The sequence below is a fragment of the Scyliorhinus canicula genome, chromosome 15 (genome assembly GCF_902713615.1).
Source record: "Scyliorhinus canicula chromosome 15, sScyCan1.1, whole genome shotgun sequence".
Classification (NCBI taxonomy): Eukaryota; Metazoa; Chordata; class Chondrichthyes; order Carcharhiniformes; family Scyliorhinidae; genus Scyliorhinus; species Scyliorhinus canicula.
The window spans coordinates 29,730,985-29,875,163 of record NC_052160.1 but is presented as its reverse complement, the minus strand read 5'-3'; the positions used below and the strand labels follow the sequence as shown (position 1 = coordinate 29,875,163).

Sequence of the window (144,179 nt, the reverse complement as noted above, 5' to 3'; positions counted from 1 at the left end):
CCCTAACTCCTAGCTCCCCACATATTAGATTCCCTGCCCTTATTCTCCACTTCCATGCCTCCCCTCCCCTCCTCACCCCACCCCACCCCACCCCACCCCACCCACAACCCCTTCTGCTGACAGTCAGTTTTCCTTAAAGAAGTTGATGAATGGCTGCCACCTCCGAGCAAACCCCTGAGGGGGAATTTAATCTTCTCTAGCCTGGAAACTCTGCCATGTCACTGACCCACACCCCCAACTTTGGAGGCTCCAAGTTCCTCCATCCCAGCAAAATCCATCTCCGGGCCACCATGGAGGCAAAAGTCAAAAAGTCGGCCTTTTTCTCTCTCTCTCTCTCTCTCTCTCTCTCTCTCTCTCTCTCTTCCCCCCCCCCCCCCCCCCCCCCCCCCGGCTCCCGGATCTTCCAGCATTCCAAATATTGCCACCTCTGGACTCGGAGTCACCCTCCCTTCCAGGACCTCTGATATGACATCTGCGAATCCCTGCCAAAAACATGTGTACATGATTAGCCAGACGTTCCCCGCACCTCCCACACGTGTCCTCCACCTTCTCAAAAAACCTACTTATCCGGGCCACAGTCATATGAGCCCTGTGGACCACTTTGAACTGGATCAGGCTAAGCCTGGCACACAACGAGGATGCATTGATTATTTTCAGGGCCTTCTCCCATAGCCCGACTTCCAACTCGCACCCCCCCCCAACTCGTCTTCCCACTTCCTCTTCACCTCCTTGATTGGGACCCCTTCCCACTCCATCAATTCCTTATATATTTCTGAGACCCTCCCCTCCTCAACCCTTGTTTTTGACATCACCTTATCCTATAGCCCTCTTAGAGGGAGGTGGAGGAAGCTAGGGTGGGGTGCTCTTTCCAAGAGCCGGTGCAGACTCGATGGGCCAAATGGCCTCTATCTGCACTGTAAATTCTATGAAAATATTAGCTGTCCAGTAGTAATTAATAAAGTTTGGAAGGGCCAAGCTTCCCACCCCGCTCTCCCGCTCATAAAGGACCTTATTCAACCTCGGGGCTTTCCCAGCCCATATAAAACCCGAGATCGCTGCGTTCATTTTCCTAAAAAATGTCTTGAGGATAAAGATTGGGAGACACTGAAACTCAAACAGCAATCTCGGGAGGACTGTCATTTTCACAGTCTGTATCCTCCCCGCCAATGACAGCAGGAGCACGTCCCACCTACGTAAGTCCCCTGTCATTTGCCCAATCACCCTGCCCAAATTTAATTTACGAAGCTGACCCCAGTCCCTTGCCATCTGAATCCCCAGATGCCAAAAACTCCTTCCCACCACTTTGAACGGCATCTCCCTCAGTCCCCTCTCCTCTCCACTTGCCTGGATTGCGAAGACCTCGCTCTTGCTAATGTTTCATTTGTAGCCTGAGAACCAGCCAAATTCCTCCAGTATTCCCATAATTCCTGCAATCCCCCCCAAGGGGTCTGTTATATACAGGAGCAAATCGTCCGCATTGAGCGAGACCCTATGCTCCAATCCCCCGCCAAATGTTCAATGCCCTCAGCGCCATTGCCAAAAGGCTCTATGACCAAGGTAAACAGTAGTGGGAAAAGTGGGCACCCCTGACTTGTCCCCCTGCACAGACTAAATACTCTGACCGGACCCATTTGGTCCTTACTTTCGCCACTTGTGCTTGATATAGCAACCGGACCCAATCCACAAATCCCTGCCCGAACCCGAACCTTCCCAGGACATCCCACAGGTACTTCCACTCCACCCGACCAAAGGCCTTCTCTGCATCCATGGCCACCACCTCAACCTCGCGCCCCTCCGTCGGCATCATTATCACATTTAGGAGCCATTTGACATTGGACATCAGGTGTCATCCCTTCACAAGTCCCATCTGGTCTTCCCCTATTACCTCTAGAACACAATCCTCTATGCACATGGCCAACATCTTTGCCAGCAATTTAGCATCCACATTTAACAGGGGGATCGGTCTATATGACCCACAACTCTCCAGATCCTTATTCCGCTTCAAAATAAGGGAGATCGATGCCTGCGATAACGTTGAGGGGAGCACTCCCAGCTCCTTGGACTCATTAAAAGCCTTTACCAGGAGCAGCCCTAGCAATCCAGAAAACTTTTATAAAACTCAACCGGGTATCCATCAGGTCCCAGGGCCTAACCCAATTGCTCCCAAACCCTCCACAAACTCCTCATCTATCCTCAGGAACTCCAGCCCCCTCAGGAATCACTTCATACCATACTCCCCGGCTGGGGGTTCCGATTTATACAATCGACTGTAAAACTCATGAAGCACATCATTCATCCCTGCCGGATCCAAAACCAACTCCCCCCCCCCCCCCCCCCTGTATCTTTTACTTTCCCAATCTCTCTCGCCGCTTCCTGTTTCCTCAGCTGGTGCGCCAACATCCCGCTGGCTTTCCCCCCACATTCATACACCACCCCCTTCACCCTCCTCAGCTGTCCCTCCACCTTACCTGTGGACAGGAGCCCAAATTCCAGCTGCAGTCTCTGATGCTCCTTCAGAAGCCCGTCATCCGGAGACTCTGCATATCTCATGTCCACCTGTAAAATTTCACCTACCAGCCTGTCTAACTCCACCCGCTCAGTCTTCTGCTTATGTGCCGAATTGAGATGAGTTCCCCCCTAATAACCACCTTCAGTGCCTCCCACACCACCCACGCCAAAACCTCACCTGTGTCATTGATCTTTATATATCCCTGAATGGCCTCCGTCACCCGCTCGCACACCTCCTCCTCCGCTAACAGCCCCACATCCAACCTCCATTGCAGCCACTGGGCCTTTCCTTTGTTGACTTGCAGGTCTACCCAGTGCGGGGCGTGGTCTGACACCACAATTGCTGCATATTCGGCATCCAGCACCTCAGCGTTTTGTCCAACACAAAGAAGTCTATCCTGGAATACGCCTTGTGTACATGGGAATAGAATGAAAACTCCTTGGCCTCCCAAATTTCCATGGATCCTCCACCCCCCCCCCCCCCCCCCCCCCCCCCCACTCCGAGTAAGCTAATTTCAAGCACTACATGCTCTCTTCAGAGTCCCACATGCTTGCCACCTTTGTAACATTGAGTGTTTTCTCTCTTTGCCCTGAAATAGGTTTTGGTTTGGTTTATGTCATAATCTTTGGAAGCTGGGTCCTACTCTCAAAAGGTTGATGCAGCCTTGCACACAGCCTGAAAAATTGGTTTCAGACAAATTTGTTGGACTACCAGACAAGTATCATTCTTTCACAACTTGAGACAGGTTCAGATTTGTTCTTAAGCTTTGTGCAAGAATGTTTTTCATTCAATAAACCCTTTAGGGGAACTTAGTTAAACAGATCTTAAATTAACATTCTAATGACCTTGAAACTATTGTTGTAAAAATCCGTCTGGTTCAGTAATGTCCTTCAGGGAAGAAATCTGCCGTCCTTATCTGGTCTGGCCGATATGGAGTCCCGACCCACAACAATGTGGTTGACTCTTAAATGCCCTCTGAAATGTCTGGCAAGCCATTCAGTTCTAACGAACCGCTAGAAAATTACAAAAGAATGAAACCGGATGGATCACCTGATGTGAGCCTAGGTACTGGAAATGGCAACAGCAATCTCGGCCCTGTCAACCCTGCAAAGACCTCCCAAGTAACATCTGGGGGCATGTGCCAAAATTAGCAGAGTTGATTCATAGTCTAGTCAGGGAACAGCTGATATAGTCATATTCACGGAGCCATACCTTACAGACAATGACCCAGACACCAAAATCATGATTCTTGGGTATGTCCAGTCCCATTGACATGACAGACCCAGCAGAGGTGGTGACACAGTAGTATACAGACTGGAGGGAGCTTCTTTCAGAGTACTCAGCATCAACTCTGGCCCCCATGAGGTCTCATGGCATTAGTTCCCACATGAGCAAGGAAATCTGCTGATTACCATGTACCATTATCCTCTTGGCTGATGAATCAGTACTCCTCAACGTTCAACACCACTTGGAGGGAGCACTGAGGGTTGAATGTACTCTGGGTGTGGGATTTTAATGACCATCACAAAGAGTGGCTCAGTAGCCCCGTTACAGACTGAGCTGGTCGAGTCTGAAAGGACACAGCTGCTAGACTGTGTCAGGGGCAGGTGGTGAAGGACTCAACAAGAGGGAAAGACATACTTGCCTTCATCCTCACCAACCTGCCTGCCACAGATGCATCTGTCTATGACAGTGTTGGTAGGACAGACCACCCGCGCAGATGTTAAGAAACAAAAGTCCCTTCTTTACATTGAGGATACCCTGCATCACGTTGGATGCCACTATCACCGAGTTAAATGGGATAGATTTTGAATTGATCTAGCAACTCAAGACTGGGCATGAGGTGCAATGGGCCATCAGCAGCAGCAGAATTGTACTCAGCCATAATCTGTAACTTCATGGCCAGCATATCCCCCACACTACCAGGGATCAACCTCGGTTCAATGAAGAGTGAAGGAAGGCATGCCAGGAGCAGCACCAGACATACATTAAAATGAATCAGATTTAAGCTCTGCAGTCCTGCCACGTGCAACCGTGGCGGTGAACACTTAAACAACTCACTGGGGAGAAGACTCTACAAATATCCCCATCCTCAATAATTTGGGAACTCAGCACATATGTGCAAAAGATAAAGCTGAAGCATTTGCGACAATCTTCAGCCAGAGTGTCATGTGGATGATCCATCTCGGTATCCTCTGGAGATCCCTAACATCACTGATGTTAACCTTCAGCCAGTTCAATTCACACCACAGTATATCAGTAAGTGGCTGAAGAAATTGGATAGCAAAAGCTATGTGCCCTGACAGTATTCTTCCAATAGTACTGAAGACTTGTGCTCCAGAACTTGTTGCGCACCCGGCCAAGCTGTTCCAGTACAGCTATAACGCTATCTACCCAGAAATGTGGAAAATTGCCCAGGTATGTCCCGTACACAAAAGGCAGGACAAATCCAACCCAGGCAATTATTCCCCCGCAGTGTACCCTTGATCAACAGTGAAGTGATAGAAGGGATCATCAACAGAACTATGAAGCAGCACTTGTTTCGCAATAACCTGCTCACTGACACCCAATTTGGGTTTCAACAGGGCCATTCAGTTAAACGTGGACAAAAGAGCTGATCTCTGGAGGTGAGGTGAGAGTGACTCTCTTGATATCATTGTTGCCTTTGACTGAGTGTGGTGTCAAGGAGCTCCAGCAAAACTGGAATCAATGGGAATCTGGGGAAACTCTCTGGTTGGAACATCTAGTACAAAGGTCGATGGCTGTGGTTACTGGAAGTCAGTCATTCAATTCCAGGACATCGCTGCAGGAGTTCCTCAGGGCAGTGTCCTAGGCCCAAACATTTTCAGCTGCTTCATTAATGACCTTCCTTCCATCATACGGTCATAATGGGGAATGTTTGCTGGTGATTGCGCAACGTTCAGCACCATTTGCAACTCCTCGGATATTGAAGCAGTTCATGTTCAAATGCAGCAAGACCTGGACAATATCTAAGCTTGGACTGACAAATGACAAGTAACATTCGCGCCACACAAGTGTCAGGCAATGATATCTCCAACAAGAGGGAATCTAACCATCGCTCCTTGATATTCAAATGAGGTGTCAACCTTATTCAGTTCTATGTAGTTCACAGGGCACATATGACGGTGGCGAGAATGAGTAAATTCTTTGAGGGAATAGAGGTGTGGACGGGGCGCAGGGAGGCCTGTGAACCATGTCCACATATTTTGGGCATGTCTGAAACTGAAGGGGTTCTGGCAGGGGTTTGCGGATGTAATGTACCAGGTGTTGGGGGTAAAGATGGTCCCGAGCCCAGAGGTAGCGATATTTGGGGTGCTGGTAGTCCAGAGAGCGAGAGAGGCCGATGTTTTGTGCTTTGCCTCACTGATAGCCCAGAGACGGATTTTGCTTGCGTAGAGGGACTCAGAACGTCGAAAGCGGGAGGTGTAGGTGAGTGACCTGGCGGAATTCCTGAGGTTGGAAAAGATTAAGTTTGTCTTGAGGGGGTCGGTCGATGGGTTCATCGACTTCTTTAAGGAAGATTGAGGTGTCAGCAGGGGGGTGGGGGGATATAACAATAATAATAATAATCGCTTATTGTCATAAGTAGGCTTCAATGAAGTTACTGTGAAACGCCCCACATTCCGACGCCTGTTCGGGAAGGCCGGTACAAGAATTGAACTTGCGCTGCTGCCTTGTTCTGCATTACAAGCCAGCTAGTTAGCCCACTGTGCTAAACCAGCCCCTTAGATAAGGGGGTAAAAATAGAGAAGGCAGAATGGGAGGTGGGGTAGGGCGGGGAGAGTGTGGGTTTTGGTTATTTATTACACTGCGCATGTTTGTTTTTGCTCTTATTTGTGCGGTTATTATTTATATAAATGCCTTAAAAGAAATTTCAAGTTGCAAAATAGTACACTGATATGAAGATTTAGATTTTTCACAGAAGAACTCAGACTTTCTGGCATGTGAGAGATCAGAGGGATTCAGTGTGATTGGTAGGCTGGTGGCCAAAGACCGTATTTTGCCCCGCAGTGGACCATGATTGGCTTCAGTCAGGTAGGAGGTTTTCAGAGGACCCAGGAAAGAAACAGAACTCTCTTCAACGCTGAGAGATGAAGCTGAGAGTTGCTCTCTATTTCTCCAATAAGGTTTCCTGCCTGCTGGTTTCTGAATCTGAAGAGAAGTCTTGAGATCCTAATGAATCTACAGGCTACAAGATTATACCATTACAGACTGAAAGCACAGACCTCCTCCAACTGGAAGATGTCCATCCGAAACTGAGACTTTTATCCTTTTACGTTTTGTATTATTTTTCTCTCCATCCCTTTCCCCTCTGTGTTTGTCTGTCTTGTGTGTGTGTGTGTATGTTGAGAGTGCGGGGAGTTAAAGGCGGGGGGGGGGGGGGGGTTAGGAATTGGGTAATAGTTAAACAGTTGTATTTGCTCCTGTTTACTTATAGTTATTGTCATTTTTAAAAATTGTTTAAATTTACAAACCTGGTGACTGTAGTTGTTGGGCAGCCAAAGACCAAAGATTTGGGGTATTTTCTAAGAATGAACAATTAATTTAAATTGTGTTGCTACTCTGGGTCAAGTGGATCTGGAAGTGATCGTGCACTGGCTCAGGGTCGAAACATGTGCAATAACAATTCAGTGAGTACCATCGCTGAATCCCCCACTATCAACATCTTTTGGAGTTTAAATTGATCAGAAACTTAACTGAACTAGCCATATAAATATTGCGGCTACAAGATCAGGTTAGAGGCTAGGAATCCTGTGGTGAGTAACTCACCTTCTTTCGACAAGATACAAGTCAGGAGTGCGATGGAATACTCTCCTTTTGCCTGAATACAGCTCCAAGAATACTCAGATGTTTGACATCATCCACGACTAAACAGTCCATTTGGCACCCAATCCACAAACATTCATTCCCTACACCAGTAACGCACAGTGGCAGTAGTGTGTACCATCTATGATATCCACTGCAGCATCTCACCAAAGCTTGTTACACAATACCTTCCAAATTCAGAGCCACTACCATCTAGAAGGACAAGGCAACAGATATATGGGAACACTACCACCTGGAAGTTCCCTCCCAAGTAACTCACCATTCTGACTTGGAAATATATCACCATTCCTTCTCTGTCACTGGGTGGAACTCCCTCCCTAACAGCACTGTGGTTGTAACTACACCACATGGATGGCAGCAGTTCAAGAAGGTGGCTGATCACCACCTTCTCAAGGACAGTTAGGGATGGGCAATAAATTCTGCCCTGGTCATCGAGGTCCACATCCCTTGACTGAATGGAAAAAAGCAATAATTTAGTTGAAATAGCTCCCACACCTCACAAATTGCCTTGATCCATTACAGTTTGCCTACCGCTGCAACAGGTCCACAGCAGACGCCATCGCCATGGCCCTGCACTCTACCCTGGAACACCTAGATAACAAAGCCACCTATGTCAGACTCCTATTTATCGACTACAGTTCAGCCTTCAACACCATCATTCCTACAAAACTCATCTCCAAACTCCGTGGCCTTGGCCTCGGCTCCTCCCTCTGCGACAGGATCCTGACCTTTCTAACCACAGGCCACAATCAGTAAAGATAGGCATCACAGCTTGGTATGGAGCTGCTCTGCTCAAGACCGCAGGAAACTACAAAAGGTTGTGAATGTAGCCCAGTCCATCACGCAAACCAGCCTCCCATCCATTGACTCTATCTATAATTCCCGCTGCCTCAGAAAGGCAGCCAGCATAATTAAGGACCCCACGCACCCCGGACATACTCTCTTCCACCTTCTTCCGTCAAGAAAAAGATACCAAAGTTTCAGGTCACGTACCAACCGACTCAAGAACAGTTTCTTCCCTACTGCCATCAGACTTTTGAATGGACCTACCTCGTATTAAGTTGATCTTTTCTCTACACCTTGCTATAACTGCAACATTATATTCTGTAGTCTCTCCTTCCTTCCCTGTGTACGGTATGCATTGTTTGTACAGCATACAAGAAACAATACTTTTCACTGTATACTAATACATATAACAATAATAAATCAAATCAAATCAAACCAAAGTAGTAGTTTTTTTGGCAGCTTGGCAAGCCAACTTTGATAATTGAGAAATGAATCAGAGATCACCTTTATCTTGTCATCTAAATGTAGAACAATTTAAGTGAGGGTACGGAGATCTTGCTGTGTATAGTGAAGAGTGAACACCAGTTAATATGGAAAATGTTAACTTTTGCCATGTGTAAAGTTGCATTTTTTTTATTGTGAGGAAATAGATTTCATTAGGAGACAGCATTCTGTGTGTTTCATGTAAAGCATATAGCTTGGTGTTCGTACTGATCACCTTATAGAGTCCTTTCAGCCTGCCATCGAAAAGGATACATCAGTGACATTTGTGACCTCATGGTATCCAGGACCAGCAACAAAGACCCTTATTCTCACAATCCTCAGGACATTTAGCTCGATATAGAACATAGAACAGTACAGCACAGAACAGGCCCTTCGGCCCTCGATGTTGTGCCGAGCAATGATCACCCTACTCAAACCCACGTATCCACCCTATACCGTAACCCAACCACCCCCCCCCCCATTTTAACCTTACTTTTTAGGACACTACGGGCAATTTAGCATGGCCAATCCACCTAACCCGCACATCTTTGGACTGTGGGAGGAAACCGGAGCACCCGGAGGAAACCCACGCACACACGGGGAGGAAGTGCAGACTCCGCACAGACAGTGACCCAGCCGGGAATCGAACCTGGGACCCTGGAGCTGTGAAGCATTTATGCTAACCACCATGCTACCGTGCTGCCCTTAAACAGAGAGTCATCCAGACTCGAAACGTTAGCTCCCTTTTTTCTCCACAGATGTTGTCAGACCTGCTGAGATTGTCCAGTATTTTCTGTTTTTGTTTCAGATTCCAGCATCCGCAGTACTTTGATTTTATTTACACAGTATAGATGCTCTCCAGGTCACAGGATGCAAGGTCCATTTACAGATGAGACATGCACATGTTTGGAAGATAACATACACCCCCGCATACAGAGAGGCACATAGTCACAAATGTGGAGTTGTTTTTTAATAAACATTTTATTGAGGTATTTTTTGTATTGTAACAACAACAAAATAAACAATGTACATGAAACTACCCCCGACCTGCTGACGATTAATTCTCCGCAAAGAAGTCGACAAACGGTTGCCACCTCCGGGCGAACCCTAACAGTGACCCTCTCAAGGCGAACTTGATTGTCTCCAAACAGAGAAAGCTAGCCATGTCCGATAGCCATGTCTCTGACTTTGGGGGCTTTGAGTCCCTCCAAGCTAATAATATGTCTCCGGGCTACCAGGGAAACAAAGGCCAGAACGTCTGCCTCTTTCTCCTCCTGGATTCCCGGGTCTTCGACACCCCATAAATCGCCACCTCAGGACTTGGTGCCACCCTTGTTTTTAACACCGTGGACATGACATCGGCAAACCCCTGCCAAAATCCCCTAAGCTTCAGACATGTCCAGAACATGTGGACGCCAGCCTCCGCCCCCCCCCGACCGGGAACCGATTCTGGTCCCCGGTCGGGGCTAGCATGCCGCGGCCGTGAACTCCGGCATCGCGGGCTTAACGAATTTCGTTAAGCCCGCTTGCCAGAGTTTGCGACGGCTGACGTGTCACATGACATCAGCCGCGCATGTGCGGATCGGAAGACTCCAACCCGCGCATGCGCGGATGACGTCATCGCGCATTTGCGCGAAACCCACGCATGCGCGGGCCGGGATGCCCCTCAGCCGCCCCGCGAATGGATACAGCGGGGCGGCGGAAGGACAAAGAGTGCGCGGGGTAAGTACCCACTGCCCGCGATCGGTGCCCACTGATCGCGGGCCCATGGCACCCTTGGCACGGCCGTGGTACTGCCGTGCCAATCGGTGCCATGGTTCCCAAGATCCCAACTTTACGGCCGTTTTTACAAACGGTCAGACCAGGTGTGTTTGACGTTCCTAAAAACGGTCGTAAAGGGCTTGGACTTCGGCCCATCGGCCAGCTGAGAATCGCTGCTCGCCGTAAAAAAGCGGCGGGCAGCGATTCGTGTCGGGAGGCAGGCGTGGGGGGGGAGATTAGCGGGATGGCATCAGACTAGCGTGGCTGTAAAAATTTACGACCCCCGCTATTCTCCGCACCGTCGTGAGTGCGGAGAATCGCCCCCCAGAGGTCCGGTCCTCCGCCATGCTGTCTCCTGCTGCAGCTTCAGCCCAAGCCTTCTCTGTGTTTCTGTTTCTGTCTTTACGAGCACTTCTAGTCCTTCTCTCCATGCACCAATGTGGGAATTCAGTACACAATTGCCTCTGTCATCAGTTTTACAATTCAAGTCGGGTAGAAAATCGGGGGAAAAGGTCCAAAAGTCCAACCAGAGCGGGAGCCCCCGAATGTGCGACTTACTCCTTCATAGCCACCACCAGAAGTCCATCGTCACAAATGTAGAGTTACATGCAGATGTGGACAGATACACATGGGGACACAGGTGCAGGCACCCAGATGCAGATACACAGGCAAATATGACAGACATGGGCTCACATGTAATTCGGCACATGCATATACGTGCAAAGACAGAAACGTGCGGGCAGATGCACAGACACATGTAGGTACTGATAGAGAGATACAAACGCATGTGCAGGTATATGCACACACACAGACATACATACTCACGCAGCTTCTGACCACACCTATTGAGATGACATCAGCGTATGTGGCTGCCAATTGCTATGGAGAGGGGCAGATATAGAGAGGGAAAGGGCTGTGAGCGGCAGAAGTGTAAATCGACCAGAAGCTGTGGGAGCTTTGTTGCTCACTGCTCCCTTCGCCTCTCTCCGTGTGAATGAGCCGTGTCATGATGGGCTGTAAGTCGAAGCCGATGCCGTGGCGCCAACACCAGAATGCGGGGCAGAAGGCGATGGAGCCGGTGTCGGCGATGGAGCGGCTGGCAGTGACCACGGGGGGGACGGAGCGCTCCTGGTATCGCTGCATCTTCCCATTCGGGCTGGTGTCTCTGGTGGTGGGGATCGCCGTGACCAGCATCACCTTCTCGGTGCGGGAGAGGCGGATGGACGCCGCGAAACTGGTCTCCCTGTCGGTGCTGGTCTTCAGCCTGATCCTCATTTCGGCCGCTTTCGGCTGCTGGAAGGTGAACCGGGACAGGAGGGAGCGGCGGGAGGTCAGTTCCCCGGCCGGGGAGAGCATCTTGTGAGGGCTGAGCGCTGGGAGAGATGCCTCAAACTGCGGGGGGAGGCGGCGGCGGGGGGGAGAGAGAGCGGCGTGGCGCCCAGCCCCCCCCCCCCCCCCCTCACTTTAGCTGCTCCTGGTGTGGCTGAGCCGGAGCGAGTTGGACAAGGCTGAGAGTGAAGGGGGGAGAATCCAGGTCGGTTCAGATTCGGCAGCCAGGTGGACCCGGGTTTTCCAAGTCCTACATTCGGCGGGGGGGCACTGACAGCGGATAGACAATCGGACAGTGCGAGGCTGGACTGCGAATGAAACTGTGCCATGATGTGGAGCACTTGGAGATTCAACCCCCCCCCCCCCCCCCCCAACACCGTGAGTTTGGAAATGAAAAGGAGCTGGTGCCTTGGAAACTGCTCCGGACTCGGTGACTGGGGCATGGATGGGGCTTCTCTACATCTCCGTCTCTCCACCTCTCTCTCTCTCTCTACGTCTCCTCCACCCTCTCTCCACGTTTCCACTCCCTCTTCTCCACTCTGGACATTTCCTCTACCCCCCCCCCCCCCCCCCCACACACAGACCTCTCTGTCTCCACATCTCCCCCTCTGACACTCGCTATTTCCAAATAACCGCAGGAGGAATTCAAATCTAATCTTTTTGTGATTGGGGGTTGCAATCAAGTAATGCAGTCGGGCTTTACACACCGTGTTTCTTGATCAACACAGACGTTTTGACGAAGTGACAGCCCAAAGAGGGTTGGGGTGAATGTATGCATCATACTCACTGCTGATGAGCTCTCGTTTTCAATACAGGAGTGGGATTTTTAAATAAATCACCTGCAAGGAATGGGAGTGCTCTGGGTGTCAGTGCAGAAAAGATTGGTATGCGCTGTGATGCCTTCCACAGCCAAATAGCCTGTCAATATTTATTGAGGAATATAAAGCATCGCATGATACTATCTTATCGCGACCAGGTTCAGAACCCTGACGATGGGAGCAGGCTATGCATCGACCAGAAGAAAGTCTCTTTTTTAAAAAGGTTACAGTAAAGATTTCACCAGATTTTAGAACTTGTTGATTTTAGTCAGATCACCTACGCCTAATAAGATCAAACTGACACAGTCTTGTAACTATTTCAATGTTTCAGGCAGACTGGATTACTGAAAGAATATGGGTTTGTTGGGTATGGCAAAGTGAGGCTGATTCCGTGAATTGCACTAAATGCCTTCTCTGTATTAATCTCTGTATTAATAATAATCTTTATAGTGTCACATGTAGATTGACATTAACACTGCAATGAAGTTACTGTGAAAATCCCCTAGTCACCACATTCTGGCGCCTGTTCGGGTTCACTGAGGGAGAATTCAGAATGTCCAATTCACCTAACAGCACATCTCTCGGGACATGTGGGAGGAAACCGGAGCACCCGAAGGAAACCCACAAAGACACGGGGAGAATGTGCAAATTCCGCACAGACAGTGACCCAAGCCGAGGATGGAGCCTGGGTCCGTGGCGCTTTGAAGAAACTGTGCTAACCACTGTGCTAACCACTGTGCTACTGTGCCACCCATTAACACTGTACTGGGGAATAACCTGCTGGTTGAATAGCTAAATCTCAAGGAGTAGCCCTCTGGTTGAAGTGGAGGGCTGCTGGTGTGGGGAAGGAAATTAGGTTGATCAAATCCAACATTATGCAGGATCAATCTTTTCTAACACATAAAACAGCAATACACTGCCGCCTTAAACTGGAGTTTCAATGATGATGGGCTGAATTATAGCCTGGCTTGTTTAAAAAGATGTCAATTCACAGTCTGTGTGTGATGGACAGTACTTGAAGAGGGACATCTGACCGAATGATGTTAGACACATGATGCTGCTAGATATAATATTTTCCATGTGCCTCAAATGTGTTGTAGATAAAATTTCCCTGTAACCCATTGCACACTGTTTCCTGTTAATTATCTTACAAAGATATCCAGTATCCTAATGTGTACATGCAATTGCCAGAACAGAGGGTCGCCGCACTGCCCTAATATGTAGACGTTACAATTTCTAACTTCTAATAAATACACACTGAAGAGCAGAGACCTGATTTGATTGTTCACTAACCTTCTTATTTATCACAGCTTGTCAGAATCTCCCGGGGCCTGTGACTCATTTTTATGAATATAGTACTCACTATTACAATTTGTTTTCTCAAAGACAGCTCTGGTTTCTGTGAAATCTCAGATCATGTTCTGTTTCATTGTATTTTACAGATTCAATAACCAGATCAAAGAATTGGGTCCCATCTGGTTATGAAATTATGCTACAGATAGTGGCCTAAGAATATATTTAATGGAGGTATTAATCTGTCTTGGTAATCATTTACCTGTAGTGATAAGTAGCTCTTCAAGGTCAGATTGGACAAGTATTTTAACGGGAAACACAACATTGACTAAACCTGCCTGGACAGCAGAAAGGTCGATTAAAGGTCTCTTGGAGCCTACAGAATTTCTGTGTTTGAAATACATGGATTCATTCCTGCACCAACACGATTTATTACCCTGTTACACAATCTATCAACCCACAGCATCATTTTAAGGCCTTGGTTTCCCATGGCTTTCATCAAATCATTAGTCCCTCATTCGCAGTTCACAGAATCACAGAATTGTTACAAACGCAAAAGGATACCATATGGCCCACCCTGTTTGCACTGATTCTCCGTTTGAGCATTTCACCTCGTGTCCTTCTCCTGCCTGCTCCTTGTAACCCTGCAGATGGATTATTTTCAAATAATCATCTAATTCTGTCTTAGTGTGCCTCAGTTGAACCTGCCTCCACCACACTCCCAGGCAGCACATTCCAGACCCTAACCATGTGCTATGTGAAAAAGATTTAATCTTCCTTTGCCAATTATTTTAAATCTGCTGTCTTGTTCTCGATCCTTTCATGAGTGAGAACAATTTCCCCTGTCTACTCTGTCTAGGCCCCTCATGCTTTTGACTACTTTATTAAAATCTCCTCTCAGCCTTCTTTTCTATGAGGAAAAGAGTCCCAACTTCCCCAATCCAACTTCAGAACTGAAGTTCTTACCCCTGAAGCCATTCTCGTAAACCTCTTCTGCCCTCTCTCCAGTACCTTCACATTCTTCCTAAAATGGGGTGCCCCAAAGTGATTTATTTATCTATCTGTTTTGTAAATGCAGAAGCACCCAGACCTATATCTCTAAATATTGGAAATTAATTGACTAGGTTGCAAAGTAAATGATTGGGACAAAATTAAGGTCAAAGACGTTATCATTAAATATGGGCTGAGTTAGTTTTTCTCCGATTGAAAGACCTGTCAAAGTGATAGGCATCAAAGCTTGCCTAGGGAACGACAGATGGCCAAGAAATCTAGCCTGTTGCCAACAGCAGTGTCACAGTGAGTAATGTCTCTGCTGACGGCAGATTGCAACCAATGTGGTCCCAAAGAGTTTTAAAAATACTTGTTGGGTATGGTGAAGAAACAGTATTAAATGGTACAGCAAGTGCAGTTATTGAAAAACATTTACAGTCCGGCTCCATCCTGCACATGATGTGAGTGGTGGCAGGGAGAGAGCTGCTTTATATCTGGCCTGCAAACTGAAAATTCCTGGTGACGCAACCCATTAAAATGGAACAACTTCCTTTGTAAGTCATTTGCTGTATAACCCAGTAAACTTTGCAATTCACATACTCCTTAGCAGCACAGTGAGGAGTTAATTTTGTGCGTGTTTCACTGCAATTACTGTACAATAATCCATATGAAGGAAATCATTATTTCATGTTTCCATTGTTAATGATGTGGTTCATTGCTGGTTTGACAAACACCTTGACAGTATTTACTCTACTGGGTGACGTGCAGGAGACAACCAGTTTCCAAGGTCATGATATTCCATTGCATCCCACCCTCTCTCTCGACCTGGGCAGGATATACCCCAGCAAATACACACCCCATGAGTCTGCAATCAGTTGAAGTGGTGAACACAAGAATGTTTAAAAGGCCAATAGGCTCAAATGCCATCCTTTTTTCAAATTCAACCCCACCTACCCTCTCGCCATGCCTCTTTTCTGTTTATTTCAGGAGGCACCATGACTGTCTATTTACTTGTTTTGAGCCTAGCTGTGCAGTGACCAAGCAACAGGATAAAATAAACCTGTGCACTGTGGATTTTGCAGGTAATAGAGGAGACTAGCACAGTACAAGGCCTGCTAAACGCTTGCATCCAGAGCTGCACTTACAGAGAGTCTGACCAGAGAACTGAAACTGGTGCTGTCTCTTTATCCTATAAAACCAAATCAAACCCTGATAAAGCCAGCTGTTGAGGAGGCGGGAGGGATCCATTATTATTTTCACTGAGTTCTCAACCTGTGTACTTAAAGCACTTTACATCAAATATTTGGCCTTCACCTTGCTCTGTCTCATGTAATCTCTGAAAATGGGATTTTTGCACTGTATGTATTGAAAGATATATGTTGTAAGTAAGAACCTGGGGAGAGTGTTTGAACACAAACTGTTTCTTTGCTGATGCTGGGTTCCAAATTAATTAAAATAATGAAATGTTGTGCAGAATTTAACTTTGTGCTTCTTAGGATATGCTTAATGCTGCTGTGAATCGGGGCTGATGGATTTGCACTTTGATAGTTCCCTGAATCTCACAGAAAATGTGAAATTGTTGCAGAATTTTTTTCAACTAAGGCATTCACCTTGTTAACATGTTAATGGCATGTCATTAGGTCCCACATTTCCCTAAATGTAGTATATTTTTGTACCTTATTTTATATGCCTTCAAACAAATACTTCTGGTAAACTGTTGAAATCCAGTGAAAAGCATACGGAATGTCATTGTGCTGAATGTTCTTGTGTGGTATCACTTGGAATAAAAAATACTTTCACCGAAAATTGTGTTGGTTTGTTATTTCTTACAGGACATCTAAATCAAACAGGGAAATTTGAATTAGAGCAGTCTAACCTACTGTACTTGACAGACTCACCTACTGTAATTAACAGCGACAGTACAAATATCTCTGCTGTTTATGTTACAAATATCCCTGGTGTTCATATTGTTATGAAAACCTTTTGTATTACATTCCCTATTGTTAATCTTTCCTAAATATTGTCCCTCCGTGAGCACTTTGGAACATTTATCTATGTTAGAGGTACTGTGGGCATGATTTAACCACCTCGTTGCACCCAGCGTGGATCGCTGGGTAAACAGCAAGAAAGGCCAAAATCGAGATTTACCTTGGGCGCGAACCAGTTTGGGGGGGGGGGGGGGGGGCAGTTAATTTAATTCTTGTTGACTGACCAGGCTCTAGCTTTACAGCTGAAGGCTATTGCAAATGAGGAATTAATCTTGTTAGTTGTGAGAGCACGTCACAGCTGCAGGTTGTGTTTGCTACTTGCTCCTGCTGGTGGCTACTTGTGCCTAGAGGCTGCTGTTGCTGTTTCCTTCCTTTTCTGTAGACGGAAAGAAGGACAATTGTTTCTAAGATACCTGGATCCTGGAACACCGCGCTCAGGGGGACCCCCATTACCTTCCATTTGTTTTTCTGTCCATGACATCTTGGTGTCTATCTCCACCTATCACTGTCCACCTATCGCTGGCCCCCTATCCAGCCCCACCGCTCCACGCCCCCCACAACAGGAGAAACCTGACTCCATTTCTCTCAATCTTTGACAAAGAGTCATCCAGACTGTTAGCTCCCATCTCTCTCCACAGATACAGTCAGACCTTCTGAGATTGTCCAATATTTTATGATTATGTTTCAGATTTCAGCATCTGCAGTAATTTTCTTTTATCTGACATAGTTTTGTATTGGTACCAATATGGAACGGTGACATTTCTTTGTTGTTTGATTGTTAGTATGATATGTGGAATGTTATGTAGTTGATTTTCAAATCTTTGTTATTGTTGACCGTTTAATAAACAAAATATTCTCAACATTCAATTGCATCCTCGAGCGCACATATGCCATGTCTCAGAGAATGATTGGCACATTGCAATTCAAGCAACCTTTGATATCTGACCAGTGTGCCTGAACTCTAGGTGCGCCAGCACCATAGAGGCAGCTGCCAACAATCAAACATTAAAGAGCAGGCTTTCAGAACTGGGGATCATTTCGCAGCCAAAGGGTAAGTGTGTGGATCAGTGGAGGGCACCTGAGCATAGTCTCCCAAATGTTCCCGGCAGAGTCCTGGGATCTAGGGGCTCCTGATGTGGCGGGGTGAGTGTGCAGGGCAAGGTTTGCCAGCACAACTGGCTGGCTGGATGTCACTTTGAGAGAAGGTGGGATAAGTAAGGGTACGGGAGGCTTGTAGGATTTGATGGTGCTGGGATGGAAACCTTAACTAATTGTCGGTCTATGTCTATTTCCAATTCCTTACGGATACCAAAATGGTTGCTGGTGTCGGTCCCACAGCGGCTGCCCTCCCGTTCCTGGTGGCAGCCCAGGTGGCCATATGCCAGAGAAGGCAGCAGGGACAATGCAAGCTGGAGGCGGCACTCCATGTGCAGGGGTCCAGCGCACACCCTGAAGACCTGGCCGCCCATCAGGCTGATGACCAACCTATAGTGGGAAGCCACCAATGGCCCAAGATGTACAGGAATCTTTCAATGAGATGATGGACAGCATGTGCCAAAGGAGGCCCATGTTGTCACCCATGCTGTCATTGAGTGGTGCATCGGACTGCTGAAAATGCGGTTCTGATGCCTGGACCACTCTGGTGGTGCCATGCAATACACCCCCAGAGGATCTCCTGCTTTGTGGTGGTCTGCTGTGTGCTCCACAATCTGCACGGAAACAGGTCAACATGCTGGAGGAGGAGGGGCATGCGGCCTTGTCTGAGGAGGAGGGATGACAGGTTGCGGAAAGAGTGCGACACACCCGGAGTACTAGGGAGCTCCTAATCTGATACTCATAGGATGAGGCTGTGTCTGTCAGCTCAACTCCTCCCTCCTTACTCTCTCCCCTATTTTCCTCCTTCCTGCCCACTCCTCGACCCCCATCACACCGCCCCCTTATCCCGAACCACCCTGCTTCCCCCCTCCAAGGGTCTGTGTGACAGCACTCCCGGATGATGGGCCTGTGTTGGCACTGTCAGTGAGTCAATATACAAGGCAGGAGAGTGATGATCACTCACTGTGAGGAAAGCTCTGGTGCTCCTCAGTTTCTGCGAAAGTCTGACTCCTTTCTTTCTGCTGACAGCACACCACACTCATCCTCTGAACGGGGTGTGCATCGAGCGGCTTTTGATCTTGGACCACTGTGTCCGGGATGTGGGAGCGAATGGGGGATGCAGGCAGGCCCACTGTGAAGATTAACAAAGAACAAAGAAAAGTACAGCACAGGAACAGGCCCTTCGGCCCTCCATGCTGTGACAGGCTTCACATGTATCCAGAGTAGCATATTTTGGTAGTGAACACTTGACATTACAAGCTACAAATTGTGAGCCCACAGTGCCCACTCAGTGCTTCTCCATCTTCTTGATCTTTCGAGGTCCACTGCTACGTCAAGGTGTGTCCCCAAGATGCACATCAGAGGTGGAGATACCTGCTGCTTTCCACACCCTGTGGCCTTTGTTGCCCTTGCGGATGTCCTCTGACGGGCCTGGGGTCCAAGGGCCCCAGCCGACTTACTGGTGTCACAGGCATCATCGCTATACCCTGTTCTGCCCGCTGTCTTGAGATGCGCCAATGTCAGGATGGGGGATTCAGAAGAACTGGAGACCGTCCTCGTCTCCTTGGTGGAAGACCCTGGGTTGGACGCCATGCTTCCTCCTCCCTGTTGGTGCCCATAGGGCCCTGGGGAACTCCATGGGATGGAGGGGCAGCTGGAGTGAGCTCCAGCAGCTTCTGAGTCACCTGGCTCTGCCAGTCCTGGCAGCTCCTCATTGTCTGCACATGGCATCGACACCCTCAGCAATGCTCCTCAGTGACTGGGTGTAGAAGCCAGCTATTTTCTAGTACACCTGACAATCGATAATGGGTAAAAGTGAGCATTAAGACCCTAGAATTAAATACCATTTTAAAACTCACTCATAGCAAAACACACATTCAGCACAATTCATTTTAAAACATACAGCTTACAAGATAGCATGCCATTGTTTAACAAAACTTTAAAATACATAGTTTCTGATAAGAGCTTTAATGAATACATTTCTCCAAGGGCAAGCTCCATGGCAACGAGGTGGCAACAGCCAATACAGATAAGAGTGCTGAAACCGCATTCTTCAGCTCACCCAAGAATCTATATTTCCGATTAAATGAGTGACAACTGACCCTCGAATCAAATTTATTTGATGTTAACCTAAACCAATTAGGATTACATTGGGGTGTAATTAGATGGCTAAAGACAGATATGATACAGTGTATAACCGTGATGGATTTTCGGCCATCTCTCTCTCTCTTTCCGGAATCAATCTATACTTTGACTTAACTATTCGCTGTCTCTCTGTTTTTTTCATATTTCACTTTCTGACTTTGACTTTTGAAGTTATTGCGAGTTGTTCGCCTCAACAAGAAAATCATTTCTGTGATTGTTTGAAAGTTGAATTGTCTACAGATTGCCTCTCTGAGAGTCCTATGTTAGCTGGACTTATTAGAGAATAAGACTTTAAATGACTCTCAACTGTCATCAATAGAGACAAATAAAACAGATTCTTATTTGCACCTGAGAAGTTTTAACTTAAATTTCTACTGAGTTTTAGTAATCGCAAAATGCTGCTAAAACTGCATGGTGGATCTTACACCTGGCATAGTCGACAGGAGGGGAGGCGACATCGGAGAGGTTCGGGAACCTTTGGGAATAATCGGGGGAGGCCCAGGAGGTCAGAAGATTCAAGGACAATCGGCTAGGCTAGGGTAAGAAATATCTTTTTCACCCATTAATAGTCTTAAAAGCCGCATCAATCAGTGCTTCGACCCCTGGAAAGGACATTTTTATAGACTGTGTTAAATCAATCAGGTGCCAGTCATTGAGACTAACATAAAACGTGAATGAAAGAATAGTCACGGCAGTGTACACAGATTACACACAGTCAGTGACCAAGAAAAAGTTAGGTGAAAGGTTGAATTTATGGCTGAAACAGATCCTAAGATAGATTCAGAGCCTTTGGCCGGCAGAAAACTATTCCCCACGACGTCCAAGGTGGGTAGTGGGGTACCAGATGTCTCTATTGATGATATATTCGTTGACTTTGGGTCTTTCATTCATAGACAATTTGATCTATGTGAAATATCAAGAAAAATTGAATCAAAATATGATAACCCCAAAGGACAGTGGTCCCTCTATAATATCAAGTAGGCATGGGGAAAATACACACGATTGCACAGTGCAGAACGTGCAAAATGGTCCCTGGCAATTATGGGACAAATACACAGACAGCAAGAAATGACTTGTAAAAATAAAAGTGATCATGAGCTTAAGTCCACTAAAGATCAACTAATTGCAAATGTTGAGGAATTACGAGATGCAAAATCTAAACTTGAACATTATGATGAAATTAGAAGACGATTGGAAGACAAAACCTTTAAAGTCCAGCAGCTATCTTTTCAAATTGAGGAATTGCAACATAAAGTACTTGAAATGGAGTCAAAATACCAACAGCTGCAATCAAAAACTGAGCGAATTGAAATTGAAAATTGCAGGTTAATCGAAGAAAGATGTGTTTTAGAAGGAGAAATGAACAAAATCCTGACAGACAGTCTTGCAACTCATAATTTAAACCAAAGTACAGCTCCAATTAGACAAGCAGCTGAACAAACAGCTCAAATTCAGCAAACAGCCCCAGTGGCACAATCGGCAATTGCACAGCCGAGATAGAGTGTCACGACTAAATTAAAATCTAAAGTTCCTTTGCCAGTTGAATCAGGTGAAGATAGTGATGCAACAAGCTTTCCTACAATGCAAAATACTAAATTAATTTGACTAGCCCCTTTAAAACAGTTGGAAGCAAGAAAGTAGAAGAGGAAGGTGAAGCTGTCACTAAAATCATATTTGACCACCATTCGATTCATGAACCAGCAGACCCTGAAAAAATTGACAGTTGGTCCAAATATCTTGGGCAGCACGGTAGCACAAGTGGATAGGACTGTGGCTTCACAGCGTCAGGGTCCCAGGTTGGATTCCCCGCTGGGTCACTGTCTGTGCGGAGTCTGCACGTTTTCCCCGTGTCTGCGTGGGTTTCCTCCGGGTGCTCCGGTTTCCTCCCACATTCAAAAGATACAGGTTAGGTGGATTGGCCATGCTAAATTGCCCTTAGTGTCCAAAACGGTTGGGAGGGATTATTGGGTTACGGGGATAGGGTGGAAGTGAGGGCTGAAGTGGGTCGGTGCAGACTTAATGGGCCGAATGGCCTCCTTCTGCACTGTATGTTCTATGTTCTATCTTCAACACCCTAAAAAGGGTGTATGACCACATGGGATCAACTTCACAGATTACAATCTGTTTATCATCTCCACCCATTTGATGGAGTACAAATTCTGACTATTGTAGTAGGCATTCGTGCCAGTGGAACTCTTGGAATAGAGGTAGAAATTGCCCTCGGAGAGGATTTGCAAAATTTAGAAGCTGGTTGGCTGGCGATCAAAAATTGGCTGTTAAAATTTCGCCCCTTGAGAATTGATTGGTCTAAGATCACATCTTGCATTCAAAAATATAATGAAGATATTCAGGATTTCGTAGAAAGATTTTTACATACTTGGATGGCACGCTCAGGAATGACACTTGCACGTGAAACTGACACATGGGGCACAAGCACTTTAATTCCATTTAAAACGGCTTTTATAGCCGGTGTTAAACCTGAAGTTTCTGCTGCCTTGAATTTGGTTTTACTGGCTTGGGCCACAGCTGGTACATATCAGGACATAGTTGACCGATGCATTCAGATAGATCGTGGTTTGCACAACCAGGCAATCTTTAACACTGAAGCTGCTCAAATGCAGCCTATGGTACCTGCTCAAATGCAGCCTATTGCTCAAATGCAGCTCATGGTACCTTTTGCTCAAGTTCAGCCTGTGTTAACCGTTGCTCAATTTCAGCCTATGTTACCTGCTGCTCCAGCAGCAGTTGTTGCTCTACCTGCTGCTCCAGCGGCGGCTGTTGCAGCGCCTGCAGGCATATCAGCAGTAACTACAATAGCACCACAAGCGTCAGGGCAAACATGTGCCCTTGCTCCATTAAAATCACATAAGACAATACCACAATGTCTTTTGTATGGAAGAGTAGGACATTGGATGGCAACATGCTATCATAAACAGCGGATGGATTCAAGAGATGATAATGAAGTAGACAATGTTCACTGCAATACATTTCCACATCGTGGTCAATCACGTAACGCGCACAAACAAGACGCACCTAGGGTTACGTTCCAACAAGACACACCCAGACTTGCGTACAGGGATTCTAGACCCTCCCAGCCGTTTCCACGTAGGGAGGAGCCTTTCCGACGTAGGGACGAGCCCTACCCACGTAGGGACATACACAATGACGACAATGCTATGAATGAAATGTTAAACAGCTGTCCTCCAGCTCAAAGACGTTCTATGATTGATAATTCAAAAAACTCCTAGACCTCACTCTTGATGATTTTCTCCATTTTTCTCTACATGCACTCGTGGAACAAAGAAAAGATGGAATATTTATTTCACTAAGGGTGGGAGGTATTTATATCAAATTTCTATTTGACACTGGAGGTGACCTTACCTTACTGAACAGAATGCTGCTTTCTTTCCCCCAACTGCAGGAAAAATTAAAGCTTTTGCTGCAGGAGGAGATTCTATTACGCTTCGGAAGACTAAACCACTGCTTTTAGAATTTGGACCACATCAACTGATGGCATCAATATGGGTAGGTCCGGTAACACAAGCACTTCTAGGTATGGGCATATGGGGCGGGATTCTCCCCTACCCGGCGTGACGGAGGATCCCGGCATAGGGGAGTGGCGCCAACCACTCAGGGGTCGGGCCTCCCCAAAGGTGAGGAATTCTCCCCACCTTTGGGGGCCAGCCCCGCGCCGGAGCGGTTGGCACCAGAAGACTGGCGCAAAAAACCGCGCCCCCGGCAGCGGGGCTGGCCGAAAGGCTTTCGCCGGTCGGCGCATGCGCCGGCAGTGACGTCAGCGGCAGCTGGCCACTGACGTCACTGCTGGCGCATGCGCAATGTGGGGTTCTCTTCCGCTTCCGCCATGGCGAAGGCCGTGGCGGCCACAGAGGAGAAATAGTGCACCCAGGGCACTGGCCCGGAGTCTGAGCGGGGGGCCCGGATCGCGGGCCAGGCCACCGTGGGGGCACCCCCCGGGGTTCGATCGCCCCCAAGGACCCCGGGGCCCGCTCGCGCCGCTGATCCCGCCGTTCCAGAGGTGGTTCAAACCTCGGCGCGGCGGGAGAGGCCTCCCAGCGGCGGGACGTCGGCCCATCCGGGCCGGAGAATCGCCGCAGGGGCCTCTCCGATTGGAGTGGCGAGATTCCCGCCACCGCCACTTCCCGGGTGGCGGAGAATCTCTGCCACGGCGGGGGCGGGATTTTCGGCGGCCCCAGGCAATTCTCCGACCCTGCTGGGGGTCGGAGAATTTCGTCCCTTATCACAACTAAATTCTTCACTCAATTTCAATGATGGAAAAATCACCTAGTCCATTAGACACATCAAAAGAGATGAAATACAAAATCATCCAATTTGGGCAATTGACAAAAATGATTGTGGTCTTTTGAAAATGGAACCAGTAACTTTCACGGGATCCGCTCCACCTTGCACCAAACAATACCCTATTAATAAAACTTCAATTCAAGGCATTCCACCTACAATAGAACAACTTGAAGAAAGGGGTATTTTAATGCGCATTCACAGTTCATCAAACAGCCCTGTGTGGCCTATAAAAAAAGCTAATGGCACATGGCGCCTTACTATTGACTACAGAAAAGCAAATCAATTAATTGTCAGAAAAGTTCCTTCAGTGGCAGATCCGTCTACAATCTTTAACTCTTTAATTCCTGACCTTCAATGGTTTTCAGTCATTGATATGGCAAATGGCTTCTGGTCAGTACCACTAGCTAAGCAAGTACAACCATGGTTTACTTTTACAGTTAATCAACAACAGTACACATGGACTAGACTACGGCAAGGTTTTCACAATAGCCCAACTGTTTACCACATAGTTTCTGCGAAAGTCTGACTCCTGTCTTTCTGCTGACAGCACACCAAACCCATCTTCTGAACGGGGTGTGCATCAATCTTGGACCACTGTGTCCGGAATGTGGGTGCGAAGGGCAGTAGGGGATGGGGGGTGCAGGCAGGCCCACAGTGAAGATTAACAAAGAACAAAGAAAAGTACAGCACAGGAACAGACCCTTCGGCCCTCCATGCTGTGACGTTCATCACGTGTATCAGGAGTAACATATTTTGGTAGTGAACACTTGACATTACATTGCCCCTAGCTACAAATTGTGAGCCCACAGTGCCCACTCAGTGCTCCTCCATCTTCTTGATCTTTCATGGTCCACTGCTAAGTCAAGGTGTGTCCCCAAGATGCACATCAGAGGTGGAGATACCTGCTGCTTTCCGCACCATGTGGCCTTTGTTGACCTTGGCGAATGTCCTCTGGAGGGCCTGGGGCCCAAGGGCCCCAGCCGACTTACTGGTGTCACAGGCATCACCGCTATACCCTGTTCTGCTCGCTGCCTTGAGATGCGCCAATGTCAGGATGGGGGATTCAGAAGAACTGGAGACCGTCCTCGTCTCCTTGGTGGAAAACCCTGGGTTGGACGCCATGCTTCCTCCTCCCTGTTGGTGCCCATAGGGCCCTGGGGAACTCCATGGGATGGGGGGGGGGGGGGTGGCTGTGCTGGAGTGAGCTCCAGAGGCCTCCCCATTGTCTGCACATCGCATCGACACCCTCAGCAATGCTCCTCAGTGATTGGACCATGCTCTGCAGTGCCTCAGCAATGTCCACCTACATCTGGGCCATGCCCCTCATCGACTGGGACATGGTGCCAATGAAGTGTTGGCTAGTGTAGACTTGAGAGATGAACAGACACTTCCAACACTGATGAAGATTCAACTCAATTTTATTAACTACTTCTAACTAACTAACACACGATGACTGTGGGTCTAAATGATGCTAACTTAAACTAGGGACCTAAGCCTTGTCCGAACCAGTTGATTCTCTCAGCACGTGTTGTGAGTCTGTGCTGGGCTGGATGAGTTCCTGTTACACTTCCTGTACCCAGCTTCCTGCTTGACTCATCTAGTTGGATCTGCCAGAAACCCTTCGAGGCATCCAGTTTGGAGAATAGTTTGGCATGGGCCATCTCAAACGTGAGCTCCTCACGTTTCGGAATCGGGTCGTGCTCCCGCATGATATTCTGATTCAGGATCAATACAGATCCGCAGCTCGCCGGACGGCTTCTTGACGCAGACCATGGAGCTTACCCAGTCTGTGGGTTCCGTGACCCTAGAAATGACTCCTTGGTCCTGGAGGTCCTGGAGCTGCTGCTTGAGGCAGTCCCTGAGGGGCGCTGGGACTCTGCGAGGTGCGTGAACGACAGGCGTGGCGTTGGGCTTGAGTAAGATTTTATACGTGTATGGGAGCGTGCCCATGTCTTCGAAAACATCATGGTATTGCTGGATGATGGAGTCGAGTTGCGCCCTGAAGTCTGTGTCAGAGGATGCAGACACATCGCTTGAAGAGAGAGAGTGTACTCTCTGCACTAAGTGGAGCAGCTTTCATGCCTGCGCACCCAGCAAGGAGGCTTTTGAGGCAGCAACAATCTCGAACGGGAGAATGGCTGTGTGAGCACGATGTGTGACCTCAAGGCGGCAGGAGCCGCTGGCGGCGATGGCATTGCCATTGTAGTCCAGCAATTTACAGGCAGATGGCAGGACAGCAGGCTGTACGCAGAGCTTGCGAAGATCAGACAACGCGATGAGATTGGCAGAAGCGCTAGTGTCCAGGCGGAACCTGACAGGGGACCGGTTGACCGTAAGGGTGGCACACCACTCATCATCCTGGCTGACGCTGTGGACGTGGACAGGTTCAGTGCCACGCTTGGGAGACATCCTGTTCGTAGTAACGATGCCGATTTGGAACGGGACCTGTGGGTCATCGCAGGCACAGTCGGAATCAAGGTCTAGAGTAGGTTCATTGATGGCAGGCTGGATAGCCCTGACGTCACTGTGGGGCTGGGTGAACCTCCTATAAACAGCAGGCATGGAAGATCTGCACATTGCAGCGTAGTGGCCTCGTTTGCCACACTGCAGGCAGCGTCGGGACTTTGCGGGACATTGCCGCTTTAAGAGGGCGGAGCCGCACGCCGGAGCGTCGGGATGTTCGTCGCGCCACCGTGCATGCGCGGGGCGATCCAGCATAGCGCGCACCTGCACGAAGCGGTCGGTGACATCAGCACGCTCGCTGCGTGTAAGCTCGGGACTCCACGAAAAGAGCGCAAAATGGCCGCCATCGTTCAGATCCAGAGCCTGAAAAGATTTAATCATTTGGACCCGTTCTGCCTCGTAAGGGGCTTGCCGCGCCGTTTCAGCAGCCTGGATGCAGGAGTAGCGCGTGGATGCATGTTTATGAAGTACACAAATCGCGATGGCCGTAGAGAGAGTGAGCTGCCTTACTTTTAGTAGCAGCTGGCGCAGGGGCTCAGATTGAACACCAAAAACAATCTGGTCACGGAGCATGGAGTCAGAGGTGGTCACGGAGCATGGAGTCAGAGGTGGTCACGGAGCATGGAGTCAGAGGTGGACCCATAGTTGCAGGACTGCGCAAGGACGCAGAGGTGGGTAATAAAGGACTGGAAAGGCTCGTCCTTACCCTGAATTCGCAGCTGAAATATGTATCTCTCAAAGCTCTCGTTGACCTCGACCACGCAGTGGCTGTCGAACTTCAGAATTATGGTCTTGAACTTCGATTTGTCCTCCCCCTCATCGAAGGTGAGTGAGTTGTAAATGTGCAGAGCATGGTCACCGGCTGTGAAGAGGAAGAGAGCAATCTTCCTTGCGTCTGAGGCAGCTTCCAGGTCCTTGGCTTCAAGGTACAGCTGGAAGCGCTGTTTGAAAAGTTTCCCGTTCGAGCCCAGATTCCCTGCAATGCGGAGAGGCGGTGGCGGGCGAACGGAGTCCATTCTGTAGGATGGCGCGAGACAGGTGGAAGGCAGATCACTGAAGGGTAGGTCTGAGAAGTGGTAGCATCCCTCAACTTCTGGTACCGTGAAGTGTTGGCCAGTGTAGACTTGAGAGATAAACAGACACTTCCAACACTGATGAAGGTTCAACTCAATTTTATTAACTATTTCTAGCTAACTAGCACACGATGACTGTGGGTCTAAATGATGCTAACTTAAACTAGAGACCTAAGCCTTGTCCGAACCAGTTGATTCTCTCAGCACGTGTTGTGAGTCTGTGCTGGGCTGGATGAGTTCCTGTTACACTGAGAGGCAGCACCCAATGAGCGGGAACCGTGGTGCCCTCTGCCTTTATAGTGTGTGTATTCTAACTGGTGATTGGCTGCGGTGTTTGTACATGTTGATTGGTTCCTGTGTGTGTCGCATCAGTGTGTGTCTGCACCATGATATATTGGTGTATATTATGACAGCCGAGGTCCAGCCATGATCGTCACAGACTGAGCCATGCCTTGGGCACCACCAGTCAAGACGCAGGCATCGTGCTCCAGGCTTTCCACTGCAGTCGCCACCCTAGCAGTGTTGGCCTCAGTGCCGCACATTGTTGGTACCATCTCCTGCACCCAAAGCCTTTGGTACTCCTCCATTAGGCTATGAAGTTGCTAAAATATAGCTGACATCCCCTCCTGAATGTCACAGCTGTGTCCTGTCATCTGCATCAGCTGTGGGAGAACCTTGTCCAGAGGTTTGGCATCTGACTGGGACCCAGCTGAGTCCTGGGATCCATCAGTTCTCCAACTTCTGACTCTCTTGGACGTTCCAGCCTCCACCTGATGTGCCTCAGCAACTGGTGCTCACGAGTTTGTGCCCCTGAATGGAGCCTGTCCACTAATGTCACCCACCGAGGTGTGTGTCTCTGCGCTTGTGGAAGATGGAGGTGACAGCTGTGACACCTCAATGGTGTCTCCTCGGACCTCTCCTCCAGGGTGGTCTCTTGGATGGCGCGGGGAAATGACTCCGGATGGCTCGGCCTCATCGGATAGAGATCTTGTGGGACAATAGGCATGTGGTCAGTGAAAGGGCAAGTTAATTTTGTCTGACATGAACAACTCACTTGAAGCAGGTCATCTGGGTGAAGGGACAGTGTATCCTCAGCTCTGCATCACAGGCCAACCTCACTGTCGCTGTCTGCTCTCTCCACGGTCAACCGAGCACCAGAGCCTGATTCTCATGTGGGGTGAGGACTCGGATCTCTGGCATCCCGCCGCATGTCTTGGCACTTTCCTGTTTAAAATGGGCTATCTTCTTCTGTGGGGACAAAGAGAGAGCCACACGCTTGATGGGTCGGGGGGAGGGGTCGATCTATATCAGGTCACATATGTGAGCACCACACCTGGACATGAAGAGATTGTGCTGGAGGGTGCCAGGGGGTTCTGAGGAACAAGTGCAAAGATCGGATATGGGGAGGATGTGAGGTGTCAACCAGTGATTTGTAGATGTGAGTTTGGGAATTTGAGAGGTGGCAGGCGGAACAGATGCCAGGAGAGCGATGGTAACTTCCCCTTGCAGCTCAGTGAAGGTCGTTGGTCTTCTTCCAACATTGTGCATCAGCAGCAATATGGTGCTCACCAGATTATGTCGCAAAAGCCTGTCCACTAACATGTCCCACCGAGGCATGAATACCTGCGCTGTTGGGAGGTCCAGATGGCAGCTGTTCCGCGACTATGGTGGCATTCTTGGAGCTCTCTTCCAAGGTGTTCTCCTCAGAGTCAGGAGGTGGGTCTGCCCGGGATGGGCTGGCGCCATCGGCTGGAGGAGAATGGATCAGTCAGTAAGGCGATCACTACTCACATTTGACAAGTCCCCCGGGTGGAGCCCAGTGTTTCCTCATCTCTGTGGCGTCTGCCAGCCTCCGTGTGGGTGACCGATCTGACCTCGGTCACACTGGTCACCTCCGGAGCCTGCTCCTCGAAGGAGGTGCGGATTCTGATGTACGGCACCTCTCCGCCAGTCTGGTCCCTCTCCTGACGGTTATGGGGGAGTTCGCACAAGTGTGGTTCACAATGGTGAGAGAGGGGGTGTAAAGGAGGGGCTGTGGTCACATGGAGAGTTGCGGGGTGGAAGGTCCCTTGGCGGAGGGGGGGGGTATGCGTTGGTTTCTACTCAGTCGTGCTGCCTGGTGTAGGTCATTGACCCTCTTCCTGCTGAAGGTCAGTCCTCATGGTCACACTTCCCGAGCTGGCAGCTGCCACCACCTCATCCCTGGCAGCACTGGCAGCTCTGTGGCTGTCTCTGCAGGTCCCTTGGGAGAACAGGACATCCCTCCTGGCTTCCGCGGCGTCCAGCAGCCTCCCCGGGTCAGCATTTCCGAATCTTGGGGACGGTCTCCTGGGCGCCATTAATGCGAGCTGGCTGGGGAAGGCTGAGTAAGTGCAGCTTGTGCTGCTCGACCTTGTTAGCAGGGGGCTGGCCACTCCTCCGTGGACCAGCACCTCGACCAGCTTTTGAAAGAGAGAGAGGAGAGGTTTTGGGACAGCAGCCGCCAGCAAGTAAGTGTCTCACAACGATCGCTACCAGAGATAGACACTCCTGACCCCTTTTTAACCTGTACCAACCTGAAGTCTGCAGACCAGAGCAGAGCAAGAGGCCTTGCCCCCTGATCCGGCAGTTCCTTCGAGATAAGTATTTGTTTATTTAACGGTAGGAATAGTTTAATCCTCTTAGCTTGTGCATGGGTAGTTTTATAATTGTATTATAATAAACTCAGTTGTTTGAACTTACTAATTGGTGTATGGTTTTATTGCTTTGAACTTCACCTTGAAACTTGTGGCGGTATCTTAACGATACCTGGCGACTCCAGAGCTAAGTAATGAAACAGAGCCAAATTGAGTGTTAAGCACACTCACCCAGAACGAGCAACAGTTTCCAGAGAATTGCGCCTTCGGTAAGAGAAATGTTTATGGTTAAAATGGGAAAGGGTTGAAAACATACTAAGTGCTGTTTAAAATGCCTGACATCCAACAAGTGTTGGTGCTTTGTTAGATCAGACTCTGATTAATGAAACCAGGCAGTAGGAATTACATAGAAAGCACAATGCAGCAAAGACTGTTCAGCCCAACCAATCCATGCTAGTATTCATGAAAAGAGTTAAGAAAAATCTTTTTTCTTTCTCTTTACAAGTTTCCTCTTCAAAAGGTTTTTGGGGAAGTTTTTTTTCCTGTCACTCACCCACACGCCGGGTCAGGTGGGTCGAGAGAGAGAGAGGCTTCTGGCTGGGCCAGATGTTCTCCGTTGTTCCGCTGCCTGCCTCGTGGTCGCCGCCAAGGGAGGGGGCTGGTGGGGAGGGAGGGTCGGTCCCGCCGCTGCCTCGGTCCTCGCTAGGTTCCCGCGTTCTCCTGCTGTGCTGGGGGGGGCGTCGATCCCTGCCACTGGCTCGGTCCTCGCTCGGTTCCCTCGTTCTTCTGCTGTGCGGGGGGGGGGGGGGGGGGTGTCGATCCCTGCCACTGGCTCGGTCCCTGCCGCTGGCTCGATCCCTGCCACTGGCTCGGTCCCTGCCGCTGGCTCGATCCCTGCCACTGGCTCGATCCCTGCCGCTGGCTCGATCCCTGCCGCTGGCTTGGTCCCCACCGCTGGCTCGATCCCTGCCACTGGCTCGATCCCTGCCGCTGGCTTGGTCCCCACCGCTGGCTCGATTCCTGCCGCTGGCTCGATCCCTGCCACTGGCTCGATCCCTGCCACTGGCTCGATCCCTGCCACTGGCTCGATCCCTGCCGCTGGCTCGATCCCTGCCGCTGGCTCGATCCCTGCCGCTGGCTTGGCCCCCACCGCTGGCTCGATCCCTGCCACTGGCTCGGTCCCTGCCACTGGCTCGATCCCTGCCACTGGCTCGATCCCTGCCACTGGCTCGATTCCTGCCACTGGCTCGATCCCTGCCACTGGCCCGATCCCTGCCACTGGCTCGATCCCTGCCACTGGCTCGATCCCTGCCACTGGCTCGATCCCTGCCACTGGCTCGATCCCTGCCACTGGCTCGATCCCTGCCACTGGCTCGATCCCTGCCGCTGGCTCGATCCCTGCCACTGGCTCGATCCCTGCCACTGGCTCGATCCCTGCCACTGGCTCGATCCCTGCCGCTGGCTCGATCCCTGCCACTGGCTCGATCCCTGCCACTGGCTCGATCCCTGCCACTGGCTCGATCCCTGCCGCTGGTTCGATCCCTGCCGCTGGTTCGATCCCTGCCGCTGGTTCGATCCCTGCCACTGGCTCGATCCCTGCCGCTGGCTTGGTCCCCACCGCTGGTTCGATCCCCGCCACTGGCTCGATCCCTGCCACTGGCTCGATCCCTGCCACTGGCTCGATCCCTGCCACTGGCTCGATCCCTGCCGCTGGCTCGATCCCTGCCACTGGCTCAATCCCTGCCACTGGCTCGATCCCTGCCGCTGGCTCGATCCCTGCCACTGGCTCGATCCCTGCCACTGGCTCGATCCCTGCCGCTGGCTCGATCCCTGCCACTGGCTCGATCCCTGCCACTGGCTCGATCCCTGCCACTGGCTCGATCCCTGCCGCTGGTTCGATCCCTGCCACTGGCTCGATCCCTGCCGCTGGTTCGATCCCTGCCGCTGGCTCGGTCCTCGATCGGTTCCCTCGTTCTCCTGCCGTGCGGGGGGGGTGGGGGGGGGGCGTCGATCCCTGCCGCTGGCTCGGTCCTCGCTCGGTCCCCGCGTTCTCCTGCCTCTCTATGTGCCGAACCTTTGACAGGACTGGATCCATCTGGGTCTACTCCAGGATCTGTGATGCCGTGACAGGCAATTAGTCCATAAAATTTAGGGTTGCAACCACCTCACCGGTCATGGGAGTCGACATGGGGCCGGTCGACAAAGGCAACTGGCTCAGTGCATTGGCATTCGCTATCTGGGACCCTGGTTTATGCTCTAGAGAATACTCATAGGCAGTCAGCAACAAAGCCCAGCACTGGATCCGTGCAGAAGCAATGGGCGGAATTGGCTTATCCTCTCGGAAAAGTCAAAGCAGAGGCTTATGATCAGTCACGATAGTGAAGTGGCGCCCATACACATACTGGTGGAAGCGTTTCACCGCAAAGACCACCGCCAGGCCCTCCTTCTCGATTTCTGCGTACTTCTTTTCCGCTGCAGTCAATGTGCAGGAGACGAAAGCTATCAATTGCAGCAGGAACAGCCATCCAAGTTCAAGACCAACGATCGCTACCTGATGGATGAGCCCAGCAGAGACAGAGACACTTTCTTCGAACCAGCCAAGTGAAATCCAGATACAGGCCTTTGTCCTTTTGCACAGTGCCAGTCGCCCTGAAGTTAAGTATAGGTTATTGTAGCTGATAGGTGTAGTTTAACTCGTAGTAGATATTGTGTTTGCATGTTGAGATAACTCTTGTGTATGTAAATAAACCATCTTTTGAACTAACTAACTGGTCGTGTGGTCATTTGATCGATATAATGGAAAGGCTTGTGGTTCACCGAGATAAATAAATAGAGCAACAGGTCCTGTTAATATGCATTCCTCACCCTAATGTATAGAATGCGATACCTATTTACTAACTTCAGTTTATTCCCCTGGAGGATATTCTCAAACAATGCACCATAACATGCACTCAATGAATACTTGATCTGATACCATGCTCTGCAAAAATATCATTTGAAATCAAATCCTTAAAAGAGTTTTCTAATGGTAAGGATGTCTCCTTTGAAGGGATCTTGATGATGTAAATATTTGCCCCAAGAGTGATTTTAGCCTCTCTTGAAATGGTGTTTTGAAAAGGACCCCATGGCAAAATTCCACATTCAGCGAGTTTGCTGGACCAGAAACTCAGGTTGAAACTGGCATCTCGTCAAGCTTTCCCTGCAGCTCAATTAATTGCAGCTAGTATACCAGAGCTTGAAATATTGTATTTACTATTTTCCTGGAAAGAGAGCATGCTTGTTTAAAGCAGGCTGCCCAATGCCTTGTGCTCTGCCCTTTCCCTCGCTTGCTGCTGTCTAGACTAGCTGGAGTCTGCATAATCGACTTCAAAGGCTGCAAAATGCACACAAATGAAATTCAAAACATTTGCCACACAAATAAAACGATGATCATATTTAGCAAGCTGCAGCATTCTGCTTCTGTTAATCTTTCCAAAATAACCCAGTTGCTGTAATCTGCTTTAGAGTCAGAGTAACAACATGAAGATTAATTTGATGCAAGTGAATTTTTCCTCTCAATTCTCTCCTGAAGTCAATGATTTGTTGAGTCTGCAATGACAGTGGGACAGTTGTGAGTAATGCATGCTTACATTTCTGATTGGCACTGCGGGTGGGTCAGGCAGCCTGCTTGACAACGCAGAAATAAAATTTTAGCAAGACCTGTAACCAGGGGCTGGTTTAGCACACTCGGCTAAATCGCAGGCCAGCAGCACGGTTCAATTCCTGTACCAGCCTCCTCGAACAGGCGCTGGAATGTGGCGACTAGGGGCTTTTCACAGTAACTTCATTGAAGCCTACTCGTGACAATAAGCGATTTTCATTTCATTTCATTTCAATTCCCATATTTGGCGAAAGACTGTACCAAACAATGCAATGATAGAACATGCGGCTTGGTAATGTGGAGAAGAGTTGAGCGAGTCCGATTAGCCTAGTTAAACATTCTCAGTAAGTGATCTGATCTGTATTGGGTGGGCTAGGTGCTGGGTACTTTGGTGTGGGGTGGAGGTGAGAGAGAATTTGAAACATTCAGCTGCACAAGGCAAGTGGTTGTGTACGGAGTCAAATGTTGTTTCAGTTTTTCTTGAGATTGTAGTTAATTTCTATATATTTTCAGCCTTTCCAAAAGCTGAATCGGCAAAGGAACCAACTGGGAAATCATGAAGGAAATTTAAACTAATTGCAGAGCAGGAAATGAAGCTTGGAAGCAACCTGATTTGTAGCACGTCTCAAACCTGAGTCATCAGGGAATTGTAGGTATTAGTTTAACTCTACATTCAGTTCCAATCACTGATGTTTATATGATTGCATTTCTTATTTATATTTTTATTTTGCCAATTTGCATCCTGCTATCTTCCCTTCCCTGAAGGGGTTTGTTGGCAGTCATCTGATACCCCCTTTGAGGACGAGGCTGGATAATAAATATTGGGAGGCAATTCACCGTCTCTTTGGGCACTGTTCCAATGCAGCTCAATGCAGTCTTCAGAAATGGGGTTCATAGATTTGATTAGAAACTCTTTGGCCTGCTCTCCCTGTGCATGTAATTCCCTGTTAAGAGTGTGAGCTCGTGAACTTATCCTTGGTACCTCATTTGTATCTTGAGCGGGTAGCACAGTGGTGCAGCGGTTAGCATTGCTACCTCACGGGGGCTGAGGTTCCAGGTTCGATCCTGGCTCTGGGTCACTGTCTGTGTGGAGTTTGCACATTCCCCCCGCAACCCAAAGATGTGCAAGGTAGATGGATTGGCCACGCTAAATTGTCCCTTAATTGGAAAGAAATAATTGGGTGCTCTAAATTTATTTTTAAAAACTTGTCCAAATCACACTGAATGATCCCTGTATCCTCCTCGCAGCTCACCCTCCCACCCAATGTGGTCATCTGCAAATTTGCAGATCTTGTTCCCTCATCTAAATCATTAATATATATATTGTGAATAGCTGGGTCCTAACACCGATCCCTGCGGTACACCACTAATCACTGGTTGCCAATTTGAAAAAGTCATGTTAATTCCTACTCTTTGTTTCCTGTCTGCCAACCAGTTTTTTTTATCCATATCAATACACTACCCCTAATCCCATGCGCTTTAATTTTACACACTAATCTCTTATGCAGGACTTTGTCAAAAACACCACATCCACTGGCTCCCCTTCATCAATTCTACCAGTTACATCCTCGAAGAATTCCAGTAGATTTGTCAAGCATGATTTCCCTTCATAAATCCATGCTGACTCTGTCCGATCCTGCCACTGTTTTCTAAGTGCTCTGCTATAAAATCTTTGATAATGGATTCTAGAATTTTCCCACTATTGACGTCAGGCTTACTGGTCTATAATTCCCTGCTTTCTCTCAAGCTCACATTAGCTACCCTCCAATCCGTAGGAACGGTTCCAGAGTCCATTGAATCCTGGAAGATGACCACCAATGCATCCACTATTTCTAGAGCCACCTCCTTAATTACCCTGGCATCTAGATTATAAGGCCCTGGGAATTTATCAGCCTTCAACCCCATCAATTTCCCCAACAACATTTCTCTACTAATATGCAGGTTTGCCAATAAGTGATCATGTTGGATCTCGCGAGGCGTGGCAAGCCGGGTAGATCCCGGGAACGGGATCTCCCAAATTCCAACGGCCACATTGTGCCACGGCGAGTTGCTTTTCGGGTGCAGAGTGGCTATTGGATCACACCCTAAGCGTACAGGTAGTGTAATGGTTCAGATTGGTAGTCTTTGGTACTGGACTAGCGTATTAGAGCTTATGCATTTATAATCCTTGCATGGCAAAATTGTGAAAATTGAATTGAAAAAATCCAGTAATTTTTATCTGCTGAATTGTGACAAACCCAATGACTGAGTGGTGTCCTGTCTTCCCCCGACCCCCCACTGGCCAATCTCCCACTTGCAAAGTAGCCCTCCAATCCTCTGAGAGTGACTAAGGATAGATAATAAATGTGACATTGTCAGCATCACTCACAAATTATGAACAAAAGCTGAAATCAGTGAATCAACACTGGTGAAGCTCATCTCTGCTTCATTGTGAAGCTTATCTCTGCTTCATTGTGAAGCAGCTCTTTATGTGGACACAGAGGTCATCTTCCCCCATTGTGGATGAGCAAGCCTTGTCAAATATCCTTCCTCCTATGTACTTACATTTGTGAGATTAGACCATTCTGCAGCAGAAGTACTGGCCTATCAAACTACTAGCCTATAAAACAGGAAAAATGTTTTAAAAAACTGCCTTGAACATGTTCAGTAACTCAAAAACATAGCCTAGTTTGCCAATATCCATGAAATCCCCACGGGAAGACTAAACAAAAAATCAGGTTACAGCTCCTTGAATGTGTGAGAATGACTAACAAGGGACTGGACTGATAAACACTGAACATTAGTCACGACATATAAACCTTTATAAGGAACATGTAAAATGGTGAATATATGTCGGAGCGTGATTGTTTTTAAAATATTGAACAGAAGGCTCTTCATGCATCACAAAACATCTTGACATTTAACGTGGAAATACTAAAAAGCAATCAAAAGTGACTCAAATGGTGAGACAGAACAATTTTCACTTCCTCATCAATTGCTCAGACCACATTAAAGCTATGGGGATGAATTTTCACTTCTTCATCGTAAATTCACCGAAGAGTCACAGTATCTCAGAGTTTTGATTTTTTCTAACCATATATCCCTTCAAGATGCCCCAAAATACTTTACTGTCAATGAAGTACTTTTGAAGTGTAGTCACTGTTGTAATGCAGGAATTGCAGCAACCAATTTACTCAACGCAAGCTCCCACAAACAGAATATCAACCAGGTTGTCTGTTTTTATGATGTTGCTTGAGAGATAAAGGTTGACCAGGACACTGGAGAGAACTTGTCCTACTCTTCTTCAGAATAATGCCATGGGAAATTTTACATCGACCTAAGAAGGGAAACAAGGCCGCGATTCAATGTCTTATATCAAAGAAAACACCTCTGACCGTTCAGCACTCGTTTACTACTGCTAATTGGTGCACTGAAATTTCTGGAGCGGAAATTGAACTTACAACTTTGTGACTTAGAGTTGCAAGTGCTACCCACTGAGCGTGATCAAATGGCCTCGTCGCACCCGACTCAGTGACACGAAGAGGCTGTTAAGAGATTTGTGACGCATGGAACGCCTCGGGAGATCTAATGGGATTTTGCACGATGTTGTGATCTGAATCTCGCTCTTGCTGGGCAAGATCCAGATTAACATATTTAAATGAGACGTTAAATGGGTGACCTCCCCACGGCACCTCCTAGCACGGGTCCACACAAACCTGGAACAGGTGTAATGGCACCTGGACGGGGGTCCCCCAAGCCATCGGAGGCCCCAGGCGGTCAGGCTCAGGTCAGGGTGGTACCCTGACATTCCCATTGGCACCCAGGCACTTTGGCACTGCCACACAGGCACCCTGGAAGTGCCACCTTGGTGTCAAGGTGGCACTGCCTGGGTGCCAGGCTGGCAGTGCCTGGATGCCAGGTTGACCGTGCCAGGGATCAGTCCTGGAGGTGCCCTGCCCTTAAGAGGTGAAGTGGAGAGGGGGCGGGGGGGGAGAATCTCAAGGACCCCCGAAGAGATAAGTTGGGGCAGTGGCAGGGTACGGAAGCCACATTGGGGTGTCCGAGGGAAGGGATCGAGAGATTGAGGCAGCAATTAAAAATTACGCCCTGATCTCTTCCTGCACTGTCAGGCTGAGCTTGTCAGTGCAGGAAGTGATTTAAGTGCGGACTTGGTGGGGCGTTCATCGCCGCGAACAAAGTAAAACCCGACAAGAGTCCTATTTGATAGTGGGCTCGTTCTCAGTGCTGCAAAACAAGACTCTGTTTGTTGCGCATTAAATCGTGCCCATCGAGTCACAACTGATGTATAAATGCCATTATGCCAAATTTCAGTAATTTCCGAAGTCCATCTGCCAAAGTTATTATTTTGGGGGGAAATATTTTCATTGAAATTTTAACAATTTTTATACAAAGTTTACACAAAACCAAACAATAACCCATAAAAACAGTCTCCCAAAACATTTTAAACTAAACTCCACCTCCCCCTCACCCTATCCCACCCCCCCCCCCCCCCCCCCCAACAGCTAACGGTGACCAACTCTTAAAAGTATATAATAAACAGTCGGCATCTATGGTTGTGGTGAATGTAATATATATATATATGATAATTTACACTGTCTTTGTAAGCGTAGTGGCGCTATCCTACCACTAGGGGAGTAGCTCTGGGAGTACTCAGGAACTTGTACTGGGCTCCACCCTTGGCTCCGCCCACGACTCCTCCCCCTAGTGCCGCTGTATAAATACCCTTGTCCAGCGTCAGCCTGAGTTCACTAAGAGTTCATCAACGGGTAACAGGCTGGCTCTGAAGTAAGTCGATTAAAGCCTAGATTCATATCGGAAACACGTGTCTGGTGAATTGATGGTTCCATCAATGGCAAAACCCGTCCACCAGCCCTCTCACGGTGAACTTGACCTCTGCCAAAGTTATTCTAAATGAGAGTGGTAGTAAGCAGACAGGAATTCACCATGTGTTTCTCTTCCTATAACTTTCTCTTGTCCTCTAATAATGCATGGAGTCACAGGTTGCTCCCACACTGTTGACACATTCCATCTACTTCTGTTTAAAAATAAGAAGATTAAATATCGCAATGAAGGTGACTGTGCAGGGACAATATGTACCCTGTGCTGCTAACTTTCAACCACTTTTCACCTCCTGATTATTCTACACTTTCTGTGTTTCCTTTTTAGCACTGTGCTATTTGTGCTTTCTCCTCTCCCTCAGATCCATTAATTCTGTAAGATTATCTGGACAGGCACTCAGTGTAAGTAGTGATATAATTGCATTTGGATAGGGTGACTTTTCCATCACCTGGAAAAGGAACTGAAGATTATTTTATGAGTGCGTCTGTGCACTCTACCAATTAATAAGAAAATGATATAAGTGGATATTGTTGTCAAGAGTCTGTCCATGGCTGAGGCACTAAATGTACATTTTACAACTGTCTTTTAGTAAAGAAGCAGAAAATGCCTCTGTCACAGTTAAGGAGGAGGTAATAGAGAAATTGGATAAGATAAAAATAGATAAAGAGACACTTAAAAGGTTAGCAAGCACTCAAAAGTAACCCTATCCAAATGGTAGGCATCCTAGATTACTGTGGGAAGTAAGGGTGGAAAATGCTAATGTTCTGGTCACATTCCTCCATTCCTCTTAAAATATGGGAGTGTTGCCAAATAAAAGGAGGATTGGCAAGTGTCACGCTCCATTTAAAAAAGGTAAATTGGTATAAACCCGCCAACTATAGGTGGCTTGGACGGGGATGTGCTGAGCGTGAAAGGTGGTTCTCCTCCTGGAAACTTGAAATTAGGCAATTTTAGTTCAAAAATAGGCCACTAAACCCAGGGGAAAATAACCCATCCTCCTCCAACACCATCACACTGAACAAGATATGCCAGCCTCTCAGATATGAGAGGAGCTGAAAGGACAGCAGAATCAGTAAAAGCCTGGAGAGGAAGAATGTGGGATACGAGGAATCGGCAGCACCCGAATGGGATGGGCTGCCAGGGCATACGTTGGGCTACCCCCAATAAATGAATGGATGGACCTCCTAACACAAGTGCTCCAATTGCACAGAAACACTGTTGGATTTATTAATTGTTTGGGGTCCTTTAAGAAATCAGCTAAATACATACTGGGGGAAAAAAATGATGCAAATTATGCAAAAAGTATAATCAATGTTCTGGAAAATGAGTGAACTGTTGAACTCTTAAGTCATGTCTGCAGATACTAACATTGTTTTGAAGAATAGAAATAGAAATAGAGAAATACAGCACAGAACAGGCCCTTCAGCCCACGATGTTGTGCCAAACTTTTGTCCGAGGTTAATCGTAGAATTTTGGACACTAAGGGCAACTTATCATGGCCAATCCACCCAACCTGCACATCTTTGGACTGTGGGAGGAAACCGGAGTACCCGGAGGAAACCCACGCACACACGGGGAGGATGTGCAGGCTCCACACAGACAGTGACCCAAGTCGAAATCGTACTTGGGACCCTGGAGCTGTGAATCAATTGTGCTATCCACAATGCTACCGTGCTGCCCTTAAGAAGAAATTAATCTACACTCCATTATTCTTCCCCAATCCATGTACCTATCCAATAGCCGCTTGAAGGTCCCTAACGTTTCTGACTCAACTACTTTCACAGGCAGTGCATTCCATGCCCCCACTACTCTCTGGGTAAAGAACCTACCTCTGACATCCCCCCTATATCTTCCACCATTTACCTTAAATTTATGTCCCCTTGTAATGGTTTGTTCCACCCGGGGAAAAAGTCTCTGACTGTCTACTCTATCTATTCCCCTGATCATCTTATAAACCTCTATCAAGTCGCCCCTCATCCTTCTCCGTTCTAATGAGAAAAGGCCTAGCACCCTCAACCTTTCCTTGTAAGACCTACTCTCCATTCCAGGCAACGTCCTGGTAAATCTCCTTTGCACCTTCTCAGCCCAGCTCTGCATCCTATCTATGTCTCTTTGAAGCCGACAACAGCCCTCCTCACTATCCACAACTCCACCAATCTTTGTATCATCTGCAAATTTACTGATCCACCCTTCAACTCCCTCATCCAAGTCGTGAAAATCACAAACAGCAGAGGACCCAGAACTGATCCCTGCGGTACGCCACTGGTAACTGGGCTCCAGGCTGAATATTTGCCATCCACCACCACTCTCTGTCTTCTATCGGTTAGCCAGTTCGTTATCCAACTGGCCAAATTTTCCACTATCCCATGCCTCCTTACTTTCTGCACAAGCCTACCATGGGGAACCTTATCAAATGCCTTACTAAAATCCATGTGCACTACATCCACTGCTTTACCTTCATCCACATGCTTGGTCACCTCCTCAAAGAAGTCAATAAGACTTGTAAGGCAAGACCTACCCCTCACAAATCCGTGCTCACTATCCCTAATCAAGCAGTGTCTTTCCAGATGCTCAGAAATCCTATCCCTTAGTACCCTTTCCATTACTTTGCCTACCACCGAAGTAAGACTAACTGGCCTGTAATTCCCAGGGTTATCATGTTCCATGTAAGCTCTACCGAAAGAAACAATAATATGGATTTGCCATTATATTGAAGACACATTTAGCAAATTGCAACAATCAAGTAACCCAGGCAAGTGGCTAGTCATGATGTAAAGACTTTACCTGTGAGAAAGCGCATGAGAAACATTGTGTCAGGGAAATATTAATTAATTTTGAGGAAGTGATTCACGTTGAATTAACTAATCACCTGTTGAGTGATTGATACCTTTTTGAACGAATCGGGGGTCTCAGCTGAGAGTTAGAACCAATGAAAATGAACAAGGGACTAAACTATAGATAAGGATTTCTTAAAGAATAAGATTGCATGATTAATTTTTGCGCAGCATTTTAGCTTTCCAGAATTCTTGAATCATCTGTTCAATTACCTTTGTTTTCAAAGTAATTTCTTTGCATTTTCCTTATGTATATGTTTTAATGTTTTCTCGATATGTCTTGACAAGTTTATGTATTATTTTGATCTAAGTTTTGATTCAGTTCTTATACACGTGTGTTAAGTGAATATTTAACAATAATATTGTGTTTTGGACACCTCCAATCAACCCGACTGTTTACCTCATTTTGGGAGAAAAATAAGAGATCCTACAAACATCATTAAATTAGATATGATGGTAAAGGTGGTAGTAGCAGAGACACTGGTCCCCTTTCAAGCGGTGCTGGAAAAGGCGGAACGGTCACTGGAGACACAGGAGGCAACAATCAGGGAGCTGGAGAAGGCCACGACTGACCAGAGTGACTGGATTGTCTCACTGGAGATGGAGATGGCATGGTTGATGGTGACACGAGGGATGCTGAAGGGAAAGGTCGAGGTACCAGGAGGACTGGTCGCGCTGTCAAAATCTCTGCATTGTGGGTCCATCGGAGGGTACCGAGGGCAGGCCCCCATGGAGTACATCACCCAGATCCTGGGAAAGCTGGTTGGAAGGGAAAACCTCCCCTCGCCCCCAGTCGTGGACAGAGCCCACAGGTCACTCCCCAGCCAAAAGCTGGGGAGCAGCCGCAGGACATCGCCACAAAGCTGTACCGGTACCAAGACCTGGAAAAGATGCTGAATTAGGCAAGGCACACACAGTCCTGTAAGTGGGTGGGACCAGAACATTGGGGCAGACCTGGCCAAGCTCTGGGCGGAATTCAACACAGCCAAGGTGGTCCTTTACAAAAGGTTCGGGATGTTGTATCCTGCCAAACTCTGGGTGACCTTCCAGAATAAGCAGTTCTACTTCACCACACCGGCAGAAGATTTTGTGGGAAAACACAGGCTGGGAAGACAGCAACACCAGCAGTGAACACCAGCACCTGAAGAGAGGTGCCCCCCAAGGATTCCATAGCGGGGTGTCCTAAGTTGGGGGGAGGGGGGAGTAATGCCCATGTGTGAGGGAGCTGACATTGCCAATGGGTGGGGTGACCCACAAGCTCACTTAGCAATCGGGGCACCCTTTCAAAATGGCAGCCCGAACTCTGGCACCAGCTCACCAATGATGAAAGTTTTTTAAGTGTGGGCTAAACAAGTGAGAAATACCCCAGGGTCCAAAAAAGTGACTAAGTGTCAAAAGAACAAAAAAAATTACAGCACGGGAACACGGGTATAAGTGAGGTGGCGAGCAGGAATTGCCGCGAGCTTCCTGGCGCTCGGACCAGCGAGGCCTGCAACACAATTCAATGGTAATTGGTCCACTTAACAAGACTTCACAGCTTCTCGTCGTGAATGGAGGCTCGCCAGCTGATTTGCCAGCACCGTACTAGCCAGCCATCCACTAACAAGGCCGAGCACAACTTAAGTTGCACTTGCTCAGCCAAACCCAGCCAGCTCCAACAACGGCTCCAAGGAGACTGGCCTCAAGGTTCGGGGACGCTGACCTGGAGAGGCTCCTAGATGCCGTGGCGGCCAGGAGGGATATCCTGTTCCTCCGAAGGACCAGGAGAGCCAAAGGGCAGCCAATGCTGCCTGGGATGAGATTGCGGCAGCTGTGACCTCGGGGTGTGTGACCAGGAGGACTGGCCTCCAGGACCAAAAAAAGGTCAACGACCTACACCGGGCTGAACGAGTGAGCAGACAACGCACACCCCCCGCTCAAGGGAGCATCCACCCGCCAACTCCCCAGACGACCCCCACCCTCCCTCCACCCCGGAGGAGGGGGGTGCAAAGGGTGGGGTTGGGAGGATGAGGGCAGCACCATCGGGAGATTGGGGACTTGTATAAAACATTAACCACCCTTGTGCACAACCAGTATGATGCCTCTGACACTTTCTTCTGCAATGCGGGCTGACCTCCGAACCCTTGGCCCACCTCTCCAGGCATCCCAGCCCCTGAGCACCCAACGTGCAGTGTGCGTTAGCACTCAGCAGCCAAGCAGGGTCAGACTATGGCATAGATTGAGGAGCCACAGAGCTCAGCTCTCTGCGGGTTATCATCACCTCCCTGTCTTCAACAGTGACCTGCTGATGGAGCCGACACAGTCCCAGCATCCTGGAGTGATATGGCACATCCATGGGAGGGCGCAAAATGGGGGTGGGGGGTGGATAAGTTAGCAATGATGAACCAGGCCATGTCCTTAGTGAATCGGGCCAGTATGAGGGTCTCCCTGGCCCTCCGGGCTTACCGGCCCCTTGCTGCTGCCATCTGCTCTGCAGCCTCCGACTGGGCCTCAGGTTCCTCCCTGGCCTCGTCCTCAAGCCCCTGCTGGTCCGGCACCTCCCTCCGCGTAGGAGATGGCCACATGTTCCTCATCACCAACCTCCAGCACGTCATCCCGATGCTGTGCGAGGTCGTGGAGGGTACAGCAGACACCACAAAGTGGGTGACCCTCCAGGCGGTGTATTGGAGCGGTCAAGGCATCGGAACCGCAGCTTGAGGAGTCCGATGCACCACTCAATCACAGCCCCGGTATCTGCTTGGGTCTCATTGTACCGGGGTCTCTGTTTTGGTCACTGGCCTTCGTAGTGGCGTCATTAGCCAGGTCCTCAGTGGGTACCCCCTATCCCCCAAGAGCCAGCCGTCCATCCTGGAGTGTTCCTCGAAGAGTGCGGGGTGACCAACTTCCCAGGAAATGCAAAAAATGAAAATTTGAAATGAAAATGAAAATCGCTTATTGTCACAAGTAGGCTTCAAATGAAGTTACTGTGAAAAGCCCCTAGTCGCCACATTCCGGCACCTGTTTGGGGAGGCTGGTACGGGAATTGAACCGTGCTGCTGGCCCGCCTAGGTCTGCTTTCAAAGCAGCACTTTAGCCCTGTGCTAAACCAGCCCCTGCTAAACCAGATGTAGCTGTCCTTCACACGTCCCGGGAAGTGTGCACATACGTGCATTATCTTCATCTGGTGGTCACACATGAGCTGGATGTTGAGGGTGTGGAACCCCTTTTGGTTAACATAGGGCACTTCCAGATGGCCCGGTGAGTACAGGGCAACATGCATGGCATCTATTACCCCATGGACCTGAGGCATCCGGGCGATGGCGGAGAAACCTGCAGCCCGGGCATCTTGCTGAGCTTGGTCCATGTCAAAGATGATGTAGTTTTCCGCCCGGGCATACCAGGGCATTCGCGTACCATCAAATGAACGTGTGGCCTGTGACCCGTGAGATACCACACAGGTCCCCGCTGGAGCCCTGGAATGATCCCGAGGTGTAAAGGTTCAGTCCTGCGGTGGCCTTGACGGCCACTGGGAGTGGGTGTCCTCCTCCACCACGTGGTGCCAAGTCTGCGAGGAGATGGCACAGGTGCCGTACCGTCTCCTTGTTGAGGTGGAGCCTCCTGTGGCATGTGCTGATGGTCATCTGTTCAAACACCCATCGACGCCAGTACATTCTGGGCCGTCACGGGACTCCCCCTCTGGGTCCCTCCCTAGCCTGATGGGCAGCCGGGTCCTCAGGGTGTGGGGCAGGGTCCGACACATGGGCTGCTGCCTCGAGCATCTGCAGACGCTGCTGCCACTGTCTGCAGCATCTGTCCGCAACACCTAGCACCAGCCCCACTAGGGCATCTTCTGTGTCCAATACCCCTGCCGCAGCGTTCAATATCTGTCTGGCATTGGGAGAGGGTGTCAGACTGACAAACAGGCAGTCGCTCTCCGCTACCAGAACTCCCAGCCCACACACACCGGGCTGAAGCGGGCCCCCCTCACCGGGTCCCAGACCCTGTACCCCAGACACCTGCTCACAAAGTCAACTGTACCGGACACTGGCCCCCTCACCCACCCTCCCACCATGGATGTGTCCCTGGAGCTGGGTCATTTTTCCCTGGGTGTTTGGATGTTGGCTGCTGTGTGTGTGGTGTTGCCTCCCGCAGTGTCCAGGCATCCTGTTCTGATTGGGATGCAAGGCATTGACTCCCACATGCTACATGGTCCGCCCACCCACAGAAATCCACTTGGGTTGTGTGAAGTGCTCACTTAACCACGATTGCCAATTCTCTATTATCAATAGCCTATAGCTGTATGGCCAGAGGCAGTCGGTGGGGGTTATAGGTGATCGGTGGGGCAGACAGGCAGGGACCAGATCCACCCCCAGAACAGGTGCACACGGTCCAAGGGTTGGAATGGTGGTGCTGCGAGTGGTTGCTCCCCCCCAGCGCCTTTCCCCCACCCTTCCATGGCGGCCCACCCCTGCAGAGGGCCCTCCACCCCAGCCGAGGGTCCCCCCCTCACCGAGCACAGGGGCAGAAAGCCCAGAGCCCCGGGCTCTTTACCTGTGAGCAAAGACGGCCGCTCACCTCCTCAGCTCCTTACAGAAGCCCTTCTGCCAGGTTCTCGTTTTCAAAAAGGAATACTAATCGGTGTCAGCGTGACCACCTGCAGGGGGCAGCACTGAATGACAGGAGGCCGTTGGATATGGGGTGGCTCCTGTGAACGGTATAAAATAGGGCTTAAGTGGTGATAATTGGTTTCCCGATCTCGCTTACGGGAGCGGCCCGGTTGCATCGCAAACTGTTTGCCGCCAGGCCCGGTTCTCGTTTTTGGCCTCTCACGCCATTCACCAGCCTCGTTTCACTTGAGCGGGAGACTAACGAGGCCGGAAGATCGCACCCTCAGAAACTTTCCGTTAAAGTGCGCAGAATATAAACGAAATGTTGAAGAGAGAGCAGGAACAGATCTGTGGATGCACATATATGAGCCTTTGAAGGTGGCAGGACAAGTTGAGAAGGCAGTCACGACGGCATACAGATCCTTCACTTTATAAATAGAAACATTAACAACAAAAGCAAGGCAGTTGTACTAAACCTTTATAAAACATTGATTTAGGAAGGATGTAAAGAATGAGAGGTTGCAGAGGAGATTTAGAAAAATGGCCCTACATTATATTTTAAAACATTTTATTAAAGCATTTATAATTTTATAACAATAAATACAAATGTAAACATAACTCAGTAAATAACCCCCCCCCCCAACCCAACCAACAACCATACCCAGCCAACATGGCTTATACACACAATTCCCCAGTCCCACCTCCTCCTCACACGTATCCCGCCTAAACTAAACTAAACTAAACCTCCATTATAGTGTTGTTGGGTTGGAATCATTTCAGTTATTCTTGAAAACTGTTGGCTATAAATATTCTAACTTTATTGTAAAATATTTACAGTTCTGAGTACACTCCCTCACACCAGTTTCTCCCCATGCTGCTTTCGCTCAAATCACAAATATATGTCAGTACCTTCTATGACATCACAGGATGCGGTTAACCCTTTATCAGACGTAGCCTGACACACTCCATTACACTACCATGCAACTCTCTGGAACAATTTCTTTTTTTTTTTAAACGCATTTCATTACAAACTTGTATCAAAGTAGATTACAGCATATAAACACCCCGGGAAACATACTTCCCAACAATCAGCTATACAGTTTGTACAGATTTTTCTCCTTTTTTACCTCCCCCCTCCCCATCACCCACTCCCCCACAACGAATAGCTACTCACACACGGTCACAAACATCCCCCATCTTTTCTCAAACTCCCCTGCTGAGCCCCTTAACTCATACTTTATCTTTTCCAGCCGCAGGAAGTCATACAGGTCACCCAACCATGCTCCTACCCCCGGTGGCGATGCCCACCGCCACTCCAGCAACTTCCGTCGCCGTGCAATCAGAGAGGCGAAGGCCATGACATCGGCCTTCCTCCTCTCCATGAGCTCCAGCTTCTCTGAAACCTCAAATATCGCCACCGAAGGGTCCGGGTCCACTCCCTCCTCCACTATCCTGGCTAAGACCACGAACACTCCCGCCCAGAATCTTCCCAATTTTTCGCAACCCCAAAACATGTGCGCATGATTTGCTGGCCCCCGCCCACACCTCTCACACTCATCTGCTACCCCCTGAAAGAACCCACTCATTCTCGCCCGAGACATATGCACCCTGAGCACCTCCTTAAACTGTATCAGGCTCATCCTTGCATAAGACGAGGTCCCGTTTACCCTTTGCAGTGCCTCACTCCATACTCCCAATTGATCTCCATTCCCCACTCCGCTTCCCATTTCTCCTTGATCTTCACCACCCGCTCACCTCCCTGCTCCCCCAGCCACTTATATATATCCACAATTCTTCCCTCCCTTTCCACATCCGGAAGTAGCAGTCGCTCCAGCAGGGTGTATCCCAGCAATCTAGGGAACCCCTTCCAGACCTTTCGTGTTCTGGAACAATTTCTAAGTGTGGTAGTGAGCAGGAGCTGTCGTGACCTTCCTGGCACTTGGCCCGGTGAGGCCGGCAACGCAATACAACATTAATTGGTCCACTTAAGGAGGCCCCACAGACTTCATGCCGAAAATGAAAGCTCACCAGCTGATTCTCCGGTAATGCTCTCGCCAGCCCCCTGCTAAAAAGGTCGAGAAGCACTTAAACAGCACTTGCACAGCTAACCCCACACAGCTCACAGCTGTGGCGCAGAGACGACCGGCCCCAAGGTTTTGAGACGCGGACCTAGGGAGGTCCCTAGATGCGGTTGAGGCCAATAGGGATGCCCTGGACCCCGAGATTCCCAGAGGATGAGCCACAGGGCAGCCATTGCCACCTGGGATAAAGTGGCAGTGACCGTCAGCTTAGGAAGTGCGACCAGGAGTAAAGGCCTCCAGTCCCACAAGAAGGTCAATGACCTATACCAGGCCACACGTATTAGTTGACACCCCCCCCCCCCCCCCCCCCCACCGCCACTCCATCTCCATCTTCCACCAGCACAGAGACACACACCTCAGTGGGCGAAAGTAGTGGATGGGCTTCTGAGGCACAATCTGGTGAGCACCACACAGTTGCTGATGCACATTAGATGGAGGCAGCAACGTCTGGGGGGCAGCAGTCGGAGGTCTGCTGGATCCCAGGACCCAGATGGGTGCCGGTCAGATACTGAGCCTGTGGATCAGGTTATCCCGGAGCTGATGCAGACGATGTCAGCGATGCTCCAGTGGGTCCAGAGTGGATTGGGGGCAGGAGATGGCGTCGGCAATGCGTGGCACTGAGGCTAATACTGCTCGGGTGGCGACGCAATGGAAAGCCTGGAGCATGGCGTCAGCACCATGAATGGTGGTGTTCAAGGTATTGCTCAGGCAGTGACAGCCATGGCTGAGCACCTCGACAGCATGTCCCAGTCGCAGGAGGACGTGTCCCAGACACAGATGGATATTGGCGAAGCAGTGCAGAGCATGACCCAGTCACAGAGGGGCATCGCTGGGGGCAACGACACCATGGTGCAGACAATGTGGAGCCGCCAGGGCTGGCAGAGCCAGATGATGAAGCGGCCTCTGGAGCTCAATCCAGCTGCCCCTCTGTCCCAAACTGATTGCCCCGGGCCCTATGGACACCGACCAGATAAGGGAGTGCTGGAGGCCAACCTGGAGCCTTCCTACAGGGAGAAGATGGCGGTTATCAATTCTTCCCCGTCCCCCCTCTGGGCAACGGAGCATCTTGGGGTCAGCAGGTGGAACAGGGTGGCATGGCGAGGTATGTACCTCCGGCAAGTCAGTCGGGGCCCTCCGGTCTATGGAGTTCCAGAGGATGCTTGCCAGGGACATCAAAGGCCACAGGGTGCGGCAAGCAGCAGGCTACCTCTACCTCTGATGTACGTCCTGGGGGCATAGCTAGGCGTAGTGGCAGAGTACGTAAGGCTAATAAGATTGAGAATCACTAAGAACGCACGTTCCACATGTAGGTAATGGGTATGAGTGCACTGTCAGCAGACAGACAGAGTTGGACTATGGCATAGATTGAGCAGCTCAGCTCACAGTGGGTTATCACCACACTCCTGCCTTGCATATTGGCCCGCTGACAGTGCCAACACAGGCCCATCACCCTGGAGTGATGTTACACAGACCTTGGGAATGTGGAACATGGTGACAGTGGATGGGATGGGGAGAGGGGCTGAGATAACAGATGGAGCCACATCCCCCCTGGCCCTCCGGGCATGCCTGACCCTCGCTGCCTGTCCTCCATCCTCCAGCTACTCCCTTGGGTCCTCGCCGGGCTCATCCTGCAGTCCCCCCTTGTTTTGTTCCTCCTCCTCTGACTGTCATAATATACATCCAGGTATATGATGGTGTGCAGACAGGCAGTGATTGACACACAGGATGACCAGTGAACACACAGAACACAGCAGCCAATCACCAGACAGGACACGACCACTATAAAGCCAGAGGACACTAGATTTCCCGTTCTCTCGGGATCCAGCCTCTGAGATAATCAGAGCTCGTGAGCAGCAACTAGAACAAACACCATGTGGTAGTGAGATAGTCTGGTCAGGTTAGCCTCAGGTCTCCAGTCAAGTCAGCATAATGTCAACCCACAGTTAAAGCATGTATTATAGTTAGGTGTTCAATAAAATCGAGTTGCATTTCTTCAAGTGTTGGATGCCTGTCTCTCTCACCACTGCAGTAAATGCAGTCCTCGTAGACCCAGCTTACCCAACACATCACTGATGAGGCTGCATGTTCCTCCTCCACCTCCACCATGTCGCCCTGATGCTGTGCCAGGTTGTGGAGGGCAAAGCAGACCACCACAAAATGAGTGAACCTCGGTGGGGGTACTGAAGTACACCACCAGAGTGGTTGAGAATCGAAACTGCATCTTCAGCAGTCCGAAGCATCACTCAAAGTCAGCCTGGTTGGCCACATGGGTCCCATTACATTGGGTCTCCACATCCATCATCGGCCTCCGCAGTGGCATCATTAGTCAGAATTTAAGCGAGTACCGATCATCCTGGGGTGTCCCTTGAAGACGCCAGGAATCTCCGACTGCCCCGGAGAAGCGTGCATCTACATGCATGATCTTCAGGTGGTGGTCGTACACAGGTTGAACATACAGGGAAGAGAACCCCTTCCTTTTAACGAAGGATGCTCCCGGATGGCTTGGTGCACACAATGCGACATGCTTGCCATCTATTACCCCCCTGGACCTGGGGCATCCTGGCGATTGTGGAGAATTCTGCTGCCTGGACATCTTGATGGGCCTGGTCCAGGTCAAAATTTATACAGCTGTCAGCTGCCCGGGAAAGCAGGGAATGCGTGACTTCAAAATGCACTTGTGGGCTGTTGGCTGGGATATGCCGCACAATTTTCCGCTCGAGCCCTGAAAGGAATCTGAGGCGTAAAAGTTTACTATCAGTTCCATGATACAAAAACCAAAGCAAATTACTGAGCAAATAGCAATACACTGTCATTACCCTTGAAACAGCATAGAGAGAAAACTAATACATAATCAACTAGAAACAAAACTGTCACCATCTAAGCCAGCGCACGGCCACCCCAGCCCCAGCAGCAGCCCCACATTAATGGAAACACATCTACAGGAAAGCATGTTGTAAAAAGCAGTGAGTGAAGTGGTGGGAAGGAGTTTTAGGTATCTGGGGATTCTGCAGCACGGTGGCTCAGTGGGTTAGCACTGCAGTCTCACGGCGCTGAGGTCCCAGGTTCAATCCCGGCTCTGGGTCACTGTCCGTGTGGAGTTTGCACATTCTCCCCGTGTTTGCGTGGGTTTCGCCCCCACAACCCAAAGATGTGCAAAGTAGGTGGATTGAACATGCTAAATTGCCCCTTAATTGGAAAAAATTAATTGGGTACTCTAAATTTTCTTAAAAAAAAAAGGTATCTGGGGATTCAGGTGGCAAGGGACTGGGGTCAGCTTCATAAACTAAATTTGGGCAGGGTGATTGAGCAAATGAAAGGGGACTTCCCCAGGTGGGACGTATTCTCGCTGTCACTGGCGGGGAGGGAAAAGACTGTGAAAATGACAGTCCTCCCGAGATTGCAGTTTGTGTTTCAGCGTCTCCCAATCTTTATCCCTAAGGCATTTTTGAGGAAAATAAACGTGGCGATCTTGTGTTTTACATGGACTGGGAAAATCCCGAGGGTGAAGAAGGTCCTTCTTGAAAAACCTGAAAACTGACCGTCAACAGAAGTGGGAGGGATTGGCGGGGGGGGGGGGGGGGGGGGGGGGGGGGGCACATGGAACTGGAGAATAAAGGCAGAGAATCTAATATATGGGTAGCGAGGAGTTAGGGCGGGGGGGGGTAAGTTAGGTATATTACTGTGGGGTTTTTGCGTGTGTCGGACCGTTCTGTTATTTAGAATGTTAATATGTTAAAATGTTAAAATTATAAATGCCTCAATAAAATGTTTCCTAAAAAAACAGTAAGTGGACGTTGACTGAGAGTGTGCATGTGTGGAAGTGTGAATGAGCGAATGTCTGCATGTCCATGCCTGTAAAAGTGTGCGTGTGTGAAAATGAGCAGCACAGTCCACTGGACAAGGACACACCAACAAGGGGCATAGCCGAAGAGTGAGAGAAAACAACCCCCCCCCCCCCACAAAAGAGAGGGCACAGTTCAGTCCAAGAATAGGTTCATAGTACAAAAGTCAAAGCAAAATATATAGCAAGCACAGAAAACAGGCAAAAGTACAATGAAAATATCAACTTCACACTCCCCCTCCCGCCCCCGACCCCCTCGGCCCCAGAAGCAGCCCCATAGCAATAGGAAAGCGGCCAATGGTGGCACAGAGCAAGGGTAAGGTCGCCAAACCCTCGGCCACAGAAGCAGGAAGATCTACAACCTGCGAGCACACAGTCACTGGGCGAGAAACAATAAACACCAATAACACGACATCACGCATACAATTCCCCACCAGTTAAACATAAACCAACAGCAGTACTAAAGGAAACCAAAAACTACCAGCAACGAGCACGGCTCCCAAACTGGGAGCAGCAGATAGCCACTAACACAAAAAGTCACCAGGAGTCCATAAAGGCACCCGATACAACCTTTGGGTTGCACAGTCGATTCATACCGCCGCACCTCCATTCCTACAGTATCGGCATCTGGTCTCCCGACAACACCCAGTCCTAGGACAGAGCCACAGGGACACAGGGGGCTTTAATAAGTGACACACAGTTGCAGACATAAGTCAATAAACAGTCAAAAGTCCATAAACCAAATATTCCAGCAAAGATATGGACAAACTGCAAGAGCAAACACTCCTCCATCTTCAGCCTGGTAGTAGACTAGCCAAAATCCTCCCTTTGCCTAGTTCCAGGTCAAAAAAGCGGAAGGGTAGCTGGAAGCAGAAACACAGGGCGCGATTCTCCGCTCCCCATGCCGGGTGGGAGAATCGTGGGAGGGCCGGGCGACTCATTTCACGCCCCCCTGGCGCCCCCCGCGATTCTCCCGCCCCTTGCTCGGAAGAATCGCCGCTCGCCGTTTTTCACGGCGACCGGCGATTCTCGAACCCGGATGGGCCGAGCGGCCTGCCGTTCGCGACCGTTTCACGACGGCGGCAACCACACCTGGTCGCTGCCGTCGTGAACATGGGCACCAAAGGCCCGTTTGAAGCTTGTGGGGGGCGGAGAGGGGAGTGAGCACCACGGCCGTGCGCGGGAGGGGACTGGCCCGCGATCGGTGCCCACCGATCATCGGGCCAGCATCTCAAAGCGGCATGTTCCCCTCCGCCGCCCCGCAAGATCAAGCCGCCACGTCTTGCGGGGCAGCGGAGGGGAACATGCGCGGTTTTGAGCTGTCGTGACGTTAGCCGCGCATGCGCGGGTTGGAGCCGGCTAACCTGCGCATGCGCGGATGATGTCACTTAGGCGCCGCCGTCGCATAATTCTCGGCGCGCCACCTTGACGCAAGCGTCAAGGCCCGGCCGCCGAGAATAACGGAGCGCCATTCCTAGCCCCCCGGGAGGGGGTGAATACGGTGAGAGGAGCGGCCTTCGAGGCCGTCGTGAAACTCGGCCGAGTTCATGACGGCCTTCCTGATTTTTCCCGGGAGCGGAGAATTCCGACCACAGGTTCCCAACTTTGGACTCTCCCGCGATCTAACCGGCTCGCTTGGATTCTTGCCTTACTGTTAGATCCCGCCCTAGGTGTCTACACTGCTGGCAAAGAAATGCAGCCCAATATTAGGTTGTGAGGCCATTATAAGAGTGGCTCGGACACTGGACCGAAACCCCAATATTTGAGTTTATTTTGTAAGACTGTGCAGAAAGAATTATTTGCTCCAAGCGTGATTGCACAAAGAAATCTAGATTTTGTATTTTAAAACAAACCTTTATTATATTTTTTTATAAATATTTTTATCACCAAATTTTCATTTTATAAAACACAAAAAGAACAAATCCATTCAGACAAAACGCCATACCAAAAAATCCAAACAACCAAGCCCCCCCCGACTCACTGACCAATTCCTCAAGGTAAAAGACAAAGAACCCATCCAAGACAGCCACCAACCCTGCCCCTAAAATGAGACTAAGAAAAGCCCTTAGTCCCAGTCAGATCCCTCCCCACATACACCTGAAAAAAGTGTTCCAAAGAAACAACTCCCTCATCCCTCATCTCTTCCCCCTCCCCCAACCAACAAATAAATTAGGATCACCGGAATTGGCCCAAGCAGGTCTAACAAGTCCCTCCCCCACCTCACTCCTATTCACCAGCTAAAACCTCACAGCTAGCAAAGGTAACCCCCCCACCCAGTGTGTATGCTCAAAGAACAAAGAAAAACAACGCTCCCCTGCATCCTGATAACCAAAATCCCCTAGAACCGGGTTAAAAAGTCCAAAAAACAAAGACCATGGCGGAAGCAACCTTATGTGCAACCTGTCACCACCAGAAGTCACAAAACCTTATTATTAACACAATATTAATCTCTTTAATTTCACACCCGAACATAGCTTACAATTATCCCTTAAACAGTACTACTCAATACAGTAAATACAATACCCTTAATTACTATCTCTATTGCCAATTGAACAAAAAAGGAAAAATATGCAGCTCTCAACCCGTCCTACAGGGTAGTGGGTGCCTGGAACTCGATGCCCGAGGAGGTGGTGGAAGCAGGGACGATAGTGGCATTTTAAGGGGCATCTTGACAAATATATGAAATGGATGGGAATAAAGGGATACAGACACAGGAAGTGTAGACCATTTTAGTTTAGATGGGCAGCATGGTCGGCACAGGCTTGGGGGGGGGGGGGGGGGGGGCGAAGGGCTTGTTCCTGTGCTGTACTTTTCTTTGTTCTTTGTTTGACATAATAATAATAATAACAATAATCACATATTTTCACAATAGGCTTCAATGAAGTTACTGTGAAAAGCCACATTCCAGCGTCTGTTTGGGGAGGCCGGTACGGGAATTGAACCCGCGTTGCTGCCTTGTTCTGCATTACAAGCCAGCTGTATAGCCCATTGTGCTAAACCAATCTCTAATGGCACACAGTAATACTTGCTTTCCAGAACAGATTTGGTTCCTGTCAGAACTCCTGCAGACTCTGGCTAGATGTCTTCAAAAAGCTGTTTCAAGTGGTTTATTTCAGCTTCCCCTTGTCCTCCGACAAGTCTGCATTGCTTTAAACACCATTAATCTTTTTTTAACTATCCTACTCTGAGAGCAAAATATATTTCCCTTGTGGTCTAAAGAGTAGCCAGATCAGAACTCAACACAAAATCAAACTGTGTGAATACCTTATTTCCACACAGCAATGACATCTTCTTCCCAAGCTGAAAACAAATTAACTCCCTAGGAAGAAAGCACACTAACAGGGACACCCCCTTCTAGTCAAACAACAGTGCATTAGCCCAGGCTTTTACAATGGCCAATTTCACCTCTGGCTCCTAAAATCTTTGTGGTCTTGCAAAACAAGATTCTTTTAAAACTATCAGTACTGGAGTCACACTCCTACCCAAGCTTTTAACCCTTAAATTCCCAAATGTTTATAATCCAATATATCTAAAATCATCCATCTGCCACACCAGAGACTTATTTTCTTTTGATTTAAGAAAGTTCTGGGGTTTAAATTTATTTGTGTGTGTTGCTGGGGATGGTGAATGTTCTGCAGCAGTGTGTGTTGCTGGGGGGGGGGGGGGGGGGGGGGGGGGGTGGTGAATGTTCTGCAGCAGTGTGTGTTGCTGGGGGGGGGGTGTGTGTGGTGAATGTTCTGCAGCAGTGCGTGTTGCTGGGGGGTGGTGAATGTTCTGCAGCAGTGTGTGTTGCTGGGGGGGGGGTGAATATTCTGCAGCAGTGTGTGTTGCTGGGGGGGGGGGGGGCGGTGAATATTCTGCAGCAGTGTGTGTTGCTGGGGGGGGGGTGATGAATATTCTGCAGCAGTGTGTGTTGCTGGGGGGGGGTGGTGGTGAATATTCTGCAGCAGTGTGTGTTGCTGGGGGGGGGGGGTGGTGAATATTCTGCAGCAGTGTGTGTTGCTGGGGGGTGGTGAATGTTCTGCAGCAGTGTGTGTTGCTGGGGGTGGTGAATATTCTGCAGCAGTGTGTGTTGCTTGGGGGGGTGGTGGTGAATGTTCTGCAGCAGTGTGTGTTGCTGGGGGGGGGGTGGTGAATGTTCTGCAGCAGTGTGTGTTGCTGGGGGGGGGGGTGGCGAATGTTCTGCAGCAGTGTGTGTTGCTGGGGGGGGGGTGGTGAATATTCTGCAGCAGTGTGTGTTGCTGGGGGGGGGCGGTGGTGAATGTTCTGCAGCAGTGTGTGTTGCTGGGGGGGGGGGGTGGCGAATGTTCTGCAGCAGTGCGTGTTGCTGGGGGGTGGTGAATGTTCTGCAGCAGTGTGTGTTGCTGGGGGGGGGTGAATGTTCTGCAGCAGTGTGTGTTGCTGGGGGGGTGAATATTCTGCAGCAGTGTGTGTTGCTGGGGGGGCGGTGGTGAATGTTCTGCAGCAGTGTGTGTTGCTGGGGGGGTGAATATTCTGCAGCAGTGTGTGTTGCTGGGGGGGGAGGTGGTGAATGTTCTGCAGCAGTGTGTGTTGCTGGGGGGTGGTGAATGTTCTGCAGCAGTGTGTGTTGCTGGGGGTGGGGTGAATGTTCTGCAGCAGTGTGTGTTGCTGGGGGGTGGGGGGTGGTGGATGTTCTGCAGCAGTGTGTGTTGCTGGGGGTGGTGAATGTTCTGCAGCAGTGTGTGTTGCTTGGGGGGGGCGGTGGTGAATGTTCTGCAGCAGTGTGTGTTGCTGGGGGGGGGGTGGTGAATGTTCTGCAGCAGTGTGTGTTGCTGGGGGGGGGGTGGCGAATGTTCTGCAGCAGTGTGTGTTGCTGGGGGGTGGGGTGGTGAATATTCTGCAGCAGTGTGTGTTGCTGGGGGGGGGGTGGTGAATATTCTGCAGCAGTGTGTGTTGCTGGGGGGTGGCGAATGTTCTGCAGCAGTGTGTGTTGCTGGGGGGGGGGGGGGTGGTGAATATTCTGCAGCAGTGTGTGTTGCTGGGGGGTGGTGGTGAATGTTCTGCAGCAGTGTGTGTTGCTGGGGGGTGGTGAATGTTCTGCAGCAGTGTGTGTTGCTGGGGGGGGGGGGGGTGAATGTTCTGCAGCAGTGTGTGTTGCTGGGGGGTGGTGAATGTTCTGCAGCAGTGTGTGTTGCTGGGGGGGGGGCGGTGAATATTCTGCAGCAGTGTGTGTTGCTGGGGGGGGGGTAGTGAATATTCTGCAGCAGTGTGTGTTGCTGGGGGGTGGTGAATGTTCTGCAGCAGTGTGTGTTGCTGGGGGGGGGGGGGTGAATATTCTGCAGCAGTGTGTGTTGCTGGGGGGTGGTGAATGTTCTGCAGCAGTGTGTGTTGCTGGGGGGGGGGGGGTGAATGTTCTGCAGCAGTGTGTGTTGCTGGGGGGGGGGTGGTGAATGTTCTGCAGCAGTGTGTGTTGCTGGGGTGGTGAATATTCTGCAGCAGTGTGTGTTGCTGGGGGAGTGGCGAATGTTCTGCAGCAGTGTGTGTTGCTGGGGGAGTGGTGAATGTTCTGCAGCAGTGTGTGTTGCTGGGGGGGGAGGTGGTGAATGTTCTGCAGCAGTGTGTGTTGCTGTGGGGGGGGGGTGAATGTTCTGCAGCAGTGTGTGTTGCTGGGGGGGGGGGGGTGAATGTTCTGCAGCAGTGTGTGTTGCTGGGGGGGGGGGGGGGTGAATGTTCTGCAGCAGTGTGTGTTGCTGGGGGGGGGGGGGTGTGGTGAATGTTCTGCAGCAGTGTGTGTTGCTGGGGGGTGGCGAATGTTCTGCAGCAGTGTGTGTTGCTGGGGGGTGGCGAATGTTCTGCAGCAGTGTGTGTTGCTGGGGGGGGGGGGTGGTGGATGTTCTGCAGCAGTGTGTGTTGCTGGGGGGGGGTGGTGGATGTTCTGCAGCAGTGTGTGTTGCTGGGGGGGGGGGGTGGTGGATGTTCTGCAGCAGTGTGTGTTGCTGGGGGGGGGTGGTGGATGTTCTGCAGCAGTGTGTGTTGCTGGGGGGTGGTGGTGAATATTCTGCAGCAGTGTGTGTTGCTGGGGGGGTGGTGAATGTTCTGCAGCAGTGTGTGTTGCTGGGGGGGGGGTGGTGAATGTTCTGCAGCAGTGTGTGTTGCTGGGGGGGTGGTGAATGTTCTGCAGCAGTGTTTGTGTTGCTGGGGGGTGGTGAATGTTCTGCAGCAGTGTGTGTTGCTGGGGGAGTGGTGAATGTTCTGCAGCAGTGTTTGTGTTGCTGGGGGGTGGTGAATGTTCTGCAGCAGTGTGTGTTGCTGGGGGAGTGGTGAATGTTCTGTAGCAGTGTTTGTGTTGCTGGGGGTGGGGTGAATGTTCTGCAGCAGTGTGTGTTGCTGGGGGTGGTGAATATTCTGCAGCAGTGTGTGTTGCTTGGGGGGGCGGTGGTGAATGTTCTGCAGCAGTGTGTGTTGCTGGGGGGTGGCGAATGTTCTGCAGCAGTGTGTGTTGCTGGGGGGGGGGTGGTGAATGTTCTGCAGCAGTGTGTGTTGCTGGGGGGGGGCGGTGGTGAATGTTCTGCAGCAGTGTGTGTTACTGGGGGGGGGGGGTGGTGAATGTTCTGCAGCAGTGCGTGTTGCTGGGGGGTGGTGAATATTCTGCAGCAGTGTGTGTTGCTGGGGGGTGGCGAATGTTCTGCAGCAGTGTGTGTTGCTGGGGGGGGTGGTGAATATTCTGCAGCAGTGTGTGTTGCTGGGGGGTGGTGAATGTTCTGCAGCAGTGTTTGTGTTGCTGGGGGGTGGTGAATGTTCTGCAGCAGTGTTTGTGTTGCTGGGGGGTGGTGAATGTTCTGTAGCAGTGTGTGTTGCTGGGGGGGGGGTGGTGATGAATGTTCTGTAGCAGTGTGTGTTGCTGGGGGGGGGGGGTGATGAATGTTCTGCAGCAGTGTGTGTTGCTGGGGGGTGGTGAATGTTCTGCAGCAGTGTGTGTTGCTGGGGGGGGGCAGTGGTGAATGTTCTGCAGCAGTGTGTGTTACGGGGGGGGGGGGGGGTGAATGTTCTGCAGCAGTGCGTGTTGCTGGGGGGTGGTGAATATTCTGCAGCAGTGTGTGTTGCTGGGGGGTGGTGAATGTTCTGCAGCAGGGGAAATGGCACGCCGAATCGATACTGATGCTACTCGGGTTGCAATGATGTGAAGATGCCGGCATTGGACTGGGGTGAACACAGTAAGAAGTCTTACAACACCAGGTTAAAGTCCAACAGGTTTGTTTCAAACACGAGCTTTCGGAGCACTGCTCCTTCCTCAGGTGATTCATGTTTGAAACAAACCTGTTGGACTTTAACCTGGTGTTGTAAGCCTTCTTATCAGGTTGCAGGCAGCAAATATTTTTCTGTCAGCTGGCTCTGTGCAGTTAAGGCTCAGGAGAGGTCCTGGGGAGCAGAGAAGATGGCAGAAGGTCATTGGCTGTGTGCTGAAAATGGTTATGATGAAACCTGGGAGCCATTCAGAGCTTGGTATAGTCATTGAAGCAATCTGAGTTGGACTGCCTTTGAGGGGATTCAGAGCCTTGATTTTAGAAAGTGAAACGTTTGGAGGCTGCATTTCCCTCTTCAGACCACAGGGTGCGCTGCGTCTCCACATCGTGGCCCCTCGGCATTGCACTACCCTATCCCGGCCACTGGGGCGCTGTGCTTTCCCCATCGTGGTCACCGGGGCGTGGCGCTTCCCCCCCCAGCACAGAGGCCACTGCGCTTTCCACTCCCGGCCGCCGGGGCGCTGAGCTTCCCCATCGCGGCCACCGGGGCGTGGCTCTCCCCCTCCCCCCCCCAGCACAGAGGCCACTGCGCTTTCCACTCCAGCACACAGGGGCCGCTGTGCTTTCCAATCCCGGCCGCCGTGGGAGTTTGCTGTTCGATCGGAAAGTGCATCCTTTTCAACCAATTGGAAACGCTGGTGACGCAGCAGAGACGCGGAACCGACCAATTGCGATTGTAAATTGTGCGCTGACGGCAGTGATTGACCTGTAGCTAAACCAATAGGCGGGCGGGACCCGAAGGCGTCCAATCAACGCGGGCGATTTTGAAATGGTTCAGGTGAGGGTGGTTTTGAAACGGTCGGGCGCGCGGACACGGTTTCAGCGGCGCCGCGGCCAAGACTCCAGAGGCGGAGAACGCGATCGGTCGTCCGCGGACACTGACCTAGACCCGGTCCCCTCACCGGGGCAAGAGAGGAACACACATCACAGACCCATCGCGGCAGAGAGAGGCACCCAGCCCTGCTGTCCACACAATCTGACACTAGACCGAGGGGTTCTTAGTTTGAAAAAGCTGGAAAGTGGATCATTGATGATGAAGCCAGGCGGTGAGTTTTTCATCGGCTCAGAGTTGGCCGCAGTATCGTGTGGATGGGGCGGTGTGTAAAAAGAGCCCTGGGGATTGAGAGGGGGGGGGGGGGGCTTTGAGCCCTGGAGATGGGGGGGGGGGCTTTGAGCCCTGGAGATTGGGGGGGGGGGGCTTTGAGCCCTGGAGATTGGGGGGGGGGGGGGCTTTGAGCCCTGGGGATTGGGGGGGGGGGGGGGGCTTTGAGCCCTGGAGATTGGGGGGGGGGGGGCTTTGAGCCCTGGAGATTGGGGGGGGGGGGGCTTTGAGCCCTGGAGATTGGGGGGGGCTTTGAGCCCTGGAGATTGGGGGGGGGGGGGGCTTTGAGCCCTGGAGATTGGGGGGGGGGCTTTGAGCCCTGGAGATTGGGGGGGGGGGCTTTGAGCCCTGGAGATTGGGGGGGGGGGGGCTTTGAGCCCTGGAGATTGGGGGGGGGGCTTTGAGCCCTGGAGATTGGGGGGGGGGGCTATGAGCCCTGGAGATTGGGGGGGGGGCTATGAGCCCTGGAGATTGGGGGCTATGAGCCCTGGAGATTGGGGGGGGGGCTTTGAACCCTGGAGACTGGGGGGGGGGGCTTTGAGCCCTGGAGTTTGGGGGGGGGCTTTGAGCCCTGGAGATTGGGGGGGGCTTTGAGCCCTGGAGATTGGGGGGGGGGGCTATGAGCCCTGGAGATTGGGGGGGGGGGCTATGAGCCCTGGAGATTGGGGGGGGGGGCTATGAGCCCTGGAGATTGGGGGGGGGGGCTATGAGCCCTGGAGATTGGGGGGGGGGCTTTGAGCCCTGGAGATTGGGGGGGGGCTTTGAGCCCTGGAGATTGAGAGGGGGGGGCTTTGAGCCCTGGAGATTGAGAGGGGGGGGCTTTGAGCCCTGGAGATTGAGAGGGGGGGGGGGCTTTGAGCCCTGGAGATTGAGAGGGGGGGGGCTTTGAGCCCTGGAGATTGAGAGGGGGGGGGCTTTGAGCCCTGGAGATTGAGAGGGGGGGGGCTTTGAGCCCTGGAGATTGAGAGGGGGGGGGGCTTTGAGCCCTGGAGATTGAGGGGGGGGGGGGCTTTGAGCCCTGGAGATTGAGGGGGGGGGCTTTGAGCCCTGGAGATTGGGGGGGGGGGGGCTTTGAGCCCCAGGGATTGAGGAGGGGGAGGGGGGGGCTTGAGCCCTGGGGATTGAGATGGGGGGGCTTTGAGCCCTGGGGATTGAGAGGGGGGGGGGCTTTGAGCCCTGGAGATTGAGGGGGGGGGGCTTTGGGTCCTGGAGATTGAGGGGGGGGGCTTTGAGCTCTGGAGATTGAGGGGGGGGGGCTTTGAGCCCTGGAGATTGAGAGGGGGGGGGGGCTTTGAGCCCTGGAGATTGAGAGGGGGGGGCTTTGAGCCCTGGAGATTGAGAGGGGGGCTTTGAGCTCTGGAGATTGAGGGGGGGGGGGGCTTTGAGCCCTGGAGATTGAGGGGGGGGGGCTTTGAGCCCTGGAGGGGGGGGGCTTTGAACCCTGGAGATTGGGGGGGGGGCTTTGAGCCCCAGGGATTGAGATGGGGGTGGGGGGGGTTTTGAGCCCTGGGGATTGAGGGGGAGGGGGGGGGCTTTGAGCCCTGGAGATTGAGGGGGGGGGGGCTTTGAGCCCTGGAGATTGAGGGGGGGGGCTTTGAGCCCTGGAGATTGAGGGGGGGGGGCTTTGAGCCCTGGGGATTGAGGGGGGGGGGGCTTTGAGCCCTGGGGATTGAGGGGGGGGGGGCTTTGAGCCCTGGGGATTGGGGGGGGGGGGGCTTTGAGCCCTGGAGATTGGGGGGGGGGGCTATGAGCCCTGGAGAGTGGGGGGGGGGGGCTATGAGCCCTGGAGATTGGGGGGGGGGGGCTATGAGCCCTGGAGATTGGGGGGGGGGCTATGAGCCCTGGAGATTGGGGGGGGGGCTTTGAGCCTGGAGATTGGGGGGGGGGCTTTGAGCCCTGGAGATTGAGAGGGGGGGGCTTTGAGCCCTGGAGATTGAGAGGGGGGGGCTTTGAGCCCTGGAGATTGAGAGGGGGGGGGCTTTGAGCCCTGGAGATTGAGAGGGGGGGGGCTTTGAGCCCTGGAGATTGAGAGGGGGGGGGGCTTTGAGCCCTGGAGATTGAGAGGGGGGGGGGCTTTGAGCCCTGGAGATTGAGAGGGGGGGGGGGCTTTGAGCCCTGGAGATTGAGGGGGGGGGGGGGCTTTGAGCCCTGGAGATTGAGGGGGGGGGGCTTTGAGCCCTGGAGATTGGGGGGGGGGGGCTTTGAGCCCCAGGGATTGAGGAGGGGGAGGGGGGGGCTTTGAGCCCTGGGGATTGAGATGGGGGGGCTTTGAGCCCTGGGGATTGAGAGGGGGGGGGGGCTTTGACCCCTGGAGATTGAGGGGGGGGGCTTTGGGTCCTGGAGATTGAGGGGGGGGGCTTTGAGCTCTGGAGATTGAGGGGGGGGTGCTTTGAGCCCTGGAGATTGAGAGGGGGGGGGGCTTTGAGCCCTGGAGATTGAGAGGGGGGGCTTTGAGCCCTGGAGATTGAGAGGGGGGGCTTTGAGCTCTGGAGATTGAGGGGGGGGGCTTTGAGCCCTGGAGATTGAGGGGGGGGGGGGCTTTGAGCCCTGGAGGGGGGGGGGCTTTGAACCCTGGAGATTGGGGGGGGGGCTTTGAGCCCCAGGGATTGAGATGGGGGTGGGGGGGGGCTTTGAGCCCTGGGGATTGAGGGGGAGGGGGGGGGGCTTTGAGCCCTGGAGATTGAGGGGGGGGGCTTTGAGCCCTGGAGATTGAGGGGGGGGGGGCTTTGAGCCCTGGAGATTGAGGGGGGGGGGCTTTGAGCCCTGGGGATTGAGGGGGGGGGGGGCTTTGAGCCCTGGGGATTGAGGAGGGGGGGGGGGCTTTGAGCCCTGGGGATTGAGGGGGGGGGGGGGGCTTTGAGCCCCGGGGATTGAGGGGGGGGGGGCTTTGAGCCCTGGGGATTGAGGGGGGGGGGCTTTGAGCCCCAGGGATTGTTGGGGGGCGGGGCTTTGAGCCCCAGGGATTGTTGGGGGGGGGGCTTTGAGCCCCAGGGATTGTTGGGGGGGGGGGGGGCTTTGAGCCCCAGGGATTGTTGGGGGGGGGGGGGGCTTTGAGCCCAGGGATTGAGAAGGGGGAGGGGGGCTTTGAGCCCCGGGGATTGAGATGGGGGGGGGCTTTGAGCCCTGGGGATTGAGGGGGAGGGGGCTTTGAGCCCCGTGGATTGAGGGGGAGGGGGCTTTGAGCCCCGGGGATTGAGGGGGAGGGGGCTTTGAGCCCCGGGGATTGAGGGGGAGGGGGCTTTGAGCCCCGGGGATTGAGGGGGAGGGGGCTTTGAGCCCCGGGGATTGAGATTGGGGGGGGGCTTTGAGCCCTGGAGATTGGGGGGGGGCTTTGAGCCCTGGAGATTGGGGGGGGGGGCTTTGAGCCCCAGGGATTGAGGAGGGGGAGGGGGGGGGGCTTTGAGCCCTGGGGATTGAGATGGGGGGGGCTTTGAGCCCTGGGGATTGAGGGGGAGGGGGGGCTTTGAGCCCTGGAGATTGAGGGGGGGGGCTTTGAGCCCTGGAGATTGAGGGGGGGGGGCTTTTAGCCCTGGGGATTGAGGGGGGGGGGGCTTTGAGCCCTGGGGATTGAGGAGGGGGGGGAGGCTTTGAGCCCTGGGGAGTGAGGGGGGGGGGCTTTGAGCCCTGGGGATTGAGGGGGGGGCTTTGAGCCCCGGGGATTGAGGGGGGGGGGGGCTATGAGCCCCAGGGATTGTTGGGGGGGGGCTTTGAGCCCCAGGGATTGTTGGGGGGGGGCTTTGAGCCCCAGGGATTGTTGGGGGGGGGCTTTGAGCCCCAGGGATTGAGGGGGAGGGGGCTTTGAGCCCCGGGGATTGAGGAGGGGGAGGGGGGGGGCTTTGAGCCCTGGGGATTGAGATGGGGGGGGGGCTTTGAGCCCTGGGGATTGAGGGGGAGGGGGCTTTGAGCCCTGGGGATTGAGGGGGAGGGGGCTTTGAGCCCCGGGGATTGAGGGGGAGGGGGCTTTGAGCCCCGGGGATTGGGGGGGGGGGCTTTGAGCCCCGGGGATTGAGATTGGGGGGGGGGGGCTTTGAGCCCCGGGGATTGAGATTGGGGGGGGGGGCTTTGAGCCCCGGGGATTGAGATTGGGGGGGGGGGCTTTGAGCCCCGGGGATTGAGATTGGGGGGGGGCTTTGAGCCCCGGGGATTGAGATTGGGGGGGGGGGGGGGGCTTTGAGCCCCGGGGATTGAGATGGGGCGGGGGGGCTTTGAGCCCCAGGGATTGAAGGGGGGGGGGCTTTGAGCCCCAGGGATTGAATGGGGGGGGGGCTTTGAGCCCCAGGGATTGAAGGGGGGGGCTTTGAGCCCCGGGGATTGAGGGGGGGGGGCTTTGAGCCCCGGGGATTATGGGGGGGCTTGAAGGGGGGGGGGCTTTGAGCCCTGGGGATGGGGGGGGGGGCTTTGAGCCCTGGAGATTGAGGAGGGGGAGAGGGGGGCTTTGAGCCCCGGGGATTGAGGAGGGGGAGGGGGGGGGCTTTGAGCCCCGGGGTTTGAGGAGGGGGGGGCTTTGAGCCCCGGGGTTTGAGGAGGGGGGGGCTTTGAGCCCCAGGGATTGAGGAGGGGGGTTGGGCTTTGAGCCCTGGGGATTGAGGAGGAGGAGGTGGGGGACTTTGAGTCCCTCCGGAATGGATGGGGTGATGGTCAGGGGACCCTGACCCTTGGGTTGGGAGGGCAGGAATGGGGGTCTCTGAGCATCATGATGATAGCGGGTGGGAGAGTGTAAGGAACAATAATGGCTTATGCAAAATTGAAATCTTACTGTTTATCATTCTGAAATATTTTTAATTACAGCACTTCATTGTAAATGCGCAAAATGTTTCTCACAACTAACGAAAAAAAAGATTAAGAAGCGTTCACCTGTCTTGACGTTGCTCAGTCTTCCTGACGATGTTCTACTTTATGTATTGGAATGTCTTCCTGCTCAGGATATTCTGCACTTCAGAGCGGTGAGTTAGTTGTTTATGTACCTGGTGTGACAAAATTGGAGCTATTCTACCAGTAAAGCAATAAAATTCACAGGGATATAATTGAACAGATTAGCATTGGGGGCGGGAGGTATTAATGGTTTTAGTTGGTTTAAAAGTGGTTAAACCCCAGGCCCAGATGTGATGTATGTAGGCTGCTGTGTGAGGCAAGGGAGGAGATTGCAGGAGCTCTAATGCTAATTTTCAAATTCTCTCTGGCCGCAGAGGTGCCGGAAGACTGGTGGACAACTAATGTGGTACCATTATTCATGAAGGGATGTAGAGAAAAAAACAGATAATTACAGGCCAGTGAGTTTAGTATCAGTGGTAGGGAAATGATTGGAAAAGGTTCTGAGGGACAGAATTAATCTGCAATGGTAGTGGCAAGGATTAATCAAAGATAGTCAGCACGGTTTTGTCAGGGGAGATCGTGTCTGACAAATTTGATTACATTTTTCGAAGAGGTGACCAGGTGTGTAGATGAGGACAGTGAGGTTGGTGTAGTTAACATGGACTTTTGTTAGGCTTTTGACAAGACCCTGCATGGGAAACTGATCAAAAAGGTAAGAAACCATGAGATCCAGGACAATTTGGCAAATTGGATCCAAATTGGCTTAGTGGCAGGAGAGAGGGGGTAATGGTCGAAGGTTGTTTTTGCGACCAGAAGACTGTGCCGTGTGGTGTAATGCAGGGATTGATGCCGGGTCCCTTGTCGTTTGTAGTGCACGTGAATAATCTGGATGTGAATGTAAGTTATGATCAGTAAGTTTGCAGATGACACGAAAATTGGTGTTGTGGTAAATAGCCTTAGATTACAGGACAATATAGACAAGGTGGGCAGAACAGTGGCAAATAGAATTTAACCGTGAAAAGTGCGAGGTGGTGTATTTTGGGAGAGCTTACCAGGCAAGGGAATATACAACAAATGGTAGGACACTAAGAGGTGCAGATGACCAGGAGGATCTTGTGGTGTGTGTCCAAAGATCCCTGAAGACAGCAGGACAGGTGGATAAGATGGTTAAGAAGGAATATGGGGATAAGACCATAAGACATAGAAGCAGAATTAGGCCACTCAGTCCATTGAGTCTGCTCTGCCATTCAATCATGGCTGATATTTTTCTCATCCCCATTCTCCTGCCTTCTCCCCATAACCCCTGATCCCTTTATGAATCAAGAACCTATTTATCTCTGTCTTTAAAGACACTCTGGAAACTTGCCTTTACTAGCTGAGGCATTGAATAAAAGTTCAGGGAGATTGTGATGGATCTGTATAAAACACTGGTTAGGCCACAGCTAAAGTACGGTGTGCAGTTCTGGTTGCCATACTATAGGAAGAAAGTGGTTGGTTCAGAGGAGGTTTGCCAGGATATTGCTTGGGCTGGAATGTTCCAGCTATGAAGAGAGGGTGCATGGAGATTGTTTTCCTTGGAGCATAGAAGGCTGGGTAGAGACATCATCAAGGTGTGCAAAATTATGAGGGATATCAATAGGTAGATGGGAAGATACATTTCCCCTTGGGTGAGGGGTCAGTAACCAGGGGACATAGATTTAAGGTAAGGAGCAAGAGATTTAGAGGGGATTTGAAGAAAAACCTTTTCACCCATAAGTGGTGGTGGGTATCTGGAGCAGGTGTTTGGCCAGTGCAGACCACGATAGGCCAAAGGGCCTCTTTCTGTGCTGTAAACCTCTATGATACTGTTATAACTGCTTTGTTTGTGTTGCATACCGTGTCAAATTAATTTATAACAAGGAAAAGCAAACAGTAGTTTCTTCCAGCTGCAAACTGCTCAACTGTTGCAATGCGTCTTGCTCTGTATATAGCGAGAAGATTCACTTTAGATTGCCTATATTTACCAATTGCTGAATGAATATTGAGACTTTTTGCAACTTGCTCCATGCAGCTGGTGCATTTTCATACTATTTTAGATCAGCACCACTATCTTGTAGTAAACACCAACAATGTGAATGTTACTTTTTGTGACCATATGTGTCTTATTCACAAATATATTGGTTGACAAATTTGTCTGAATTCCTTGGTTAGCACACTTCTGGCAGTGGACTGCATGGTTCATATTTATTATTTGAAGATCATGCAAATTGGACACCCTGGGACTGCACAGTCAATACACCACATGCATTGGTGGCAAGTGCTCAGAATTAATGGACACTTGTGCTTGTGAGTTGAGATCAAGGACAGTTAAACTGACCAGAATAATTGCAGTTGCTATGTTCATAGAATCATATAAATTACAGTGCAGAAGGAGGCCATTTAGCCCATCGAGTCTGCACTGGGGCAGCACGGTGGCACAGTGGTTAGCATTGTCGCCTACGGCACTGAGGACGCGGGTTCGAATCCCGGCCCTGGGCCACTGTCCGTGTGGAGTTTGCACATTCTCCCTGTGTCTGCGAGGGTTTCACCCCCACAACCCAAAAGATGTGCAGGTTAGGTGGATTGGCCACGCTAAATTGCCCCTTAATTGGAAAAAATAATTAGGTACTCTAAAATTTACCAAAAAAAAGTCTGCACTGGCCCTTGGAAAGAGCACCCACCACTCTATCCCAATAACCCCACCTAACCTTTTTGGACACAAAGGGCAATTTAACATGGCCAATCCACCTGACCTGCACATCTTTGGACTGTGGGAGGAAACCGGAGCACCTGACGGAAACCCATGCAGACACGGGGAGAATGCACAGAAACTGACCCAAGCCGGGAATCGAACCTGGGACCTGGAGCTGTGAAGCAACTGTGTTACTGTGCAGTGAAAGGGAAAATGCTGGAAAATCTCAGCAAGTCTGGCAGCATCTGTCGGGAGAGAAAAGAGCTAACGTTTAGAGTCCGATGACTCTTTGTCAAAGCTCAGCTCTTTTCTCTCCCTACAGATGCTGCCAGACTTGCTGAGATTTTCCAGCGTTTTCCCTTTCGTTTCAGATTCCAGCATCTGCGGTAATTTGCTTTTATCCAGTGTCACTCTGCAGCCCTTTCATGAGAAAGGAATCTCTTTCTGTAGTAGAGTGAACTGTCGGGTCTGCCTGTGTTCCAGAGGAGTTACAGTTTTCTTTCCACTTTAATATAGATTATTTGAGATGGTCAGAGTTGAAATTTTGTATTTTGTTTCTTCAGGTACACTCTCACTTCCGATACCTTGTAGATAGTCACTCTAGTGTTTGGGTCCATGCAAACTTTCAGGAGATCTGGCCGTCACCATTAAATCGATGGCTGTTTGAAAGGTACTGTTGTAAGATGTACTGCTATTTCTATTTGACTAATTTTCAAAGGCTCGGCTAACCCTAGTTTGCTTGTTATATTGGCACCACTTCTCTTCATTTTAACTCTAATGGATAAATCTGTAAATAAGAACTAGGAGCAGGAGTAGGCCATCTGGCCCCTCGAGCCTGCTCCGCCATTCAATGAGATCATGGCTGATCTTTTGTGGACTCAGCTCCACTTTCCGGCCCGAACACCATAACCCTTAATCCCTTTATTCTTCAAAAAACTATCTATCTTTACCTTAAAAACATTTAATGAAGGAGCCTCAACTGCTTCACTGGGCAAGGAATTCCACAGATTCACAACCCTTTGGGTGAAGAAGTTCCTCCTAAACTCAGTCCTAAATCTACTTCCCCTTATTTTGAGGCTATGTCCCCTAGTTCTGCTTTCACCCGCCAGTGGAAACAACCTGCCCGCATCTATCCTATCTATTCCCTTCATAATTTTAAATGTTTCTATAAGATCCCCCCTCATCCTTCTAAATTCCAACGGGTACAGTCCCAGTCTACTCAACCTCCTCATAATCCAACCCCTTCAGCTCTGGGATTAACCGAGTGAATCTCCTCTGCACACCCTCCAGGGCCAGTATGTCCTTTCTCAAATAAAGAGACCAAAACTGAACACAATACTCCAGGTGTGGCCGCACTAACACCTTATACAATTGCAATGTTATGCAATTGAAATGTTTTCTCATTGGCCTTTTCCTTTCTTACCATCTGGTGGATTTGGATCTGGTGCTAGGTGAATTGTAAAATTTGATCCAAAGAGAAAATTGAATTATCAGGAGTAAAATTACGTATGGGCTTTCCAGCATTAGATTGAGTGGTTATTTTTATTTAAAGTTGCAGTCACTGCAAAACCATCTCACTTTTTGAATTCTTTCCAAGTTGCAGTCTTTTATTGCATTGCCCTCGCCATACTCTTCGTTTCAGGTTAATGCTTGAAGAATGTGCAAGATTTCTCCAATATTATGACAGCAAAGTTCCTTGTACTGGTAACTTTGTTTGCAAATATTGCTAACTAGGGGGCATCATGTTTTGTTTTTTTAAAAAAATAAATCATTTTTTGGTGGTGAGTGAGAAGAAAATATTTGCTACAGTTCTAATGAGTCTCTCTATTCCAGGGCTGCAGAAAGTGGAAATTTTGAGGCTGCAGTAAAACTAGGAATAGCCTACCTCTATAACGAAGGACGTGAGTATTCTTCCTGTTATCTTCCAATGCTTTTTTGAAAATAAGTCACAATAATTCAAGAGCAAAGTCAAAGAAATCTTGGATGATTTAAAATTGGAATTTGTGCCACAGGCTTGTGAAACAGAGTCCATAAGTTCTCTTAAAAGGGAATTGGATGGTTCCTTGGAAAATAAAAATAAAAGACAAACTTAGTCGAAGTGGCTCATGTAATGAACAACAGCAGTGTTGCTCTATTATGCTGAATGGTCTGTTTCTGTACTATAATCTGTAGTTGAGTTTCCAGTTTGAAACAGACAAGTTTGGAGGTGTGTTAAGTCAGGCATTGTGAAACTCGGGGGTGCGACCAACGTGTGGGTGTCAGGAGGGTTGTGGTGCCGTCCGCTGCGGCGCTCCTGATCCTGCAGCAGCTGGCTTTTAATGCCTGCTGCGAGCGGCCTTCAAAATGGCCAGGAACAGATAAAACCAATTTGGCCGCACTGCGCATGCATGCCCGATCATGGGTGCACGGGCACGCATGCGCAGTGCAGCCGCTTCTGTTTTCATATGGTCGCAGCCTTTTTTTTTCCAAGTTTGGTGGACCAAAGGGACCCAAAACCATTTCCTCCATTTTTGCCAGCAACAAACAAGGTAAGAGGAAATGGTGGGTCGTGAAGGTTGGCCAGTTGGTAAAAGTGGGACCCGGAAAATAAGTTTGAAAAACACTGTTAAATGATTACTCTTGAAAAGAGGCCATTTGATTCTCATTCTTTTGCATACTTTTCTGCATCTATTTTCTCTCCAGGTAAGAATGAGTTTTAAAAAATATATATTTATTAGAGATTTTCATTTTTACAAACAATGTAACAATCCTCAACTGGTACAGTACAGTAAATGCATCAGTGTATGTAAATTCAGAAAAAACTGGAGAACAGCAGCACGGTTGGCTCAACTTAATCATTAATCTTAGTGCCTCCATTTACACAATGAAAGGCAGTAAATGGATAAACTAGAGAATGAGGGAGAAGAGGATAAAGCCATGAAAACATGGTAAAGCGACGCACATCTTCAGGTGTAGTGATTGTTCATACAGCCAACAAGAATATAGGATAAGACTTCTGCGCCACGCTTGAGCGTGCACCAATACGTACGTCTCCAACAAAATCGTACCAGAGGCACCAATGGCACATTATATTTTTCTCAGATACGAGACCAGTCAGTACCTTTGCAGGAGCCAGTTATGGATTCTTTAGCCCCAAACTAAAGAAAATAAATTTTAAAAAATCCGCAAAGGCATTAGATCTAAGGATATTTTACATATAACCACAAGACGCAACAAACCCGCAACATATAGTACAGTACAGATGATTGTTATTCCACATGTTTACACAGAGAAGGCCAGCAAATATTCAGAAATTGATTCAGATTGTAAACATTGGGGTTGGCGTCTCCCTTCCCACAGACAATGACAGAAAGCAGAGGTACAAAAAAGAGCTGAGGGTGTAAGGGTGTTAGGATAATGTCATGAGCACATGCCCTATGGTCACACCTCCCTCCATAAGACAAAGCTACATTTTCAAAACTTACCTCATTCTCCTAAGACCATCAGGCAGTGAAAGGATACCACCCACAGTACAAGACATGGCTTGGTGGTGTACACGTTCGCCCATAGGAGCCAGTAAACCAAGGATACCTGCACCATGCCAAGACCCACTACAGAACAGACTTCACTCCTCGCCAGCCAAATCAGAGGCACCACTCGGGCCCCATCAACACTGAAAGACTTTAACCATCCTCCACTGAGAAAACTCCGATCAGCAGAAGAAGATACCCGTCAAGGGGTTTCACGGAAAGGGGATACGACCCTTGCAGCACGCCCATGCACACACCCAGATAAAGAAAGGAAGTCCTGGAGAGAGGAACACCAGGATTAGCCAATAGATGTTAAACAAGGTCTACCAACGTACACTATCACAAAAGGATACGAAAGACAGCACAGCATGGTCTCATAAAAAACAGGACTCTGCTTCAACAGGGAAGCTCAAGCCTCCAGTAGGATGACAGTCAGGAAGTCCCTATACAACACTCCTTCACCCGGCCAGATCTCAAACGAGAGAAGGCCTCTAATAACACTGAACCAAAGCACTCCAACTCACACTCAGGCCTTGCAGCCAACATATTACCTGCCCAGTGGAACAATATCTCGAAGGAGAGCAGACCAGTAGTCCCTAAAGGGGAACAACTAGGAAAGGAGACCTACTTCACCATCCAATATACCCTCCATCTGACCTTGGTAAAACAGTTACTCCTGTAACCTACAAGTGACCACTGCCACTCCTCACACAGCCGAGTAAATATAGGCTACCCCCAAAAAAGGCAAGATATCTGAGGCTTAACTGACCACGTCTGGGCACGCACCGATAACTATTTCCCCCTACCCTACTCCAACAACACCAGAAGTGGCAACCACAGAAGGAAGAAGGAAACCAAGTGTTCCCTAGGATACCAAATCTGTCCGTACCTTCACCAGAGACAGGAATCCATAATCCCAAAATATCAAAAGTCCAAAATAAAAATATGACAGTAATCGTTCTAATGTGGGGGGGGGGGGGGGGGGGGGGGATTTCCTCATTCTCAGTAATGACTTATAAGGTCATACCAACCATTTATGCACCAAACCATCTACCTGCCACCCTGATATGGTGCTACTCATCTTCTCTGTGAACAAAAATGTACTCCCTCATTGTAAAAGCAAGGATTACAGCACATGTATAAAATATAAACAAAACTAGGCAAATACTGCACAATCCCCCTGTCTTATTACCAACTCTACATGATTTCTGTGGGATAATGAGTGACAAATACTTCTGTGCTCATATATTGTACACCTGTGACGGGATAAAGGCAAGAACAAAATCAGCGATGTAATCACAACGGGGCCAACCTGCAGGATAATATAACCAACCATCGAGTTTGGAAAAGCCACAGCAATAACAGGACCATCAAGCAGCAACCAGGATCCATCCAGAGTTTCATCGAAGCCCCATCACCTCTGCCATGTCGTGACGAAGCCCAGGTAAAGAAAAAGCTAGGCCCTGGCAGGCGGCGAAGCCAGTCTTGACCGGCCGCCTCCAACCGTTATCAACATTCACTGAGGGTAAGATGACCCCAGGCCTTGAAAATAGCAGATACTGTACTCTGTTAAACTCAATGCCCAACCTTCACATTCTCTCATTGGGCCGGGAATTCATCCCCAGCTCCCTTTGGGAGACTGGGTGTGCGATCACTCCTTCACCTCCCCGAATAAACCCAGGATGTTCAACATATCATGTAGTAGGATTTCTTGGAAGGCGAACCTCCACTGAGGAAACAACCCTACCGACTGACAGAATTCTCTTCTCCGCTTCATCCATTCCCTTCAGGATATCTTGCAGTTCATCAGAGTGATCCCAATAATCTGTGCTGGGGAGCTGCAACCGTCATCCACAACTTTCACTCACAATGGCAGCCATCATCTCAACAGCATCCCTGCTTTGTAGGCCCGCTGCGAACTGGACCCCACCTCGGCCATCGCTGGCCACCTCAATCAACCAAGGGTTTTCTTGATTTTAACTTTGGCTTCTGCAATGCCAGTATTTAACCAGGATCTTCTAGGAACATAGCACAGATTGTACACATCAGGACCAATTAATTATGGGCTATGCATCAGGATTTTTAAAAAAGGATTTTAAAAATGAGTAGCGTCAGAGCTCTCAAAAATACAGCCGTTCCTGCACTTGCATCACATGACCCCCCAGTATAAGAGTTTTTAAAAGCTCTGCGTTGGTGAGCTGCTTTTGTATTTCCCTGGGTGGAAGTGGAATGCAGTCTCCATTAGGTTCTGTACAATGTTTTTTTTTGCTTGAAAGTGCTGCATTAAGCAATCTTATGTACTGCTTAAATAAAACCAAACTTTCAGAATGCCTCCTTCACCCTGCCCCCATCATTAAGCTGCCATTTAGAGCCATCTCCCCTGAATGGTGTGCTCCACATGTACCACCTACCAACTGCCTGAAAAAGAGAAGGATTTGGAGGTGGACTGGCAGGGCAAGGTGGACTTCAGTTGACAGACCATGTTAAACACCTTGCACCTTGACACCTAAACATTACAACCGTTGCCTATTGTGAGCAATGTCTAGAACAGGGGTCAACAACCCATGGCTCTTTAACATTTCATTTGTTGCTCCCAACTTTTATTTGAATTATATTATCATGAGTAAAGCCTAAAAAAAAGCCAAAAATTACAAATTAAAGAACTAGACAGCAACAGCACCTGCCTTATTGAGTTATTAATTGCTTAACCAAATTTAATTTTTATGCTGTTTGGTTTCAAAATAGCATTATTGGAGATTATTCTGGAAAATATGGTCATTGTCGTCTTTAAAAGAGATGGTAAAAGTTCAAACTACTCTTAACAGGACGATCTACTTTTCCTTGACAGTTTATCGCATGATTCTATTCCTAGATGTTAAGAATTTAGCATTCTCAATTATTTAATGCAAGAATTTACTAATTTATATAAACATTAGGAGAAACGTCACACACTGGATTTATATCCCTTTCTGAGATGCTGACCTTGCCAGTGCTACCAGGTTGCATGAATGAATTAATACAAAATACTTTTTACAGTGATACAATTTAGCAAGGTGGAGCTGACATTAGACTTAATTAAATTTTCAAATGTTTAACTAAGTGAATGTTTTCTTCAAAAGGATTTGAAATTAAATATGGAAAATTAATGTTTATTTTAACAAATTCAGAGTACCCAATTATTTTTTTCCAATTAAGGGGCAATTTAGCATGGCCAATCTGCCTATCCTGCACATCTTTGGGTTGTGAGGGTGAAAGCCATGCAGACACGTTAGAACGTGCAAATTCCACACGGTCAGTTACCCAGGGCCAGGATTTGAACCCAGGTCCTCAGCGCCATCGGCAGCAATGCTAACCACTGTGGCACCGTGCTGCCCCATGGAAAATTAATTTGATGGCCTGTGATAAAATTAGATTAGTTACGATATACTAATGCAAATGCCATTTCTTTTCTAGTAATTGTGGGCACTTTTTTTTCAGTTTCTGTTTCTGATGAAGGCCGTGCTGAAGTGAATGGACTGAAGGCCTCCCACTTCTTCAGTCTGGCTGAAAGTATGAACGTTGATGCTAACCCCTTTATTTGGCTATTCATTAGACCACCTTGGTCTCTGACTGGGAGTTGCTGTAAGGCAGTTGTCTACAATAGTTTAAAAAGTGAATGCCAGATACAGTCTGTAAGTTTCATTTATATTTTTAGTTTTATCTTTGTAAATTTAATCTGAGAATATATTTTGCATTACTTTATATCAGGTATTCTGATTGATCCATGGCATTTGTACTGATAAACATTATATTTGCTCTTTGTTTTGTTTTCTTCTGGAAAATCTCCATTTAATAACCAAGTCGTGTTGTTTTGTAACTGTTAAATAATCAAATGGGTTCTACTATATTTATTACTATGATTTTCCATTATTCCTGTGCTTTTGTGAGATCTTTTTCTCTCATAAGAATAGGAAAGTGGCTACAGTAGCCTTGTGGTCATGGTATTAGGACTAATTCAGTGATTTCAAATCCTACCTGGTCTGTATATGACTCCAATCTCTCACAATTATTACTTTTGATTCACTTTGGGAAAAGTAAGAATTAATATTAATTGGTTGTTTCATCACTGCATCTGGTTCAAGAACAAAACAAAATTGTTTATTTTGTATGTTTAATTTTTCCAAAGCTGTCGGAAGTGTTTCATAGCCAATTAGTTTTTTGATTGTAAGATTTTAAATGGCACACAGGAGCTGTTTAATTAGTTATAGGTTTTTTAACCTGCAAAAGTAAATTTGATGGGAGCTGGGTTGTCTTGCTGACTAAATCACCGCTGATGTAAAAGTATACATGATGTGGAGATGCCGGCGTTGGACTAGGGTGAGCACAGTGAGAAGTCTCACAACACCAGGGAATGAGGAAGGAGCAGTGCTCCGAAAGCTCGTGTTTGAAACAAACCTGTTGGACTTTAACCTGGTGTTGTAAGACTTCTTACTGTAAAAGTATACAGATGCTGAAACACTTCTTGCCTTGGTTAGAGTAAACCTGCTACTATTATACATTATGGTAAAAGCAAACTAGTGCAGATGCTGGAATCTGAAACAGAAACAGAAAACGCTGGACAATCTCAGCAAGTCTGACAGCATCTGTGGAGAGAGAATGGAGTTTCAAGACTGCATGACATTATGCCATGTGAAGGCTAGGTGGATTGGCAACACTAAATTGCCCGTTAATTGGAAAAAATGAATTGGGTACTCTATATATAAAAAAAGAAATCCTGTCTGGCACAAAAATAAAATGCAAAAGGTGGCCAATCCATGGCTTGCAAGGAAAATTAGACATGGTATTCGATTAAAGGAAGAAGCATACAAATTGGCCTAGACAAAATAACAGGTCTGAAGACTGGGGCCAGTTTAGAATTCAACAAAGAAGGACCAAGAGATTGATTAAGATGGGGATAATAGAGTACGAGAGCAAGCTTGCAGGGAACATAAAAACTAATTGTAAGAGTTTATTTTTGTTCATAATTTAGAGTGCCCAATCTTTTTTCTTTCAATTAAGGGGCAATTTAGTGTGGCCAATTCACCTATCCTGAACATCTTTTTGGGTTGTGGTGTGCAAACTCCACATGGACAATGATCTGTGGCCGGATTGAACCCGGGTCCTTGGTGCAGTGAAGCAGCAGTGCTAACCATTGCACCACCATGCTTGACTGTAAAAGTTTCTCTAGGTATGTGATGGGAAAAGATTAGTGAAGACAAATGTAGGTCCCTTACAGTCAGAAACAGGAGAATGTATAATTTTGGCAAAGAAGTGGCTGAGCAACTAAACACATACTTCGGTTCAGTTTTCTCAAATGATGACACAAATAGTATACCAAACATGTTGGGGAACGCAGGGGATTAGTGAAAACAGGGAACTGAAAGGTCACTATTGGAGAAATGGTCAGGTGGAAATTGATGAGATTGAAGGCTGATAAATCCTCATATAATCTACATCCCAGGGTACTTAACGAATTGGCTCGAGAAATTGGTGGTCGGCTTCCAGGATTCTATAGACTCTGGAAGAGTTCCTGCAGATTAGAGGGTAGCTAATGTAACTCCACTATTAAAAAAGGGGGTAGAAAACTGGGAATTGTAGACCAGGAAGCCTGACGTCGGCAATGGGGAAAATGCTATAATCCATTTTCAAAAATGTTATGGCAGAGCACTTCGAAAACAGTGGCGGAATTGAACAGTCAGCATGGATTTATGATGGGGAAATCATGCTTGACAAATCTACTGGAATTCTTTGAGGATGTAACTGGTAGAGTTGATGAGGGAGAGCCAGTGGATGTGGTATATTTGGACTTTCAGAAGGCTTTTGACAAAGTCCAGAATAAGGGATTATCGTGTAAAACGAAAGCACATGGGATTGGGGGAGTGTATTGAGATGGATAGAAAACTGGTTGACAGACAGGAAACAGTAGGAATTAATTTTTTTTTTTTCAAATTGGCAGCCAATGACTAGTGGGGTATTGCAGGGGTCGGTGCTAGAACCCCAGCTATTCACAATTTATATTAATAATTTAAATGAGGGAATAAAATGTAATGTGTCCATATTTGCAGATGACACCGAGTTGGGTGGGAGGGTGAGTTGTGAGGAGGATGCAGAGATCCTTCAGTGTAATTTGGACAAGTTGAGTGAGTGGGCAAATGAATGGCAGATGCATATAATTTGGATAAATGCGAGGTTATCCACTTTGGTAGAAAAAATGAGAAGGCAATCTATTCTCTGAATGGCCATAAATTAAGAGAAGGGAATGTGAAACGAGATCTGGGTATCCTCGTACACCAGTCACTGAAGGTAAACAAGCAGGTCCAGCAGGCAGTAAAGAAGGCAACGGTATGCTGCCATTCATTGAGAGCGGATTCACATACAGGAGGAGGGATGTCTTGCTTGGTGAGGTCGCACCTGTAATATTGTGTGCAGTTTTGGTCTCCTTACCCGATGAAGGATGCTTGTGCTCCAGAGGGAGTGCAGCGAAGGTTTATCAGACTGATACTTGGGATGGTGAGACTGACGTACGAGAAGAGATTGAATCGTTTAGGTTTGTATTCGCTGGAGTTCAGAAGAGTAATGGGGAGGATCTCCTAGAAACCTATAAAATTCTAACAGGACTGCACGGGGTAGATGCAGAAAGGATGTTGCCGATGGTGGGTGTGTCCAGAACCAGGGGTCACAGTCTGAGGATACAGGGTAGACCATATAGGACAGAGATGAGAAGAAATGTCTTCACCCAGAAACTGGTGAGCCTGTGGAATTCATTACCACAGGAAGTAGTTGAGGCCAAAACATTGTATGTTTTCAAGAAGTAGTTAGATTTGGGGCGAAGGGAATCAAAGGATATGGGGGGAAAGCAGGATTAGGCTATTGAGTTGGATGATTAGCCATGATCACAATGAATGGCGGAGCAGGCTTGTAGAACTGAATGGCCCACACTATTCTATGTTTCTCTGTCAAGTTGTTACTTGAGACAGCTCTCCCAATTTTGGTACAAGCCCCCAGATGTTAATAAGGAGGACTTAGGTTGACAGGGCTGGCTTTGCTGTTATTCTTCCGATGCCTAGGTTGATGCTGGATGGGCTACCTGGTGTCATAACTTTTTTTTAATAAATAATTTTTATTCAAATTTTCACAGAAAAGAAAACAATAACAAAATTCTAAGAACAAAAAACAGAACGCACGCCCCCGCCGTAAATACAAAAGAGAAACAATAAATGAATGCCCGTCGTTGGCAAAAAGCAGATAGTCAACCCAAAACAAAAACAAAGAGACAACAACAACAACCCCCCCCTTGCAGGCTGCTGCTGCTGCTGACCTTTTGTTTCCACCGTTCTGTCAGGAGATCTAGGAATGGTTGCCATCTCCTGAAAAACCCCTGCACTGACCCCCTTAGGGCAAATTTCACCCTCTCCAATTTAATAAACCCCGCCATATCGTTGACCCAGGCCTCCACGCTTGGGGGGCCTCGCATCCTTCCACTGAAGAAGAATCCTCCGCCGGGCTACTAGGGACGCATAGGCCAGAACACCGGCCTCTTTCTCCTCCTGCACTCCCGGCTCCACTGCAACCCCAAATATTGCGAGTCCCCAGCCTGGATTGACCCTGGATCCTACCACCCTCGATATCGTCCTTGCTACACCCTTCCAAAATTCCCCCAGCGCTGGGCATGCCCAGAACATGTGGACATGGTTTGCTGGGCTCCCTGAGCACCAAATACACCTGTCCTCGGTCCCAAAAAACCGGCTCATCCTTGTCCCAGTCATATGAGCCCTATGCAGTACCTTAAACTGTATGAGGCTAAGCCTTGCACACGAAGAGGAGGAGTTCACCCTTTCTAGGGCATCCGCCCACGTCCCCTCCTCAATCTCCTCACCCAGCTCCTCCTCCCATTTATCTTTCAGCTCCTCCACCGAGGCCTCGTCTACCTCCTGCATCACCTGGTACACTTCCGAGATCCTCCCCTCTCCAACACATACCCCCGAGAGCACCCTGTCCTCAGCAGGGGGAACCACGCCACCTGCCGCCTGACAAACACCCTTACTTGCATGTACCTAAAGGTGTTCCCCAGGGGGAGCCTGAACTTCCCTTCCAGCTCACCCAGGCTCGCAAACTTCCCGTCTATGAACTGGTCCCCCAGCCTCCTGACACCTGCCCTGTGCCAACTCAGGAACCCGCCATCAATTCTCCCCGGAACAAACCGGTGGTTCCCCGTATCGGGGACCCCATCGATGGCCCCCACCTCACCCTTGTGTCGCCTCCATTGCCCCCAAATCTTGAGGGTAGCTGCCACCACCAGGCTCGTGGTATACCTCGTCGGAGGGAGCGGCAGCAGCGCCATTGCAAGCGCTTCCAGGCTTGTACCCACACAGGATGCCATCTCCAGCCTCTTCCATGCTGCCCCCTCCCCGTCCATTACCCACTTACGCACCATCGGTGCGTTGGCAGCCCAATAATACCCAGAGGTTGGGCAATGCCAGGGCCCCCCCCCCCCATCCCTGCCCCGCTCCAAGAACACCCGACTCACCCTTGGAGTCCCGTGTGTCCACACACAAACCCCGTAATGCTCCTGTTAACCCGCCTGAAAAAGGCCTTCGGGATAAGGATGGGGAGGCACTGGAACAGGAACAGAAACCTCGGGAGCACCGTCATCTTGAATGACTGCACCCTACCCGCCAAAGACAGCGGCAGAATGTCCCACCTCTTAAACGCCTCCATTTGCTCCACCAGCCTTGTGAGGTTTAGCTTATGCAAGACCCCCCAGCTCCTGGCCACCTGAACCCCCAAGTACCTGAAGCTCCTCTCTGCCCTTTTCAGTGGGAGCCTCCCAATCCCCCCCTCCTGGTCCCTGGGTGTACCACAAACAACTCGCTTTTCCCAAAGTTAAGCTTATACCCTGAGAAATCCTCAAATTCCCGGAGAATCCCCATCACCACCAGCATTCCCCCCACTGGATCCGCCACATACAACAATAGGTCATCCGCATAGAGCGACACTCGGTGCTCCTCCCCACCCTGTACCAGCCCCCTCCAATCCCCCGACTCCCTCATCGCCATAGCCAAGGGTTCAATTGCCAGTGCAAAATGTAGGGGGGGACAGGGCTCACCCCTGCCTCGTCCCTCGGTATAGTCGAAAATACTCCGACCTCTTATTCGTGGCCACACTCGCCATCGGGGCCTCGTACAACAGCCTCACCCAACTGACAAACCCCTCCCCAAACCCGAACCTTTCCAGCACCTCCCACAAGTACCCCCACTCGACCCTAGCAAAGATCTTCTCCGCATCTAGCACCACCATCTATCTCCGCCTCCTTTCACCGTCGGCATCATAATAACGTTCAAGAGCCTCCGTATATTAGTGTTCAGCTGCCTCCCCTTCACAAACCCCGTTTGATACTCGTGGATAACCTGCGGCACACAATCTTCTATCCTCGTGGCTAAGATCTTTGCCAACAACTTGGCGTCCACATTCAGGAGTGAGATCGGCCTGTATGACCCACACTGCAGGGGATCCCTGTCTCGCTTAAGGATCAAGGAGATCAGCGCCCGAGACATCGTCAGGGGCAAAGCCCCCCCCCCCCCCCCCCCCCCCCCCCCCCCCTCCCTCGCCTTGTTGAAGGTCCTAACCAACAGGGGGCCCAGCAGGTCTGCATACGCCTTATAAAATTCAACCGGGAACCCATCCGGCGCCTTCCCCGACTGCATGTTCCTTATCCCTTTAACCAGCTCCTCAAGCTCAACTGGCGCCACCAGACCCTCCACCCGTCCACCCCTCCACCCTCTGGAATCTCAGCCGGTCCAAAAAGCGCCCCATCCCCCCCCCCTCCATTGGAGGTTCGGACCAAAATAGTCTCTCGTAAAAGTCACTGAAGACCCCATTAATGCCTACCCACCTCCGCACCACATTTCCTCCCCGGTCCTTAACTCCACCAATCTCCCTAGCCGCATCCCGCTTACGGAGCTGGTGTGCCAGCATCCTACTTACCTTCTCCCCATGCTCGTACACCGCACCCTGAGCCTTTCTCCATTGAGCCTCCGCCTTTCTGGTGGTCAACAAGTCGAACTCAGCACGAAGGCTGCGCCGCTCCCTCAGCAATCCCTCCTCCGCGTACCTCCTGTCCACCCTCACCATCTCTCCCACCAATCTCTCCCTTTCTCTCTGCTCCCCTCTCTCCCTGTGGGACCGAATGGAGATCAACTCCCCCCGAACCACCGCCTTCAGCGCCTCCCAGACCGTCCCCACTTGGACCTCCCCATTATCGTTGGCCTCCAGGTACCTCTCGATGCATCCTCGAACCTGCCCCCTCACATCCTCGTCCGCCAGCAGCCCCACCTCCAAACGCCACAGCGGGCGCTGGTCCCTCTCCTCCCCCAGCTTGAGGTCCACCCAATGCGGGGCATGGTCAGAAATGGCTATCGCCGAGTACTCAGCGTCTACTACCCCCACAATCAGCGCCCTACTCAAGACAAAGAAGTCGATCCGAGAGTAGGCCTTATGCACATGGGAGAAGTATGAAAATTCCCTGGCCTCGCGAACCTCCAAGGATCCACCCCTCCCATCTGGTCCATAAACCCCCTCAGCACCTTAGCCGCCGCAGGCCTCCTACCCGTCCTGGAACTGGATCGATCCAGTGGCGGATCCAGCACCGTGTTGAAATCCCATCCTGATCCTCTCTGCACGCTCCAGCTCCTTCTTGGGCATTCCAGCAGCAACCAGGTACCCCCCCCCCCCCAAATATTATCTGGCCCCCCACCTCCAAATCTGGAATCCGGCCCAACATGAAACCCGCATCATCCCAATTCGGGGCATATACATTGACCAGCACCACCCGCTCCCTTTGCAGCTTGCTGCTCACCATCACGTACCTCCCGCCGCTGTCTGCCACCACACTCGACGCCTCAAACAACACCCTCTTCCCCACCAGGATCGCCACCCCCCCCCCCCTGGTTTTTTGCATCCAGCCCCGAATGAAACACTTGGCCCACCCACCCCTTCCTCAACCTGACCTGATCCGCCACCTTCAGGTGCGTCTCCTGAAGCATAGCCACGTGCGCCTTCAGCCCCCTCAGGTGCGCGAACACGTGGGACCGTTTGACCGGCCCATTCAGTCCCCTCACATTCCAGGTGATCAGCCGGATCGGAGGGCCACCTGCCCCCGTCGACTAGCCATCACCCTTCCGTAGTCTGCCACGTGCCCGCGCCCCCCCGCTCAGCCCATTCCTCACAGCGACAGACCGCCATCCTGATCCTCTCTGCACGCTCCAGCTCCTTCTTGGGCATTCCAGCAGCAACCAGGTATTTCCTCCCCCAGCTAGGGCCTCCCCCTAGCTGTGTAACTCCGGTCATTGTACTTCCGTAAGTCAGCTGACCCCGACTGCTCCCGCCACCCCAATTACCCTCCCCAGTGGCCCCCAACCATTCCCCTAATGCCGACCCCGCCTCCTGCTTCTCCAGGGCGGGGCCCCCAAATCCGAACCTTCCAGCCCCTCCGGGAGGCCCAAAATCAGCAGATTCGTCCGGCGGGAACGGTTCTCCATCTCCTCCATCCTTGCCAACCATTTCTTGTGAAGCGCCTTGTGCGACTCCACCTTCACCGCCAGGCCGAGGAGTTCGTCCTCGTTCTCCGAAGCCTTTTGCTGCAGCTCCCGAATCTCCGCAGTCTGAGTCGTCCCAAGCCTGTCCAGCGATGCCCTCAATAGCTCCAGGATCTCAGCTTTTAGTTCCTGGAAGGAGCGCAGCAGCAGCTCCTGCTGCTCCCTCGCCCACTGCTGCCACGCTGCCGGTTCCCCGCCCGCCGCCATCTTGTCCTTTTTGCCTCTCACCTGGGGAAAAATCAAATCAGTGCCGTTGCGGGCCCTTAAAAGAGCCCTTGGTGAGATCTTTTCCAGTTGTTTCCTCTGCTGCTAGAATCCAGCTTTCATAAGGGCCCTCAGGTCAGCTTGAAGCCTCTAACACAGCCCTTCCCCCACCTGCATGCTGAATAGGCTTTTGTCTCTCTGCTGCAGCCCCAGCCAAATCCTACACTGTTTCTGCGGGACTAGAAACCAAGAAACATATCATTCCTGGGGGAAAGTACTCCTCCAACATTCATCTATACTTTTTCATAAAAATTCCACTCCATATTGCTTAAAAAAGAGCTCTTTTCTGTGATCTTAGCAGGAGCCTCCGTGTGTGTGACCACTCACTCCATGGTGCACACCAGAAGTCTGGTTTCATAACTTTTTGTTTTCTTCATAGCGGTTAGGTACAACTGAGTGGCTTGCTCAGCCATTTCAGAGGACATTTACAAGTCAACCACATTGCTGTGGGTCTGGAGTCAGGACGGCAAGTTTCCTTCCTTGAAAAACATTAGTGAACCAGTTGGGTTTTTGTGATAATCGACAATGGTCATCTTTAGACTCCAGAAGTTATTGAATTTAAATTCCACCATCTGCTGTGTTCGGATTTGTACCTGGGTCTCCAGAGCATTATCTTGTATCTCTGGATTACATGTCCAGCCACAGCGCCACCGCCTCCCTCCCAGTTTACTGAAATAATTTTCATATGCACAAAGCTTCACAGAATAAGACAATATTCCCCCAAAATATGAAAAATAAAATCTACTCTTCCATTAGTTCTATCTTCATAGGAGATGCCACAAATAACTTCACAGAAATGGTACAAAACCAAGGGTCTCATGGGGCAGAATTGAAGGTCATAAGTATTAGTTTCTTTTAAAAGTAGTGCTGAATAAATTGATGGGATTCAAAGCCAGTAAATCCCCTCGGCCTGATAATCTACATCCCAGGATACTAAAGCAGGTGACCATGGAAATAGTGGGTGTGTAGTTGTCATCTTCCAAAATTCTGGAACCATCCTGGTAGATTGGAGGGTGGCAAATGTAACCCACTTTTTTAATAAAAAGAAGAGAGAGGAAGAAAAAATGGAATTACAGACCAGTTGGCCTAATATCAGTAGTAGGGAATATGCTTCAAGTCTATGCTAGTTATAACGGATGTGATGGTAGGACACTTCAAATATATCAACGGAATTAGAAAAAGGCAACATTGATTTATGAAAGGGAAATTATATTTGACAAACCTGGTGTTTTTTGAGGACCTAACTAGTAGAATAGATGAGGGAGAACCAATGGAAGTGGTGTATTTGGATTTTTGAAAGGCTTTTGATAAATGTCCCACGTAAGAAGATAGTGTTCAAAACTAATGCACATGTGGGATTGAGGGTGATTTATTAGCATGGATTGAGAATTGGCTAGCACACATGAAACCCAGAGAGTAGGAAAAAATGGGTCATTTTCAGAGTGTCAGGTGGTGACTAGTGGAGTACTGCAGGGATCAATGCTTGGATGAGGAAACCAAATGTAATATTTCCAAGTTTGCTCCTCTCACAAAACTAAGTGGAAATGAGAGGGGTGAGATTTCAAGGTGATCTAGACTAGTTGAATGAGTGGACAAATACATGGTTGATACAGTATAACATGGATAAATGTGAAAATATCCACTTCAGTACGGAAAACAATGACAGAGTATTATTTAAGTGTGATGGATTGGGAAATGTTTTTTTTTTGGAAATGTTTTTTATTGAGTTTTCATATTTTATATCCAACAAATTATTAGAAAAAAAAAACACGCAAAGATTAACATGTATATTTACAGGCAAGCATCTTCATAATAACAACTGTGGCCACCCCCTTTAACCGGCATACATATTTTACATTCCCCAATATGGCCGAGGCACATGTTTATAGGCATTTATTTACAATTTGGTTTTGGGCCTTAGCTTGCCATCAGACTGTCGCTTGCGGCTTTGTCCTTCCCTTTTTTTTGGAATAATTTTTATTCAAGTTTTCAACAGCAAATTTGATCACAACAGAGAAAAACAGTAACCCCTCCCCTCCAATACAAAAACAATAAATTAACAAGAAAAATAAATAAGCATAAAATCATGAGAGCAAACCCCCATAACGAACCCATAGCCCCCCCGGCTACCTTCCCCCGATTCCCGTCCATTTTCCCCTGATTCTTGGCCACCCGACTATTCTTCCTCTTGTTCGTTGGCCACAAACAGGTCCCGGAACAATTGCATGAATGGCTTCCACGTTCTGTGGAAGCCGTCGTCGGACCCTTGGATTGCTGATTTGATTTTTTCCATTTGGAGAGATTCCGAGAGGTCGGACAGCTAGTCTGCAGCTCTGGGTGTTGCTGCTGACCGCCAGCCAAACAGGATTCTACGGCGGGCGATCAGGGAGGCAAAGGCAAGGGCATCCGCCCTCCTCCCCAGGAATAGATCTGGCTGGTCGGAAACCCCGAAGACCGCCACTATCGGGCATGGCTCCAACCTCACCCCCACCACTTTGGACATAGCCTCGAAGAAGGCTGTCCAGTACTCCACAAGTCTGGGGCAAGACCAGAACATGTGGGCGTGGTTGGCCGGGCCTCTTTGGCACCGTTCACATCTGTCCTCCACCTCCGGGAAGAACCTACTCATACGGTTTCTTGTTAAGTGGGCTCTATGTACCACTTTTAGTTGCGTCAGGCTGAGCCTTGCGCACATGAAGGTGGAGTTGACCCTATGCAGTCCTTCGCTCCAGAATCCCCACCCTATCTCAATCCCCAGGTCATCCTCCCATTTCTTTCTTGTTGCATCCAGTACGGTGTCAGCCCTTTCTACCAGTCGGTTATACATGTTGCTACAGTTCCCTTTATCTAGGATACTTGCGTCCAGTAGATCTTCCAGTAGTGTCTGTCGTGGAGGTTGTGGGTACGTCCTTGTCTCCTTTCGTAAGAAGTTTTTGAGCTGCAGATACCGTAGCTCGTTCCCCCGGCTAGCCGAAATTTCACTGTCAGTTCGTCCAGTGTTGCGATCCTGCCGTCCGTGTATAGGTCCTGACTGTCAGTGTCCCTCCGTCCTGCCTCCACCTTTTGAAGGTGGCGTCAGTCAGTGCTGGTGTGAACCTATGGTTGTTGCAGATGGGAGCCTTGTCCGACATTATGGTCAGGCCAAATTGCTGCTGTTGGTTCCAGGATTGGAGGGTGGCTGTCACCACTGGGCTGCTGGAGTGTTTTTTGGGTGGGGATAGGAGTGCTGCCGCGGTGAGGGCCCGGAGGGAGGTCCCCATGCAGGAGGCCTCCTCCGCCCGCACCCACTCGGCCTCTGGCTCCTGGATCCATCCCCTTACTCGCTTGGCTGTTGCTGCCCAGTGGTAGAATTGTAGGTTTGGGAGGGCTAGCCCCCCACTGGATTTTGTTTTTTCTAGGACCTTCTTTGGGATCCTAGCATTCTCTCTTCCCCCCCCCCTCCCCCCCCCCATACGAACGGCATGGTTAGATTGTCCAGCGCTTTGAAAAAGGCCTTGGGGATGTAGATCGGAATGGATCTAAACAGGAAGAGGAACCTGGGCAGTACGTTCATTTTGATCGTCTGGACTCTTCCCCGCGAGGGAGAGTGGGAGTGTGTTCCATCTTTGCAGGTCCTTTTTTACTTCCTCCGTCAGACTGGTGAGGTTCCATTTGTGGATCCCTTTCCAGTCATGGGCTATTTGGATCCCCAGGTAGCGAAATTTGTGTCGGGCTTGTTTGAACGGCAGCCCCTTTAGTGCTCTCTTTCCTCTCTCTCCCCCCCCCCCCCCCCCCCCAAACACTTTCAGGAGCGCAATGATTCCGTCCATGCTGCTCTGTGGGTCCGAGATGTAGAGGAGCAGGTCATCTGCATAGAGTGAGACTCTGTGCTCTCTGCCTCCCCTTCGGATCCCCCTCCAATTGTTTGCTGCCCTGAGAGCGATTGCTAGCGGTTCGATTGCTAGTGTGAACAGCAGCGGGGACAGTGGGCATCCTTGTCTGGTGCCCCTGTGCAGCTGGAAGTATTGGGAGTTGGTATTGTTGGTCCGTACGCTCGCCATGGGAGCATTGTATATGAGCTTTACCCAAGCGGTGAACCCTGTTCCAAGCCCGAACCGCTTCAGTACCTCGGAGGTATTTCCATTCGACTCTGTCGAAGGCCTTTTCTGCGTCCAGGGAGACGATCACCTCTTGTGTTCTCTCCCCGGAGGGGGTCATTATCACTTTCAGCAGGCGCCTGATGTTCGAGGTAAGCTGTCTACCTTTGACGAAGCCCGTCTGGTCCTCTGCGACCACTTCGGGTACACAGTCTTCTAGCCTTTTGGCTAGGATTTTGGCCAGTATTTTGGTGTCTGCGGATTGGGAAATGTTGATGTACCAAAGGACCGAGGTGCCCTCTGTAAATCAGTCACTGCAAGCAAGCAGGTGCATTAAGCAGTTCGGAAGATGTAGGGAAATATTAAAACCAAGTTTTGAAAATATTGTAGCTTTGGGAAAGTATGCGGCAGAAACACATCAGCTTTTCAGAATCTAGGCTACAAATGTGTAGAAATGTAACTAAGTAATTACAGCCAGTAAGCTAAAATACCAATGTGAGTGATGGTAAGGACCACTATTCAGAACTCACAATTCAAAACTTGTATGCCAATAGGGAGCAGAGAGGGGGACGCGGTATCAAACCGTGCAGGCATAAAGTTACTGGTGTACATACTGCCCACTCTACGCCTTTGTTCTCTTTCCATTGTTTTCTTCCTTATGCCCTGATGAGCTTTTGTTTCTTTTTTTTTTGTATTTGAAAGTGTACTAAGTTTTTGCCATAAAACTCAAACTACCACCAAACCCTATCTCTTTTATTTGAAAATAAGAGATCCTACAGAAGACAAATAGTAGGTTGAACTCCATTGCAAGAGGATTTGAGTCCAGGATCGAGGATGTCTTCCTGCACCTGTACAGGGCCCTGTTGAGACCACACCCGGAGTATTTTGCACAGTTTTAGTCTTATCCAAGAAAGGATATGCTTGCCATAGAGTGAGTGCAGCAAAGGTTCACCATACTGATGCCTGGAATTGAGAAGAATAAAAGTGGATCTAATTAAAATGTATAAAATTCTGACACAGCTAGTCAGACTGGATAAGGGATGAAGTTTCTTTTTGCTGGGGGGGGCACAGTCTCAGGATACTGTGTAGGCCATTTAGGACTGAGATGAGGAGAAACCTCGTCACTCCGAGGGTGAACCTGTAAAATTATCTACCACACTAGGCTGAAGACCAAGTCACTGAATATATTTAAGAAAGAGTAGATTTTGCGACACTAAAGGCATTAAGGGGAATGAAGAGAGAGCGGGAGCATGGTGTTGAAATAGTGAATAATCCATGATCGCATTGAATGGCAGAGTAGATTTACTCCTGCTCCTATTTTCTATGTTTCTATTCATAACCTATTGAGCCTGTGCACTGAATTCTTTGTGACAAAATTGGTTGTATTTTTTCTAATTACGTTTGTTTTTCATTTTCTAGGCTAAGAAAGCATCAATAACTTACTGTTTGGCCAAAGTTCTCAGTCTCTTTGAGGTTCGTATCATGGTAAATAAATTTCCAATCACACTTAATTCCACTTGGGTCCCACTTCCAGCCCTACAACCCTCTTGCACCTCTGCATTCCTCCAATTCAGGCCTCTGTAAATTCTCCATTTTTATTTGTTCCATTTTGACAGCTGAATCTTTAGCTGCTTTGACATCAAGCTCTGGAATACCCTCCCTTAGCCCTTCTGCTTCTCCCTTTTCAGATTTTCCTTAAAACCTATTACTATAACCAAACTTTTAGTTATTTGTCTTGATGTGGCTTGGTGTCATTTTTTAAATCACTCGTGAACTGCTTTGGGAAGTGTTGCTGCATAACTCGCTGTTATTAACGCACAGTACATTTTTAATATTTACCTGAGTTCTTACTTGACTTTAGGATGAAGAGAAACAGAAGCAGGCTGTAGCAATGTTTGAAGAATCTTCCAGTCATGGATGCTTGTCAAGCTCTTACCACTTGTGGGAGGCAAATCAGAAAGAAGCAGTAAGTTTTGATTTCCTGTTTGAAACTTCTGAAACATTCTTTGCTATTCAGCCTTTAGAAATAAGCTGTTCTCAGTCCATAAACCCATAAGACATAGGAGCAGAATTAGGCCATTTGGTCCATCGAGTCTGCTCTGCCATTCAATCATGGCTGATATTTTCCTCATCCCCATTCTCCTGCCTTCTCCCCATAGCCCCTGATCCCCCTATTAATCAAGAACCTATCTATCTCTGTCTTAAAGACACTCAGTGATTTGGCCTCCACAGCCTTCTGCGGCATATAGTTCCACAGATTCACCACCCTCTGGCTGAAGAAATTCCTCCTCATCTGTTTCAAAAAGTATTCCTTCAGTCTGAGGCTGTGCCCTCGGGTTCTGGTATTTCCTACTAGTGGAAACAACCTCTCCACGTCTATTCTGTCTAGGCCCCTCGGCATCCTGTAAGTTTCAATAAGATCCACCCCTCACCCTTCTACACTCCAACGAGTACAGAGACCTCACCCACTCTCGTCTGACAAGCTCTTCATTCCAGGGATCATTCTTGTGAACTTCCTCTGGACCCTTTCCAAGGCCAGCACATCCTTCCTTGGATATGGGGCCCAAAGCTGCTCACAGTACTCCAAATGGGGTTTGACCAGAGCCTTATACAGTCTCAGCAATATAGCCCTGCTCTGTATTCTAGCCCTCTTGACCTGAATGCTAACATTACATTTGCCTTCCTAGCCGCCGACTGAACCTGCACATTAACCTTAAGAGAATATTGAATTAGGACTCTTTAACTCCAGCTGGTATGCTTTATCTGAGGCCTTCATTAAGATGTTGGAGCTAAAAGGGTACCTTGATTGTCAAAGCAGATGGTGTGTTCTCTACTTGTGGTTTATGGTGCTAGTTACTATCAATCTAGTTAATAGTATTGTAATTATATTGTTAAGATACAAAGATGAAGGATATTATTGAATTAAGTACTTGGCGTTTAAGAGAGAGCACACTGTGTCCATTGGCACGGTTCAGGCCTTCTGCAACTGGTGGATGCCATGGGGACTGGGGTGCATTATCACCCCCCAGGAATTACAGTTTGGTTTAGTTAGTAAGTTTCCTTTTGGTGCAGGACAGCACGGGGGTGCAGTGGTTAGCACTGCTGTCTCACGACGCCGAGGTCCCAGGTTCGACCCCGACCGTGGGTCACTGTCCATGTGGAGTTTGCACATTCTTCTCGTGCTTGTGTGGGTTTCACCCCCACAACCCAAATATGTGCAGGTGGATTGGCCACGCCAAATTGTCCAGCACAAAGACGAAGAACCTGTCACCACCAGCAGCCTACCTCCTAACCCAACCCCATCCCGAATACCAAATAAACAACCAACAGCCGAACAGAAGTCCCCCTTCCCTATCCCCAATCCCAAACAAAGCAGAAACAAAAAATCTAAGCTTATAAAAAGCACAACCTTTAAACAAAACAAATACCCCCTCGATAACAAGCTGCAGATATCACCCCTTCTCAACTCCCATAAACTAGCTTTCCAGCTAGCAGGGTGACCTCCTCACAGGGTAAAATCAAAGACAACTAAACAGTATGCTGGTAATCAGCCCCCTGCCCATACCAAACTTTAATACAGAACAATAGAGGAAAATTAGCACCCAACCTCCACCCCACAAAACCTCCCAACAGTACAATATACAAACCCCAACTTCGCCCAGCAAAAATATCCAACAACAAAGCCCCATTACAACTCCAAGCCCTCCCGCAAAGTACATAACTTCCACAATAAGTACCAATTCAGATGAGCCCAACAGTGAACAAATATCTAATGTCTTAGTCCTTGAACACCTTAATTCACCCCTAGTCCATGCTTCTTGACAAACTCGTTTGCATCCTCCGATGCATCCAAAATGTAATAACTCTCCTTGAACGTCACCTGAAGGCGAGCCGTCTACACCAGACAAAATCTCAGATTACTCTCGCATTGCAGCACGGCTATGGCCTTACTGAACGCTGCATGCCTTCTTGCCAGCTCTGCACCAACGTCCTGATATATTCTGATGGTGTGGCCCTCCCATCTATAGCTCCATGGTTTTTCACCCACGCCAAAACTCGTTCCTTGTCTTGGTACCAGTGAATCCTGATGATTGCCTGTGGTGGCTCCCCAGATCTGGGCTTCTGCCTTAGCGACCAATGGGTCTGGTCCAATTTGGGAGGAGACTGCAAATCCCTCCCCAACTTTCCAAACATCTTGGACATATAGTCCATAGAGTTTGAGCCCTCCAGACTCCGGTAGTCCAACGATTCTTAAATGTTACCACCTGGAGTGGGTTCTCCAGATTGTCCACCTTTGCCTGCAACGCTTTACACTCTTCAGCCAGCTATGCCATCACTGCGCCCAGGGAGACAATCCAGTCACGATGGTCCAAGTGCCACTTCCACCTTCTGTATTGCCGCACCTTGCTCCTCTATCTGCCGATCCATCTTCTCCAAGACCACCCGAATGGGATCAAAGCACACTCCATTGCCTTCTCCAGGTCTTCCGCGTGCCACTGCTTCTTAAATTCTTTCGTCAAGAAGCTTGCCAACATCTCAGTCGACCACGGAGAGGCCAACAATGCAGCGGAAGTCTCCACCATGTTACCCCCCACCGAGGCTCGAGGGATTCCTGAGTCTGACGACTTTTGCCTTGTATTGCATTGCCTTGTATTGTACTTGCTGGGCATTACCTTTGAGGGGACCCTATCCCATAAAACTAAACACATTTCCGTCCAAATATTGCCCATAAACCAGACAAAAAGGGCCAAATTCAAGTATCCTGGCGGGAGCCACTGCACGTGCGATTGCTCACCACATAGCTGCCACTGAAAAGTCCTGGGTTGGAAAATTTAAACAGCAATCATGAAATCAAAAGTACTGTAGAATTAATCATGGATTATTAGACCATAACTTTCAATGGATGAACATATTGTTTTGGTTGGTAGTTTGTAGGGTAAAGTGGGACACATGGAAGTATGCACATCTTGATGACAAGTGAAGGCTGATGGGTTTAAGAGTTGAAGTTAAGAATATTGATTCATCTCCTAATCTTTTGGATCCTGGATCAGGCTCTTCAACCTTTTTACTTTTTAATAAAAGATTTCTTTGTGAAGTGTATTTTTGAATCTTGTACCTTATGCTCTCTAAAATGTTTAATGGTTATTAAATTTTCATGACTTTTTTTGCTAGGTGGTTGATCCTGGCAGGTATCTTCAGAGCCTTAGGAAACTCAGGGATTATGCAATTAAAGGATGCTGGGAAGCACAGGTATGTACAACAGGTGGAATAATTTGACTTCCTTTACCATAACTGACCAGAGCTTGTAATTGGTAAATTGGATTTTAGATTGTCCTTGTGGCCTGTTTGAAACCCACGATAATGTCTGTCAATGTTGGCAGTATTGTTTTGGTTGCAGATGCTGTTTAGCATTCATAACTTGTCACAAATATGACACTATGTTGCCGTATAAATTCCAATTAGCCATGTAGGATGAGCAGGGTTGGAAGTATACCTCTGTTGGTTTTACATTCCAATCTCCACTGATGTTGGGCACCCTTTTCTTCATGTAGTCTCTTCAGTGATATCAGTTTTAATGGATTTGGAAATTTGGGGTATTTTATATGGTGTGGGAGAAATTCTCAAAAGGGTGTATTATATATAGCTGGTAGTATAATGTGGTCTCTGAAATTCAAAATTTCTAGCTGACTTACGAGTGGCTGCTGGACCTCCCCCTTTGTAGTGAGAGTTTGTTCAGTTGGCAAGTTAGGCAATGATGAAAAACCTCAAGTGTGATTCTGGAAATGCCCATGCTGAGTGAGAACTCTGGCAAGTAAGTTTTTCTGCAAAAATATACTGTTGCTTCGACCACCTGTAATTTCCAGCAATGCCACAAGCTGAATCTTGGTGGAGTGCTTGTGGATGTTGTGGAGTTTAGATGTGTGGGTGGAAACAGCGGTGGAATTATCCCATTTAATTTCACAGAAGCCGAGTTGAGTAGGTAACCGTGGTGCAGTATGAGAATTTTCAAGACACTAAATGCACAAAGCAGAAGGATGTAAGCTGTTCTCTTGCACCTTTAAAGACTCTACCATAATTTAAAACTTGCAGGTTCGCTTCTTATTACTTAACAGGCTTCATGATGATTGCCTTTTGACTTGTTGTGAATCTTTGCCCTAACTGTGACTTTGAAGGAAAAGTACAAGGATCATATCATCCTGATGATCATTCAGGTGGTATGACCAGGCTCTGGTTAACTGCAGTTAATCCATAAGTATAAGCGTAACTCCGTACCAGAGTTTATTTTTATTTTTTTAATAAACAATTTTATTGAGGTAGTTTTTGGCTTTGTAAATAGTTACAGACGTCAACAGAAAGAAAGCAAAAAAGGCAAAAATGTGCAAACATCCACGTACATTCAATACTTCAGTCGTAACCTACTGCACAAGCCCGCTCCTCTCCCACCGGTACTACCTGCCAATTTATCCCTCCTACTCTACTCTACTCTATCCCCCACCCCCATCCCCTCCCCCTGCTGGCGCTCACTCTCTCGCAAAGAAGTCAATAAATGGTTGCCACCTTCGGGCAAGCCCCTGTACAGATCCCCTCAAGGCGAACTTAATTTTTTCCATACCCACGAAACTCGACATGTCCGCAAGCCACAACTCAGTCTTCGGGGGCTTTGAGTCCCTCCATGCCAATAGTATTCGTCGCCGGGCTATCAGGGAAGCAAAGGCCAAAACATCGGCCTCTTTCTCACCCTGGACTCCCGGGTCTTCCGAAACCCCAAAAATTGCCACCCCTGGACCCATCGCCACCCTTGTTTTTAGCACCCGGGACATGACGCCGGCAAATCCCTCCCAGTACCCCCTAAGCTTAGGGCATGCCCAAAACATGTGAACGTGGTTCGCTGGTCCTCCTGCGCACCTAGCGCATTTGTCCTCTATCCCAAAGAATTTGCTCATCCAAGCCACTGTCATGTGGGCCCGGTGAACGACCTTAAATTGAATCAGGCCGAGCTTGGCACATGTTGCGGTCGAATTTACCCTACTGAGGGCCTCTGCCCACAGCCCGTCCTCCATTTCCCCGCCTAGCTCCTCCTCCCATCTGAGTTTCAGTTCCTCCATCTGGGACCCTTCCTCCCTCATGAGCACCTTATAAATATCAGAGACTCTACCCTCCCCTTCTTCCCTCCTAGAGACTATTCTTTAATCCCCATTGGCGGGCGGCGTGGGAAGGATGGGACCTGTCTATGGGCAAAGTCCCGCAACTGTAGGTACCTAAAATCATTTCCCCTTACCAGACCAAATTTCTCCTCCAAGCTCCTCAAACTCGCAAAGCTCCCTTCCAGGAACATACCGCCCGCCGCCATGCTCGAAACCCCCCATCCATACTCCCGGGGGCAAACCGATGGTTGTCGCAGATTGGCGCCCAACCCGACGCCCCCATCTCCCCTACATGCCTCCTCCACTGGCCCCATATCCGCTGGGTCGCCACCACTGGTGGAGTACCTGGCCGGCTGCAGCGGTAGAGGAGCCGTGACCAGGGCTGCCAGGCTGGAGCCCCTGCACGAAGCCGCCTCCACCCATTCCCAGATAGACCCCATACCCACCATCCACTTCCTTATCATAGCGATGTTGGCCGCCCAGTAATAATTAATCAGACTCTGCAAAGCCAGCCCTCCCTCGCTGCGGTTCCTCTCCAGCATCGCCGCCTTCACACGCAGGGATTCTCCCGCCCAGACAAAGCTCATGATCATCCTGTTAACTCTTTTGAAGAAGGACTGTGGGACAAAGATCGGGAGGCACTGAAAAACAAACAGGAATCTAGAGAGGATTGTCATCTTTACAGTCTGCACCCTCCCTGCCAGCGACAGCGGGACTGCATCCCATCTCCGAAACTCTCCCTTCATTTGCTCCACCACCCTGGCCAAATTTAACTTGTGCAGCCTGCCCCAGTCTCGCGCCACCTGGATTCCCAAGTACCAGAAATTTTCCTCAACCAGCCTAAATGGTAGCCCTCTCAATCTGTTCTCCTGGTCCCTTGCATGTACCACAAACATTTCACTCTTGGCCATATTTAATTTGTATCCTGAAAACTGGCCGAACTTCCTCAACATTCCCAGTATACTTCCCTTCCTGACCACTGGGTCCGACACGTGCAGGAGCAGGTCGTCCGCATAAAGAGAGACCCTATGTTCTACCCCGCCCCTCACCATCCCCTTCAATCCCTCTGTGGCTCTCAACACTATCGCCAGCGGCTCTATGGTCAGTGCAAACAGTAGCGGGGAGAGCGGGCAGCCCTGTCTGGTCCCTCTGTACAGCCTAAAGTACTCTGACACTTCTCTGTCAGTCCTGACGCTGGCCTTGGGGGCCTGATATAATAATTTGATCCAATTCACCAGTCCCTCCCCGAACCCAAACCGTCCAAGCACCTCCCATAGTCCCACTCCACCTGGTCAAAGGACTTCTCGGCGTCCATCGCCACCACTACCTCCACCTCCCTGTCCGCCGGGGCCATCATTATCACATTAAGTGATCTTCTCAGGTTGGCCGCCAGCTGCCTACCTTTCAGTTTGGTTCTCCCCAATCACCTCCGGTACGCAGTCCTCAATTCTAACCGCCAGTACCTTTGCCAGGAGCTTGGCGTCAACATTAATCGGGAGATTGGCCTGTAGGGACCCGCACGCTTCTGGGTCTTTACCCCGCTTCAATATCAGTGATATAGTGGCTTGCGACATTGTCGGCGGCAGGGTCCCTCTGTCCTTTGCCTGATTAAAAACTCTCGCCAAGACCGGGCCCACCAGCTCAGAGAACTTCCTATAAAACTCTACTGGGTATCCATCCGGCCCCGGGGCTTTCCCCGACTGCATGGCCTTTAGGCCCCCCAATACCTCCTCCACTCTAATCAGGGCCCCTAGCTCATCCACCCGCCCCCATCTACTGTTGGGAATGTTAACCCGTCCAGAAACCTTTTCATCTCCGGTTCTTCCGGTGGCTCCGAAGTATACAGCTTGCGATAGAAGTCCCGGAATACCTTATTCAATCCTGCCGGGTCCTCCACTTTGCGCCCCTCCCCATCCATCGCTCTACTTATTTCCCTGGCTGCCTCCCTCTTCCTGAGTTGCTGTGCTAACAGTCTGCTAGCCTTTTCCCCATGCTCGTACACCACGCCCCTCGCCTTCCTAAGCTGTTCCACGGCCCTACTCGTGGATAGTGCCCCCAGTTCCGCCTGTAGTCTCTGCCTCTCCCTGAGTAAAACCTCCCCCGGGGACTCCACGTGTTCTTCATCTATCCGACCCATTTCCCTGACCAATCTGTCCATCTCTGCCATGTCTGCCGTGGCTCTGTGGGCCCCAATTGAGATGAGCTCCCCCCGCGATACTGCCTTTAGCGCCTCTCACAGGGTCGCCGCTGAGACCTACACCGCGTACCAGAGTTTATTGAAACGGGGATCCTGCCTGGATTTTAAAAATAGGTGATATATGTGATTGATGGTAAAGATTGTGGGGACGGAATAGAATGAGGAATTAGGCTATGTGGAGGGTAAATTCCAATACACTGGTTGGGTCAAGCAATTTGATTCTGCCTTAATTCTTCTAACTGGACTGACTGAATTTAAATTCTAGCCACTGTGCTTAGCAAAATTAAGGGTTGTCTTTTGATCTTGAGTCTATGCTCAAACATGTATGTGATTTTAAAAATTATTATTTCAGGTATCATTAGCAAAAGCCTGTGGAAATGCCAATCTGTTGGGTATGAAGTCTATAGCTTCAAAAGAGTTTGTGGCCCAGGTTTTTCAGTCTTCCTATCCTTCTAACAAACAGAAAATGTTCCAAGTGCAAAAGGGCATGAATGACACAATGAGGTAAATTTGCTAATATTTTCAATCTATTAAAATCTATTGATGGGAACCATGCTCAGAATCAAGCCTGAAGCTTGATCTGAATAGTTTGGTACTTGACCCCCATCTAAATGATTGAAAAGGTTCTGAATACTGCTTCTCAGGATGGATATACTGGCCTTGGAGTGGTTGTAGATACCAAGACTGAAAGGGTAAAATTGAGGACAGGTGGTATTAACTTAATTTTTGTCCTATTTAGTTTAGAGGTTTGAAGTCTGATCTTGAATTGCGTGGGATATACAGCACAGGAGCAGGGCATTTAGCCCAACTAGCCTACGGTGACATTTATGCTGCATCCAGACCAAAGAATAAGAAATGCTCATGAATTTACATGTCCTCTAATTGAGGTGTTAAATGATAAATGGAGGCAGCATGGTAATGCAGTGGTTAACACTGCTGCCTCACGGCGCCGAGGTCCCAGGTTTGATCCCGGCTCTGGGTCACTGTCCGTGTAGAGTTTGCATATTCTCCCCGTGTTTGCGTGGGTTTTGCCCCCACAACCCAAAGATGTACAGGATAGGTGAATTGGCCACACTAAATCACCCCTTAATTGGAAAAAATGAATTGGGTACTCTAAATTTATTTTTAATAAAAGAAAAAAATTATAATTGGATTTAATAGAACAGATAGAGTAGCTATTTCCTCTGTTGCAGAACAAGGGGGCACAATCTGAAACAGGACCTTTCTGGAGTACAATCAGGAAGCATTCTTTCACCCAACTGATAGTAAGAATCTGGAAAATACTTCCCCAAAAGGTAATGGATGCGGAGTCAATTTAAATTTAAGACCCAGGTGAACAGATATTGGGCGGAATTCTCCATCGGCTGACTGAATTGAGAGCGAGATTGGGCGGAGAATCAGTTTTGACGTCAATCGCGGTTGGCACCAGTTTCACGCCAAATCGCAATTCTGCAATGTCTCGACAGCAGCGTCAATGCGATCCAGGACGCACATACAGTAAATGCCATTGCCGTATAATTAGTTTGACCCGGTATTCTCTCATGGCTCCGCCTTCACTGGGGCGAATTCCCGATGGCGAGGTTCACCTTGAAACAGGTGCTATGGCTACTGGAGGAGAGAGTGGGTACCAATGTGTCCAACATCGCCATCGTTTGATGACAGTTGTACCGCTGGCTGAGACACTTCTGTCAGGGCCGGAGGGAGTAGCAAGGGGTGGCCAGGAGGTGGGCTATAGGGTCTGGGTGGGAGAGGCATGGAGCACCATTGCCGCGGCCTACAAGGCAGCCATGCAGCTGTGCATGCCACTGACTGCCCACTGTGAACTCCGTCACCTTGAAAACGTTGTCAATGCGATGCACGCCATGTGTGCTCTAATCGCCGTTTGCATATCATTAGTGGGCCCACCTGCATTTCTACAGATGGTATGGGTGCCCCCCCTAGGGTACCCCACTAGGTGTCCTCTGGTCCAGGTGACCCATCAGCGGGATGGACATCCTCCAGCACAACCAGTGCCATCTTGTTGGCTGGGATGAGTGTGTGTAGGGATTGTAATGTGTATTTGCGGCTGCAGCTTGTTAGCCTCCGAAGAAAATAACATCCTGCAGTGGACCTTCCTACCAGTCAAACCACGAACCATGACTCCCTCAATCCAGAGTAAACCATTCTTAATCCAATAGATTATGGGCGGGATTCTCCATTAAGCGACGCCAAAGTCGGGGTGTGCAATCAGGCAGAGAATAGCTCCCGACACCAGAATCGTGAAGCTCCATCACCTCAAACCGTCGTCAATGTGATGCACGCCATGCGTGCTCTAATCGCCGTTTGCATATTATTAGTGGGCCCACCGTTTTCCATCGGATTCGATGGTGTTCCACACGGCGCCGGTGCTAGCCCCTCATTGGTAGGGGAATCGGTGTAGGTGCGGTGTTGTTTTCATGACACAAAAATCAGGGTGGGGGAGGAGGGGAGAGAGAGAGAGAGAGAGTGGTGGTGGCAACCAGGCAGCGCAGAGCACATGGCTCTAACTGCCTATACGGCCTGGAGAATTGGCGCGTCCTTGGCCGTGCATGTTTCATGGCGGATGCTGCTCGCATAGCTGGCCCGTGAAATAGCCCCCCCCCCCCCCCCCCCCCGCCAGCTCGCGCGCCCCACCACAGTGCCCCCAGCCCCGAATATGTCCACCCCTGTCCGCGGATCGGCCCTCACTCGACTGTGGGGCGCTGGACTGAGGCAGCAGCTGCCACGCCGAGTTTCTGACTGGTGAGACCACAAGTGTCCCACGCAGTCGGGAACCCGGGTGGGGGGATTGCCTGAGGCCGTGGATACGTGGCGTGGTCTACTCCTATAGTATGCCACTTTGGAGGGGGTGGAGCATCGCGGAAGCGGCGCTGTCCCCGATTCTGTCAAGAATTTGCATTCTTCGGCCCGTCGCCAAACGTGATTTCGGCATTGGCGACCTGGTTAATCCAGCCCACTATTTCCAAGTAGCATCGGAATCGATTGTGTTCTATCTGCCGTCGGTGCTAGCCCCTCCATGGTCGCTGAATCGGTCCAAGTTTTGCTGTCGTGGAAGTCCACAAATCAGTCCCCAGCATCAATACAGTCTCTGGAACGGAGAATGTGGCCGATCATTTTTATGAAGGATATCCATTATAAGGATCAATCGTGCATAAATGAAGTGGCAATGACTTGTGGAGATGTTACATTTTTAATTTTCTTCATTATTGTTGATGCAATTGTGTTTTATTGATATATCTATAATGCATCTTGAAGTCCAGCCCTATTATTGGCTGTTGTATTGGATTCTTTGCCACCAGATGGGAGCAATGAACACAGAACAATACAGCACAGAATAGGCCCTTTGGCCCTCGATGTTGTGCCTAGCCTTGTCCAAAACCAAGATCAATCTATCCCACTCCCTGTCATTCTGGTGTGCTCCACGTGCCTATCCAATAACCACTTGAAAGTTCCTAAAGTAAAATAACCAATATCTAACCCTGATTTTTTTTTCCCGGAAGGAAAAGGCTTTTAGCTGTGAATAATTTATCAAACCTGTGACGTTTTTATGATAAACCAGTTTAAAGCTTGCCAAGTGAGCTAACCAATTTTATATTTTTAGTCTGAGCCCTTACAGCTCAGTCAACTGATGCATAATAGATATGGTTGCACTGGATTGGAGTACTGGGGTGGTCGCCTGACCTATTGGCAATTATTGACCAATAGCGTTTCACTTTTATAGGGAAGCTATTGGTGAACATTTTATAGGCTGTGATCGAGAATCAGTTTGGAGGTTATTCAAGAAAAGTAGATCTGTCTTGGGTTTTCTTGAGGAATTTAGCAAACTGATACTTGGCAATAGTATGTTTGACTTGTAACTAGATTTTCAGAAGCATTTTTGAAATAGTTCACGCATTTCATTTCTATGATAGACTGTATCTTTCTCTAAACCTATCGGATTAAGAATGGTTAACTCTGGATTGAGGCTCTCATGGTTAGAAGTTTGACTGGTAGAAGGTCCACTGCAGGATGTCATTTTGTCTGCTCCTGAAGTGCTGGGTTTAATAATTTACTCTTGAGTTGAGCTTTGCGCAGCCCTATCTATAATGATAATTTTGACATTTTATGATTTAATGGAAACATGCAGGATCAAATGATTATGAGCTCCACTGAAATGGCTATGATGTAACTAATAACTCTCAACCTCTACAGATACATTTTAATTGATTGGTTAGTGGAAGTGACCAGCATGAAGGATTTTTCCAGCTTGTGCTTGCATATCACAGTGGCAAATGTGGATCGGTACCTAATGCTGCGCTCTGTACCCAGAGGCAGACTCCAATTATTGGGGATAGCTTGCATGGTTATTTGCACAAGGTAAAGTTAAAACAATATAAGCTGAATTGGACTTTTAAAAATTTCTAAAACAAGTACATTTTGGGCTATTTGCTTCTAAGTCTTTACAATCTTTTTATTTACATATATTCCTCCATAGGTTTATTAGTAAAGAAATCCTGACAATTCGTGAAGCAGTCTGGCTTACAGACAATACATACAAATATGAGGATCTAGTGCGAATGATGGGAGAGATCATTTCTGCACTTCGAGGAAAAATTAAAGTAAGTGATTCCAAGCGTTATGTAGACCTGAACATGGTGGTGTTTTCTTATATTGGAAACATACAATCGTTGATTTAATAAAACAAACATGGACGTTGCAATTTCTTAAATTGAATGATTATGACAAAATGGTACAAATTTTCCACGTTTACACTAGATATTCTCGTAGTTGATATCACAGGGTACTTCATAAGCCTAGTCTCCCGAACTAGCTAGAGTGCATGTCAAATGCCCAATATATAAATGATACTAGGAACGGGCAATGTGTCACAGGTGATAATGAGCACACTTAACAAATATTTTCTTAAAAGCAAAGACTTTATAGAGATTGAAGAGTTGCATGCCATCAGGTTTGAGTGTGGACAAATATCCCTATCGGACCTATATTCTCGTGTGTGCAAAGAATGTTAATTCATGTGTTGAAATGCAGTGCATAGTTAATATAGATTCTTTTTTTGCAGATACCTACCATTTTAGATTATGCCGAAGTACTACTAGCGATTTCTCCACTGAAAAGACGCACCACACATCTCTTCAACTACATCTGTGAACTTTCACTACTGTATACAGACATCGCTATTTATTCCCCTGCTATGACAGCTGCAGCCGCCTTGCTATTAGCGCGGGTACTTCACAAACAAGGTTTGTATATTAGCACATAAGAGGACAATGTACTATGCAGTGTCTAGTTTCCTACTGTCTATCTGGGTCAATAGTGCTGAAACAGCAAATGTAAAATAAGCCTTTTTTGGTCTTGTGTGCTTATCAGTGTTAATACACAAATCTATTTATGATTCCTACCATTTTGTATAATTAATATTATGAATTAAATTCAGTCAAAACAACTGTGTCCTATGCCTGCGATTTAAAATTTTAGTTTCATATACATGGACAATCTATTTATTTTAAATGGGTACTTGATGTATGCCATTGAAATACAAAACAGATGTAGCAGGTGTATTGAACTCTCTTGTGGATATTGGCAGTGGGGTGCAAGGCAAGCTGAGAAGGCATTGCAATAATTGCATCTGGAGCTGAAAAATGCACAATGAAGGATACAGCAGATAGGCAGAGCTAGATGACACAGGTGAAAGTGTGTAATCCTTGCTGCAGTGTGATACAGATGCGTTGAGAATTGGTCTGAGACCACAAAAGGTTTAGATGAGAGTCAGAAGAGACTGGTTGGAAGGGGTGTATCCACTTGATCTAACATGTGATTTGCACTTGGGCATCGGGATCACTTTTTATTTGCTTGCTTGAAAGTGGGAATGCTGGTACTAAAAAGACCAATTGTATTTTAGGCTTTAAAAGGAGAGGTATGAGCGCATGAGCAAAGATGTAACAAATGTACTTGTATATAGAATTTTAGGATCATGCAGTACAGAAGAGATCCTTCGGCCATCAAGCCTGCACCAACAAAAAAAAAACTAATCCCACTTCCCAGCACTTGACCCATAGCCTTGAATATTATGACATTTAATATATAATAGGCAGGTGAAAGTGCTGTGCACCTTTTTTGGGAAGCCATTATAAAAGTCACAGAGCAACTACATTGATTGACTTTCCTTCTGCTAATTAACCATATTTGAGAAGGGAACCAAAGTAGTGGAATTATTTTGACTTGGCAGAGAAAGTAAGAGATTGGAAAGATAACATTTTGAAGTCTGTAAATCAAGAAATTTTTTTCCTGTGATTGGGAATTATTGATCAAGGTCATGAATTTAAAATGAGCAGCAAGATCGAAAGTGTGGTGTTCCTCGTGTGTCTGTGTCCTGCTTTCAGTTCTGCCTTCCGTGAAGTGTGTCCTCACTTCCTGTCCCGGTGTATTTATAGCTCTCCCGTGCTCCCTCTAGTGCTTGCTCAGTTGTATTGCATCTACTCAGATCTACAATCACCACAGAAAGGAAGACTTTACAGTAAGATTCATGATGTAGACAAATTTGAGTATGTAGTTTCTTGCCAATCAGTGCCATTTACGACACAAGGGAGGCCATTAGGCTCATTGAATCTGCTGATTATTGAACATTCAGTCAATCCTCTTTCCCCGCTCTATTCCCATAGCCCTGCAAGTCCTTCAAATGCTCATTCAATTTCCTTTTGAAATTATTGGCCGTCTCTGATTCCATCATTGTTATGGGCAGTTTTCCAGGTCATTACCCTGGCTGCATTTTTTAAAAAATCTTCCTCTTTACCCTCTGCAATTCCTGCTCAAAACCTCAAACAGAGATCTTCACATCTTTCATAAAATGTGGTGTCGTAAACTGGAGGCAATACTCAAGCTTTATAAAGGATCAGCATAACTTCCCTGCTTTTGTATTCAATATCGCTATTTTTGAAGCTCCAGGTCCCATATGCTTTGCTAATATTAGCTCAATAGTCCTGCCATTTTCAAAGATCAATGTACAGGCACCACCAGTTCCCACTGTCCTGCACAGTTTGGAGCTGTGCCGTTAAGCCTGTATTGCTTTTCCTGATTACTTTTGCCAAATTCCATCACCTCACTTCTCTGAATTAAATTCCACATGTCTGCCCCTTCTGCTATCCTACGTCCTGTGGTAGTTGATTAGTTTTGTCCTTGCTGTTTACAATGCTTCGGGTTTTGTATCAGTATATTTTGAATTTTAACTCTATAAATGACATGGATATTAGAACGCATCAAAAAGCAGTGGTCCTAGCCCTGACCCTTAGGGAAACACCACAGTCTACCATCTTCCAGTGAAAAACAAGCATTTACCACAACCGTTTATCATTTTTTAATCCACTTGATACTGATCTCCCTATTCTTTGTCACAATTTTGTTATTCGTCCTTTTTATGATGATCTGTCAAATTTCTTAAAATCCATATAAGAACACCCATTGCATTCCTTTCATCGATCTTCTCTGTTACTTCATCAAAAAATTCAATTAGATTAGTCGAGCACAATCTGGCTTCAAATCTGTTATCCTTAGTTAACACAAACTTCTCTCAAATGCATGTTGATTTTTTTTCCCCCTTGATTACTGTTTCTGAAACACGAACCAAATAATGACAAAGATTAATAAGGAGGGGAAAGAGTACGAGAAAAAGCTAACTAGTAATAAAGATAAATCGTAAGCGTTTTTATTGATATGAAGTTTTTATTGATATTTAAATAAGAAGAGTTAACCAAGTGAGCATTGGTCCTATAGAAAGTGAATATGAGAAATTGATGATGGAAAGTAGGGCTATAGCAGATGAATTGAACAGAATTTGCATCGGTCTTCAATATAGAGGACATAAGTAACATCGCAGAAATAGCTGTAAATCCGGAAATGGAAGGGGGGGGGCAAATTCAGGAAAATGACAATCACCAGGGAACTGGTATCGAGCAAATTGTTAGGTCTGCAGAAATCCCTGGGTCTGGGTGGACTTCATCCTAAGGTCTTGGAAGAAATGGCTAATGAGATGATTGATGCATTGATTTAAATTTTCTAAAATTCCCTAGATTCGGGGAAGGTTCCATTAGATTGGAAGATAGCAACTGTAACTCCTTTAATCAAAAAAGGAGGGAGATAAAACATGAAACTACAGGCCAGTTAGCTTAGCATCTGTCATTGGGCAGCACAGTGGTTAGCACGGTTGCTTCACAGTGCCAAGGTCCCAGGTTTGATTCCTGGCTTGGGTCACTGTCTGTGCGGAGTCTGCACGTTCTCCCCGTGTTTGGCTGGGTTTTCTCCGGGTGCTCTAGTTTCCTCCCAGAAGTCCCGAAAGATGTGCTCGTTAGGTGAATTTGACATTCTGAATTCTCCCTCTGTGTATCCGAACAGGTGCCGGAGTGTGGCAACATGGGGATTTTCACAGTAACTTCATTGCAGTGTTAATGTAAGCCTACTTGTGACAATAATAAAGATTATTATTACTATTATTATTAAAGATGTTATAGCAGGGTACTTGGAAAAGTTCAAGGCATCAATCACAGTCAGCATGGTTTTATGAAAGGGAAATCATGTTCAACCACTTTTATTGGAGTTCTTTGAAGGAGCCACAATTCCTTGTGGGAATCCAATTCTGTGGATTAAGGGGAACGGGTGGGTGTGCTATACTTGGATTTCCAGCAAGCATTCTGATAAGGTACCACATCAAATGTTATTGTTGAAAATAAAAGCTCATGGTTAGGGTGTTTCAGATTGGCATGGACAGAAGATTGGCTAGCTCACAGGAAACAAAATGTTTGCATAAATAGGTTTTTTCCTGGTTGGCAGGAAGTAATGAGTGGTGTGCCACAGGTATCAGTGCTGGGGCCTCAACTTTTCATATTTTATATAAATTACTTGGATGAAGGGACTGAAGGTATGGTTGCTAAATTTGCTGACGACATAAAGATAAGTAGGAAAGTTGACTATGAAAAGGACATAAGGAGGCTACAAAGAGACATAGGTTAAGCGAGTGGACAAAAATCTGGCAAATGGAATATAATGCGGGCAAATAATAATATAATTTTTATTAGTGTCACAAGGAGGCTTGCATTAACACTGCAGTGAAGTTACTGTGAAAAGCCCCTAGTCACCACACTCCGCCGCCTGTTGGGTACACTGCGGGTGAATGCAGAGTGTCCGATTCACCTAACAAGCACTTCTTTCGGGACTCGTGGGAGGACCCGGAGCACCCGGAAGAAACCCGCGCAGACTCCGCGCTGTGACCCAAGTCAGGAATCGAACCAGGGTCCCTGGCGCTATGAAGCAACAAAGCTAACCACTGTGTTATCGTGCCGTCCTGTGTGAAATTATCCATTCTGGCAGGAAGAATAAATAAGCTTATTGAAATGGGTGAGAGATTGCGGAGCTCTGAGATCCAGAGGTTTCTGGGTGTCCTTGTGTAGTATTTCTTGAACTTTTCCCCCCGGGACCCATCAACCTTTGCGACACACGCTGATCGACCTTTACGATACGCACCATGTTTGCTTCACTTTTAATGTGAAAGTAAGCCTGCTTTGACCTTATGATCTCACTTGAATCCGGTTCAAAGGAACAGAGGGCAATGTGCATACCATGTGCAGAATTCAGACCGTTTCTTTGTGCTGTCTTCACCTTTATGAAAATGGAAAATCCAACCCTTCATGTGTACGTCGTTGTGAAGGGCAATAGCAGTGACGTGCGTGTTTCACTCGGCACTGGGCACTCCTGGGAGATGCTACACTAGAATGCTGACAGCACCGTGGGCTTTTGGTGCATTTTTAATGTGGTATAACATTATGGTAAGCTGCAGCAGCACAGTCTTTTAATTTGGAGTCCGCTCTAAGTTAATAGCTGACTCTGGGGTCTCAAGCTGAAAAGGAATTTTTCACACACCACTTATCTTTCAAATTCTGAAACTTCTAGTACTTTCCTGCATATAACACACATGGGTTTTGCCTCCTTATTTGCATTGTTACAATTGGCAAAAGCATGCCTCAATAAATCGTATTTATACTCCTTTGTTCCGAGTTAAGTTCATTTTTTCAGGGCTGTTAACCAGAGGCCCTGGAGCTCTAATGCTACCACTGCTCTGTCCTCCCCTGGAGACTCTGAGCACCTCTCTCCAGCAGATTCTGTTGAGATCCTCTCCAATCAATAGTTAAACTGTCTATTCGAGTCTCTGGCAGTCTTCCTTTAAATTGGTCTTCACTGTTCACTTGCCTTGCTTGCCAGCAGCTAAAAAACCAAAGCAACTCTGCTCCCTGTTTTGGCATCAAAAGCGCATCCCTGGATAGCGTTTCCCGTCAATTCTACATGCAGGATACGTGACCTACTCTGCTGCTGCCTCTGGCTGGAAGACTCCACGCAGCCTAATCTGCATCTCCATTTAAAAGATGGCAGTGGTTGCAATTCTCCATGTAAAAGCTGGTAGCGGATGGTCTGCACTCCTCCTGCGATCGGGACCACCGCGGGAACAGTGGGACCGAAAGCTCCACGACCCTCTTGACACCTGCCAATGGGCCACGGCCCTGACTTTGAAAAACCCTCGTGCATGAATCACAAAAGGCTAATATACAGATACAGCAAGTAGTTGGGAAAGCTAATAGAATGTTATCAGTTATTGTTAGGGAAATTGAATTTAAAAGTAGAGAGATTACGCTTCACTTGTCCAAGACATTGGTGAAATCGCACCCAGAGAATTCTGTGCCGTACTGGTCTACTTATTTTAGGAAATATGTAAATGTGTTCGAAGCAGTTCAGTAAACATTTACTAGACTAATACCAGGAATAAATGGGTTGACTTGTGAGGAAAGGTTGGAGAGGTTAGGTTTGTATCCACTGGAGTTTAGAAGAGTAAGCGGCAACCTGATCGAAACCTTTGACAGGATGGATGTGGTGGGGATGTTTCCTCTTGTCAAAGAATTTACAACTCGGAGTCACTGTTTTAAAAACAATTTAAGATGGAGATGAGGAGAATTCTTTTCTCAGAGTCGTGTGTCTGGAACTCTTTACTCAAAAGGCAGTAGAAGCAGATTTTTGAATATTTTAAAGGCAGAGCTTGATAGATTCTTGATTAACAAGGGAGTGAAACGTTAACAGGATAGGCGGCAATGTGGGGTTGAGGTTAAAATCAGACCAGCCATGATCTCATTGAATGGTGGAGCAAGCTCAAGGGGCTGTGCGGCCTACTCATAATTGGTATGTACGTATGCACTGACTGACCTGTGTGAACAAAGAAAAGTACAGCACAGGAACGGGCCTTCGGCCCTCCAAGCCCGTGCCGACCATGCTGCCTGACTAAACTAAAATTTTCTACACTTCCTGGGTCCATATCCCTCTATTCCCATCCTGTTCATGTATTTGTCAAGATGCCCCTTAAATGTAACTGTCATCCCTGCTTCCACCACCACCTCCGGCAGCGAGTTCCAGGCACCCACTACGCTCAGTGTAAAAAAACTTGCATCGTACATCTCCTCTAAACCTTGCCTCTTGCACCTTAAACCATTGACCCCTCTACCCTGGGAAAAAGCCTCTGACTATCCACTCTGTCTATACCCCTCAGAATTATGTAGACCTCTATCAGGTCGCCCCTCAACCTCCGTCGTTCCAGTGAGAACAAACCGAGTTTATTCAACCGCTCCTCATAGCTACATCCTGGTAAATCTCTTCTGCACCCTCTCTAAAGCCTCCACATACTTCTGGTAGTGCAGCGACCAGAATTGAGCACTATACTCCAAGTGTGGCCTAACTAAGGTTCTATACAGCTGCAACATGACTTGCCAATTCTTATACTCAGTGCCCCGGCCAATGAACACAAGCATGCCGTATGCCTTCTTGACTATCTTCTCCACCTGTGTTGCCCCTTTCAGTGACCTGTGGACCTATACACCTAGATCTCTTTGACTTTCAATACTCTTGAGGGTTCTACCATTCACTGTATATTCCCTACCTGCATTAGACCTTCCAAAATGCATTACCTCACATTTGTCCGGATTAAACTTCATCTGCCATCTCTCCACCCAAGTCTCTAAACGATCTAAATCCTGCTGTATCCTCTGACAGTCCTCATCGCTACCGCAATTCCACCAACCTTTGTGTCGTCTGGAAACTTACTAATCAGAACAGTTACATTTTCTTCCAAATCATTTATAAATACTACAAACAGCAAAGGTCCCAGCACTGATCCCTGCGGAGCACCACTAGTCACAGCTCTCCAATTAGAAAAGCACCCTTCCATTGCTACTCTCTGCCTTCTATGACCTAGCCAGTTCTGTATCCACCTTGCCAGCTCACCCCTGACCCCGTGTGACTTCACCTTTTGTACCAGTCTACCATGACGGACCTTGTCAAAGGCCTTACTGAAGTCCATACAGACAACATCCACTGCCCTACCTGCATCAATCATCTTTGTGACCTCTTCGAAAAACTCTATCAAGTTAGTGAGAGACACGACCTCCCCTTCACAAAACCATGCTGCCTCTCACTAATACGTCCATTTGCTTCCAAATGGGAGTAGATCCTGTCTTAAAGAATTCTCTCCAGTAATTTCCCTACCACTGACATAAGGCTCACCGGCCTGTAGTTCCCTGGATTATCCTTGCTACCCTTCTTAAACAAAGGAACAACATTGGCTATTCTCCAGTCCTCTGGGACATCTCCTGTAGACTGTGAGGATCCAAAGATTACTGTCAAGGCCTCAGCAATTTCCTCTCTAGCCTCCTTCAGTATTCTGGGGTAGATCCCATCAGGCCCTGGGGACTTATCTACCTTAATATTTTTCAAGAAGCCCAATACCTCGTCTTTTTGGATCTCAATGTGCCCCAGGCTATCTACACACCCTTCTCCAGACTCAACATCCTCCAATTCCTTCTCTTTGGCCTTCTAGCCCTGACAAATGCCTCCTTTTTCTTTTTGATGAGGCCTACAATATCTCTCGTTATCCACGGTTCCCGAAATTTGCCGTAATCATCCTTCTGCGTGGGAACATGCCGGTCCTGAATTCCTTTCAACTGACATTTGAAAGCCTCCCATATGTCAGATGTTGATTTACCCTCGAACACCCGCCCCCAATCTAGGTTCTGAATTGTGGTCACTGTTCCCGAAATGCTCCCCTACTGAAACTTCTACCACCTGGCCGGGCTCATTCCCCAGTACCAGGTCCAGTACAGTGTGACTAGGGATGCCTTTACAGCCTTTCTTGAACGGATGTTACATTTGCCAATTTCTAATCCTCTGGCATTTTTCCCATTATGGGAATTTTGGAAGATTATGGTAAGCCCTTCGACTACATCAAATGCCACTTCCTTTAGCAATCTGGAGTGTATGCCAGGCGACTTAGTCATTCTAAGCATAGCCAGCCTTTCCAGTATCTATTGCCTTTCAATTTTCACCCCCTCCATTACTGCTACTATCACTCCTACTGCTCATGTTTTGTCAGTTTTCATTAATTATCTAGCCTTGCCCAGCACTTCAAACATGCTATCATCCTCTTGTCCCTAAAAGGATCCACTCCATCTCTTACTAACTGCTTACTATTTGCGTTCTGGTAAAATATTCTTGGGTTCCTTTTTATGTTGCTTGCGATTCTGTTCTCATTCTTCTTTTGCCAGTCTTATTTTCCCCTCTTCCCCTATCAACCTATTGTATTTGACCTGGTTTCCACTTTACAAAATCATATGTCATGCAAGAACACAAGAAATAGAAGCAGGAGTAGGCCACCAGGCCCTTCAAGCCTACCCCGCCATTTAAAATGATCATGGCTGACCTATGCTGGCCTCAACTCCTTTTCTGTACCATTTCCCATAGCCCTCCTATTCCTCAATCTATCAAATATTTATCCACCTTCACCACCCTCCGGGGCAGAGAATTCCAGAGATTCAGCGCCCTCTTTAAGAAGAAATTTCTACGCACCTTCGTTTTAAATGTCCGGCCCTTCATCTTGTAACTTTGTCCCCTTGTTTGAGACTTTCCCACTAGCGAAAACATCTCACTATCTACCCTGTCAAGCCCCCTCAGGATCTTATATTTTTCAATGAGGTCACTCTTCTAAACTCCAAGGAATACAGGCCCAGACTATTTAGCCTCTCTTGATGGGATGACCTTCATCCCAGGAATTCACCTGGTGAATCTCCTTTGGACTGCCTCCAATTTTACTCTATCGTTTTTTAGGTACGGGACCAAAACTATGCAGTATTACAGATGAGGCTTCACCAATACCCTGTGCAAATGCAACAGAACCTCCCTATTTTAAACTCCAATCTCTTTGCAATAAAGGGAATTCGGCTTCGAAAGAAATTGGATAAATATTTGAAGCAAAGGCAGGTAGTACAGGGTATTGCAATTCATTGTAGATTGCTTAAGCAAAGACTTGAGCCAAATGACAGCTGATTATATTGTGAACCTCTTGGTCTAACACAATCCAGCCTTGCAAAATAGACTTGGTTTTTGACTAATTAATTTTAGTTTAGCTTCAGGGCAGAACGAACAAACACTATTGAGCAATATGGCTATTTTTAGGACAAGGATGAAGAGAACCACGTTTGACAACGTCAGTGTCAATCTCCAATTTTTTACGTGTGCTAACATTAAGTTTTTCTCCTGGATCAAACTGTCCAAATTAAGTTAATTGCATTTGCCGTGAAGGATAGTATAATTTTAAGAATAATGAAGACTACGAACAATCTTCATCCATGTTTATTGTACTTTTTCTAATCTCTAAAAAACGCAATTGTGCATAATATGCAATACTTGTATGGGAAGGGAGAATGGTCTCGTGTTTCCAATGTCCAGTTAAATCAAATCTTAAACTGTAGTGTTCCACAACAAATCTAATTGAAAGTGCGGAACCTGCCATTTCTGTAATTGGAATTTTAAATCCTTTTTTCCTCTTTCTTTTCTAGTCCTCCCATGGTCAAGTCAGCTAACAGAGTCTACTGGTTTTGCATTAGAAAATCTGATTCCATGTGTAGCAGATCTACATAAAAAATGGTGAGAACTACCAAATAATATCCAACTAATTGTCTGTGTAGGATGTAAATGGTGTATGCAGTGGTGTGGAGTTGCCTAATTGTGTACACATAGATTCTCAATTCTCTCTTTGCTCCTCTGTTAATTTCAGTACCCTGTATTTTATATCAGTCTTATTCTGAACCATTTTGTTGCATAAACATGATTTTACTGCTGGTACAGGGGCACAAGAGTTAAATGTTTGCATAGAATTCATGAAATGTTAATTTTTGTCTCATTAATATCCAAACACTATTTGTGCTGCATTGCTTTATATTGCAATATTTATTTTAATCTAAAGGAAAACTTTCATGTGCCTCTGCAATATATATATATATATCTGCATGTTACATGCTTTTAAGAACCTCAACATAGCAATTGAAAATGGATTTATTGCTAACCTTTGTTTGTTTCACAATTTCTCATTCCTGCTACCCCATGGCTAATGCTGTATGCAAGATCTATACTTTAACTTGTATGAAAACCTTGAATTTTCAAATTTCTTTGGCATATAGTGGTATACTTTTGTGAGCTGTTAATTTCTCTCATTTTAATTTAATTATTTGTCAAGAGGGTAGAACTGTATGTTGGAAATCAAATCTTTGCATTTTGATTTATTCTAAAACTTTCTACTAGCTTCCATAATGAAGCGCCCAGGGATTACAGGCACGTGTCTCTTACTGCTGTAAAGCAACGATTTGAGGATGAACGTTATCAGCAAATTAGCAAGGAAAAGGTGTGTTGTCCTTGCTGTAAAACTGCCGTGATGTTTTAAATATTCCTATAATGTGATCCATTGCCAGCCATGGAATTGTTACTTAGCTGTAGACCAGGCAAGCAATTATTGCTCTAATTTTGGATTGCCAGTAAAAAGAATGATGCACAATTTGAGATGCCAAATTACATGCAAAATGGAATATCTTGGTCTATTTTTAATTTCCCGGTTAATTTGTAGTTTATCGCCTTCTGAGTTGATTTCAATGCAGTCATTCTGACATTTTGAATCCAGTCATGGCCGTAGATTTAAAAGCTTTCGGTATGTATGTGATGGGGAGGATGTTGAGATTTGAGTTGGTGGGCATTAGTTTTTAATCTCTCCCTAGTATTGATAAATGTATTAAAGGAGTAATTTAAATTATTGTCTTAATGGACTAGGGAAGTGTAATAGGGCACTTGCCTACATAAATATTAGTTTCTATCCTTTTCTGCTGAATGAAGTTAAATAAATTAACTTTTGGAGCAATTAACACAGCATGACCTCCAACTTCAATATGTAGGACATTATTCATGCTGAGATTGATGGTGTTTGTTAATAGTTGTCCTTCGTGGAGGAAGAACAGGTCTTGAACCTTAATGGGAGAACAAAGAGACCTTAAATTGGAGTAAAAGATTTGCGTGTCGATAAGGATAGCAAAGCCTTCAACCGTAGAATTGAGCAGTTTTCAACTGGGCTGGCATATCTGTTTAGTGCTAAAGGGAGAACTACATCATCAAAGGTCTTGCCCTAATGTTGAGATGTTAAACAAATGCCCTGTCTGCCTGTTCCAATGGTTCAGGTGGCATGTTGGAAGTTTTTCCTTTATCATGGTTCAGGGTGCATTGATGACTAACATCACCAAAAGTAGATTAACTAGTCATTCGGCTCATTGGACCGTTTCTATATGTACAATGATTCCCACGCTTACCTCTAACAGTCATTATGTTTCAAATTATTTATATTTTAAATGCATGCTATGGAAATGCAAATGAATGCTATAGAAATGCAAGTCTCTCGCTGCTTATTTTTGATTTCCAGTCATTGCATAGTACAGGACAGAAGGTCATCTGGCTCATCAGTTCTGCTCTGACTTTGAAAGTGGAATCACTCCCTGGTTCTTGCCCCATATTTCAAAATAATCTCCAAGCATTTATCCAATTGCATTTTGAAATTTACTGCTGAACTTCTTTTCTTTTTCTTTCACCTTTTCACTTATCAGACTCTGCATTCCAAATTCTAACCACTCATTGAGCATTAAAATTAAACTGACCTTTAATTGGCATACTTATTCTTCTCTCCTTTTTTTTTTGAACAAGATTTTAACTTTGCAGTGCACCAGTGCAATATCTAAGAATTTGAAGATTGCAGTCAGCACCTCTTCAATTTGCATCCTCCTGTCGGCAGGAATCTAAAATGGACCTCAGCGCGACAGGGAGATATATAGACTTTACGTACTGCCAACCGTCTTAGCACTTCCTTTTTATTCTATCTTATCCAGTATCCTAACAGCTTCCTTAGTTATTGTAGCTTTGGTAAAGTTCCCTTCCTTTGTAAATGCTGGTACTCATTTAGAACCTCAACTCTGCTTTTTAGTTCTGAATCAGCTCCACTGCTCCTGACAACTGAAGACCTTTCGGATTCCCTTTTTATGGTGACCAACCATAGTTCTCATTGTCTCTTGCTCCTCCTGATTTCCTTTTTTTAACTTCTCTGCTTTTTATTTTCAGACTTGGCGTTTTCAAGCTGATGTCTGTCAAATCCCATTTTTCCACTTTGTCCTGCATTCTAATTCTATTGTCATCCAGGGAGCTCTGGCTATGGTTGCCCTCTCATTTCTCTTTGTGGGATTGTACCAAATTATGTTGTCTTTAAAAGCTACCGTTGCTTCATTACATTTCAAATTCCCAAACTAACACCAATTTACCTGGACCAGATCATGCCTAAATTTGCTGAAATTAGCCTCCAGTGAAGGATTTTTATTTTAAACTAATCTATTCTTTTCTAACTAAACTGTATAATTTCATGAGCTGTTTCCCCACTTGACTCACTTCAATTCCCAGCACTCACTTAAACAGTGCTTTTCTTCTTGTGGGACAGGAAACATTTAGATGTTCTGCTGAATGCATTTAATAGTAAACTGATAATTGAATTCAGGCTATGATGAAGTAAAAATATGGCTGTTTTGCTTTTCTATTAACCCAACATTTGTGATGGATGCTAGGTGATGGATTACAGTGAGCTCTGTAGTCTGCTAGGAATAAAAGAAGAAAAGGAATCTTCACTACTTTCTGATCATAATAATCCCGAGATTCAGACTTTTTTGACGTCTCCTTCAGGCAACAAAACAAAACGGTAAGAAATGAATCCACTTGGAAACCTAAACAAAAGATTTCCACTCAAGTGGGGCAGTGTTCCCTCTAAGATGTGTAGCCATGCAGTGATCTAGCATGATTTGGATAGTAAAATTAGATTTGGTGATGGACTGGGGTGGGCACAGTAAGAAGTCTTACAACATCAGGTTAAAGTCCAACAGATTCGTTTTGAATCACTAGCTTTCGAAGCACAGATCCTCCCTCAGGTGAATCTGAGGAAGAAACTGCGTTCCGAAAGCCAGTGATTTGAAACAAATCTGTTGGACTTTAACCTGATGTTGTAAGACTTCTTACTGTGATCTAGCATGTACAGTGCATAACAGGGGACGCTTACAGGTTTGTAAAAGTTCAGTGACTTTTAAAATCTAAAATGTCTGCAAGCACAAATGTGGAGTTTGTAGTCCATACAGTTGACAGAAAATTGGTGGGTGGAAGGGATGGATACTTCAACAAACTAGAGTAAATTTATCAAGATGTGAGCATTCCAGCTTAAATTTTACATGGTTTAAATGTTCTGATTAATTTTCATGGGAGATTCTCATTAAACTGCAAACCAATTTTAGTCACTGTAATTTGATGTCTTGCATCTACCTCTTTTAGTCAGACCATTTCCAGCATTCTTTTCCCTTGCAGTTACTTTCAGAGTCCAGAGACTGCTCCCTATTCCTCATGTGCGTTCTGCCTTGTGTCTCCATTATTGGTAGACTTAAGTAGGATGCTCTTTCCAAGGGCCGGTGCAGTCTCCATGGGCCGAATGGCCTCCTTCTGCACTGTAAATTCTATGATCTGATCAGCTCTCAGAAGAAAAAACAGTACAATGGGGAAATAAGAATACTGGTCCAAACAGTTTTGTCCTTGTGTATGTAAATAGGCTGCTCTGTTTCTTGCATTTGACTGGTGTCTGCACTTAAATAGTGCTTCATTGCTTTGGAGTGTCCTAGAGTGATAAAATGCCATTTAATTTAAGTTGTCCTCCCTCCTTACTTAGGAAAACTGAAGCCACTTTCATCACTGGTTCCATCCCTCTCCAAACCTGCCATCTTTGAATTGGAATTTCTGCAACCTCACAGACCTAATGTTGTGGTTATAAGGACTTCTTTCACTTCTCTATTGTCAATAACCTTCATACCACCTAACTATCGGCTGCTGAAACCAGTAGTCATGGGCGGGATTCACCGTTGGCCAACGCCAAAATACAGATCGGCGATCAAGCAGAGAATTGCTCCCAATGCCAAAATTGTGGCAGGAGCAGGTTTGACCACGAATCGAGATGCTCTGTCCCCTCAAAAACGGAGTCATTGCGATGCATGCGCACGTAGTTGTAACCACGTTCATATCTCATTAGCAGGCCCACCCACGATGCTCCTCCTCCGATGGGCCGAGTTCCCGACGGCGCGGTGTGTGTAGGGGATGTATAGTCTACACGCGGCAGCGGCTTGTCAGCCCTGCGCGTGTCCATCACAGACCCAGCAATTCCCACACCTTTTTCCGTGTGTTCTGCGAGTGTCCCACGCGGCGCCGGTGTTAGCGCCTCGCCGATGTTAGCACCTCGCCGATGTTAGCACCTCGCCGATAGCGGAATGGATGTGGAACTGATTTTTCTGACGTGGAACTCCAAGGATCCTCCGTTGGCATCAGCACTTAGACTCAGGAATGGAGAATCGAGCCCCATGTCTTTCGAACAAGTCTGGAGGTGACTAAGCTTTCTTGGGGAAATCTGTAAACCTTCCCTCTCTGTTAACTTCAGCTCATCCAAAATTTATCAAAATTATCCTGTTGAATCCCGTCCTTGCTAATGTGTTGGTTCCCAACACCTTAAATTTAAAATCCTCCATGTTTACATACTTCTTTCACGGCATGACCCCACCCTATCTAACCACCTATAATACTACAATCCCTCTTATGTTTCTGACCTCTTGCGCATTTGTCCCAGATGGCTTCCATCTTTCCCAATATAGGTAGGAGAACATGCATTTGGTCATTTTTAATATATCTTTTACCTTCCAATTATGTTCCTTGCTGCTAAAGAAATATTCAATGCAAAATACCTTGCATGACCGGAATATTCCTAGCTCTAATTTCATGGATATGACTGCTCCTCTGCTTTGAAATACAATGAATTCGAATTAGGACTGCAGTTTGTCCTGTCTGTCTTGATTTCCATAATCTTCCAGAGTTCCAAACCCGTAACACCACAGCCTACTATTCCTGTCAACTTTTGACTATTCAGTGGGTTTTCTTTGGGGAACCTGATTAATCGGAGAACTGGATTGAAATGAGATGCTTTTTGATTCAAGTTGTGGCTGCAAAACTGTTGACATTCTTTAAGAAATTAAGTAAGCTATTTGGGAAATTCCTAGGAGTACGACCTACGTGGATATTTGAGCAAATCCTGGTTTACTATTTTTAACACTACATGTAAAGATGGAGCTATTGTGTGTTCCTACATGGTTTGAGATAGGTGTTTGCATGTGGTTGGCTGATAGCAGTCGTGTACAAGGCTCTACCCTTTTGAGCAGAAGGTGGATAGGGTGTAAGTTTGAATCCTGATTCTGCAACGGGATGAGTTTCTATCTCTTCTGACAACATGCAGGAGTAGGGTCATTGAAGAACATTGCTACACCGATTCAAAACTGATTTGGGGAGATTAGTAATTTTCTTTTTTTCCCCCTCTTTGTATGTAAGGTGAGCATTGGCTGGAAAGACTTTGTTCATCCCTGATTACCTTTGAAAGTAGTAGTGGACTGCAATCCATCCAGTTCCAGAGTTTTAATCCAGTAAAGTGTCATGGGTAGAATTTGTTTTTTTACTGCCCATGATCAGTATGTTGGTAGGTAAAAGGTGTGTGTTTTTCTTTGCCTCAGCGTGAATGTCCCAATTAAATAATTCCAAAAGCAAGCTTTTTGAGAATTTTGAAATGAAGGCTATTTATCACCTCACATTTATCCAGGACTTTTTAAAATGCAATATTTCACATGTCTCTCACAAACCAAGATTAGCATGGATAAAGGCGCATTTTCCACTTTCAAAGGCTGATGGTTTAATGGCTTTCGGAGGCATTCTCTGTCTGCAGGCAGATTTAAATTTAGAGTACCCAATTCATTTTTTTTTTCAATTAAGGGGCAATTTGGCATGGCCAGTCCACCTACCCTGCAGATCTTTGGGTTGTGGGGGTGAAACTCACACAGACACTGGGAGAATGTGCAAACTCCACACAGACGGTGACCCAGAGCAGGGATCGAACCTGGGACCTCGGCACTGTGAGGCAGAAATGCTAATCACTGCGCCACCGTGCTGCCCCTGCTGCCTTTCCAAGCAAAGGATGATGTGTCTGTTGATTCCAGTCATCCTCTGTTGTCGATTGACACCATGAAAATCACATAGCCTGGTTTGGATGCGGGGAAATCATTAAAATAACAATAAGTTGGTGTGATCCATTTACCTACATCTTACACACGGTGTATTTTGATACTTTCCTTATTTCCACTGTGAAAGAGATGGGCCAGCTGGAATTCTAAAGTTCCTTTGTTGATGATCCACCTTAAAAGATGGCTGCAAAAGTTTATATTTTATTGAATATTTGCTTGAGAGTCTACAGTGTCAGGAGTTCAAAAGACCAACAGTCACATGATTTGCCACAGCCATTTTAATAGTCTTGTTGTTTCTGTCCAAAATTTTTAAAGTATTGACTGAAAGTGCATAATATGCTGGAACATTACAGAAGGTGCAGTGGTATTTTTATTTTTAATAAACAATTTTATTGAGGTAGTTTTTGGCTTTATAAACAGTTACAGACATCATCAGAAAGAAGAAGGTGCAGTGGTATTGTTCCAAATCAGGTTGATGTGCAGTGGTGTTTCCATGCGTCTGCTGCCTTTGTTCTCGGTGGCAGAGGTTGTGGGTTTGGAAGATGCTGCCAAATGACCCTTGGGTAGATACTGCGGTGCATCTTGCACATGGTGCACATTTCTGATACTGTGTATCAGTGATGGAGGGAGTGAATATGTAAGGTGGTGGCTAGAGTGCCAATCAAGCAAGTTGCTTTTGGACTTTGTTGAGTTTGTTGGGTGTTGTTGGAGTTGTGCTTACCAAGCAGGTGAAGAAGGGTCCAATGCACTCCTGAGATGGTGGATGGGAGGTGAGTTACTCACTGCAGAATGCCCGACCTAAGATCTGCTCTGTTATTTGCATAGCTAGTTCAGTTTCTGGTCATTGGCAACTCCCCAGGATGATATTGATGGTAATGGCATTAAATATAAAAGAAAGATGGTTAGATTTTCTCTTGTTAAAGATGGTCATGGCTTAGCATTTGTATGGCATGAATGTTACTTTCCACTTACCAGTCCAAGCCTTAATGTTGTCCAGGTCTTGTTGCCGATGGGCATGGACTACTTCAGTATTTGAGGAATCAAGAATGGTGTTACGACACCGTGGGCTAGTGCGCAGTCAATTCCAGCTTCACAGGCTCCAGAGTCCCAAAACATGTGAATTAACCAATAATGTGTATGAAAATTCCCAAAATCTTTGGCCCTTGGCTGTTCAATAATTACAATCACCAGGTTTGTAAGTCAAAACACAATTGCTGTTTATTTATAACAGAAATAAAGATGAAATATGCATGTTCAGCTGGATAACAAGCTAACCTACCCCACCCTCTACCCAGACAAACATAAAAGGGTTACGGGCAAAAAGAGAAGGGTCTTTGCTTCATATGCTGAGTCCTTTGCAGCAGGCTTTCCTCCCAGCTCTAAGATTAAAGAAAATGACTTTGGATGCTGGAATCTGAAACAAAAACAGAAAATGGACTGGCATTGGAAGCAGCACTTCACATGCACCTTCTTCAGTCTGGTCTATTGCATTTGCTGCTCCCAATGCGGTCTACTGTACATTGGTGAGATTAAATGCAGACTGGGTGACTGTTTTGCAGACTCTTCCGATCCATCCACAAGCAGAATCCAGACCTTCCTTTCGCTTGCCATTTCAACTTGCTGTCCTGCTGTCACGTCCACATGTCTGTCCTTGGCCTGCTGCAATGTTCCAGTGAAGCCCAGCACAAACTGGAGGAATGGCACCTTACAGCCTTCTGGACTTAACATACTTCAGACTGTGACCTCTCCTCCACCTTCGCTCCGTTTGTATTTCTATCAATGTATTTTCATTTCTTCCATTGATCTGTTTCCCCCCCACCCTACTTGGGCCAACTGTTCCTAGTTGCCCTTTAACATGCTGCTCACCTTTTGTTCTGCTGTTCGCCGATTCTAATCTCTTTATGTGTCACCCTTCTAAGCCTTAATCACCCCCATTTATGTTCCTTTGACTTTCTGTCCTTGACATCTTTGTCATCTCCAGCTAGTGCTGGCACCTATCCAGCCCTTCCGCTCCATGCCCCCACTACAGTATAAATCTGACCCTATTTCTAGATCTCTCTATCTTTGACAAAGAGTCATCCAGACTTGAAACTTTAGCTCTCCTCTCTCCACAAATGTTGTTAGACCTGCTGACATTGTCCAGTATATTCTGTTTTTGTTCCCTCCCAACATGCTGGTTGATCGATGCCTCTGGTTTTCAGTGGTAATGGTCATCTTGCAGAGTCATTCATTCAGTACTGACAAGCAGTCGGCTTTCTTCTGGAGAGACACTGCAGATTTGATTAAACTGGGCCCTCAACTCAAAAGTTCACCCGTGGGCCTGTTTCTTCCTAGAGAGCCTTTGTCTCACATCAAACCCAGTTCTAACCCATTGGTTGACTTCAATCCTTTGCAGTCTCAAAAGAATGACATCCAGTCTTGCTGGGGAGAGAGAAGAGCTCTTGCACTGGAATTTTAAAGAAAATACATCTGATTAGAGAGAGAGAGAGACTAGAGCAGCTCCTTCAAAACTTCAGAACCAATAGTGAAACTAGGAACCTAGCCTTGTCTCTGAAAAACATCTGTGAGAACAGAACCAATCACCACTGGTTACTGGTTAAAACATAGCTTTTCGAGCCAGTTCATTGGCCGCCAGCCAAGTCATTCAAAGCGAGTCATCACTGATCTCTCCGGCTGCTACCATCGTCTGCTCGAATTCAAGGCACAGGGCACGTACAAACTGCTTTGCCTTAGTCACAGGTCCATGAATCAAAATAGTAATTGCAAAAATAAAAGAAAGAGGAAAATAAGGGAATAGACAGGAACAGGAGCTGAGTGGCCCCGGCAGAACCCAAACTGATCATCAGTGAGCAGATTCTTGCTGAGTAAGTGCTGCTTAATAACCCTGTTTACAAAGCCTTCCACCTCTTTGCTGATGATTGTGATTGGACTGATGGGTTGGTAATTGGTCAGAATGGATTTGTTCTACTTTTTATTGAGAGAATGTACCTGGACAACTTTCAAATTGTCAGATAGATACCAATGTTCTAACTGTAATGGAACAGCGTGACTAGGAGTGTGGCTTGTTCTGGAGCACACATTTTCAGTATTACAGCCGGGATGGTGTCAGAGCTATTTATAGTGTCTTTAGCTGTTGATGTATGGATTAAATTTTTGGCAAAAGGGTACTAATGTACTTCAGTATTTTACCTTTTTAAAAATCTGATGTATGCATACATTTAATATTTTAAAATGTGATTGCAGTGTCATTTTGCTATTTTTGTCGTTTTAAATTGAACGAGGCATGTGTATGATTTTCAGTGTCTCCTTTTAATGTGCTGCACCAACTTGTGCAATTTGGGGCAGCAACTGGGAGCAGATCATATTTCCAATCATGCTAAAATGCCAGATTACATTAGGTGTTTAAATCTGTAGTGAGGCACTGGTCCCCTGTGGCCCTGGAAATAATCTTCTAGAATAAAGGATCTGATGCAGGTGAATCTTATTACCAATTAGCCTGAGAACTTTTGTCCCTTCTATTTAGACGAAGAGAGGATAGTTTTCGAGAAGATAGAGGCAACTTTGTGGCGACTCCAATTGTTGAATTATCTAACCATGAGGATACACTCCTGGGGGATTTCCTAGATTGGAGTTTAGACTTATCCTGCACCGGGTATGAAGGAGACCAGGAAAGTGAAGGGGAGAAAATTGCTGATGGTAAGTTTATTTTTGTTTATTTCAGAACATTAATGGGAAGATTGTGGCTTTTGTGCAGGTAATGAATTGCTTCTTGAGCCTCGTATATGTTGACCCGTTCCTAAATCCCTGATGCTCTTGACGGTGTTTGGAGTGCGCTTGTTTCCACCCAGTGGTTTGGGCAGCACTGGAATATGTCTGTGACATCACATTGCCCAAAACAATAAACATTTGGTGAATCCACAAATGCAGTTGTTTCTGTAAACTGATTTGAAATGTTCAAATTCAAGAACAAAAACAGCAGGCCCAGTGGATAAAACCTACTGCTTAGTGTGGTATGAGAAACTCTTCAATCTGTTCTGATAGTGATCCCAGTGATTTTCTTTTTCAAATATAACACCATAAAACCATATTGCACAACAGGTACAATTCTGGACTTAATCCCCACCCCCTCACATCCACATAGAAAAACAACCAAGACAAAACCCAAAACAAATCCTGGCACCCTCTCTCCCCTAACGTCTGAAATGAGCCAGCTCACTGAAATACAAAATGAAAGGCTGCTTTCTCAAGCCGAACCCCTTATGATATACTTGACTTCGATGAAGCACTGGGTGGAGCCCCGAGGCCGCTGGAACAAAGTGGTGGTTTTCACAGGTTTGGGGCGAACAACGTTATGACACCCAGCTTGAAATGTTTCGAAACTGTCTCCATACTCTCAGTGACCACCACCACCAGACTTAAAGTCCACTTTGCAGGGGAAAACTGAAGCGGAGCTGTAACCAAGGCCCTCGGGCTAGTAACTCCACCGGCACTCCTCTCCATCTGCCCCCATATGAACTCCGTACCTGTAAAACATTCCTACACCTTTTCAATATTTGCTACCAAATAATAAAATAACAGAATGGGCAACGTTAGGCCCCCGGATTTTGCCTCTGCAAAAATACCCAGCGAATTCATGGGGTCTTGCCTGCCCAAATAAAAGATATAATTTTTTGATTTTCACAAAGAAAGATTTGGGAAGGAAAGCTGGGAGACGCTGAAGCAAAAGTAGAAACCGTGGGAGAATATTCATCTTTACTGACTGGACTATATCCGCCAAGGGAGGTTTCCCACTTCTTCAAGTCAGATGTGACCCCCATATACCAGACCCACAATCAATCATGGGCCACCTGGATTCTCAGGTAACCAAAGCTGGACTTGGCCAGGTGAAAAGGCAATCTCCATGGATTGGCCCCCTTCCCTGGGAGATGCATCGTAAAGCATTTGGGTTCTGCCGGGGCCACTCAGCTCCTGTTCCTGTCTATTCCCTTATTTTCCTCTTTCTTTTATTTTTGCAATTACTATTTTGATTCATGGACCTGTGACTAAGGCAAAGCAGTTTGTACGTGCCCTGTGCCTTGAATTTGCTTTTGTCCAAGTTCAATTTATATGCCAAGAAGAAGCTAAAACTCCTAACTAGCTTTGTTATCTTCTCTACACTGGACAGAGGATCCGTCACATAACAACAAGCCATCCGTGTACAAGGACATCGAATGCCACCACCAAGGATCCTTATCCTTCATTAAAATCAAGGCAATCGATGCCTGATGCCAATGTGGCTGGCAATATCCCCCAGACATGGAGGCGTTAAACATCTCTAACAGCAATGGGACCAGCTGACCCGCAAATTTCTTATAAAATTCAATCGGGAAACCATCCGGGTCCAGCTCCTTACCCATGCATTTCATGACCTCTGGGGTCAGCAGGGACAATTCATCCCTTCTCTCGTTCTACAACCGGTATAGAAAACCTCCAAATACTCCGACATGGACAACCCATCTTCCACTTGGAAGCCTTACCTGGGGCCAGAGGCCAACCTGCCACTAGAGTCATTCACCTGCACTATTTCCCAAGAGGCCACCTGCTGCCTCAGCTGGTGTGCTAACAGGCGACTGGCCTTCTCCCCATGCTCATAAAAAGCGAGCATCGCAGCTGATGCACCACCCTGCCTGTCAAAAATAGCCCAAATTACAACTGCTATTTCTTTCTGCTTTCCAGGAACTCTGGCATCAGGGTAAGCAAGTATTTTCGATCCATTCAGGGATCGCATCCGCCAACCTCTCCCTCTCCACCTGTTCACTCTTCTCTTTGTGCCCTATAAGAAATTATCTCCCCTGAATGACCACCTTCTGAGCCTCCCACAACCAGAAAGGCAAAATATCCTCACTCCTATTAAAATCAATGTCCTCCCCAATGGCACAGGAAACCATTATCCACCAACAGTGGCACCTCCAACCTCCACGGGGGGCGTGAGCGGGGCCCCATCCTATCCCCAAACACAAAATGAGGAGCGTGATCCAAAATCACTGCGCCATGGTGCTGCCTTCTCTCCACTCCAACATCTTGATAGATCTTCACAATGTGGCCCTCCCATCTGGAGTCCTGATGATCTTTTGCCCATCGCAGAACTCTTTCTTCTTGAAAATTGTGAAAGCGCACAATGATCACATGTGGCGCATTCCAGCATTGAGTTTTTACCTCAGCGACCTGTGAGCTTGATCCAATTCTGCGGGGGGGACGTGGTTTTTCTCCCTTCCCCAACCATCTTCCAAAACAACTGTGACAAACCTCAGCAGATTCGGAACCTCCAAACGTTCCGGCAACCCTCAAGTTCTGTCTTCTGGAGCGATTTTCCAAATCGTCCACTGTGGCCCTGAATGCCTTGTTGTCACCGGTTACCCGTGCCATCTCCGGTTACCCGTGCCATCTCCACTTCCAGTGAGTTGATCTGACCACTTTGCTCTGAAAGAGCCACCTTCACCTCTTTTAACTCCCCGCCCTGCACCTTTACCACTTCATCTGTTTTGCCAAGACCGCTCAAATAGAGGACATCGCCCCTTCAATCGCTTACTTATTTTTCTGCTATCTAGTTCTGTATTTATTGTGCTTCCCGTTGATGTGGGATTCTTTTTTTTTCCAGTTGTGGGGATGAGACCCATGCAGACAAGGGGAGAATGTGATATTGCAACACGGACAGTGATCCGAGACTGGGATCAAACCTGGGTCCTCGACGCTGTGAGGCGGCAGTGCTAACCACTCTGCCACCGTGCTGCCCTTTGATGTGGGATTCTTAACCCACCAAACTAACCAAATTCCAATCCAAATTTCCTCCCAATAACCAGTCGAAAAGGGCGTCAATCAAAGTACTCTGGCGGGAGCCACCTCGTATGCGACTGCTGTTCTACATATTGCCGCCGGAAGTCCATGATTCCAGTGATGGAAGGACACGGGAAGTAGGAGTAGACCATGTGGCCTGTCGAGCATTCTCTACCATTATTTACGATCGTTGCTGATCCTGGGCTTCAGTTCCATTTTACTGCCTGCTCCCATTTCCTTTAATTTTCTGGGACACTAAAGATCTGCCTACACCTGCCTTGAATGTATTCAATAATGGAGCATACACAACCCTCTGGGGTATAGAATTCCAAAGATTCATAAATCTTTGAATGAAGCAATTTCTCCTCCTTTGTCCTAAATGGTCACCCCTTATTTTGTGACTATTTGTTTCACTGACCAATGTGAAACTTGCAAGTGTTGTTCAGAGAGATATGGATGTACTCCTACAAGAAATAAAACTACCATGCTCATACAGCAGGCAATTAGAAAGGCACGAGCTATATTAGCTTTTATTGCAAGAGGATTGGAGTTCAAAGGAAGATGGTAGTGATTGCTGGAGGCCAATCACCTCGGTCTGAGTACATTGCTGCACGTGTTCCCCAATGTCCTCGGCCCAGCCATCTTCAATTACTTCATCAATGATCTTCCTTTCATCATAAGGTCCGAGTGGGGATGTTTGCTGATTATTGCACAGTGTTTAGTACCATTCGCAACTACTATCTGTGTCCATATGCAGCAAGAAATGACAGCATTCAGGCTTGAGCTGACAAGTGGCATGTAAAATTTGTACCACACTAGCACCAGGCAATGACCATCTTCAACAAAAAAATTTAATCATTTCCCTGTGATATTACCATAATTGAATCCTCCCACTATCAGCATCCTGGAGTTATCGTTGACCAGAAACTGAACTGGACCAGCCGTATAAATACTCTGGTGCCAAAAGCAGATCAGAGGCTGGGAATTCTGCAGTGAGTAACTCACCACCTGACTCCCCAAAGCTTGTCCACCATCTACAAGGCACAAGTCAGATGTGTGATGGAACACTCTCCACTTGCCTAAATGAGTGTGACACCAACAGCACCCAACAGACTTGACACAGTCTTGATCGGAATTCCATCCACCACTATGAATACACTTCCTCCACCACAGATGCACGGTGGCAAAAGTATGCGTTATATACAAGGTGCACTGCAGCAGCTTGCCAAAACTTCTTAGACAGCATTTCCAAAACCCTGACCTCTACCATCTAAAGGACAAGGGCAGCAGGCGGGTGGGAACACCACCTGCAAGTTCCAACACATTTCTAAGGGCATTAGGGATGGTGGAAAGCATGCTTACCTTGGCAGCAACACCCATATCCCACAAATTAATCAAAAAACTCAAGAATACAATATAATAAAAGGATAGTAAGAGGTGGGAAAGGACCTACTGAGGACAATGAGGGTAATGATCCTTAAAGGTGCAGGGCAAAGCTGGAAAACTTGTGTACTTTGCATTGGTGCTTACTACAGAAGAAGACCCTGACAAAATATCAGTAGGCGTGGCAATGGTAGAGACGATGGATGAGGTGAACAGGGATGTGATATATTTTACTGGATTTGTGTTCTCTCTCTCTCTCTCTCTCTCTCTCTCTCTCTCTCTCTCTCTCTCTCTCTCTCTCTCTCTCTCTCTCTTCCCCCCCCCCCCCCCCCCCAACAGCAGTGCACATTTTTCCAGTGATCAGGCTAACATCCTTCACCCATTTTCTGCTGCTCCTTCCATCGCAGTCTGTTTCTTTCGCACACTTGCTGCAAATAGGCTCACTAGAAAGTGATTTATGGCACATTAGCCTGAGCAATGGTGGTGCGAGACTTTTTTTTAGAAAATATTTTATTGAAGCATTTGTAATTTTCACAATTTAACATATTGACATTTCTAAAACAACCGCGCGAGTCGACGCACAAAATACCCCCTAAAACAGTGTTCTTCAAACTTTTTTTCCGGGGACCCATTTTTGCCAACCTGCGCGACCCATGCCGGCCGACCTGCGTGACCCATGCCGACCGACCTGCACGACCCACCATTTTCTCTTGCGTTGTTTGCTGCTGACAAAAATGGAGGAAATGGTTTTGGGTCCCTTTGGCCATCGTACACGCTCCTCCAATGGAACCTATTGGATGAAGGTGAAGCCTTCCGGTGTCAGAAAGTATGGAGTCTCCATCTGTCCAAAGTTCTGAATGTTTCTCCTGTAAAATGTTATCAAATAAAACCCCCCCACCGAACTTGTAAAAAAGAATGAATAAAATAAATGAAAAAAATGAATAAAACCCCCCCCGAACCTGAAAAAAAATAAAATGAATAAAATAAATGAATTAAAACCATTACAGAACTTGTAAAACAAAAAGCTGCAACCGTTTTATAAAAAAAATAGCGGCTGCACTGCGCATGTGTGCCTGATGATCAGTGCACATGCGCGCCGATCATCGTGCACGCATGTGCAATGCTGGCAATTTTTTTTAAAAAACATGTTAGCGGCCGCTTGCAGCCAGCGTTATGAAAAGCCGGCTGCTGCGCGGGGATTTGCACGATCGGGAGCGCCGTGGACAACAGCTCCATGCCCCCAACTTTGAAGAACACTGCCCTAAAATAAGAATAAATCACGTACCCCACTTAGAACATAGAACAGTACAGCACAGAACAGGCCCTTTGGCCCTCGATGTTGTGCCGAGCAATGATCACCCTACTCAAACCCACGTATCCACCCTATACCCGTAACCCAACAACCACCCTCCCCCCTAAACCTTACTTTTTAGGACACTATGGGCAATTTAGCATGGCTAATCCACCTAACCCGCACATCTTTGGACTGTGGGAGGAAACCGGAGCACCCGGAGGAAACCCACGCACACACGGGGAGGACGTGCAGACTCCACACAGACAGTGACCCAGCCGGGAATCGAACCTGGGACCCTGGAGCTGTGAAGCATTTATACTAACCACCATGCTACCGTGCTGCCATGCTGCCACTTCTCCCACCCTATCCCCAATTACCCGTATACGAAATTCCCTGTCCTTATTTAACAGTACCATGCCTCCTATTCCACCCCTCCCCCCCACTTTTTCCCTTTCCCCCCTTACTGCTGATGTTCAGTTTTTGCTAAAGAAATAGATGAATGGTTGCCAACTCCGGGCGAATCCCTGTATTGATCCTCTTAGAGCGAACTTGATTTTCTCCAGACTGAGAAACTCTGCCATATTGCTGACCCACACTCTTGATTTTGGGGGCTCCGAGTCCCACCATCTCAGCAAGATCCATTTCTCCCCCCCCCCCTGCCCGCCACACACACATTGCCCCCGGATCTTCCGACACCCCAAATATTGCTAATTCTGGACTCTGAGTTACCCTACCTTCCAGGACTTCCAACATAACATCTGCAAATCCCTGCCAGAATTCCCTCAGTTTCGGTTATGCCCAAAACATATGAAGGTGGTTGGCCGGGCTACCCCCACACCGCCCACAACTGTCCTCCACCTCCTCGAAGAACCTACTCATCCGAGCTACCATCATGTGGGTCCTGAACTGAATCAAGCTGAGTCTAGCACAGGATGCGGATTCATTTACCCTTTTCAAGGCTTCTTCCCACAGTTCAGTTTCCAGCTCCCCTCCTAGCTCCTCTTCCCACTTCCTCTTCACCTCTCTGATAGGGGCCCCTTCCCACTCTTAACAATTCCCTGTATATGTCCAAAACCTTCCCACCTCCAACCCCCTATTTTTGACAGCACTTTATCCTGTAACCCCTCAGGGGGATTTGGGGAAAGCTTGGGACCTGTCTCCGTACAAAGTCCCGCACTTGAAGATACTGAAACCTGTTCCCACCTGACAAATCAAACTCCTCCTCTAATGTCTCCAAGGTCGGAAATCCCCCCTGGATGAATAGATCCCTAAACCTCTCAATCCCTGCTCGCTGTGATACCTTAAAACCCCCATCCAGCCCCCCGGGACAAACCAGTGATTGTCACTTATCGGTGACCACACTGACACCCCCTCCAGTCTCGTATGCTCCCTCCATTGCCCCCACACCCTCAGGGCTGCCACCACGACAGGACTTGTGAAGTACCGAGCCGGCACCGTCAGTAAAGCCAACAGACTCGTACCGTTGCAGGATGCTGCCTCCATCCGCTCCCAGACTGACCCCTCCCCCACTACCCACTTCCTGACCATCGATACATTGGCAGCCCAGTAATAGTTTAGAAAGCTCTGGAGAGCCAATCCCCCTTCCCCGCGGGCCCATTTCAGGAGTGTCCTTTTTACTCTCAGGTTTTACCCACCCATATAAACCTCAATATCACCACAGTGGTACTTGAAAAAAGCCTTTGGGACAAAAGTCGGGAGACACTGAAAAAAGAAAAGCAGTCTCGGAAGGACAGTCATCTTCACCGTCTGAAACTTCCCCGCCAGTGTCAGTGGGAGCATGTCCCATCTACAAAACTCCCTTCTCATTTGATCCACTGCTTTGTCCAAATTTAACTTGTGAAGCTGCCCCCAATCCGTGGCCTCTTGAATCCCCAGTTACCTAAAACTCTTCCCAACCACTTTAAACTCCTTCAGCCTCCTTTCCTGCCCCGTGCCTGAATCACGAATATCTCACTTTTTCCCACATTCACTTGTAGCCTGAAAATCGCCCAAATTTTCCTAATACCTCCATGATTTAGGTCACCCACCACCACCGGGTCCGTGATATGGAGCAACAAATCGTCCGCATAGAGAGAGACCCTGTGCTCCACCCCCCCCTCTCTCACTATATCCATCCAAGTATTCCCTGCTCTCAGAGCCATTGCTAAGGGTTCTATGGCCATGGCAAACAATAATGGGGAGAGCGGGCATCCCTGCCTTGTCCCCCGACAAAGACTAAAGTATTCTGACCAAACTCGGTTCGTTCTTACATTTGCCACCGGGGCCTGGTACAGTAGCCGGACCCACTCCACAAATCCCTGCCACCCAAACCTGTGTAAAATATCCCATAGATACTTCCACTCCACTCGGTCGAAAGCCTTCTCCGCGTCCATGGCAACTACTAATTCAGCCTCGCGCCCCTCAGCTGGCATGATAATTACATTAAGAAGCCGTCTAATGTTGGATGCCAAGTATCTGCCCTTTACAAATCACGTCTGATCCTCCCCAATTATCTCTGGGACACGATCCTCTATTCGAGTGGCCAGGATCTTTGCCAATAACCAAGGACCTCCAACAGCTCCTCATTTACCTTCGGGAACTCTAGCCTCCCCAGGAATTGATTCATGCTCTCTGCCCCAACCGGGGGTTCCGACTGATATAGCTGGCGATAAAATTCCCGGAACTCTTCATTCACCGCCCCCGGGTCCGACACCGTCTTCCCCCTCAAATCCTTTACTTTCCCTATTTCTCACTGCCTCCTGTTTCCTCAGCTGATGTGCCAGTATCCTGCTAGCTTTCTCCCCATGTTCATATATTGCCCCTTTTACCCTCCTCAGCTGACCCTCCGCCTTTTCTGTGGAAAGGAGCCCAAACTCCATTTGAAGTCTCTGACACTCCTTCAGTAGCTCCTCATTTGGAGACTCAGAATATCTCCTGTCCTCCTGTAGGATTTCTCCTACCAACCTGTCCAGCTCCGACCGCTCAGTTTTATCCCTGTGGGCTCGAATCGAAATACATTCCCCTGCAATGACTGCTTTCAGTGCCTCCCAGACCACCCCAGCTGCAGTCTCTCCCATGTCATTGATTTTTATGTACCCCCAAATGGCCTCTCACTCGCTCACAGATCTCCTCATCCGCTTACAGCCCTGTATCTAGTCTCCACTGTGGGCGTTGGGACATTCCCGTGCCTGCCCGTAGGTCTATCCAGTGTGGTGTATGATCTGAGACCACAATTGCTGAGTACTGTGTCCTCAACCCATGCTAACAGTGTTTTATCTAGCACAAAGAAATCTATCCTGGAGTACGCCTTATGTACATGGGAGTAGAATGAATATTCCCTGCTCCTTGGTCTCTCAAATCTCCACAGATCCACCCCTCCCATGCGCTCCATGAGCCCCCGCAGTTCCTTTGCCATTGCTGATAGCTTCCCCGACCTAGCACTTGACTGGTCCAACCTCGAGTCCAGGACCACATTAAAGTCACCCTCCATGATCAGCCAGTGCGAGTCAAGGTATGGGATCTTCCCCAGCACCTCCCTGATAAATGTGACATCATCCCAGTTTGGGGCATACATATTCACCAGCACCATTGCCATTCCCTCTAGCTTCCCGCTCACCATTATAAATCTGCCTCCCAGGTCTACCTCCCCACCTCGAATGTTGCCTGTTTATTAATCAGGATAGCCACCCCCCTTTGTTTTAAAGTCCAATCCTGAATGAAACACTTGCCCGACCCATCCCTTCTTTAATCTAATTTGGTCTCACAGCTTCAAGTGTGTCTCCTGTGAGACACCAGGTATTCTCCCCCCCCCAAAACTTCGTCTTTCCTTTCCTCATCTCTCCCCCCAATTTTCTCCTGTGAACCAGCTATCCAGCTAGCTCAGCATCTCCCATCTCTGGCATCAAAGAATCTGACAGTCGGCAGGTTAACACAGTAACAACAATCCCAAAAAGCAAACCTACCATCCCCCAACACGCAGGCAACGAGGCAAACCCCTCCCGCTTTAACCAATTCTTATCAGTCCCATTACCTTCAAACAGAATCCAACACTCGAGAAGAATCTTCAAGCAGCTTAAGCGAAATTATGCATGCACGAATTAGCCATCCTTCTTGCAGAAACTAAAACACCCCATTGCATCTTAAAAGTTCTTCCCTCTGTGATCCAGAACATAAAGCAATAAATCAAAATCAAATTACACAAGGAGAGGGAAGAAAAAATAAATAAAGCACCAAAACCCGAACATTCCCGAACATCGCAACTTAACTCTCAGAATTAAAAGACCGAAATTTTAAGCAAGACGTAGCAAAACACAGAATCATTTTTCTCACCTCCCCGCCATCCTGTCCTTTCCCCTAAACTCAGACCTGTTTAAAGTCAGTTTGAGTTTATAAATCGTTACACCAGATTGCCAGGTTCTACCCCTCCCCCTTTGACCGATTCTTATCAGTCACATCACTTTCAAAGAGAATCAAACACAATAGATGAAGCTTCAAGCATCTTAATCAAAATTATGCATGAAAGAATCAACCATCTTTGTTACAGACAATAAATCAAAATCAAATTACACAAGACGGGAGAAAAGGAAAGAGAGAAAAACATTTAAAAAAAAATAAAACACCCAAACCCTTTTCTTCCCAAACATCGCAACTTAACTCACAGAATTAAAAGCAGAACACACAACCATTTTTCTCTCCTCCCCGCCACTCCATCCCTTCCCTCAAACTCAGCCCACCACAGTTAGAAGTTAAGTGTCCTTAAACCAGATTATTGTCTTTCATGAAAGTAACCACCTCTTCCGGAGAATTAAAGTACAGCTCCTGGTTCTCGTAGGTCACCCAAAGACGCGCCGGGTATAACAGTCCAAGTTTAATGGGCACGATTCTCCGCTCCCCACGCCGGGTGGGAGAATCGCGGGAGGGCCCTCCGACTAATTTCACGCCCCCCGCGATTCTCCCACCCCCCGCTCAGAAGAATCGGCGCTTGCCGTTTTTCACGGCGACTGCCGATTCTCCGACCCGGATGGGCCGAGCGGCCTGTCGTTCGTGACCGTTTCACGACGGCGGCAACCACACCTGGTTGCTGCCGTCGTGAAATCGCCATGAGATGCCCATTTTGGGGCTTGTAGGGGGCCTGGTGGGGAATGAGCACCACGACTGTGCTCGGGAGGGGACAGGCCCGCGATCGGTGCCCACCGATCGTCGGGCTGGCGTCTCAATCGGACGCACTATTTCCCCTCCGCCGCCCCGCAAGATCAAGCCACCACGTCTTGCGGGGCAGCTGAGGGGAAAGACGGCCACCGCGCATCCATGGGTTCGAGCTGTCAGCCGTCGTGACGTCAGCCGCGCAGCGCGGGTTGGAGCAGGCCAACCTGCGCATGCGCGACTGACGTCACATAGGCGCCGCTGTCGCGTCATAACGGAGTGCCACTCCTAGCCCCCTGGGTGGGGATGAATTCGGTGAGAGGAGCGGGCTCCGAGGCCATCGTGAAAGTCGGCCGAGTTCCCGGGAGCGGAGAATCACGGCCAATGTCTTTCTCAAACAGGGCCGCCTTAACTTTGTTGAAACTTGCTCTCCTCTTTGCGAGTTCTGGTCCCCAGTCTTGGTACACCCGGATCTCTGATTCTTCCCACATGTACCGTTTCGTCTGCCTAGCCCACTTCATGATACGCTCCTTGTCGAGGAATCAATGTAGCCTCACCACCATGGCCTTCGGGGGCTCACGACCCTGGGGCTTACGTACGAGCACCCTGTGCGCCCAGTCCACCTCCAGCAGTTTGTCAAACACATCGGCCCCGACCATCTCCTGCAACATCTTCCCCACATACGCTCCCGCATCTGATCCCTCCTTCCCCTCTGGCAGCCTGACAATTCAGATATTTTGCCTGCGAGACTGGTTCTCCAAGTCTTCCACTTTATCTAGCAGTCGTTTCTGGCTGTCCTGTAGTATGCTAATTTCCAAAGCCATTGCAGTGGACTCCTCTTCTCGTTCAGTCGCCAGCTCCTGCAACTTTAGAATCTCCTGTCCCTGGGGTTCATTTTCTCCTCCACCCGGTCAATCATCTCCTTAATCGAGGCTATCATCAGGGTTAGATCTTCTGTACACTCCTTGCTATGTCGGGCGAACTTCTCATCCAGGTACTCGACCCATTGCTCCCTCGACCAGTGACCTGGCGTGGACACGCTTTGTCTCGTTACCATTGAGCTCGATGACCTCCGATTCTTGCTTTCACTCATCTTTTGGTTCCTCCTCTTTCGACTCTTATTTGGACACAATTCCATAAATTGAGGGTCACCTCCTTTTCCTCTCCCTTCGATCAACTTATGTTGAGAAACTTTCTGAAAAATCCGGCTTAAACACCATTTTAAAAAAAACAATAAGGGAGGGAATGTGCGACCGTTTACTCCACGGCCGCCACCGGAAGTCTCTGAGAGAAGGGGAGACACTGCAGGGGAACAACGAGGGAAGGGTTACATTAGGCTCAAATAATTGTAAAGGAATTTGGTCAGCTCTGAGGGTTGCCATTAAAAAAGTTTTGACTTTGTGACTGATCTTTTCCAACAAGTGGGAATGATATACAAATTGTATGATTTAATATGAGGGTTCTTTTTGTCTTTAGAAGTGTCAAGTTATTTCTTCAAATGATGCTGAAATAATGCACCAGAAAATCTCATTTCAAAGAAAATATTTTAAAAGTCTCCACCATGATAGTCTCCCACTCCCTTCTCCCAGTTTGGTTGCCGTGCTCCCTTGTAGGGATCACAGTTATTTTCTTTGACCCAGTTACATCCACTGGAAAATTAATAAGCTTGGTTGGAAAGGCTGACTATATTTGGCAAATAAGTTTTCTGATTGAATGGTTTGCATTCCAGGGTGCTAAGGGAAGTTGGGTGGAGATAGTGGAAGATCTTATTTATTTATGTATGGGGAAGGTGCCAAATGATTTTAAAATGGCAAATGTGATATCCTTGTTCAAGAAAGGATGCAAGAACATTCCTACTAATATAGGTAGGTCAATTTAACATTGGGGATCATAGAATTTACAGTGCAGAATGAGGCCATTCGGCCCATCGAGTCTGCACCGGCTCTTGGAAAGAGCACCCTACCCAAGGTCAAGGATGGATAAGGTATTAGAGTGGAATCTATTTCCTCTGGCTGGAGAATTTAGAATATGGGCACAGTCTCAGGATAAGGGGTTGCGCATTTCGGACTGCGAAGAAGAGAAATGTCGTCAGAAAGGGTTGTAAATCTTTGGACGTTTCTACTCCAGAGAGCTACACATGCTCTATCACAGAGTATATTTGGGGCTTGCCAAATACTTGCCAATCAGCTCAATCCCTCATTCTGATGCAATTTTTAGGTGTATTTTACTACCCTCCCTCCTCTCTTACCTGTGGGCTCTCTGCTTGAGGTCTACCTTCATGCTTCCATCTCTCCAGCTCTGATCCTTGTGTTGAGTGCAACTGCCGTTACTTCTGTGCTCTTAGGTTTGTGCTATTATGACGATGGATGAACTTTTCATTCTTGGCTGCCCCATGCGTGCATGTTCTCTTAATTGGTTACCTCCTCTTCCTAGGTTTTCTGCATTCACCTGTTTCACCTCAGATTGCAATTTTGTGGAATTACTTCAATACCTTAAGAGTTTATTGCTCAATGTATTTTGAGTGAGGGTGCCTGGAGAATCCCTCTTCCTCCCGCACTCGATAAATGTGTAAAATAATGAGGGTGCAACAGAATTCTGCAGGCCTGTCCTTCTAAAGTAAATGTAGAGACCAGCAATGAGGAAATGGACCAATAAACACTTATTGTACTGTACTCCCAAGAATTTAATGGGAAGGCTAAATATTAAGTAAACCTGATTTGTGGTAGTGTATAGGAGGATTCCTGGAGTATTTGAGCATTTACCAAAGAAAAACATTCAGTTTCTCAATTCTGCATTGTCATATCTGCACATATTCAAGGACAATTGATTTTGGAGCAATAACCAATCCAAAAGAACATTTATTTGCAGTAAATCAGTAGACCTTTGCAATAAAGAATTCTGTATGCCTCTTTACAAATTTCCTCCTTTTATGCACTGAAATTCCTTTTGGGAGGGGAAAAGTGACAGGTTACGGAAACAAAATTAGTAAACAAACCTCGGGGCCAACCACTGATCTGTTTAGCTGAACATGAGGCCTGCTATTTAAGGCATTTTGTTTAAAGCAATTATGTATCGCTATATCCTACCAGGAAGGCGGTACACCAACTGAGACGAGCAAGGGGTGCAGTTTATGAACATGGAGATAAGGCGTTAGCAGGTCAGCTCCGGAGGGAAGCAGCGGCAAGGGAAATTCTTCAGGTGAGGGATAGGGCAGGGAAGTTGGTGGTGGCTCCGGAGCTGATTAACCAGGTTTTTGAGGAGTTTTATGAGAGGTTGTATAGGTCAGAGCCACCCCACGGGGGAGACAGTGAGATGCAGGAATTTCTAGATGGATTGAAGTACCCGAGGCGAGGGGAGGGGGACAGGGCTACATTAGAAGGAGCAATAGTGGAGCAGGAGATAAAGGATGCGATTGGGAGGATGCAGTCAGGGAAGGTGGCAGGGCTGGATGGGTTTCCAGTGGAACATTATAAAAAATTCAAGGATAAGCTGGCACCCCTGATGGTGGGTTTGTTTGACAGAGGCAATAGGGAAGGGGGTGTTGTCACAAACCTTGCGGCAGGCATCGATTTCACTGTTGCTAGAAAAAGATAAGGATCCGACGGAGTGTGGGTCGTATAGGCCCATATCACTTTTAATTTGGACGCAAAAGTATTGGTGAAGGTACTGGTGGGCAGGCTGGAGGAGTGCCTTCCGAAGGTGATAGGCGAGGGTCAGACGGTGTTCGTGAGAGGGAGGCAGCTTTTTGCGAACATTAGGAGGGTTTTGAACGTCGTTATGGCACCGGCGGAAGGGAAGGAAACAGAGATGGTTGTGGCATTGCACGCCGAGAAGGCGTTTGACTGGGTAGAGTGGGGGTACTTGATGGGAGTACTGGAGCGGTTTGGGATTGGACCAAGATTTGTGAACTGGGTAAAGCTATTGTATAAGGAGCTGAAGGCGAGTGTCCGCACAAACAACATCAGCTTGAGATACTTTTCTCTCCACCGTGGGACGAGGCAGGGGTGTCCTATGCCCCCCCCTGTTGTTTGCACTTGTGATTGAGCCGTTGGCCATCGCATTAAGACGTTCGGGAGCATGGAAAGGAATAGTATCGGGGGGGGGGGGGGGGGGGGTAGAGCATAGGGTGTTCTTGTATGCTGACAACTTGCTGCTGTATGTGTCAGAGCCGAGTGGGTCGATAGGGGGAATATTGTAGCTACTGCGAGTATTTGGGTCGTTCTCGGGTACAAGCTGAACCTGGACAAGAGTGAGTATTTTGAGGTGTCTCGGCTGGGGGTTGGGGGGGCTGCCATTCCGTAGGGCAGGGACTTACTTTAGGTATATGGGGGTGCAGGTTGCCTGGGAGTGGGGGAGGCTTCGCAGGTACAATATCACTAGTTTGGTGGGGAGAGTGAAAGCTGATCTGGCAAGGTGGGGTGGTCTCCGTCTGTCACTGGCAGGTCAGGTGCAGGCGGGTAAAATGAATGTGTTGCCGCGATTTCTGTTTATTTTTCAATGCCTACCGATTTTCCTGCCAAAGGCTTTTTTCAGGGAGATTGAGGGAAGGATTACCTCGTTCATAAGGGGAGGGCAGGTGGCCAGAGTGAAAAAGGTGCTGCTACAGAGGGGAAGTCAGGCAGGGGGTTTGGGTCTCCCGAACCTGATGTACTACTACTGGGCGGCGAATGTGGAGAAGGTGCGGAGCTGGGTCAGAGGGTTTGATTCCCAGTAGGTCATAACGGAGGAGAGTTTGTGCAGGGGGTCGGGACTGAAAGCACTAGCGCCGCTCCCGATAGCTCCGAGGAAATACTCGGGGAGTCCAGTAATAATAGCTTAATTGAAAATCTGGAGGCAGTTTCGCCAACACTTCGGGTTGGGGGCAGGGTCAAGGGAAATGCCGATTCGGGGGAACCACAGATTTGAGCCAGGGAGGTGGGATGGAAGTTTTCGGAAATGGGAAGAGAAGGGGATTAAGATGCTAAAAGATTTGTTTTGTAGGCGTCGGTTTGCAGGATTGAGCGAGCTGGAAGCGAAGTATGGGCTGGCGCAGGGGGAAATGTTTAGATACGTGCAGGTTCAGGATTTTGCCAGAAAGGATATACAGAGCTTCCCGGATGAACCGGCCTCCACATTGCTGGAGGAGGTGCTGTCGACAAGGGGACTGGAGAAGGGGGTAGTGTCAGCGGTGTACGGAGCTATTTTGGACGAGGATAAGGCACCACTGAAAGGGATCAAAGCAAAGTGGGAGGGAGGAAGAGTTGGGAGAGGTTATAGAGGAAGGGGTCTGGTGTGAGGTGCACCGGAGAGTAAATGCCTCCACCTCATGTGCGAGGTTGAGGCTGATACAGCTGAAGGTGGTATATAGAGCGCACCTCACGAGGGCGAGGATGAGCCAATTCTTTGAAGGAGTAGAAGATGTATGTGAGCGTTGCCGGGGGGGGGGGGGGGTCCTGCTAATCACATTTATATGTTTTGGTCCTGTCCAAAGCAAGAGGATTACTGGAAGGAGGTTTTTAAGGTAATTTCCAAGGTGGTGCACGTGGAACTGGACCCGAGTCCCCTGGAGGCCATATTCGGGGTGTTGGACCAGCCAGGGTTGGAAACTGGTGCGGAGGCAGATATTGTCGCCTTCGCCTCATTGATCGCCCGAAGGCGGATCCCCTGATGGGATGGAGAGCAGCCTCTCCGCCCTGTGCCCTGGCGTGGCGGGGGGACCTGTTGGAATTCGTGACTCTTGAGAAGGTTAAGTTTGAACTGAGGGGAAGGACGGAAGGGTTCTACAAGTCATGGGCATTATTCATTATGCACTTTCAAGAACTGGATAACATCGCACATTAGTTGGGGGAGGATGGGTTGGAGAGGGAGGGGGGGCTGTGTGTATTAAGGGTGACGATAGGTAATTCCGGATTCCTTTTTGTCATTTGTTCATGTAAACATGCGGGCTGATGTTTGGGGGGTTGGTGGGAGGATGAGATTGTTGTTATTGGGATTGACATATTTGTTGCTGATTATTGTTTATTGTTGGTGGGTGTAAATTTGGGAGAAAATGTGAAAAAGGAGGAGAATAAAAAAAAAAAATTTTTTTTTAAAGTACCGCTATATCCAAGAAGTCTGATTTTAAAAACCATGAAAATGTTCTGTTGCAGTTAGCGATATCAGTGAATTTGAGAATATGGCTACCGTCAGTGGAAGTTCCGAACACTCTTGTGAAGCTACAAGTGAAGAGAGCGAAGACGACAGATTGGTGGATGATCAGTTCCTGCCAGGATCATGGAGACCTCCTAAAGCAAAAAATGAATCTTATTTTAACACAAGTGAATCTGCAGCATTGTGTGTTTTAAGAGATCCTCGGGGGGAGCTTAGCTCTGGATATTCATCTGTGACCAGTGATAGCTCCCCATTAACAAACACTAGACAATCATTACCTTCTACCTCAAGGCTGTCTCCCACAATAGAATTCATAAAGCCAATGCCTTCAGCTTATAGTGCGGAAAACTTGCTTTTAGCTCACGAACAAGAGCCTTTTGGGAGGGAACACAGGTTATCACCTTCTCGTAAGAAGCCTATTAAACGCAAGAATGGAGCACAGCATGACAAAGGTGACTGGAATTTGGGTTTTGTGAGTGTTTGAAAGAAAATTGCCTTAAAGTTTGTGAAAACATTGCTGTTTAATTGGAATACTTTTGATATGGGTAATAAAGCAATATTAGATCTGTACAACATTGTAAGACAACATGGTTTGAACAATGATCTGATTTCCAAATTGGTGTGTACTTTAATTTTCAGTGGGAGATTTAAATTGGCTGCTTTTCTTAACTCCTTGCATGCAGCCAAAATCTGCCTGGTGTTAATGTCTGCCTCTAAATACTGCCATTTCTCTATTCAAGGCACTGAAATTATATCATTGCACTTTGTTTAAAAGCCACTACCTTTAATAGCAATAGATACTGTTAAGGAGGCTTTTTGTCACCATTTAACTTCTCAATACTATGGTAAAAATCCATTGTCTTGGACATTAGACCATGTTTACAGTTGTTTGACAAAGCCACTTAAATCTTTTTACTGGTAATTACACTTATAACTGGATTAAATTAAATACTCCTACAGTATTGCATGTAGCAATAGATGCAGAGAAAATGGGTCTGTGTTCATAGTGTCCAATTTTGTTTTGTAATGGTCAGTTTAGTATTTTGCCTTGGCTGCAATTTTTTCTGTGTGGATAATTTGCATTTGGTTTGGAAGAACTCTGCACCTGGTTAACACAACAGTCACATACTGGAAATGTTACTTTAAATATGTACAGCTTGATTAAATGGGATTCTACTGTGCATTTTTATTTGCTGAAGCCATTGGTGGATTTGGCAGTTAAGTAATTTAAAAAATGAATCACTGCTAAAATTTAAATAGATAGGCAAGCTGTGAAAATAAACTATGGTGCAACAAAATATTTTGCAGTAAAGTTATTCAGGGAATATTTTGCAAAAATAGAGAACTTGTAATTTACAACTTCATATTAAGATTTGATGGATATTGGGTCCTGGGAAACAGGCAGGTGCATACATTAAACTTTTTAAAACTTGATGTGATTATGTTGACTTGAGTACCTTTTATTTGAAATGAATTTCATTTCCGTTTACATTTTCATTGTAAATGAAATTCAGTTATATATTTTTGTAAAAAAAAAAAATGACTGTTTTGTGATCCAAATATTTTTAAATGAATCTGGATGTGAAAAATATGTACGGCACTTGGGGTTTCAACTTGTTGGGAAATCTACAATCATCGTGCTTGAGTTTTTGTTCAGTAAAACCGATTACAGTTTTTTAAATGTTGAATGTATACTGTTTTCTAACATCCAGACATGATTATTGCCAGCAATGCACCACCTCAGATTCAATTATTCCTAGTTGCCTCCAAACTCTTAACTTGCATATCAAGTATTTTGGCATACAATGCTAGTTGTATAGACTCAGTTCTCCAGATCCAAAAGATCTGATTTGATGCATTATGAACGTAAAATTTGGAAGATAATTTTGATGCTGGGGTAACTGATGTAAAAACCTCAAGTGTTACTTGCATTCAATGAATATTTGTAGAACCACGATTGCCTTACTCTGAATGCTTCATCATGAGTATCTCTAGTACTGTATGTGAATACTTAAATGTTTGCAGACACTATCCCTTTCACGAGCCTATAATCTGTATTTAATAAATTGTCGATTAAATGTACAATTTACCTGTATGCAGTGTCATCTTAGTAAAGATACATTGGTCAAAGTGGATAATTAATGTGCTGTTGCAAGTATTGATTTAAATGTAATCTTTCAAAGCAGGTTTGGGAGGCAAGCCTGACATTGTAATGGGATATTTTAATGTTAAATGTTTAGCTGTAATTTTATCTAAAATATATTTAGGGTAGAAGGCGTGTTTTGCATTTTTTCTGCAAAGTGTCTTCAGAACCGAACATATTTTGACATTTGATCTTACTGAGTTATCATTGTAATACTTCCACTTGGACACAACTTTTATTTAAAATTTTATTTAAAGTATAATTCTTTGAGTCTCACTGGCTCGCTATTTTCAGTCAGAGAGTTGAACAATATCTGATTGTATTGTTGTCCATTTGCAGTCTGGCATTCTGCCAAATTTTCCACATGACATTATGGGCGGGATTCTTTGTAGGCTGACGGTGAAATCGCGAGAAGCGATTGGGTGAAGAATCTGTTCCAACGCCAAAGTCGCAGTGGGTGCCAATATCATGCCAAATCTCAATTCTCTGTTACCCTGAGCGGCGTCAATGCTTTCCGGAATGCAAATACAGTAAACACCGTTTGCATGTCATCAGCAGGACCGACCCGGTATTCTCCAGGGTCTCCGGGGGGTTCTCAGATGGGCCTAGTTCCCGACGGCAAGGTTCACTTATATAGAATTTACAGTGCAGAAGGAGGCCATTCGGCCCATCGAGTCTGCACCAGCTCTTGGAAAGAGCACCCTACCCAAGGTCAACACCTCCACCCTATCCCCATAGCCCAGTAACCCTACGGGCAATTTTGGACACTTTAAGGGCAAATTATCATGGCCAATCCACCTAACCTGCACATCTTTGGACTGTGGGAGGAAACCGGAGCACCCGGAGGAAACCCACACACACACTGGGAGGATGTGCAGACTCCGCACAGACAGTGACCCAAGCCAGGAATCGAACCTGGGACCCTGGAGCTGTGAAGCGATTGTGCTATCCACGATGCTACCGTGCTTCTAAAAATCGTGAAATCGGTGTTGTGGCTAATGAGAGGGAGAGGGGAGGTCAGAGGGACTGTGGGCTGCTGGGCCGGACACTGGCTGGGGAAGCCCCCCCCCCCCCCCCCCCCGTGTCCTCGCCTGCACCCATGGGTCTGGGACTGAGTCCAGGCACGTGTCACCATTACCATAGCCTGCAAGGCAGCCAACTTGCTGCGCACCCCACTGACCACCCACCTTGACCCCTGGTTCTGCAGAGTGTTGCCAGTGGCGCAAGCACAGGCAAACGCCCACATGAGCCCCTACGGGGGCACTGGGCAGGGATTATGCAGCATACTGCTGGCAAGGGCAATGCCAGCTGACAGTAGGCTGACATAAGGGGGGGGCAACCCCCACGATGCTGGGCATCGAAGTGGCCAGGGGTGCAGGAATGGGGGGGGGGGGGGGCGAGAACATGTGGGGACAGAGTCTACAGTGCCAACAAGAGCCATCATGTGGACCTGGTTGGGCACAGGGTCCACACCATGCTAACATGCCGGTCTCTTACCCCCTGCCGACAATGGATATTGGAATTCAACCAGCAATGGTGGCCTTCCTCCTAGTCGCTGCAGCCCTGGGGAATGCCCTGCAGCTGAACAAGCGGGCGATGCTTGAAGAGGAGTGTGCCGCAGAACAGGTGGCAGCTGCCCAGGATGGAGAGCCGGCTCAACAGGCTGAGGAGGTGCCATGGAGGCACCGCATCAGGTCTCGTGTGTAGCGGCAGATCCTGTAATTCGAGGACGTGCTGGACAAGGCATGCCGTAGAAGATTCCGGCTGAGTAGGCGACACTGTAGCATATCTGCCAGATAATGGCTGTAGCCACCGAAGTTGGCCATTCCCTAAATACAAAATGGAGGAACACAAAGCATACAGGTTAAAATGGACAATGTTTGCAGCACCTGCAGGCTGCATCAAGCAGGTGTGGATTCTGTCTGCTAAGAGAGCAGACAGCACCGAAACGAACATTCCGCATACTAATGAGGCAATCACCGGGATAGTTAGCATATTAATGGAACAATTCCAGAGACAATGGACACAAATGGGACGTAACTGCAACATTGTAAAGAATAGCAGACACCCCGGCACCAGCGGGGTTCGAAAACAAAGAGCCCGCCCAGTAGCTAAGGAACAGCCTCAGTATTGGGGGGATTCAAACATATCGATTGGGAAGAAACCCAATCGATTCCGGGCAGGTAAGGGAGTCCGCCCAAAGGGGCGTGGATCCCTGGGACCTATAAAAGACAGGTCCCACACATGGTTCATTCTTCTTGTCCAGCCCTCCTCTCTCCTTGACCAGCCCTCCCTTGTGGACCAGCACCTCGACCAGCTTTTGCCAAGAAGACCTTGAAGGAGAGAGAGAGGTTTGGGACAGCAGCCGCCAGCAAGTAAGTGTCTCACAACGATCGCTACCAGAGATAGACACTCCTGACCCCTTGTAACTTATACCAACCTGAAGTCTGCAGACCAGAGCAGAGCAAGAGGCCTTGTTCCCTGACCCGGCAGTTCCTTCGAGATAAGTATTAGTTTATTTAGCGGTAGGAATAGTTTAATCCTTTTAGCGTGTGCATGGGTAGTTATTATAATTGTATTATAATAAACTCAGTTGTTTGAACTTACTAATTGGTGTATGGTTTTATTGCTTTGAACTTCACCTTGAACTTGTGGCAGTATCTTAACGATACCTGGCGACTCCAGAGCTAAGTAACGAAACAGAGCCAAATTG

General features: G+C 47.9%; 2 protein-coding genes across 3 annotated transcripts; both read left to right on the top strand.

The window, feature by feature from the left end:
* The first annotated feature begins 11,100 nt into the window (after window positions 1-11,100).
* On the top strand, window positions 11,101-16,623 carry LOC119978812 (transmembrane protein 100). Its single transcript, XM_038820689.1, has 2 exons — window positions 11,101-11,717; window positions 13,977-16,623. Exons 1-2 carry the CDS (start codon window positions 11,382-11,384, stop codon window positions 13,983-13,985), a joined length of 345 nt encoding a protein of 114 aa, XP_038676617.1. The 5' UTR covers window positions 11,101-11,381; the 3' UTR covers window positions 13,986-16,623.
* A 43,648-nt stretch (window positions 16,624-60,271) lies between these two features.
* ccnf (cyclin F) lies at window positions 60,272-141,461 on the top strand. Of its 2 annotated transcripts, none has more exons than XM_038820152.1 (17): window positions 60,272-60,648; window positions 65,493-65,647; window positions 68,790-68,896; window positions 70,060-70,127; window positions 75,213-75,406; window positions 89,107-89,160; window positions 89,549-89,653; window positions 92,860-92,937; window positions 97,382-97,533; window positions 101,239-101,403; window positions 101,522-101,645; window positions 102,107-102,287; window positions 111,960-112,047; window positions 112,702-112,801; window positions 115,044-115,174; window positions 122,086-122,258; window positions 139,323-141,461. In XM_038820152.1, the coding sequence occupies exons 1-17, from the start codon at window positions 60,372-60,374 to the stop codon at window positions 139,805-139,807; spliced, it is 2,637 nt and encodes an 878-aa protein (XP_038676080.1). In that variant the 5' UTR covers window positions 60,272-60,371; the 3' UTR covers window positions 139,808-141,461. The 2 variants fall into 2 exon arrangements, with proteins under 2 accessions (XP_038676080.1, XP_038676079.1); XM_038820151.1 differs by having other exon boundaries at window positions 89,107-89,172.
* Window positions 141,462-144,179: the final 2,718 nt, after the last annotated feature.

Bases quoted from the DNA above. Each gene is read 5' to 3' on its own strand.
- LOC119978812 (XM_038820689.1), top strand. From the start codon at position 11,382: ATGAGCCGTGTCATGATGGGCTGTAAGTCGAAGCCGATGCCGTGGCGC.
- ccnf (XM_038820151.1), top strand. From the start codon at position 60,372: ATGGTTCAGGTGAGGGTGGTTTTGAAACGGTCGGGCGCGCGGACACGG. The intron at 68,897-70,059 runs GTACTGTTGTAA...TCTCTATTCCAG, and splicing joins AATCGATGGCTGTTTGAAAG to GGCTGCAGAAAGTGGAAATT. The intron at 75,407-89,106 runs GTAAGTTTCATT...TTCATTTTCTAG, and splicing joins GTGAATGCCAGATACAGTCT to GCTAAGAAAGCATCAATAAC.